Here is a 144,179-nt window from a genome sequence, read left to right on the forward strand (position 1 = left end):
GTCAGAGCAGGGCTTGAAAACACAAGTCCAGCGAGAATCTGGAATCAGAAATACCTATGAATGTTTTTTTCCCCACCCCTATTATTATTGATGGTGGTGGTTTTGCTCTTATCATTGTTATTATCATTATTTCATCAGAACTGCAGAACTGTAGCTGCTGCAGAGCAGGGATCCTCTGTGTACATACAGCTTCCTTTGTGACATGAGTGATTATAGAAGTACTTCGTAGCTTTTTCCTTCCCTAGGCACCATGGAGCTGACATCCCTGAGACAACAGGATGCTGCTTTGGTCTGCAACTGTGGGTCATCACTAAATTGTTTCCTGAGCTCCTGTTGCCATCCCGTAAAGATTGATGTGAGTGGAACAGAAAGTACAGTTTTCCCCTCAGACCCTCCACTTATGTTGCTTACAGAGCAGGATGAATACATCCCACGTGGTCTCAGCACTTGAGGTAGATCACGCAAGCCTGGCAGGTGAGAAATAAGGAGCATGTTGTTGCAGGTTGAGGCGTGGTGGATGTGGAGGTCACTGGCAAACTGAGCATGCAACTCCACAACACACTTCTCCAGGCAATTGTGAGAACAGAGCCATACTTCAATAGGTCAAGGCTGAGCCTTGGTCAGGGACATTTCTTTGTCAAGAAGAAATGCACATTGCTTGTTTTCACACCAGCTAGAAGCAGAACACAATGTAAGTGCTACCATTGTCCTACCATGTGTTGAATCCTTTGTGTCAAGTAGCACTCAACCTCAGAAGGCAGTGCTCAGACACAGTTGAGTCCATACTACTCATCCCACTTCACATACAGATGCTCAGCACTATTACTTGAGGCCCCTTAGCTGAGCAGAAACTCCAGTGGTACTCTATGCTGAAAGATCCTCAGTTTTTTGCACTCCAAATACTAGGAGCCAAGACTCGCAGACCTTCGCAGATATATAAGCCACAATTCACTTCACTGGAATTACCATTAGAAACATGAAAGAGCTAGATCTAGTTAGCTATCTATACAGTGGCATCTGAGTACCTTCCAAATCACTGGAAAAGCTCAAGGGTGACTCATTTTGTCAGTGTAACCAAGGGATGGAATTTCAAAGTACCTGACCATACAAACCTGTACCCTTGATATCCAACAGGGCAGCAAAGGGTAGTGTGTGCTTCTGACCTTATTCTTGGGGGGCAAAAAGGAAAGTAAATCCATCAGAGTCAATGGACAGTTGTTGATTTATGCCAGTGGAAGAGCCAATGCCTTGGGGGAGCTTCACGAATGCTTTAGTCACACATTCCAGTTCATCAGGAGATTTGTCTTGCAGACACACTGCAAGATGCCTGTGTGTGCATGTGTGAAGCTACCAAAGTGGTGGAGGTTTTGTTTTTGATTTTTTTTTTTTCTGCCACTGAGTGGGAATAGCTTTATACGGGTTGCTTGTAGACTGTATGCCAGATATTCAAACATGAGGTCTTCCCCCACATTCTAGGTGTGCTGTCCCCATCTTTCCATGTGATGACTCCTAAGCCTGTATTTGCTGAGCCCTCACCTTTCTTATTTTTCCTTGCCTAATGCATCTTCTTGATGCTGCATCCTAGACCACCTACATGCCACATCTCTGTCATGCAGCCATTGTCCTGGCAATGTCTTAGGCACCACAGAACATGATCTTGAGCAAAAGCTTGGTGCCATAATTGCTAACATCAGAGGTCAGCACCTCCACTGTTACTGCCATAGATTGAAAAACATCATGTAGGAGATGTCCTTCCATTGCATTCTTTTTTCTCTTTTTGAAAACCCTTTTAACAGCACTAAGGGTTTTATTGTATTTATTCAGGGTTTAACTCCATTAATTCAACCTTCCTGGAGATAAGTTGAAAAAACTCATAATCTTCTTTTTCTGCACCAGCATGGAGTGCTAGAGAAGGCAAGAGCTGACCAGTGTGGGTGAAGAAGGAGATGCTTACAAAACTTCTGGGTTTCTTGCGGTTTCCTTCACTGAGAGGAACAGGACACCAATATGCAGTTGAACAAGGTAGATGGTATTGTAAAGAAGCATTGTGATTCTGGGCATGGTGTGGTCCTCAGCCTTTCCTGAACTAAGGAAGCCTCTGGGTAACAAGAAAGAATTTCAAGAAGAGCTAGTCCACTGACAGTTGAAGACTTTATTGCCCTTGTTTGTATCCCTGGCAAGGCACAGAGAGAGGAAAAGGCTCAATTTTTCAAGCAAGGGCTGACAGTAGGGGACAATGGGGAAATGAGAAAACTACTGTGGGATGCTTACATGTCTTAAGGCATGCTGTAGCTCCCTGACACATTGGTATTTTTCAGCAGGATAGTGTGAAGTGCATGCACTTCTTCAGGATCCACAGTTTGTGTGGTTCCCTGGTACCTCTCCTGGGCTTCAGAAGGTGAGAAAATGAGCCTAGTGAGGTCATGGAAAAACACCAGGGAAACATTGCCTGACATGCTCTGCCTTTTCTCAGGCTGCGCTTTTTCTGTAATCCTGACCTCATCCTTTTCTCTGGTGTCCAGCGTGGATCCAGAGATGGTAACAGAAGCTCGCCATCTCAGTTGCTTGCTGTTTCACCAAGCTTCAGACAAGTTGTCAGTGTGAAGGCACTGACTCCCTGCCTCCTCTGCTGCTGTGGCTGAGGTGCTGCCAACCTTTGAAGTTCCCATCTCCCTGCATTTCTGCTACATATCCAGAGACGGGATAATAAAGCTTTAAACCCTCCTGTTTGCTCTGCTCCAGTTGGGCACTCCCACCCTTTGCACTGCCTTTAATAGGAATTGGAGAGGTGGATTCCTACTGCAGAGTATCCATTTCACTCTAATTAAGTCTCCAGTTGTAAAAAGGTATCAGGTGTCCTCTGCACAGACACAGGCTGATTTGTGGAACTCTGTGAAACACAAATGCGCCAAAGCAAACGGTATTGTTCAGCTGGGGAATGGTGAGGGTACCACCATGGAGCAGGGAGTGCTCAGACTGGACTGTAAGCTCCTGCAGCGGGGATGCTCTGCACTCCAGGCTGTGGCAGCTGCAGGGGGGCTTCAGTGAGAGAAGGCACCGACTTTTTGGTCATGTTTATCAGAGGCACAAGGCAAAATGTGATTATGCCCTTCCAGCCCCCCCGCAGTGCTCCCCATGGAGGGAACTGAAGGTCTGTAGAGTCATGCCTGTCTCAGTGGAAAGGAGACATTGGAGCCTCCAGCCAAACCAAGAGTGGATACCAAACCCAGGGAGGAGCAGTTCCAGCCCTGCTTCAGGTTTGAGCAACTGGTGCTACCCTGGCCAAGGACCCTGCCAGCCCACATGGCTGCTGTGCAGGTGAAGGTGATATGTCACACTTCCACAGAGTAAATCCTTAGGACTGCTCTTAGTCCTCTGCCACCTTGAGATGAAGTTTTAGCTTCTCACTACATGTTAAGAAACAATCAGAGCCAGGCAAAGGTGACAGGGTTCTTCCCAAAGAGGAGAAAGGAAATACTGTGTTTCAATCAAAATTAAAATCTTCCATTTCAAATTGGACTTCTAGCAGCATCTTGTCTCTAAACAAAGGCCACTTCTTTCAGAACTTCAAACAACTGAAACCAATTGTTTTGATTCCCAAGGAGATTCCAGCCAGAGCAATGCTCTTGCATGACAGGTTTTGCATTCTTTCAGTCAGTACCTCCCAGCAGAAAACCTTGCCTTTGGAAAGTTTCCAATCATCTCTGCTTTGGAGACAGTGCTTAGGGCAAATCACATTGCCACATCAACACTGAATCATAGTTGAGACGGAGACAGAAACCTAGAGGATTTCCAGGGCAGGTTGTTTCACCACGCCCTTAATGCACAATCTTTTTTCCACTTCCAGTTCTTGCAGAGGGCAATGAGCATTGTCATAAGTATTTACATTTTTGCCTTCTACCAAGTTAACATGCTCACTCTCACCACAATATGGGCTTCTAGGTGATGCTAATTACTTGCAAGGAACAATTTTAGAAGCCTTAAAAGCAACGAGGATACATGGCTACATTGAACTAAAACTCCACTGGAAAACTCTACTCCAACAAACAAGCTTAAATTGTGCATTTTGGGAATATGCCAGAATTTCAGACACTTCCAAGCTTTGTAAAAGCAAGATGCTTTAAGCATATATTTCATTGCTCCTTGCTCATTCAGACATTGTTCTATGGTCACTATTGTATCAGAAGGTAGGTAGTGAGAAGTAAGCAAAGAACCATCTAGAAAGCCAGCCTACATTATGAATCAGGTTTATACAGACCATTTGCTGATCACCTGTTTTTCAGAAGTCACCCTTTGCCTGCCTTCAACCTCCTAAGGGATTTGCTTTCACCATATTCCTGCTATCTAGGATAGCATTGTCTTCACTGAATTAAACAGGAATCATGGTGTGGTGTAGAAGATTGAACACTGTTCATCTGAACCTTACCCCCAAGCCTGACCTTTAAGACAATTTTCTCTCTTTCAGTTGCGTGCAGCAAGTCTCGATATATCATCGTGCATGAGGAATATATAACTGCATGGAAGGAGGGAGATAACTGGGAGACAGATAAGTAACTGAGAAAATGCACATCATCTGTGGAAACCATGGCAGCTGCTGAGGGTGACTTTATGGTTTGACATTAAATACATACAGGTAAATTATCATTATATGCATTTGCCTGTGGGCACAAGAACTAGCACAAACATACAAGGAATTTTTAATTGTTATCACTTTGTGGAGAAAGTGTTAAAAGGTCCATATCACCAGTGACTCTTTCTGGAAGGGGAAGAAAATTAGTGGAGGCCCCCCCAAACTGTCCAAAGCAGGTTAAATGAAGACATTCCTTCAAAAATGTTAAATCTACCATGATAATACAGGGAATTACACAAGTCCTCAGCCTGGCAGAGCCTCTTCTAAATTAGCTTTTCTAGCTGCTTCTATTAGCTTTCAACAAAAGTAACAGGAGTCTAAACACTGTAAACAAAGTATTTTTTCCATGTTGAACAGTTTAAGGAAAAAAAAAAAAAGGAAAGAAAGAAAGAAAACAAAACAAAAAGGAAAAGAAAGAAAAAGGGAAAGCAAAAGGGAAGAGAAAAGAGAAGGAGAAAGAGAAAAAGGAAGAGAGAAAGGGAAAGGGAAAGAAGGAAAAGGAAATGGAAATGGAAATGGAAATGGAAAAGGAAAAGGAAAAGGAAAAGGAAAAGGAGAAAAAAGGGAAAAAAGAAAGACAAAGGGAAAAAAGAAAGAGAAAAGGAAAAAAAAAAAAAACGAAAGAGACAGAATGGGAAAAGCACTGAAGCGCTGAGGGTCTCCCTGTTTCTGTGGAGGCAACTCCTTATGCTTGATGAGTGCCTCATGGCTTCAGCAAAACATCAGATCAAGTCCTGAACTTTCTCAAACAGGTTCTTGATTGGTCTCAGTCCATGCTTCTTTGTAAAGTCTTCAGTATCCTACAGGAGAAAGCACTTTCCCTGCTGCTTTGTGCTGAGTGACTTCCTACAGCTTCATGTAAGCTGGAGTGACATAGCCCTGAGCCTCTGCTGAAATATGCATTGCTGCCTAAGGGACTGAGTTTCCTAAGTCTTGTTAAAATCAATGTCTCAGTATCCTCCAGGCTGCCTGGTAAGTTTTGGCCAAGCTTCATCAGTCAAACAGGGTGAAATATACCATCTTGTGGTTGAAATATTAATTAGTTATTGTTTCTGAAGTATATTGAATGTGGAAATCTTTCATGTTATTGTATCTCTGTCTTTTCTTATCTGCAATATGGGCTTTTTGTCCCCCTATCTGCTCCAACCAATATTTTATCTAAACCCAGAGTGCAAAACCTGCACTTACATCTTAGAGGATAAGCCAAGTGACTATCATTCAAATATTTATTTCACGAGAAGTCAGAACATTTTGCACTTTCCTCCACAACTCTATCAGAAGCCGCTCATTTCTTCTTGCTGGAAGAGTGCCCATTGTTCATTTGACGTTAAAGATAGGGCTTTTCTGTTTTCTTTTAAGTTAGTGATTGGAGGGTGGAGAGCAAAGAGTGAGCTAAGCTTTATTATCCTGCCTTGTCAAAAGGATACAACATTATGCAAAAGAAATGATACGGAACAAAAAAAAAAATGCTTTCTTCTCCATGCACTCTCTCTTACTGGCATACAGACTTAAAATGATATTATTCCTTCACTTTGCCTGGTAGATTGGATTTCAGAGGGCTGTGCCAGTTCAACGGCAGGCACTTTGTGCACCTTGTTACCTCAGTCATTTAGGAAGCTGCAATCAGTTTGCTGTTGCCCTCAAAATTTCCAAATTAACGCAGCAGGAGGGTGGTGCTCTTTGTCTGGTTTTAAATCCATCTTAAATATACATTTGATCTCTTTAGTGTTGGAGAAGCCTGTGATATGAAATGAACAATATTACCTCAGAGTAAAGACAGGCAGAGTGTTTAATCCATGGAGGGGTAAGTGGGGCACAGAGACACGAAGCGAGTTGCCTGGGGTCACACCAACAGTGCATGAAAAAGCAGGGACTCAGACTTACAGCTTCATTACCTTTAAACTGGAGGCAAACACAGAGAGACTGTGTGATCTACCAAGAGAAAAGAGGACACACAGTTGCTTTTCTCTGCGGCTTCACAGGGTAAACCAGAAAACACTGAGTGATGCCCCTCCTGATTTGTTTTTCTAATGATGTGTCCCTACCTCCCAGCTGCTCAACTCACTGCAGCATGTTGATTTTATAGCCAATAAAGTGTTTCTTTGCATGTGTTTATCATCCCTGAAAGTGGAATCCCTCATGGCCAAATGCAGATCTCACGGTACATGGTGGGGAACGTGTGGCAGACTCACAGCGAATTCCAGCGTTGAATGTGATTAGCTTCCCTGTACCTCTGAGGAATAGTACCAGGAAATTGCTAACACTGTAAATTGTCTAAAATATGCACTCACTAAAGCCTTTAAAGAGCAATTACTGTATGTTAACTGAACACCAATCAACTGTAAAAACAGCAGTTATGTGGCTTTAATAGGTATATAAAGGAGAAAATCTCACCACTCTGCAATTAATTCTAAATCACATAAAAATTGTAACTTGTACACTTATTGCTTATTAATACATAAAATATGTACAGCAAGTTAAAACATTTAATTAGCACTTACATAACAGGCTAAAAGTTAAGTATCAAATTATCACTAAAATACTGTTGAGCTCTTCATTAACCATGTGAAACAGCCCCCAACACGCAGCACTCAGGTCGTTCTAGCAGTTAGGTGCTTTCAGCTACTCTTCAGTGATTTTATAACAGCAGTGTCCCATGCTCTGTCTCCAGAATCACCTTTCTTACGATACAAGACATTTATGAGAAGGCCAGAAGACAAAGAAGAGACAGGAGGAAGAGATCCTCCTAAGCAAGGTCCGTCATCTCCTTAAAGCTGTGTTTAAAAACCTGGCCAGTAAAAGATAGGTTGATAGCAATTCACAATGTGGAGAACTGCATAAGTAGCTACAAGCACATCAGGAGAGAGAGGAGAGTAAATCTGCTGTGAAGGTCTGCACGTGGAAGAGCAGATTAGTGGTAAATGATACCATCAGGCAGGCTTGTGGCAGAGGCTAGGAAAGAGGGGAGCCAAAACCAGAGAGCTGGAGGCTTCCGACATGGCCAGGAAGGGAGTGAGCGAGTAGATACTGCAACAGGAGTGTGAAAAAGTAGAAAAACAAGAGGGTGGTGGGCGCACACCTTAGATTCGACTTGCAGTCGAGATGGAGGCTTGCTAGGCATCCCAGGGAAAAGGAAAATAACAGCTAATATATGCTATTGGGAACTTCATGCAATCACGTGGTCTGTTGACAGAAGGAAACCACAACATAGAATTACCCTTTGTTTAGTCTAAATCAGCTGCCAGTATGCACATACGCCACATGAAAGGCAAAACCTGAACACGTTCCCAGAACGCCTTCCTGAAAAAGCCATCTGCTGCCCAAGCTGATGTTACCATCCTTCCCACCACAATGAGTTTTAAAAGGATAAATTTAATTTTCCAGGCAAGATAACTTCCTCACCTCAGCAACACAGCTTAAGGTTGCCAACTGCAGGCAAGAGACTAGTTTCTTCACAGAGGTTCTCAGCTCTTGTGTGCAGACTCACAGAAGAGGCACAGGTGTGGAAAGGGTTTGCATGCAGCCACTGTAGCCCATCACTCTTGCGGGTTAGAGAAGGGCTCTGAACTTGCACCACAGCTTGAGAGAAAGGGAAGGATTGCTAACAGTCAGCGCAAAGGAAGGCAGAGCTGCCAGCAAGTTGGATGGATTATTGGAGGAAGACCTGTGATCTCATGCTGCTCTGCTTGCAGATGGAAGTGGTAGAGGAAGGACATTGAACCAGCCCCCTGACTTCTGCAGGGCACGAGTGAAAGTGCCTGGTCAAAGCGAGAGTCCAACAAGTGAGGGCCATCTCTTGGCCCCAGACAAAGAGGTGCATGGTTGCTTCTCACCAGAGTGGGTAGAAAAACCTCCCTTTCCTCTGAAGTGTCCTTTAACAGACCTCAAGGTGGTGAAAAGATCTGTTCCACCTGAGAAAAAGGGTGTTCACTGACTAATTTTGCCTAAATTATTTTACTCTATCTGATTGCATTTTTACTCATCTTGATAGTAAATATGAATTTATTGTACCCTAGCAACTTTAAAGATATGTCATATGAAAATAAAATATTGCATGCCTTTCATGCGCAAAGCTCTATCTTAAAACAAGTATTTAACTTAAAACATTTTCACTTTTGATATAACTACATCTGTGCACTTAGAAAGAAGACAAATTTAAATTAGCACAGTTGTGGGACCAAGAGGTGGATAGGTCCTTGTGGTGGGTTGCTCTTGGCTGGCTCCCAGATGCCCACCAAGCTGCTCCATCACTCCCCCTTCTCAAGAGGACAGGGGAATAAAATACGACAAAAAGCTCATGAGTCAAGATAAGGACAGGGAGATCATTTACCATCTGCCATTATGGGCAAAATGACTCAACCTGGGGAAACTAATCAAATTTATTTCCAATCAAACACAGTAGGACAATGAGAAATAAGAACAAAACTCAAACCACCTTCCCACCACCCCTTCTGTCTTCCCAGGCTCCACATCATTCTCAATTTCTTCACCTCTTCACCCCAAGCAGCATAGAGCAATGGGGAATAGTGCTGTGGACAGCTGACCATGTGCTCTCACACTCTTGCCCTGCTTCAGCATGGGGTCCCACCCATCGAGACAGTCTGCTGTGAAGTTCTCCAACATGGGCCCTTTCCACAGGTTACAGTTCTTCATTAACTGCTCCAGCGTGGGTCCCTTTGATGGGGCACACTCCTTCAGGAACAAACTCCTCCAGCTTGGGTCCCCCATGGGGCCACAGGTCCTGCCAGGAGCCTGCTCCAGCTCCAGAGGCTCCTTCGGGCATCCACCTGCACTGGTGTGGGGTCTTCCCTGGGCTGCAGATGGATTTCTGCTCCACTGTGGACCTCCATGTGCTGCAGGGGGACAGCCGGCCTCACCATGGCCTGCACCACGGGCTGCACAGGAATCTCTGCTCCGGTGCCTGGAGCACCTCCTGCCCTCCTTCATCACTGACCTTGGTGTCTGCAGAGTTGTCTCACATGTTCTGACTCTTCTCTCCCAGCTGCTGTTGCACAGCACTTCTTACTCTTTCTTAAATATGTTACCACAGACATGCTACCAACATGGCTGATGGGCTCAGCTTTGTCCAGCAGTGGGTGCATCTTGGAGCTAGCTGGATCCGGCTCTGCCTGACATGCAGACAGCCTCTGGCGTCTTCTCACAGAAACCACCCCTGTGGTTCCCCCCACTACCAAAACCTTTGCCGTGTACATCCAATACACTCTCAATTCCTGGAAACTCATTTATGTCTTCAGTAACCATGAGCAGGAGTACCAGCAGTCCTGATATCACCTAACCTGTAAGTAAATAATTTGTGTCCTTACCAAGCATTTGGACAGTACGAAGCTGCTCAAAAGAAACAAATAGTTTGTGGAAGGAACATATTTTTCCTCTCTCCTGGACCTGAACATATCTTGAAAATAATTGGAGAAAAACGAATCTTTTGCTTTATAACACAGCACTTTCAGGTCCATACTCTTTGTTTAGGGGGTGTTATTCTGGTACTTGTTGCCTAGTACTGAGGTGGGGTTAGTGTCCCATGCACAGGAGCAGCTGTTCAGTGCATTTTTCAGGGTTGAAACGATGTTATGGTTAGCCTAGTTCAGCAGGATCCAGCTGCATGATGCATACAGTCTGTTCTGGTTTTGCATTCTTGTTCTGGTAAAAGAGAAGGGAGGTCTTCAGGCTAAGGCCATGGGCAAGAACTCAACCTACCAGAACTTACTTTCCTGTTATGATAGACTTCCGCAGGACAACAAAATCTCCTCTACTTCCTATACCAGTTCTCCATAGAAATATTAAAAGCTCCTCCTGCTCCAACAGTAAGCCACAACTTGTTTGTCTCTTGGTAAGATTTTTTGGTGAAAGGTTTGTGGTCCGTTAATACTACAGCAAGCACTACAAAAATCCTTGTATGGACATGACTTTCTTACGCTGTTGTCATGTACAAAAAGATTACTATCTTCTTCCATTTTTTATTCCGTTCTTTAAATATAAATTACTCTCTTTGAGAGACCATTAGTGACAAAAGGTACTAGCATGAAATATCGATGGGCTTCTGCTCATATTATGACGAACATTAGTGAAAAGTAACATGAGAATTAAAATAATTGAAATACTTCATTAACAACAGAAGCTGTCCCAGTGCTGTGGATTCTCAAAGAAGGAGACCTTGAAATGGTGATAGAAGACATTTATAAATAGTTGTAAGCCCTTGTCTGTCACTGGAATACAGACATGAATTAAGGCTTAGGAAATTTGAATGCAAGTTTGTGCAACTCTTGCTGCTTTGGGAGGACTCATACAAGTCTAAATATTATAGATATAGTGAATGTAGTGAATGTTATTCACTACACAGGAAAGTTAGTCAAAACAGGACTATCACTGCCTTTAAAAGAAAGAAATCTCAGCCTGAAATTAGACACAATCTTGACTAACAAAAACTGTGCTAGAAACCTGCTGTTGAAGAAGCAAACAAGATTCCTCACTGCTCGCAAACAGCTAGAGACATCTGGAAAACTTTGTGCAAAACAAAGCAGTCCAACAATGACACAGCTGTACAGAGAGGTTATTTAAGAACCATCAATTTAGATGTCCAAATTAAAGATGGATCTGAGTTACAAAGTTTTGATCAGGATTCAGACATTCTGTAAGTTTTCAGTCTGACCTACCATGGGGACTGGGCAGATTCAGTTCTTGATTTCTCCAAGGCTTATGAACAATCTGGATCTGCCAGGATAGCTTGCATCCACCTACACCTCCAAAAGATCAGGAACCTCAGTACTGAAAAGAAATACTTGCATTTTACCTCACATCATCCACTGCTTCGAGGTCTGTGAGGAAAAGCACTATGTCAGAGGATAGTTACAGATAACCAACAGACAGAAAAAAATTAGGAAGAAAGCTTGTACCGTGTCTCTCTGGTTTTGCTCTTTCCCTTTTCCATCATTAGCTGTCAGACAACATTAGACATCTGGACAATCTAAGCATGGTGGCCAGGTCTGAGATACTTAAGTTGCCTTGATAAAAAAGCAAACCACCTACATGTGCATAAGAAACAACCATGAAACAGAGTTCTTGTTATTTGCAGAATTTGTTGTTTGCTATAACACAGAAGCAGTCAGTAGACTCTCATAAAGCAGAAACTCACATGAGTGCTGGAGAACAACTCATCTGCATTATACCCTTGCCATTTCATTTATAGCCTTTGCTAGTGTCCATATCTCCTTTTACTTGAGAAATCTTGGAGTTTTGTCTTATTCAGGGTTCAACTTTTGCAAGAAAATCACCTCTTCCCTGAACAGAGTAACCATCTGTATGCACAGCACTTTTCTATTGATGGCAGTACTTGATCATGCTTTTACTTGAATGCAGAGCATATAATCAGAGTTTGCTCTCAAGGATGAGGCTGAGGAGGAGATCTACCTTTTTTCCCATGTGAAGACCAAAAGATCTGAGGCAGATGACTGAAGTCCTCTGCTCCAGGTGAACGGGGGCTCCTCATGTCTCCAATCAGAAACAAGTGCCAGGAGATCCTGTTGGTCACCGGCACATTTATAAAACAATCTCCTATATGAAGTCCATGACTCACATATACTGCAATGGAAAGCATGATTTTCAAAAGTTTTCAAAACCACTCAGATGCCCAGGGATGTCAACAAACCCCCCTGAGACTTCTAAATATTCCACACTGCCATTATGATTGTTGAAACACGAGGAGGCTGCCAAGGAAGTAATGTATTTTCTTACTTTTGATACAACACATGTAACCAGCATATTGGTTTGGAGAGCCTCATCCCTTATTCCTCTGTCTCTCTAAGCCTCTCCCAGACTGCACAGTGTCTCTGGGAACAGCCCACTCAGTCAGGGACAACTACCATTTGATATAAATTAATGGGAAAAAATAATCTTTTTTTCAGCTTTCCAATTAAATTACATTGAAAAAAATCTAAGTTACAGCATGAATCTCTGCAGAATGAGGTCCTAATAGCTAAATGTGTCCTTTAAATGGATTAAATAACAACATACATTTAATCTGATGATAAGAATACAATTACACTTTTGTTTCTGCTGTTAGTTAATTACATGGGACGTGGTATCTACATCTGATCACTTATCCTTCCTGCTTTTGATAAACAGGACAGAAGACCACTTAGCTCCTCAGAGAAGGATCAGGCACATTTAAATTCATTCACCCCAAAAGAGTTTTTTTCTGTGACTGAGCCAAAAAAGCACACATCCCATTTGTGCTTCCCTGCCAGAACAAATCGTAAGGACTGATGAAGGCAAGCACAAAGATACTCTGTTGATCACCAGATGGATTATGTCTGGTCCCAGCTGAAGCCTAGCAGACACTGTGTTCTTGCCTTGCTGAATGCTCCTCCCTTCCAGGCAAGGATGGTGTCTGTATAGTCTCAGTCTTGCATGTACATGAGCCTGGGCTTCCTCTAGCACCAACAACCACAATGATGTTCTCAGTCTCCTGAATACAATAGCCCAGCTCCTACCTGCTGCAGCAAGGCCAGAGTTTGTCATCTGGTTACTGGGAACAATCCTGCAAAGGAAGGTAAAAGAGGTGACTGTGTAGCAGCTGAGAGATGGGGGAAGCAAACCTCATTTTCTAAATTGTTTTCCAGGAGGAGACTCCTATAGTAATAGCAAGAAATACCTTGCAGCTGCTGCAAGATGGTTCAAAGACCTTACTTCTTTCTGCAGGCAACATTACTTGAGTGTTGTTTATTTATTTACCTGTGAGAAATCAAAGCCTTTCTACTTCTTAATGACTATTTTTACTTAAATCATGTGGTTTCAACAATCACATACCTGAGGTCTTCAAGAGTCTAAGCAGAGGAAAACATTTTCTCTGGAAATAACACATCAAAGACTCATTGCTTTACGGAGCTTGCCTTCTAATTGTCTCCTGGTTCATACAGACCAAAACTACCACTCCTTTTACAGCAGCATCTCTGCTGAAATTCTTTGGTGACTTCAGCATAAATGAGTCCACAAAGATTTGAAGCACCATTTGGCCCAGTAGCTTAACCTGATTTCCTTCAGTCATAGAGAAAAGTTAAAATTTCAGTCCAACATCTTCAACTCAAGCTAAATTAATTTGAGACATAGCTGGTAAATACATTGCTTTCTTTAAACACTACTGAGAGCACAACAGAACAGCTGCAGAGAGACGCATTTCACTTAGATTTGGAAGTCATGCATGTGCAGTTGGCTAGACTGAGCTAAGCTCTTCATTAATAGAAGTGTAAACTCAACAGAGAATTCAAGAATCAAGCTGAGGCTTATTTGCTTTTACACCAACTATTCAAAGAGGCAAATTATTTGAGAAGAAGAGTAGGACATCTCTTTTCATTCCAGCAGCTGACCTCACTTTTTCCTGAGCATCCTAGCTGAAATGAATCAATTGGAATTCCTGACAGATTATCTTCTGCACATGAAAAACGTATTTTATGAACAAAATAAGAATAACAGAGATCACACAACTAACTTTTAGGACGATTTTGGTTTTTAGTATAATAAAATAACTTTTTTTTTCTTCAACACAAATATATTTTATGTATCAGTTTTCATCAGAGAAACCAAGATTTCAGTAAAATTAAAAATGGAATCAGTAGCAAAAGTACTGTAACTTATATTACTATAACTTAATATGAATGTGAAAGATGTAGGACTCCTGCTTCTACACATAAAGCTGTCATCAACACAGATTAAGACAAGACCTTCATTAGGGACAGGTTATTCCTTTCCTGTTCGTCCTCAGTTTTCCTGTTTTTTCCTTCAAGAGTGAAGACACTGAACTAGACCTGATCTGGTCAATTCCCATATTCTGCTAGAACAAAACTGATCTCAAATCCAGTATAAGAAAAGCCAATAGTGCTACCTGACACTTAGCTGCACACTCACTCTGTTGCAGTACAATGGGGTACATTGCATGAGAAGCTGTTTTGCTTACTTTTTGTACCATTTTTCTCCTTTTTTTTTTTTTTTTTTTTTTCCAAATTAACAGCACTTTGGACTAGATTCTTCCAGTTCTAATAAATGAGAATACTGGGTCAATCACAAAAGTAATGCAAAACCAGAACCTCACCACACTGACACTACTTTTTGAGTATTTCACATGATTTGTAGCATATTGTGGGAGTGTTGGAGAAATGGGTTTGTAGGATTCAAGTCAGAACGAATTAAATAGTTTGAGTCAAAATGAAATGCAGAAATTCAGGTCAATACCTTCTCTTAAGTGATAACCTTTTTCTACATCTAAGAGCTGTTTAGTGCTGTCCCCAGCTAAAGATGCATATAAACCCATAGAAAAAGTCTGTTAAAAATTTGCTGTGATCCTGCTAAGAGGTCATTTTGTTTAGGTACATTGTATGTCACCCAGCATATGTTTAGATGGAAAGCATGCCTTCTGGTAAAAAATGGTTGGACATAGCACAGGCAGAAATATTGGTCAAAGAAGAGTCTCTAAGTCAGTGAGCATGTCCTTGAAGTAGCTCACACTTCACCAAAAACGTTGGCTTGCAAAAAGCCAAAGAAAAGCTGGAGAAATTGAAGGTTAAGAGAACATCAAAGAATTAGGAAAATATAAAATTGAAACAGGAAATGCGACTGGGAGAGAGTTCTTGAGGTCTCTGGTCCAACCTCTTGATGAAAACCAAGATTATTGCTGACACTAGACCAGGTCAGTCATGGTTTTGTCTGTGTTATTCAAAAAATCTACCAACAATGAAGATATCACATGCTCGTGGAGTGACCTGCCCTAGTGCTGCACCAGTCTCCCGAAAGGAAAACTCTCCTGTTGTCCTACCTGAACATCTTCTCACTTCATAGCCACACATGCATATGTCCTGCATGTCTGATGAAACAGGCTTCCTTCTCTCCATTTACCCTTGTAGAATATGCACCATATTTCTACACAAGGGTAGGTAATGCAACAGTAAAGAAAATGCTTTCAGCCAGGCTCTCCAAACATCAGGTGACAGAAATAGGCATCAACCTTCTTTACCAAGGCTTTGGCCAGGATGCTTGTCCTTTGACTACCACTCAGCCCCACGTTTGTTCACTGGATATCCTGACATTTATCGGAGGACACTTTGGTACATAACAGGTGAGAAGACCAAAAGTCTCCGAGCTGCATTCTGGAAGGATTGTAGCATTCGAGGCCAAACTTTGTACTCCAGACTGTTCAAACTGAAATCCCTGTTTCCAGCAGTGGTTGGTGGGGGGTAGTGAAATTAACCATGCTGCAAATAAAGGTTTCTCTAACATCTTTAGCCTGTTTTGGACTAAAACATTCTCTTCTCCAAAATCTTTTTACTCAAAATCTTTTCTTATTCAGTAAACTTGCTGCTTTGGAGACAAACAGCTGTCTTGCATGGTGGAAAAGTCCTGTGTTATTAGAAAAATATTGAAGAAAGACTTTAGGGTGAGGAAGAGTGGAGAAACCTGGGGCAGTTTTCATTGCAAGGTATCGAACATCTGCAATTGTATTTAGATACATTCTTGAAGCCAAGAAACTGACTGCTGCTGTTTAAGCTCACACAAAGTCTTCTGTGCAGCATCAGTTTCTGAGGTAACTGAGCCACAACTATCAACATTTCACATAGTCCTTCTCACTTTGCTAAGAGTGGACATTCTAGTGGAAACCCTGCAGTTCCAGACATTAATTTCTGTGACCCTGCCAATCCTCAGTGTTGGTCCTTGAGTCACAGGGCAACCTCCGCTGCTTGACTGTTCTCCAGGGAAGTTGCCTGTTTGCAAGGAAGAGAGATAGCAGTCTCCCTTCCCCTAGCAACTCCCGCAAAGCCTTTGCACTGATGTGAATACGAAGGCAAGATCTTTGCATGGAGGGCATTCAGGCATGGCACCTCTAGACCAACAGAAGACACCAGCAGTCAGCTAGCAATAATGTGGCAAACATTTACCCAGACTTCTTAAGAAAATAAAGGACAATGAGCTTGGGAATTCAGTGTATACAGAACATCAGTTGTCTCACGGCACAAATGCTCCCTGTGAAGCCCCGAGCTCCCAGTTACAAGAAAGCGAATTGTCTGGCAAAGCAGGGAAGTATTCTCAGTAAAGGATCATCTTAGTAATGATTTCCTTTGCCTCTTCCCTTCCACTCCCTTGTTATATTTCAGTTCAGTACAGGAATCTCAAGGCAGGTTAACCAGTCACGTTCTGCCAAAAACATAAAACTGGGAAGATTGAGGGCCTTGTTTCAAACTCACACTATCCTGCCATTGAGGTGAATGCAATAATGCAACTGTAATATTCTAGAAATTATCCCAAGGTCTTCCATTACATCTGTTATGTAATTCTGGTTAGTGACAGACCACAGAGCAACCCTTTCTCTTTTTAAAGCAGTGGAAGTGCAGGTTAGCTCTAGGCTAGAACACATAGTATTTGTAGGTCCCCCAGAGGAACAAATGTTTCCAGAGACCGCTGTAAAAAGGCAATGTCTAACAGGCTAAAGTGCACCTTTGTGTGTGTGCCTGTGTGTTTAAGCATAGAATATGGAAATCAGTATTTTGTCAGAGAAATATTCTGACTCTTATGGAGAAAGGTGGAAGGTGGAAATGTGTAAAGCTATCAGGTGGTCAAAGCTTTCATACTGTTTGTCAAGGACACTGTTTAACATCATACACATTCAGTTGAGATCCAGTTCCAGTACAATCAAAAAACTAGTTAAACTGGAAACAGGATCTGATTAAAACACCCCCAGAAAAAAACTGACATCTTCTGTAAGTGCATTTAAAAATCTAAATTAAGCAAAGAAAGATTCCAAGACAACACTACAAGCATAAAGTTTTCAATGGAGAAAGTGGAAAAAATAGCAACCCCAATTAAGCACAGCCTCAACACTGGATCCAGTAGGTCATCATATATTGGAACATACCCAAATCATGAAAAGACTTAAGTTGATAATCCAAATACCAGCCTGTCTCCATCTATTTTGATCTTTCAAGACAGCCTGTAACATTTCTTCATTTCTATGTTTGGATTCAGGAGGAGTCAGCAGTGGGCCCTGGACCTCTTAAAGGACAGTGGATAGTCAAGGCTTTTTTTGAAGATGTGGCAGATCCTAGACCTATGTGAACTAGGGGAAATCACTCCCTCTACCTGTAAATCCAAATTTCCCTGTGAAATAGGGGAGGAAAGGGTGCAGAGGGGAAAAGTCAAGCTTTGCTCCCTCCCAGAGCTACCAGTTGTAGGACTGGTCACTTGTACAGGCCTATCATCAGAGTAGCCGATACAAAACTACACACACACACAAGCGCACACTCTTAAAAAGATTTTATTAATTTTCTTTTTTTTTTTTTCTTAAAAAAAACAAACCCGTCAGTGCAACAGTTCAGTATCCCCTTCCTATCCCCCATCAGTAAGCAGTAATTTTAAAATCAGGAAATACCGAGTGCTGAAGCCAATGGGTTAGCATTTTGCTATTATTTCCTTCTGTCAAACTCTGAAAAAGTCCTCTGTATAAATTAAACAATGAAAAAAATGTTATTTTCAATTCTATGTCATTACAGTCAACAGAATCATAATGCATCTAAAATGTGTGTCCACAATATAGCAGGTATACATTTTCGGGAAAAGAAAAAAAAAAGGAAAAATAATATGACATTCTAGGTTTGTTAAAAGGATAATGGTCCCGTATTTTTTATTAACAGGTTAGCAAAACAAAATCCAAAGGATTACAATATTTACATGTTATTTGAAAAATAAAGTAGTGATAAAAGCATGTCACAATCATTTTTTTTTTCTTTTTCATTTTTGGTAACAATTACAAACACCCAATCCAGGTATGGAACTGTTTAAATACATTTGAAATGAGGCCAATTAAAAAACAAATACAGACACAAAATGTGTATTTATACTTATCCCTCAAATGTGTTTTTCCATGACATTCCCTCCCTACTTCAAAAAACAAAACAACAAAAAAACAACAAAAAAAAAAAATTCAAAAGAATCCCCCTAGCACACAATTGATGAATCCCCAAAAGCAAAACACCATGCTTCTCAAGTAGCACTTATTCCACAAATGCAACATTTTTGCCATCAATTTTATGTGAAGCTCTCTAGGACACCGTTTCCTCAGCAGCTTCCTACTTTCCCCCCTCCCCCTCCCACAGTTCCCCCCCAAAACAAAACAAAACAAAAAAACAAACAAAGACACATGCATTTCTAAAACTAGGTTTCAGTCAAGTACTTTCTACTTTTTGGAAAGAAAGTTGGGGTTTTTTTTGTTGTTTTTTTTTTTTTGTTTGTTTTGTTTTGTTTTTGTGTGTTTTTTTTTCAGTTTCTTTTTTTTTTTTTTTTTTTTTTTTTTTTTTTTTTTTTTGTTCACAATCAGAACATACCATGGGCACCAGATCCTGTACTTGTTGCTCAGGCAAAATTCCTGTTGAGTTTGGTAGGTTTTCCACCTGAGAAGTAGTGCAGGATCAGCCACTTAGGTATGCAGGTTCCTATTCATCCTACACTGCTCCCCTCACGCTAAAAGCTAAGGAGGGGAAAAACTTAGCAACTCCCTCTTGAATCGAGTAAAAGTAGTTCTGCAGGCTCAAGGTCGTATATAACCGTTTCACCTCCACTTGCAAAAAGATGTGTTAACGGACACCCTTCCCTCCCACCACACCAAGACAAAAAGAAAACATGCACACCACAAACGTAAGAAAAAAAGGTTGCCAATCTTAACAAAAAGTTACTGGTGTGAGACTGATAAATGTTAATATGACAAGCAACAGAATGGTTATGAGGACCTATGTGTTTGGCCCGTGAGCTGCATAGCTGTGCCGTAAGTTTGGTTCTTTAGTTTTTTTAAAAAAAGTTAAAACTTCTTTGTTATTTCCATGTTTAAAATTAACAACAACAACAAAAAGTTCTATTCACAAGATCTAGTCTCCTTTCCCTGTTTCCCCCTTGAAAAGAAATACTTGTTTTACATGAGAAACTTAATTGTGCTGTATTTGTAACACCGCAGGCTGATAGAAAATAAACATGTGGCAAACAAAACTGCACAATCAGTCACATGAAATCTATCAAATCCTAAAATTATAACTGAACACTAACAAACAGCTTACCTGGAATAAAGGATGACAATTCACAAACAGTTATCTAGGAATTAAAGTCTCTCTCTCTTTTTTTTGTGTTTTTTTTTTTACTAAAATAATTAAAAAAATCACAGTATTTTAAGAAATAAAACCCACACTGGGATTTTAAGCACAATTTGTTTTCCTTTCTTTAAAACTTTTTTTCATCCTCCATTCACCACCTTGCTCAGCAGTCTCTCTACATTTAACCACAATAACAACAGGTAGTACTGACAAATGCAGAGATTTCCCTTGGTTAATTCTGAGGTACTAGGAAACAGGTGACTGTTTTAAGCAAAGTAGTTTCTGTTTTGTTTTTGTTTTCCTTTTTTGTTTTCCTTTTTTTTTTTTTTTTTTTTTTCTTTTCTAAAGCAGTTGCATTCAGTCTGGAAAAGCGTTATGTATTAAAACTAGAAAAACGCACACAAATTTGTGCGTTGAAAAGTTATCCCCCTACTTCTTCCACGCTCGCGACGCTTCCATTCACAAACAATCCAAGTCTCCACTGCAAAGCACGACGTGTAATGTAGGAATACAGGGAGTTGCTTCATTAGTCCAAGATGAATGTAACTTCCCATGGTCAAGATCCAGAAGAAAAGATGCAGTGATGTAATGGAGCCACTTATTCCATCACTTAAATAACTTTAATATACACACACACACACACAGGTACCAGTGCTTTGAAAATAGATCATTCAGTCCTAAAAGCAGCTTTATTTCTTCCTTCTGCCTATCCCATCCACCCACCCCACCCATTTCATCACTGTTCAAGTACGTTGATTCGTATCACACCAAACACTTATTCGTTTTTGGACTCCGAGTTGTCTTGGAGAGGTTTGTCAGCAGCTACCACGCTGACTGCTGTTTCGGTGTTGTGGGAATAGTCCACCACCATTTGCTCAATGCATTCTTTTTCTTCTGGCAGTGTGCTAACAGTTTCTTCTACATCCTCCTTCGGCTGGCTGTCCTCACTGGTCCTGTGCTTGCTTTCGTTCAGTGCCCTGCAAAGCCAAGTGGCAGAAAACAGAAACACTTCTAGTCGATACAGAGAACAGCAAAGACAACGTATGAATACCTCCTGAGGGAGAACAACAGATCACCGTCTAAAAAGGCAGACACAAACAGCCACACCACTGCTACCTCAAGCTCAAAAGGAGAGGCAGTGAATGAAGCCACTAGTGCTACCCATGACATTCTAGCTTTGAAACCAAATCTTTATTTGCTTTACACTGGGACAGATACGAGATGAGAGGGAAAAAGCTCAACTCTGACTTGTAAGACTTTATTCCTCTTTTCCCAGTCCCTTGTAAACAAGACTTAAAAGGCACCAAAAAGGCAGAGGGAAAGAGTACTTTTCCCAAAGAGTTGAAGATCCAATAAAACCTTTTTTTGAAGTTGCAACATTTCAAGTACTTATATTAGGCAAACAAGGGCAAGAGAAGTGACATTTTTCATCCCATCACAGTTAACACACAATATTGTATTCAAATGTCTTCCAAATGTCAGCAACCTTGAATGAAATCTACTCTTTGAAGAAACTCTGGTCATGCCAAGGTATCTCTGCTACTGATAAGACCTTCCTCAAAAGAAGCAAAACTACTGTTTTAGAGATGCCTATCTTATCTGTGATGTGTATCATCCCTCAGTGTGCAAACTGCTATAGAAAGGCAAAGATCTTCACTATGAAGATCAACTAGTGAAATTCACTATGCACATCTTCGGAGGAGTTCATTCAGATTGATTTTACTTTCCTGGAAGGTCTTAACATTCCTCTTCACATAATTCTTTGCACTGCTATGCAAGCTTAGCTGCAAGGATGAGAAAGAGATATAACAACAAAGGGCAAAAAACCCAGTTCCTTCCGAGAACATTCTGTATAATTTTCTGCCATTTTTATGCTGCTCTGCAGGCAGGCAATATCAAGAGTACACTCCAGTAAAGTTAATCCTGGACCAAGTGATGTATCCATGGGCAAGGGTACTTGAAGGTAAAGGGGCCCAAGATAGTTGGTTAGCATTCAGGGACTGCTTCTTCCAAGTTCAAGATCAGAGCATCTCATCATGTAGGAAGTCAAGGAAGAGAGCCAGGAGACCTGCTTGGTTAAACAGGGAACTGCTGGGCAAACTGAAGTGGAAGACAAGAGTTTACAGATCATGGAAGGAGCGGCTGGCCACTTGGGAGGAATATAAGGCTGTTGTCAAAGGGTGTAGGGAAGCAAGTAGGAAAGCTAAGGCCTCCTTAGAATTAAACCTGGCAAGAGGGGTCAAGGACAACAGGAAGAGCTTATTCAAATACGTGGCAGATGAAACTAACACCAGGGGCAAGGTAGGCCCACTGATGAATGAGGTGGGTGCCTTGGTGACAGAAGATACAGAGAAGGCAGAGTTACTGAATGCCTTCTTTGTCTCTGTCTACTCTGCCGGAAGCTGTCCTGAGGAGCCCCATACCCCTGAGGCCCCAGAGGAAGTCAGGACAATGCAGGAGTTTCCCTCAGTTGATGAGGACTGGGTTAGGGAGCAAGTAAGCAACCATGGGTCCAAATGAGATGCATCTGTGGGTGCTGAGGGAGCTGGCTGAAGTTATACCCAGGCCACTCTCCATCATCTTTACTAAGTCATGGGAAACGGGAGAGGTGCCTGAGGACCGGAAGAAAGCAAATATCACTCCAGTCTTCAAAAACGGCAAGAAGGAGGACCCAGGTAACTATAGACCGGTCAGCCTCACCTCCATCCCTGAGAAGGTGATGGAACAACTTATCTTTGGTGCCATCTCAAGGCATATCAAGGATAAGAGGGTCATTAGGGACAGTCAACATGGCTTCACCAAGGGGAAGTCATGCTTAACCAGCCTCATAGCCTTTTATGAGGACATAAACAGGTGGATAGATGACGGCAAAGCAGTGGACGTGGTCTACCTTGACTTCAGTAAAGCATTTGACACAGTCTTCCATAGCATCCTCACAGCTAAACTGAGGAAGTGTAGTCTGGATGATCAGGTAGTGAGGTGGACTGTGAACTGGCTGAAGGGAAGAACCAGAGACTCGTGGTAAATGGGGCGGAATCTAGTTGGAGGCCTGTATCTAGTGGAGTGCCTCAAGGGTCAGTACTGGGACCAGTACTATTCAATATATTCAACAACGACTTGGATGAGGGAATAGAGTGCACTGTCAGCCAGTCTGCTGATGACATCAAGCTGGGAGGAGTGGCTGACACGCCAGAAGGCTGTGCTGCCATCCAGTGAGACCTGGACAGGGTAGAGAATTTGGAGGGGAAAATTTTAATGAAATATGACAAGGGCAAGTGTAGAGTCTTGCATCTGGGCAGGAACAACCCCAGGTTCCAGTATAAGTAGGGGAACAACCTGTTAGAGAGCAGCATAAGGGAAAGGGACCTGAGGGTCCTGGTGGACAGCAGGATGACCATGAGCCAGCACTGTGCTCTTGTGGTCAGGAAGGCCAATGGCATCCTGGGGTGTATTAGAATGGGGATGGGTAATAGGTCGAGAGAGGTTCTCCTTCCCCTCTACTCCGCCCTGGTGAGACCACATCTGGAATATTGTGTCCAGTTCTGGGCCCCTCAGTTCAAGAAGGACAGGGAACTGATGGAGAGGGTCCAGTGTAGGGCAACAAAGATGATTAAGGGAGTGGAGCATCTCCCTTATGTGGAAAGGTTGAGGGAGCCGGGTCTCTAGTTTGGAGGAGACTGAGGGGTGACCTCATTAATGTTTATAAATATGTAAAGGGTGAATGTCACGAGGATAGATCCAGGCTCTTCTTGGTGACAACCAATGATAGGACAAGGGACAATGGGTACAAACTGGAACACAGGAGGTTCCACTTAAATATGAGAAGAAACTTCTTCACAGTAAGGGTGCCAGAGCACTGGAACAGGCTGCCCAGGGAGGTTGTGGAGTCTCCTTCTCCGCAGACATTCATGACCCGCCTGGACACATTCCTGTGTGGCCTCATCCAGGTGTTCCTGCTCCGGCAGGGGGATTGGACTAGATGATCTTTTGAGGTCCCTTCCAATCCCTAACATTCCGTGATTCTGTGATTCACCTTTGGACAATCTTCAGTTTTAGAATAATAGTTAAACCCTACATTCTACAGCCACTCTGAGCAGCAGAGTTAAAAAGGATTAACAGGAACTTCCCATGCAGCAACACCTGATGACTGTATCCACACTTGTGACAGACACAATTGTTATTCATAGAACTGTGCCTTCATCATGGGGTTTTTTGGGAGGTGAGGAATGAGGTGGGGGAATGCACAGAGATTTACTGTTACCTTTGTCGGTTTGGCAGAGGAGTGTAAAGTAACTTACATGCCATGTCTCAGCACATGTCGCTCCCACTCAGAGCCTTCTGTAAATGATCGGCCACAGAACTCACATGGGAAGCGCTTCTCTGGAGCACCGCTGTCAGGAAACATCATGGAATCTGGAAAAAGGCAGCACAGCCTGTGGATTCAGAAGTGACTAGGCAAGAAGGGACCACTGTGATCCTACTTTGATCTATTCTGTTGCACCTTCTCATCCATGAGAAGCAAAAGGACCTACCTATCAAATAACTTTGCTTTTGAAAATGCAACTCCCTCAAGTGACCCTGCAAGCAACAAATCCTATCCTAAGTCTTAAAGCATCCCTGGAAGTAAGGGTAACGAGCTACCTACTACTCCCTGTTCCTGTATTTCAACAAATGAAGAGACTGTGGAGTTTTAACTGCAAACTGAAACTGAGAGGTTTAGGGCTGAAACGGCTTGAAAGCAAAATAAAAAAGCCACTAAAGCCCATCTATAATTTTTAATTGGTAGTACGAATTTTAGGAAAGGCTTGGTATATTTAACACATGATCCTCATAATTAAAAGATATCCCTTCATCATTAAGTCTTATGGGTTAAGTCCTGCATCTTAACTGCATAGGTGTTTCATCCCATCCTAATCTTTTACACAAAGTACTTGGAGCCTCATTTGCAGAAGTGTCAAGCACCTAATAATATGACTGAAGTCACTGGCAGCTCAGGGAGCAGAACTTCTGAAAGTCAAGCTCCATGTGAACACAGCCACTTTAACAAAAGATGAAACATTTTCTCACAAATTAAGAAGATCAGCACGCAAGTCATTAAAAATAATTGCATGGACTATCTCACTTGATTCTTTTGCTGGAAATGAGACAGCACCATCTACTCAGAGCATTAATTCCTTAGCAGGGATTATCTTAAGCAAGAAATCAACAGAATGTCTTTCTGACTCCTCCCAAACTACATAATAAAAAGGATTTTGCTCCATTTTGGTTCTGATCTCTGCTCCCTTGATTTCTTCACTCTCATATTTACTCTGTTTAAGATCAGCCTGTGAACTTAAAATTGCCCACACATTTTCTATTATCTGTATGTAAGTCCTGTAAATGTATTTTTGTGACACATTTGTCACTAGTTAGCCTTTACTAAAGTTCAATGTGGAATGGTTCTTAACAGCACTTTTGCCTCTTATCCCTAAAAGAAAAAAAAAACCACTTTGTATTTCTTACCGTCAGGGATTTATTATGTGCTTAAATATCACACAGCGAGGTACTGTGTCAAGGGGAATACCAGAAAGTCAGTCAATGCCATTAGCTCAGTTTACATCTGGATTTTACAACCTTATGTGCAGAATAAATTTATATACACACCAATATAATATTTATGGAGGGTAAAAGTTTTAGAGGTAAATGCTGCTGTTCTGTACAAGAACATGCTTACCACATAGTACAAAATAGGAAGTTTTTTCCAGGTCTCTGCAGAGAGGAAGCATAAAACTTAGAGGATGTTTTGCTCAAACAGGGAGTTCAGTTCTTTGAGGGGGCTTATGAGAAAGATGGAGAGAGACTTTTTACCAGGTCCTGTAGTGACCAGACAAGGGGTAATGGCTTTAAGCTGAGAGAGGGTAGGTTTAGGTTGGACATAAGGAAGAAAATTTTTAAGATGAGGGTGTTGAGATGCTGGTACATGTTGGCCACAGGAGGTGTGGATGCCTCATCATTAGAAGTGTTCAAGGTCAGGTTGGATGAGGCTTTGAGTAACCTGATCTAGTGAAAGATGTCTCTGCCCATGGCAGGGAGGTTGGGCTGTATGATCTTTAAAGGTCCCTTCTAACCCGAACCAGTCCATGATTTATCCTTGCAACTCCCATTAAGATTAGCAAGTGGTGCTCTAGTAAATCCATCACCTCTTCAGAAAACACTATCTTATTGACCCTACCTCCCCGTCAGTTTTGCTTTTAGGACTGAGAATCTGGACTGCTTCTCCAAAGGAGTATCAGAAACTGCTCTTCTCTGAGGCCTGCAGAAGAGAGGTGACAGACTGCACAGACATCTGATCTCTCTGTGGTTTTTCTGCATCACACGTACAAGCACTCATGGACATTTATTTTTGTCTAATGGGGAAAAACACCTCTTGATTCCAGTTTCTGCTAAGACAAAAGCATAAAGGTCAGTAAAGAAAGACAGACCCTCTGAGATACAGTCCTTACAACGGGGAGTTGTTCTTTCCATGGTGTATGCCAGACACTTTCTTTTTCCCCATCATCTTCTTCCTCCTAGGTCAATATATTTTCTACTATCCTTTACCAGCAGCCAATCTCTCCCTTTCTTTTCCATCCAAAACAGCAGTTGAGCTCTACTGAACTCTGGTGCCCAGCTCTGCCTGTTCACATGGGCAACAGCCCTTCTCTAGTTTGCTGTCCAACAGGCCATTTGGAGAAGTAACACATTCTTCTTCACACCTTCAGTACTGCCCACACCAGCCTGAAGTCAAAGTGGCCAATTTAGGCAGCTGTTTGACTCATGGGAAGAAATCCTGGTTCTGCCAAAGTCACAGACATCAGAGGGTTCAGACAGCATTTGCTTCCAGATACCTGGAGCGCACAGAGGCGTTCAGTAAATCCCACTTCCTGCTAACACCACAAAGACTAGAATTGTCAAAAGCACACAAGAGGCATACAGGATTACATAGTTTGATGTGGTTTGAAAGCTGTGACAACACTAGCCACTGTGACAGGCTCTATTTAAAACCGTAAGTGTGGTCCTCTGCTAACAGGGTAAACCATTTCTGTGTTAGAACAACCTTCTGAAAGTACATACAGAGATGTCAGCACGCAACTCAGCATCCAACCACACCTTCAGTTCCTGTCTCACTAGGACACTTCGAAAGTGTACCTTGCATCTCGCACCTTATAGTGGTAATCCACAACTTGTCTAGACAAATATAGTCAATACATCTGGATCTTTTCTAAATACCCTTGCTGTAGTAGAAATAAGGGGTTTCTGCATTTTCTACCTATTGTACTGTAATATATTGGAAATGGTTACAGATTAAAAAAGAAAAAGAATAACAACGTTGAAACATCCGCCCTACAGGCCAGTCAGGAGAGAACAGCTGCAAAACAAACTTGGAAATATGCATGATTTTCTTAGACTGGTCATCTGAACAAGCACGCAGAAATCACTTTAGCCAATGATTTAAAAAACACAGATACAGCCAAAAAAAAAAAAAAGTACAAAATAGAAATTAGAATTATTAAGGTATTATCTCTTGTTTAACTATTGATCACATGAAACATGGGGATAACACATCTACTTTCTCTGCAAATTTAAATCTCCAGCATAGAAAGTCATATTTTCACATTTTCACTGTGTAAGCTAAAGCCATTTTTTACTATGAACTTGACCCTGGCCTGTCCCCCTCCCCATGGTGCATTTATGTAGATTTTTAAGGCTTGGCAGATATCACCTTCTTCTCCTTGGTCTGGATACCATGGCTCCAAGGTCACTTCAGCACCTATGCTTGTATCTAATGCTAAGGTAATCCTCACAAGGACTGCATGACTCTTCATCCCCTGCTAGCTGTGGGTCTATACAAAACATTAATCAGCCTGCAACATCTGCTACTAAGGTAAGCTGGTCCTCTGGTCAAGTTTTTACACAAATGTTGTTATGGTCATGAAGCTCTGAGAGATGACGCTGTCCCCCAACAGACACCCAAGCACGTTTGCATACGAGTTACTAACGTTAAGCTTTCAAATGCACATAGACCAAACACCCCTCTAGGTTCTCCTCTGATTTTTCTGCTGCTCTACCTAAGATCTTTTGAAGGATACTTTTGTTTAAAACAGAAATGGTTTCCTAATCAACTTGTTCCTTTCTCATTTAAATAAAAGCTATCACTAACCAGACTTGAAGTGAAGCGCTGGTGACAAGCACAGACCAAATTCATGCTGCAGGGACACTAAACAAAGGCCAAGACACTGAGGTTTTTCTATTAAAAGGTAAGAAGCATGATCTGAGCCACTTCTGTTCTGTCAACAACCTCTGAATCCAGAAGTGTGAATTTTTCAAGGTCTGAAAAGATGTAGGGAGACATTTTTATTTTTTCTTTTTGTGAACAATTCCTCAGTGAGACTGAAAGCTGGAAATTCAGGAGGTAAAAGGTATAAACATGGTGGCATACCATTAGTTAAAGTACACAGAACTTGGCTAACTGCAGTTGTCAGCATCAAGAGTGTGGCTGACCCCAGGAAACTGACATTCAGACATCAAGGGCTAACGATGTCAAAGAGTTGTGAACATGCTGTATTTGACTGATTAACTGTGCACCAAAGCAGACTACACAACACACAGTTTACACCAGATAATGCAATAACCTGTTTTTCATGGGGAAACATTGTTGGAAGGGAAGGACAGGAAACCCTTACTTCAATTCACAGAAAACTTACTTTTTCTCTGCTGATCTAACTTCAACCAAACCAAAAGCATTAGCAAGCAGATGGTGTAGCCTTGCTGAAGTCAGTGGGACAAGTCTTAAACACAAACTTGGGCACATATTTAAATACACAGCAGTACAGGTGGGGCATAGACATATCCTGGCTCCAGAGCTGCCAACTGCAGCAACTGCAACAGGACTGACTCTGTCTGACAAGGAATGCTGGGCACGGAGTTAGTAACAGCCCACAAAAAAGTTTGGCCATGACCTCTTCATCCCTCACTTGAACAATGCTGAGTGAAAAGCTGAAAATTCATTATCAAAACAGAAAATATGACAGACTACTAAAATACTTCACTTACGTAGTTTTCAAAGCCCTTACAGATGTTATCTGCGTAGGAAGATAAGTCACACATGCTATCTGCCTTTTCTCATAGTACAAATTTTCTTAACAGACAGAGAACTTGTAATAAGGATTAGAAAATAAGATTCCCCCAGGAGCAGTGTCTTCACAAAAGCCCCATTCTGCTCCTGCTGGCATGCCTTCGTGGCTCCACAGGAATGTACTGTAGAGTCAACAGCTGACCTTGCTCCATGGGACTGGTGGGGCATGTTGCAGTGCCAAAAAACCCCAAAAAACCCCAAAAAAACATGAAGAGCTGCACTGACCTCTCTCTTCAGTCTGGGGACTTAACTCTTCTTCTTTTTCTTCTTCATCACTGCTGGAGCTCTCTGTCTTCCCCTTCATTTGTTCCAACTGGTCCAAGTTAACTCGTCCAACAAGCTCAAAATTACGACTCACCTTTGAAAGATTTTGTCAGCAATCAGCACAATCATCTGTTACTCAGAAAAATAATCACATTTGCAAAACAAAACCGAGTACACATCAAAGTCTACTCAGCTAGAGGGGGCATACAGTCGCCCAGTCAAATAAGGCTCACTTCAACTACTCTTCTTTTGCTGTTCATTCTGCGTTTCCCCTTTTTTGTTTTCAAAAATTAATGACATTCAGTAAAATGCCTGTATTTCTTCCTGATTTTGGTGTATTAAAACAAACAAATAAAAAGTCCAAGAAATGTAAACCACTTCAAGTTATAGTCTCTTTTAATGGGACTGTTCAACTGCTGTGATCAAACACTGCTATTGCACATCCACACTGAAAGAAAACTCTTTGTGACTGGTTCATTCAGCTTCATTCATGAAAGGAGGGGTTTTTACTAAGCACATGGCTGCTGTGTGCTGCATACACTTTCATTCATTAATAACAGATTAATTTTCATTATGAATGGCTGCAAAGTGCTTTGCAAACTGATACACAGACTATAATGGGAACACTTCACCCAGCAGTCAAATTCAGCTAAACCCAGGGTGAAATGCACCAGCTACTTAACAGCTCACAGCAGCAGCACGAAAGGAGCAGCTTAGGGCACAGAAGTCAGGAACTCCATTATATCCAACAGAAACAGCAGAGGAGCAGCCCAGATTTACAGTAGAGGCAGAGAGCGTGGAGTGTGACCAGGACACTAGGGCATCTTGTTGGATGACAAGCACCCTCTGAGCTCATTGATCGCTGTTGGGAAGGACTTTGGATTCATCTTTCATGCAAAGAGACAGCCCTCCAGCAGCTCAGGCACTGAACCACAGAGGCAGAGAGGATGAAGACAGAGGAACAAGCATGGTACAACAGCTCCTGAAGGATGCTGAATAAAATATCAACACCCACTGAATATTTTTTATCCCTCTGTGGGAAAGGGAATGTGAATGAACCTACGCAGCATGTGAATTAGACTGTAGTATATCTCCAAACAGTAAACTATTCTAAATGCTGTGCTGTTCAAATTCCTAGCACTACTCTGTACAGACAGCTGTGATGAAGTTCCCTGACTTAACACATTACCCATTGAGATTTAAACAAATGAGACCATATGCAAAACACTTAATTCAACTGAGCTCATGCACAGGAACTCTTTAAGGTGCAATATAATTTGGGCATCTGAGACCAGAACTTGGACACAAATATGCGAGATGTAAATTACCAAAGAGAAATGGGGAAAATATACCCTAAACTACTAGTACCATCACTGCGTGTCTGGATTGGAAGGGAGAAGTAAGTAAGGGAACAATCTTTCCAGCCTGATGCACTGTGTGAAAAGAATGAGGAACAGTGCCTCCTGGACACAGCAGGTGCCTTGCTACGGTGACCAGGAGGCAAGGATCATCTCACATACCCTGTGAACTGCAGACAACTCTCCGGAAGTAATAAAGAAGAGGGCAGATAAGCATATCAGGCCAACGTAAGTTTATCAAGTTGGTTTTTATAAGACAGTCAAATATTTTTTAAGCATGAAAAGCTTTGCTGGGACTTCTGCTGCTAATACTGCCAATATAAACGTACTTGGCTGCAAGAAGAGTGTCATTCAGGCAATGAATCAGGAATTTTCAGTGAGGACCTGCAAAGCTCAACTCCAACAGGCAGGGGCATATAGCTGTCTCCCCTGGAAATGTAACAAGGAAGCACTCTAAAAAATACTCCAAAACACATCTCAGTTCTAGAATTTCAGTATCTCTCAGCTACACAGCTCACAGTTACAGAAATTAAAAGCTAACAATCTGTGAGATTGTCTAATAACTTCTCAGAGACTGCTTCATGTCTGCACTCAGGAACTCCACAAAAACTCCAAAGCAGGCTTACCTTGGGACATGGTTATACTTGCTGTTTATCTTTCCCTTGTTAAATGTAAACGGGGAAGTATTGCCTTCTTTGTTATTAAAACACGCATGGCATGTCACGCTGCTGAAGTAGCCAGAGTAATCTTACATTTGGAATCTCCTGCCTTTTACAGAGGCTGAATCATACAGCTTTAATACTGCTTCATAGCCCTTTTCCCCCCCCCCTTTAAATAAACCTAGCATACACATGGGACTTTTCCAGGTAATTATACTCCGCATACAACAGTTTGCCAAGTCTGATCAATCTGAACAGCTTTAGAAACCCTCAATTTTAAGTGTCCAAAGAAAAAAGAGAAAGTGAGGGTCAAGACAGGATTAGCTTCCAGATTTGAGGAGGGAGGGAAAAAACCCCCCACAGCAAGTTGGCTACTCAGATTTGACATGCAAGTAAACTGATACTGCCTTTGCAAAGAGTAGGTCACTACAAATTAAAACTATTTGGATGTTACCTTATGCTCATCTCGAAGGTGAGTGTCCAGCTCCTCTGTGTGTTTGGTCTCATAATAGCAGAGTTGGCATTTGTAAGGTTTCAGTTCATTGTGCTTCTCTATGTGCTGCTGCAAGCTCTCATCACTGGAGCAGGTAAAGGTACACTTATCACAGCGGAAAACAACTCCCTGCAAGTACTTCGACAGTTTCGAACGGCAGACTTCAATGGGAACGACTCGCTCTTCTGTAGGTAAAGGACAACATTCATTTAACAAATTTTAAGAAATAGCAGGCCCGTATGTCAACAGTTTGGGCACTACCACCCACACAAGGAACAGGATCTTCCATACAGGTGGTCAGTCTGTCTGTGAAAGAATGAGAGCTAAGTTGTATTGACAGAAAAAAAAAAACGCAACACAACAATTCGTCCTTCAGTGAGTGGAGTAATTCTCCAAGTCTACAAATGCAGGTGTCCTCATAAATGGGACTGCTTATTGGGTGAAGAGAATGGAAATTGAGGTTTTGGGGCAAATGAGGCTCTATCTGTGAGTCAGAGTAGCAGAGCCTGGGAATACAAAACCAGCTATAAATCAGCCAGATCAAAAGTTCATTTTGGTTCAGCACTTGACAGTAGCCAGCTAGAAATGTAATAAACAGGGAAGCTGCAGGGTGTTTCCCAATGCATCACCCTGCCAGCTCTACAAAAATCAGAGTGGGTATCTTCACCATTACATCTAAGGCTACTCTGTGGGGACTGAGAGGGTAAGCAAGGTGGCACCTTTCCCCGGAAAAAGCTATGCAGGTCAGTCAGGGGCAGAAACTTCCCAACACACCCACCAGAAAGCTTGCAAAATCTGTATGCATGTCATGTCACACTTCCCACAGTTCAAATCATGGATACCGGCAAGCACTAAAAATGCTCTTGCTGAGTTATTAAACTCTCCACTCCTCAAGCAAAGCACTGACCCTTAACAGTGGCAATCACTGTCAGCCATTTGACAGAGCCAGAACTGGGTGCACGTAACACTCATCCACTGTGGTTCCCTGAGCTGTGTGTACAAGGGAAACCCCAAATTTGATTCTTCAGCTGAGTGTCACCAGAAGATTCTTATTATGGGCTTTTGTTACTCAAGTGGCCTTTTGATCTAAAACAGTGACATTCAGTATTGTTACTCCTTATGGATCACAGGAGGAGTCTGATTCTCCGCACACAGGTTCATCCATAATGACAGATTAAAACAAACAAATGAAAAAACCAGGCCTGAATCTCAGAAGGTAGACATAAAGGCTAGGGGAATGTGAGACACTGCAATCCACACATGGATCTGAGCCAATGGGCCCTTTTCTTTTGTGAGGATGGTAATATCACATCCAAAGACAACTACAGAAATAGAAACCCCCTTAAGGTTTCTGGAAGGTGGCAAAAGATCCGTTGTTCATTCACCTTTGGCCAGTCCACATGCCATTGCTGCTCACGAGACTTCTTTCTACAGGCCAACAAAATGTTCCATCCTGCTCAGCTTCTCCCTGAACACAAAAGTTAACCTTTCTCATAACCTTCCTCTTTGGCCTCTTCAAAACAAAGCTATGCCTTAAGAAAAACAACCCGTGGACTTACAATTCTCTTCTACACCAACAACAGCTTCTCTAGCTATAAAGACACCAAGTTGTGGCCATTCAGAGTGGGAAAAGGGGAGAGAATAGGGTCTAACAGACAACAGAATTTAAAGCTGTGATTCTGAGGTCATAAGAAGACTTTTTTACAAGGTCGTTGCAGCTGTGTGTTTTTGAACTCACTGAAATAAGTGACACAGCTGGTTTCAAAAGTGAAAAAGTCAAGTGAAGTTTTCAAAAGAGAAATACTCATTAAAATATTTGAAAATTCACTTTTCTTCTAGCACCTGGCACAGATTTAAAAAGCTAAAATATGGTCTGGTATAAAACTTTTTTATCTACCAGTCTGGAGTAATGCAGCATTCCCTAAATCATGTTAGCAAAACTTCTTATCTCACAATCAGACACACACACTCCCCAAATCAAAGGCATCACAATAACAGGAGAAAGGCAAAATAAACATAAACATCAATTCTAGCCTGAAGGATTTCGCTTTCAGGGGATGATTTAAAATTTTTACATGATGTGAGCTTCCTCCAAGCAATGATTTTGGAACTTGCAAGTTATTTGAATCCAGAACCTTCACAGGTTGATACTCTTAACTCCACTTTGCTGCTATAAAGTTCCGTTCATTTAATTATTCTTTTTGAATGCACTTAAATCTGGGCAACTGACAAGATTACAGGAAACCATAAAACCCACACACAAATTGAAAGAGGTAGCTTCCTTATCCATGTGTAGACTTCTTCAAAGTTCAGCAGTGTCTAAACAAAGACTATTGCATACACCTCACCAAAAATGTCCTGAATTGTGGAACAATTTAACAAGACGTGTTATTAAAAATCAACAACAAAATAAACACCTAAAAGCATCATTTTGGTTTAAGAAACCAAATCCTTCTATTACAGAGAAATATTCAGGCCAATTGTAATGCAGATCAGAGATCAAACTGAAACGTCATTAATGTACTAGGTATTTGCAGTATGGTAGCTCAAAGTAGACACACATTTTATTGTTCAAGGCATAAAAGATCCCATGACTCTTTCAGTCCCTAGCTGTAAGGAAAAAATCTTTGCCCATCAACACACCACAGCAGATACGAGTTATCTCCTTCCCTTTAAAGGTAAATAAAGTACAAACAAAACAGTCCTACTATCTAGACATGGACCAATTATTTGGTCATGTTGGGTGTTTGAAAATATGCATTTCTGCCTGAAAATCCAAGCTACAGTCACGGAACATGTTGCATATGCATTCCAGTAACCAAAACCAAGCATAACACAAGGGTTCTGCATACATCAATTAAGCTGTGCATACCAGGAATAATGCCAAAAATAACGCAGTGTAAGGAATGAGGTTATGTAGTCATGAAACCTTTGGGGAGGTAGACGAATTTGAAAATTTGAGTTTTTTATCCTAAATTTACAATTAGAAAATAATTTGGTGTGATTTCTATTAAATGGAAGAACAAAATCACTATCTTGTTCTTACTATCAGAAATAGAATAAAATGATCACTAAAAGAAAAAAAGATAACGCCCTAAGGATTTTAAAGTAGACCCAATAGTGATCTTGGTAAGTTGTATTTAGCCCTGAAAAAATACCTATGTGTTTCAAAATGTGTGATGGGAAAGGAACTGGAAGGAATAATGAAAACTAATTGCAATGTCCAGACTAAATTAAAGGCCAACACCTCTGCAGCCATGGAGCAAAAGTTCACTGTCTCCTCCTCTCTCCCCAGGCTTGCCTGTCATGAAGGCCGGGAAGAACACAAGAGCCAAATTTCTTCTCTTCACCTACCTGCACAGCAGCCTCTATCTGTGTCAGTTCCCTGCTACAGGCCACCTGTAATGAGTCTGACCTCCATCTGTGACTGCAGAAGGGATGCTGAACCACTTTTACACTGATGAGGAATAGGTGATACAGGGAAGGAGACTCTTGAAGGCTTCCTGTTTGCCCTCATTCTTGATGAGAAGCAAATTCCTTGCCTAATTTTTTCTCACTAAGCAGTCAGCCTTCTAGCTGATAAGACCTGTAAACCCAAGCTTCTGTAGCCACTGATTAAGAGGCAAATAAACTCTCCATTTCAAGCACATGCTGTTTCACCAAGGATGAGGGATGCAGCAACTTAAGAGGTAATGTAAGAGTCATGCATCTGTAAACATGTCCTTTTACACAAGAGGAACATTAACTATGAAATGGATCAAATTCTTCACTCTTGATTTCACACACTGCACCACTCCATCTACCTCAAAACTAATTTTCTTGGACCACAGATCAGGGCTATTCCCTTATTTTACCAATGCAATGGCTATAAAAAAGGAAGGCTATCTCAGACTACATTTATTGTCACTTAGTCTCCCTTTCAGTGGATATTAAATCTTGTCAAAATTGTCTGCTTCAGCTGCCACATAATTAAATACAACAATAGAGGGTTTTTTTAGCTATGCACCAGAAAGAACTTTAAGCAAGGACCCTACCTCCTTTATTATGTGGATGCTTGGTGCCATTGAAAAACCTTGTCCTTCTTTTCAGTGGCCTCTGAGATTCTTTATTAACTAAAACCCTATTTGCATTAAAACTTCTTTGACTTTGTTATACCTCTCCCAGTGCTCTAGAAGGTGTATCATGATGTCCTTTGCTATCAGTTTTGTTTCAGCAGCACAAAGGTCCAAGGTTGGTTTGTGCAACCAAAGCCATAGCTTTACAGAAGAACAGATCCACAGTACCACCTACCCAGGAGGTAACCATCTCCTTGTAATGGTCAGATACAGCTCTGTACAGGCACTGCAGCTGCCTGAGCTCATGAAGAGCTCTTTCACATCTGGAACTGGATATTCCCAGTGTCAAGTCTATGCATGATGGAAAATACCCTAACTAAGCCCATCAAGTTCTTGCTCAGTCTATCTACCTGTATTTTAAAGGTCTGGGAGTGTCCACTGGAGCCCTGGCACAGCCAAAAACCAGAACACACCTTGGCAGCACTTGGAACTGCACTGTCCCCTGCATAGGGGTTAACTAAACCATGTCCTCCCCTAAAGAGAGCTAATTCTGGAGTATGCCCTGAAACTGAAAAACACCTTCAAAGACAAGAACTAAAAGCTATAGCATCTGCCAAACTCTTACAACTAATTAAGGCAGCTTTGTAACAGGCTTTCTGAATCACTGGCAGGTCATTTTTCCCAGATGTTCCCGTTAGCAGACAGAAATTCGTGCAAGAAGGACTTTAAGCTACCAACACTGAAAAGTGGTATGTTACAAGGAATCATGACAGTGCTTGTCACACCAGGATCTGCTCCAGGAAAAAGATGGCATGCAAAACTTTTGTTTTCTCACCACCAACACCCTACTGTGAAACTCTGCCCAACCTTCAAGTAGGCAGAGTGCCATTCCGACACATGGGTTTGGATTTCGGCAGCCAACAGACCATCTACAAGTATCAAGTGTGATAGCTATGGGCAGGAATCCCAGCCCAGAGAGCCCAAGCAGCTGTGTCTTCTGAGCTAGCAAGCCTGAAGTTAATAGAATATAGAAATCCCTAATCCAATTCTTAGCTGGCTTTAAAAAAAAAAAAAAAAAAAAAGTGAGAGATGGAGATAGAAAAGGAGACTTATAGAAAAACAAAAATATGAACATTCCTGTTTCAATCCTAAGAATGATGAAGAGAAAAAACTCAAGCAAGTAATCAAGGGATATTTTGGGGCCTCTTTAGTTAGTTGATACACCCTGTCATGGAGCTGATGATAGCAACAACTTTATGATAACAAGGACATAAGCAGGAAACAACTCTTGCCTAGATTAGAGTGTAAATTAGGGCAACTCTCACTAAACAGGTGTTTGATCACTGTTAACCTCTCTAGAGGAAAAGCTTAAAAACAATTTTAAATCTGCCCTGTTTTAGCACAAGGTAACTTTGAATTTTACAGGAAATAAATAAGATGCATCACTTAAAAAGTAAAAGAAAAAAGATACTCAAAGGCTGATGACTTATTCACCATACTTGTCCTCAGGTACAGAGATGGGGAAATGTAATGATGTCAGAGATGGAAAAAATTAATAAAACCAGTCTAAAAGAGAAGGGCATTGTTCAGCATTCCCTTCATCAGATACAGACACATACAGGGATATTGTTACCTCTGTGCAGAACTATATGGTCAATCATGTTGCGTTTATATTTGGTGTGATAGAGGCAAAGAGGACAGCGAAGGTCTTTGGGTCCTTCCTCAGGAACTGCCGAATGCCCAGCTTCCACGTGCATAGTAAAAGCAGATCTGTGAGACGGGAGGGAGAGATGGAAGCAGTCAGAAGAGGTGTGCAGGGAATGATGAAGTGTCACAGCTCTATAAGGGATGCGTTGTGTAAAATGGTACAGATACCACTCAGCCTTGTCTTCACAGTGCCACATGGCATTTCAGTGGGACTACTCACATGAGTAACACATGAGGAGAGGTATTTGCATGCCTGTACCCTCAAGTAACAAAACACTCATTCTGACAAGATATTATTTTGCATGCATTGCTCTATAGTTACATTGCTATAGGGCAGATAGCAGAAGAATTCCCATCTTTCATGCTAATTTGTCTTCAGGCTGAAAAATTCAGTGTACCTCCTCTGGCAAAGATTAAATTTTTAGCAAGTTGAACAAAATCTATCAACTGTTCTGAACTTGCGGAGGTGAGGACAGACTTATTTCTGGAGGCAGATAACGTCCTTAACCAGCTCTGTCTTTCTAGGACAAGCCCAAAACCAACTAAAATGTTTAGATTCAGGATTCAAACCAGACTTGTATTCAAAATGAGCTGGCACCGTATGGTTAAGTTTTAAAGCATCAGCTACAAGGACCTGAAAACCCAAGACTAAGAATACTCTACTTATTAATGTGGAGGAATTAATGAATACTCCACAGTACTTCAGAACGGAAAAAATCGTGTTGGCATTATACTGGCTGCACACTTAAAAATTGCAAGAGACATGCACACAGAGGAATTTAACTGTACACCTACCTAACCATAAGCTCAACTACTGAAATTAAAGGCATGTGTAAACTTTGGGCACTTGGTCATTTTTTCCTAAAGCAATGGTAAAGCTGGCAAAAGCTAAGGAGCTTGCCACATTGAACTAGAGTTAGAAGTTTCACTGAAGTTCTTCAAGACTCTTAGCTTGAAGACAAAGCAGCTTACTAACAAAATTGGCTTCAGGCCCAACCCAGGGATCACTGAATTCTACAGGTGTATTTCTAGCAACTCCAGTGAGTGCTTACATGCATTTAAGTTTCTATGGTGAATTGAAGACCAGATTTGAGTGGTATTTTTTTAGAAAAAGACAAAAAATATGCTGTGCATCTAAGGACTAAATCCCTGATGGTTTGTGACACCACATGAAAATACACTACTCCCTTATGCAACTATGAATGTGTTTAATTCCTGCTTGATTTAATATGATTTCATTTCATATAGTTAGAAGAAAATAGCACTCACAAGATACAAACAGACCGAGTGGACCTGGCAATGGCTGGTAATCTTTAAGACAGACAGCAATCAGGATATAAAGCACAAGCAGCAAATTATACCAGAGAGGCAGCAAGGGGCTGAAGCAACAGAAGCTAGAGACATGTAACTAGAGCTTGCTCTTGTATGGATTTTCTCAGGTTTGTACTTCAACAAAACTCATCCCCTTTATCAAGTCATACTGCTCATTGTCACCAGCCTCCTATGAACTGAACAAGTTTGAGACTTCAAGTGTCAGCTGAGGGTGTTATGCTTAAGGGTCCAGCATACTAGGAGGAAATGATGAACAATACAGGTACACAGGCCTTTTTTTCCCTTATGGAACAGCAGCTAAAAACACACACAGAAGCACATGTAGCACCAAGTTTTTAAATTTTGCACATCTAACTGGATTTTCTGAAATGTCTCTATATGCTAACAGATATGCTGGAGAATGCTTTGCCTTTCAGCTAGACAGATGGCAGGAGAAATAAAATTACATGAGAGAGGTTTCTTCAGAAAGGTGATAAAAATTTTCTTGTCTCCCTAGGACACTTCATTATCCTACGCTTCATGCTGGTGGCACCAGGAAATGACCTTATTTTTGCAGAGCAAACTTTCACACTTAAGGATAGGGATACCCCTCTAAATGCCTAGGCTGAGGAAAAAATACTACCTGTACCATTTCCTGCAGCAAGCAAAACCTGCTGCAAGGTCTTATTGAGTTTTTGTCTGCAGCAGATGGTACCGGCTGTTTTATAAGAGAGGAAAATGGATTACATGGACGCTACTGTGATCTGGCATGGCATTTTCTATGCTCCTCTCCCTGGTCAGCAGTGGCCACATTTCTGTTAGCTACAGCCAGCTCTCAAAGATCTCAGAAGTCTTTTCAAGTGCTATAATAATAACCCCCTTATGAGTTCAGTTTATCTCTTTTGCACAGTACTTACTTAAAGCCTGTATAAAAGGAACAATCTTTGCACTTGAAGAGTTTTTTCCCTCCATGCTTGTCACGGTAATGACGCCGAATGCTCTGTATGTAACCCGAGGAGAATTCGCAAAATTCACAGTTAAGGATGGCTTCCGTTTTTTCCACTCCTGCAGCACTCCCAGAAAGTGGGATTGGGCTGATGTTGTTGTTGTTCCTGGCCAAAGCTGCAGACTGGTAGTGGTTCAACTGCTGCTGAACATCAGGAGGCTCAGAGTACGAAGAGTCTGCAGAGAAAAAGAGGGAACTTGTTATTCCAGGTGGTTCAACAAATCTAGAAATGTTTGAGGTCTCCTCCAGCACCTATTGGCTTTCAGAGTGGGTTGATCAAGATGTCGGAAATGAAATCCATTGATATCTTTCAGAAGAAATTAAGTAAAAAAGGTGTAGCACTTCTTAATTGTATCTAATGTGTATTCTACAACTTTAAGGTAATCAGTATACATTATGCTTTTTAGATGTTGATTTGGAAAGGGAAGCAGTGACAGATTTGATTGAAAAGCAGTCTAAAAAGAAGTCTGGGTTTAAGACATTTTTAATTTGTGGAGGTAAAGCACATAAATCATAGTGTCAAGTGTTTATGTGTTTGGTGCATAAATCAGACCAGACCCTTTCAAATAACTTCTGTTACTTTACACCAGATGAAGATCTGGCACAAGATACATGTAAATAGCTTATATTAAACAAAAAAAAAAAAAAGGAGGCACAAAAATAAATGGGTACTCCTTTCTCCTCATTCATGGAATTATTTAAGAACTACACATCAAAAGTAAACTTTGGTGAAATAGTACAATTCCGTCACATTCGAAACAGTCTTCACAAAAGGTAAATTCAAGTTTTCCTAGTTGATGATGCCTGAAATGAAGTTATCATTGGAAGAAGATACATTTATTCATAAATTTCAGTAAACTTCTAAATCACATTTCCTTAGAAGCTGCTAAATTTTGCTATACTGAGAAAAGGATATCTTTACATAGATACATCTGTATGTATGCATTCCTTTTACAATGCAGCAGAACTCTGTCACACTGTTTTAACAGCATGTGGAGAAACACAGTCCAGAGATGTCTCAGTACTTAAACTGAAAGCTATAACACTTAGTTGGACCCCCACAAAAAAACAAGGCGGGGGAGAGTGATGGTGAAACTTTCCCAATACACTGCTTGAATGGAGGTTAGGAATTCATTTGCTTTGTCCCATATAACACACAGCTGCCCATGAATAGCACAAATGAAAGCAGATGAATAAAGCACAGATGAATTTCAGTGTAACTTTTCAGGAAAGAAGACAAAAGGCTCTTTTCTTAAGCTTTCTGGAAAAAGTAAAAAAAAGCAAGGTGGGGGGGGGAGGGGGAGAAGTGGGATACAAACTGTACCAGCCACCTCCTGCTTTGATGGGCACTTCATTTTCCAAAGCTCAATTCCCCGAGGCTGGATATGTAGGAATTCTCTAACAGAGACACTTGTGGGAACTTAACACCATACATTCTAGCCAATTAGTATGGAGAAACAAAAGGCAAGCAGGCCTATACAGCACTCAGTGTGGGGACTTCTCCACCTGTCTTTAAAAGAGTAAAATACTTGCTTTCTTTTTTTCACTGCCACAGAAAGGGGTTATACATGCCTGAGAAACGAAAAATAAACTATCAACCACCAAAAAAAACAAACACAAAACCAAAAGCAAAGCAAGAAATAAATGTTTCCAGGTTTCATCACCAGGTGTACAGCAAAGACAAAGACAGAGACATGAAAGATTCTGGTAAAAAGAATGAACTACTTTTTTGTTTTTCCTATCTGAGCCTTGTGAACTGAGGCTGGATTACAATGCAGCATTTACCATCTCTTGTTTCCACCTCTTCTACAGCAGGTTTGCTCACCATGAGGGCTCATAGTGAGTTCTACCCATTCAAATGTCAAGGATTTATTTTCCTTGCATTTGAAACAGGCTCCCTGCTTCTTTTACTTTGGCACAGGACAGGCCTGAGCAGCTGCAAACCTCTGCATAAGTCTCTTCTCCTTCAAAGGCAGCAACCACATGCTTGCCTTCTTTTGGAACAGGCCATGAGGTCCAAAAGGATGCATGGTTCAGAGCACACCTGCAGCCTGGTGTCTAGGATACTCTGTTCAATGCTTCTGAAAGCTCAAAGCACAGTTAGACAGATTTCCTGACAAGAAAAAAAAAAAAAGTTCATAGCACTGGAAACAGATCTTTTTGTATGTCTACTAGCCAAACTAACTGTAGGGTACTTATTACAGCCTAGTTCGTAGCTTACTGTTCCTTTCATCAGGAAGAAGAAATCAAGAAATTCCACATCATCAGGGTTCTTAGCTAAAGCCTCAGTGATATCCACTGCTAAGAAAGCTACAATTTTAAAAACTATTCTTTTCAGAAGAAGGAGGTTTTGTTGTTGGTTGGAAGATCTACTGTACTGCAGAAGTTTTTACTTCCACTGTCATCTAGTGTCAATTATTCCAGCTTTCAAACTTTCAATTGGACATATACATACTTTCGTGGAATCTGGTATGTGAAAACTGCAAAAGTAGACATGTACATGGCTATTTCCACAGAAGAAAACTACACAAAGTAGCTTTTCTTGTTGTCAGCAATAGCCAAAAGCAAATTCTACCTATAATATTAGAATTCTTACTTTCTTTCAACCAGGATTCATGCTGGTAAACCTATAATTTTTAGCATATTGTTCTGTTACAATTAAGATAGTTATGATATTTACAGAAAAAAAAGCCATCCAAAGAGTTTATATGGAGAGTCTTACACTTGAACAATGGTAGCATGCATGTCCCTAGTTCTGCCTGTGTATTCTTCCCCTTTTCCCTTGCCAAATGCTTTCATTATTTTGCAGTCCTTCTGGAGCACAAGATTTAGCACTTCCTGAAGAAAAACACCCAGGATTAACATGTGTATAGTGCTTCTGTTGGTTTCTGAGAATCTGCTTGCCAGACAGTTACCCTAGCATGCCAGCGCAACCCAGCTCCACCAGGAACACTTCGGACAGAGTCCAAAGCTGACTAACAGCATGGAAGGTTTTCCACTAGCTTCAGGGAACCACTCTTTTTCATGTTCACTCTAAAACCAGTGAAGATAGTGGAAAGACAGCAACTGACTTGAGTTTGTTTCCAAACATGCATTTTAGCACACAGCACAGAATGAACTGCCAGCAAATAAGAAACAAGTGATGGGGTTGAGGTTTCGGACTTTTATTTACCTTTCAAAAGCAGTACCCAAGAGAAGGACTACAGAGGCAAACCCACAGCCAAGGAGCAAAAGCACTGCCTTAAACTGGCAGAGCAGTTTTACATAGGTACCTTCTCTGTTTCTGCTGGAAGAGTGGGCTGATGTTCCAAACAGCTCTGCATGTACTACAGTGCTGGGCTGACACAGGATGTTGATCATGTCCTTACCACTTACACCAGCCTCAAGCTGCTGTGCAGCAAACTGCTGGACACCATTTGGTGGTGTTGTCACAACAATAGGATGCCTGGATGTAAGAGTGGACAGCGAAGATGAGAGTAGAGCTTTTCCCTCAGAACTGACCAACAACTGAGTCATGGCTGTACACAATGCAAGTTCCACCTCAGTCTTTTTCCTGCACCCCAAGCGCAAAGGATTGGAAGCACTCCAGGAAAGTGCTAACAACCTTGGCCTGTAGCAGGAAGACGGTCTAGCCATCCATGCCTGAAAAAAGTAAAATAGCATGAGAAGCCCACATCAAAGTCACAAAGCAGATGAAAGACATTAAAATAAGCAAAGGGAAGAGTTAGCGAATCTGTATTAAGCAATGTAAAACACGAAGACAAACAGAAAACACAAAAGGGAAGAAAATAAAGAAAAATGTAAACCGGGAAGTACTCCCTATAAGTTTAAGCAAAAAAAAATTAGCATTTTTTTCTTTGAACAGCCCTGAGGCAGCACAAGAAAACACAGGATGTTCATATATGCAATGCGATGAAAGAAAACTGAATACTTAGCCCTGACTGAATTAACACAATCAAACAAACATAAAAAGCCCACACCAAAAACACTGAGGTCCATTTTAACAGTAATTTTATCCAAACTGAATGGAAGGACTTTGCTATGCAACTCCAAAAGCAAGGTAACAGCATGGGATGATCTGACATAAAAGGAAGGACACCTACAATCATGCTAAGAGGCAAAAATTAATAGTAATTGATGTAGTAAAAAATGGAAGAACAGCAGCGATGCTGCAAATCTCAATTTTGAGATTTCACATATCACATCTACCTCCAGACTACCTGTTCAGGAAGAATAACAAGGTTAGCAAGTACTGTAATCCTTGCCAGCACCTATGGATCTAAAAGACCACAGAATCTACCCTCAGTACACAACAGTATTCTCATAACCAAATGCAGAAATGACTAGTTGAAAGGAAATCAGTAGAAATGACTGTCCACATGGTGCCCCGTCTACACAGCCATAGCTAAATAACTACTGTGTGTTGGTAATAATACATAAGTAAGTCTCATAGTGTCTCTCCACGGGGTGAAGAGAGAAAGCATTTCCACAGTGCCTAAACCACTTAAATGCCCAGTGAGCGATGTTGCCACCTGAAAACTTTATTCAGAGTACAGACACAAAGAATGGCACAGAGTCTATCAACAATATTGAAAGTTACTACCTCATTCAAAAAAGCATTCACAGTCTCCACTACAATGCAATGCAATCGTGAAAACGCAGCTTGATACACACCTGCATTAGCCTGGGATCATACACTGGGGAAAAATATACAATGAAAACACACCATAGAAGCAAAATGAAAATCCAAGTTTTCATGGATCATCTGCAGCATGTAACATGTTTCAGACACCTAAAAAAAGGAAAACTTGGCATCTTCTCAGAAGACAATATTAACTAGAGATTCTGATCCAGATACAGAAATTTACTCAGATATTAAACGATGTTTTAGTTATTTGTAGGTATTTTCAGAGTTACTGGTGAACACATACGCAACAGCAAAACACACTAAAACAAGACACCTTAAACAAATAACAGCAAATCAGAAAAACACCAGGACATTCTAAGCAAGAGACACTGAACAGCAGCCAAGAAACCAGAGGAAAACTGTCTATTAGGGGAACACAATCAAACCATTGCTTCATCCCTTTCAAGTGAACAGAACTAGACACACCTAATAGAAGTATCTGCATGTCTGCACAATGAGGGATAGAGATGGAAGGAAAAACACTGTTCAGGAAAAGCAACTGTTTGAATACATTGGCAAGCAAGCTTATTGTATTTGCAAACTACTAATAATTGAACAGCTCAATGACCAGAAGAAGACAGTGGGAGATAAAAATGAATTCACAATGCTTTTCTGGTAAATCAAGGGATAAACATCAACCAAAGTCAAAAGAGACCAGCATTTGTATGACAAATGAAACGGGGAAGGGGGCATTTGGCTCCTGAGAGCAGGGGCGGGGGGGGGGAAGAAAGAGAATGTATAAATAACAAAAAATGCTTTAAAACTTTTTTCTTTTTTTTTTTGAAGTAACATCATAACAACACAGGCCTAGGACACTATGGATCTGCAAATCAAAGTCCTAAATAAACTAAAAGGAAAATATTTGGAATGCTATTTAATTTTCTCTGAATTCATTCACATAAAGAGAAGATTTCTATGAAGAATGAGAGATAAATTTTAAGGAATTAAGCAGCAGATAAATCGTTTCCTCTGGATAGAAACATATTTGTGAAACCAAATGAAGATGTCACAAAATATACCAACAAATATCAACAAACACAAAATGTATGGACAAAAGCATGGAGGATAGAACTAATAATTATTTTTAAAGGCATAAGATAAGGCTAAGAGTAGAATTTATGAGATTTAGAAACATAATCCCTCTGAAATTTGATGGGACTCAAAATTACCAGCTCACTGGGTGGTAAGATAGCATATAGTAATAGATTGCAACAGCTTGAGAAGTGGGAAGGTGGCAAATCAGGGTGTCATACAAAAATTGTCAAGACTACACACATTTGTTCACTTCATGCCATGCAGCACTGACCTGGAAGGAAGAATATGTGGGAGGGTGAAATGTTCTGGCAATAAATTAACTAGGGGAGGGGAAGATCGAAGAGATTAAGATTCAGAGGGATTCAACAAAGCATTCATGAAGAAGCTCAGGGAACCATACAGTGCAAGGAAATTTTAATCACTGCATGTTTAATAACCGAATATGAACCTAATCTTCTAACTAAATTCTGATTTTTACTGAAGAACCCTTACATTGCTAAATGTTGTGAATGAGATGTAACAGAAACAAAATTTGTGTCCTTGTTCACATACTCCCAAACACAAAAGAAAAGAGTAATCACAGAAGAAAGAAAATAAAAATCCTGGAATAAAATTGCCATTCAAAGGATTTATGCCGAAAAAACCCCAACAACAACAAAAGACACCAATACAAACCTTGTTAGAGGAATTTATTTCATCATTATCTGTAAAGGTTACTTCTTGGATAATTTTGGACCAGCTTTTGTGAGAAAGCTATTACACGTATGTCTAAGGCTCAGAAAAGGGTAACCAGAAAGATACATGGACTATGTAATCTTGTTTATTCAAAAGAGGTGAGAAACTATATCTATGTTTCTTTATAACTTCAAATTCCCTTTTGAGTTATGTGCACATCTGTCTCTGAATAGAACTGAGACAGGATAGATGCTATGCAGCTTATTTTGCTAATATCAAAATCAGTTCAAAGCAACATACATTTCATCTAAGAAGAAGAAAATAATAAATAATTTCATGATCCTAATTCATTTACATAGAGTGTGATACTGCTGCCTGTTGAAGAACCTTGGAGTTTCATAGTTGAGATCAATGGCAGAATGTCTATAATTCTCTGTATAAGATGATGCAAATAAAAGCAGTAGGAATTCTATAAGACTTAGGAAGAAGTAACATAATTGATGAAGTAAGTTATACCATATCCATCAGAAGAGAAGGATCAGTGAAACATCTTCCTATGCCCTCCTGTTTTTGAGTATTCAACACTTCCAGGAATAAGCATCAGTGTTCAAGACAGGTACAACATGATCATGAACACTGCCTGAATCATTACCCTGCCCTGCTATTGCTGTGATTTGGAAGGATCCATTTCAGGGGTCAGGAAACACTTCATCATAGTAGCTGTTCAATTACTAGTTATCCCTTCTTTTCATCCATCCTCCCCACAACATAATTTTTCCTGGCTTCATGTCAATTTAACTTTCCTGCAGTTTTTTTGGTGACCTGGCCACTTACTATTCACATTCAGGCTGCACACAACACTCTCATTATAAACCAGCCTCTTTTCAGTAGCTGCTCTACCACTTGCAACCTCTGCAACATCAGTGCCAGCTACTACAGCATTTGAACCCCACTGGTTGCTTTGCCCATTGCCATTTTTGCTTACAACACAGAGATAATGCAATGAAGTGCATCCTGTTTCCCTTCCTCTGCCATTCATGTTATTTCACCTCTGTTTGCCCACTGCCTTCTATTTCAAGAATGTTGCAGGCTGATAATCTGCTGCCACTGGCTTATAGAGGGTGAACAGTTTAAACTGCTGGTCATGTTTCAACTGTATATTCTTATCAGTTGTTATTCAAGGAATAAATTTCCATTGTCTAATGGGTGGCACAAAAAAACAAGAATTGTGCTACATGTCAAACATTGGGATCTTCATGTGCTTACCTATTCCCAGAAAGTTCTCCAGCTATTCCTTGTTCTGTTGAGGTAAACTCAAACTCATGAATAGATGCACACTTACAGAAGAGGGGAACACAAACAGACCTGTGAAGAGCTTTAAACAAGATGCTGATTTAACCCATCTGCTAAAACGACTTACTGGTCACAAGTTATGTTCTGAATTTACAGAGATTTCCTACTTCAATTGATTCTTCTTCCAGACAATAATCTACTAAACTCTTTTTGTTTTTTGTTTTTTGTTTTTTGTTTTTTTTTTTTGGCACCAACCTCATGCTATTATGCTCCATGATTTCCTTCTCAATTTCAAGGGCAATTCATCAGATATTTTTCAGCAGCATGCAAGACTTCCTTCTATATTTTTCTGTCCTTTTAAGTATCTGTATTAATACAAACACATAGCCACAAACACACATGCTGCTGTTGCCTAAATGGTCACTTGCCTCTAAGCTTGAAATGAAGACAGGAAAGAAAACGAGCTTCATAAAGTGCTACATTTTTGCATTCTCCTTTAAAACTAGTCCTAAAATTACAGTGACAATAAATGGGTATTGAGGACTTGTTCTAAGCATAAAGTTTGGAAACTTGGAATTTGTTCTGGAGACCTTCAGCACACACCTTGACATTATCATTATTATTGCCAACAGACTGCATTTCTATCACCAGCTCTGAGTGATCTCAGGTCACTTTGGGCAGTATTTTCAAATATTGGTACCAAAATGTAGTAACAATGTCCCTTAAAGAAGAAATAAAACCAGCTACTTATACATCTAACTTCAGGCCATCAGGTATGATGATGACATATGTCAATTTCAACAGAGCTAAACCAGCAAAAGAGTTTTACTTCTCCGGCAAGCACCAAATCCCTCTAGCAGGTTTTAGATCAATAGAAAGCAACTGGAGTCTCAGGGGACAAGAACAATATCAGTTAACTTAAAGAAGAAGGCTAGTAACACATGGGAATGGCAGCCTACAGGAATGGTGTCTTGCATAGTGTTGGTCAAGACGTACTACATACCCCTTCACAGCAATAGCATCCTTTTTACTTTGCGCAGAGTTGATCACAAATTCAAGGGACAGCCAAAGTACATGACAGCTAAGAGAGCATCACTTACCACTTTGTCCCCTATCCTAAACATACAAATCAGAGTCAAAAGAAAGTAAAATCGTCAGGGTAAAACAAAACAAACAAACAAAAAAAAATCAACAAAACAAACAAGCAAAAAACCCACACACACCTCCCCCTGAAAACCAAACAAATCACAAACGACCCCCCAAAAACCAAAATAAACAAAAACCCCACATCAACCAAACAAAATCAAACAAAAGAAACAACCAACCAACCAACCAACCAAACAAACAAAACCCAAACAAACAAACGAAAAAAAACGGAAGTCTAGATATGCTTCTTTCTTCCCCCCATGGGTGCAATCAGGTGCATTTCTGTCTGTCCAGAAGAAATCCAGAAGATGTTTCTTCCTTCATTTATTACTTGATCCACCCAAACAACTTATTCTGTATTCTGTCTGCCCTAGGCAAGTCTTTCAGTATGGCATCAATTCCATCACAGCAGGCTGGCCAAATCCATACAAAGACTGGCAGCAAGTTTCTCCCAGTGCATGAGTTTCTTTCTCCATCATGTGGAATCTCAATTTTTGCCTTTACCTATTCAGTTCAAGCACAAAAAGCTCAGGACCAGAAAAGAGCACAATGAACAGCAAGTTGACACCTCCTTGATCACAGCTAGTGACAGAATAAACATCTTCCTCTGTTTCACTAGCCACAAAGATGTTCTCAACATGCTGTAGGAAAAGGCCTGATGCCAAACAGCTATACACCAGTGGAAGATAGCTGCAGAGAACAACATCATCCCCAGTGCCCTAGGTCCTTAAAACAGTGAGGAGTTGGATCAGTAAACCTGGAGGTGAAAAAGTCCTGCACTTGTTCCAGCAGTCCCCGCCAGTCTGATGCAGAAGAAACATTCCAGTCTGATCCAACCTCTGATAATTAGTTTAACACTGACCACAAGAAGTAAGGCACACCAACAAGTATTGGAGATTTTTAACAAGCACCAGCAGGCAGTGTGGCCACTGGCAGCACCTCAGGGAAGGAAAGACAGGCAAAGTCTGAGGGTAAAGCAGGAACTTGCTCTAGCTTAGAGAAAGAAGGAACATGGCTGGGGAAAAAAAGCAGCCTGCAAGGAAGAAGGGTTAATCTGATGCTTCAGAGTGAGAAGATGCATGCAGCATCACTCCTAAGGGCCACCTACAGCAGGCAGGACAAGTCTGACTGTAACTACAAATGCAGATACATCTTCTGTTCTGCAATAAGCAGATCACCATCTTGCATCCTTAACATGGATGCTATCCTTCCAACTCACCTTGCAATTAGAGCAATTATGTATTGAAGCTGCTTTGCCTGACTGTGCCCTGTAATCACTACTGGCCCTTTGCCTTCCCAGTCAAACAAAAATCAAATAAAAAAGGTCTCAAACTTTAAAACTGAGGGGTCTAAGCCTGTCCCCCTGAAAGTACACAAATCCCGAACTAAATACAAAGAAAAGGCTATTCTGCTCCAATACAAGGTTTCCAGGCTGTTAGGACTTTGACGGTTGTGGTCTTCCCAAAACAGCAGCAGCCATAAACCACCAAGACACAGTAGCAACAACGAGAGAGAAACAGCACCAAAGATGAAGAGTGACAAGGAACCTTCTGCCAGATTGGAAGGTCAGAAAAATATCCCTTATTGAAAGTAGCAGTGTATGTGAATAGAAATAAACAAATTAGCTATGAACTATGGTATGGATTAAAAAAAAAAAAAAATCAAGGGTAGTATGTCTGAGCATATGGAAAGCTTGTCTCTGTTCTGAAAGGTAGAAGGAAGACAGAGATATGTAGCTCTAGGGCTGAGTGAATCATTGTAACAATCCCACCTTCTCGGCATCAGCCCAGACAATTTTTTTGAAAAGGCTCCTTGCCTCCCACTGCTCTCCTCTCATCATGGAAGTATATGAAATTGCTTTAGCAAACCTGCTAAAGGCCCTCTGCACCCTCAGGATTTCATTTGTCAAGTAACGTAGAAGACACACATCCTGATTATGCATTATCCACTTTGAAAAACCATACAGAAATGGGAAGGGATTCACAGTTCTTAAACAACAATCCCAGAAACTGTCTTAGTAAAGCAGCTTTGTACCTGGCCTAGCTCTGGCAAAGCAAACAGATGTATTTATGTTTCAGTCTCTAGATGAGGCCAAGTTCTTTTCCACTGGCAAAGGCTAAAGTTCAGAATAAGATGGAACAGGGCACTGGCTGTTTCATTCAGCAGCTTTAAACGCATTTCCTGCTGCAAGTAATTAAATTTAATGAAGATGTTGACATATCAAGTGCTAGGAAACTCAAAAAAATCTTCTAGTTCTGACCCTGCATGTGTTTTGTGATGTGTGCTGGTATTAATGATAGATCCCACTTGGTTTGCACAACAGTGAAAAGCATGATTATTGAGTTCCAAGTGCACACAGAAAGCCTGTTGCTTTCTACACTTCAAGAACTGGTTGCCACTAAAAAGGAATGATCTCGTACAATAGCAAAATGACTGAGCGGACAGTAGAAGCGACATCCAGATCTGTCTGGTTTATCACTTTCACTTTAATACTTTATTTTGCTAATTTAATATTCTTAATCAATAAAATTTAGAAACTATTATTTTGAATTACTGCATATAGTCATGATATAAACAAATTTATGAGGCTCCAAATCTGCCAGCCATATGAATAAAGGGTACTACTTTGCTCTACAAAGTAGTTAAGCCAAAGGGGTTATTTTCACAAAATAAAGAGCTACTAAGAACAGCAGCAGTACTAGCCAGGGCAATTTAGGGCAAGTATTTTACGTGCTTTCAAGAAGCTTCTGCTGAGAATGAAGGCAAAACATGAAACTGTTTATCAGCCTACTGAGTCATTCTACTTCATTGATTTCTCCAGTTTATAAAAGAAAGGCAGTCCACCAGTACTTACACAAGCAGTGTCTGTTGCCATGTGCTTTCTCCTTAGCTGATGATCATGTTACAGATAATACTTGTTGCTATTGTTCCTATTCCTGTTTTGTAGTGTTCAGTCACACTTTTTTTCTGTGTCTCTGCCTTGCTTCCAACGCTTCCTTATTGAAAGAGATGGTAGTCTTCTAATATTATGCCTTGACAATGTAGACGGTAGGATTCCATTGCCTTGCACTTAAGTCAACAGGAACATAGCTGACCCTGCACAATTCAACACTGGAAACCCTTATCTGTGACACATACAGCCCCATAGGATAACAGTATCATCAATAAATCCATACAACCCTTCTGGGCAGAGATTAACATCAATATAAGTTCTGGTTCTCACAAAGACTCTGAAAAAACACAGAAACAGATCCTGTTAGGGGATTCAACCAATCCTCCTAGCAGTTTGTAATATTTCAATTTCCATGGCATTTTTACCATTTAGTTCTCAAAAGTGTTAAGCCACACTTCAGTTTGAAGGGCAAATAAGTAGGTAAATCCAAACAAACAAAAAAGCCAGTCACACATATGGAAATGAAAAGTCCAACACCTCAATTTCTTTCTTGCAAGAGGAAAAATACTTGTAAACAATTGGAAGAGCAAAAGAATATTTTACCACAATGGCAATCCTACCATTTCTCAAAGACCTGGATACCACAAACTGTTCAGTGTCCCTGTGCTATGCAAAACAAACAGAAAAATCTTGCACTGTTTTTTTGTGGCTGTTTGTAAGAAAAACACCTCCCAAAAACCCATCACCCCAGCCTGCCCCCAAACTGGTGCTTTATCTCTAGTTAGATTAGGATACAATGAAAACAGGTTCCATGCACACCAAAATATTGCCCAACATGCAAGGAGAGATAAAATACAAGAAGCAGCATCTTGCAATGCCTGTGTATGAAAGCCATCTCTGCTAACACAGACAATCACCTTCTTACACTACGGCCCCAAGAGAGGTATACAAGCACGGAACTGGTTGTTATGCATTCTAATGATGATGTAGTTGCCAGGGATGCGGCTACCTAAAATGTTCAGCACCTACTCCACTTCAAATCCACTCGCATTAAAAGCATATAATGCACCTGAAACATCTCCAGGATAGACAGTTGAACACTTCAGTTATGTTTGCTGCCACCAACACATAATTAAAAAGAAATGAGTCACAGAAATTTATTCTCATCTTTTAATGAATGGATAAATCTAAAATAATAAAAGAAATGTTCTAAGCAAGGCCTCTCAAGGAAAAATCTCTGCAGGAAACCAAACCAAACCAAATCAAACACAAACACCACCAAAAAATCAGCAGAAGTTCCACTGGGCTGTTGTCCCAGAACAGTTCTATTCAGACATGCACTCTGCTATAACAACTCATTACCCTTGTCTCCATTTTTACAGGGCTCAAAAACTGGCAAGATGAGTTCTGCTAATTCCTCAAATCTCCCCAAGTCATACTGTTCTATTTCCTATTCCAACCACAATATTAATCTACAGACAAGAACAGACCCTTTCTGCAACCATTTCAATTATACTAGCCTGCTGGATACATACCAACCTACAAAACAAGCTGGTAGCAATGTGAGGCAGCTTTTTGTCTGCCTTTTACCCAAGCCCTATTTCAATTTTGCATCCCCAGTGAATTAACTTGATCACAACCTGCAATCTATGTTATTTATACACACTAACATAGACAAAATCCAACTACTCTACAACCTGTGAGCCCCACTTAACATTGGTTCCAGGTGAACATAACAGTGCCTGTACAGAGTTGCATTTTCTATTCTTGACACAAAGCTTTATCTAGTCCTACATATCACCTGCAACTTGCAGGCTTAAGCCACAGAGACATTGACTTATTCCCTTCTAAAAATCAAAAATAAATTATGTCATAAGAGCAGCTGTCATAAATTTGATCTGCAACCAACTTCATAATGTAAAAAAATGACTAAAAATGGGTTATCCTTCCTCAAGCAATGCTGAAAACATTAACACAATTATTTTAACACCTGTACTTGTCTGACTAGTTCCCCAGTGGGTGGCTTCTATTATTGTCAAAGTGACTTAACTGTTAACCCTGTTTAAAGATGAACAAGCTAATTGGGACAAATTCTGCCTTGATTTCAGGCTGCAATACTGATCTAGGTAACAGAGTGAGCCTCATGAAACATTAACAGAGTGTGATTTTACATCTTTTTAGGAAGAGTTCCTAATGGCTGTAAAATTATCTTCAAACAGATCTGCACCTAAATTTTAACTTCAATAACCATGTCTCTGAGCTCCTGGGATAATAAAAAAAGTAAATGAACCACCCTTCCCAAATTCAAATATTGTTCTGTATCTCTCCACACACCATTGCTATGAAAAGATTGTTAACACACAGGAAAGTCTAGGAAAAATTATTCTCCACTTCTTAGTCAGTAACAGAATATTTTTTTAACAAAACAATTAAAAATCGGCAGAATACGAGATGTACTATGCTTGTTGTATTAGTTTAAGATAGCATTAGCAAAAATAAAAGTTCAGTGAGTAAGTCTTCATTGCACTGTTCCAGACAAACATTTGACAAAAGGTAGTCTGAAAGCAGTTAGTAAAAATCTTTTGATAAGATTCTGAATCTGACCCCAGGAGTGACTTGCGGAACAACAAAAATATTATTCATGACTCTCTTTGCCTTCAATAAAGTATTTCTATGCTGATTAGTTTTTTCTTTAAAATAACTTTCTGCCATTTTTTGAACTTATTTCTTATCTTTCACTCTCATTTCACACACCTTTTCTGGTAAGAAAGGGAAGAAAGGAAGAGACCAAAAATGATGCAAAATGATTACTAATAATATTTACCTGCATCATCAGTTTGCCTGTAACCCAAGCAAAACAACAACAAAAACACTAAGAACCTCCCACAGTTCTGGAATTTTCCCTCTTCTAATAGCCACTTCATCCCTCCCAGCTCCTTGAACATCTGCAGGTCTGGACCTTTTATTTATAGCACCTACATTCTCCTCCCACATTGATGCAACTTATCCAGGAATTAATATTTTTCTTCCCAAAGACCAGGTCTTCTCTTAATCGGCAGGAAGTGACACCTAAAACATGTCTCATAAGCTACCATTTAAAAAGCCTTAACGCTTGCTGTGATACTGCACAACCCCTCTCCCATGAGTCTGCACTTTCTCTGTTAACAGTGTCCCTTTCTCTGTTGCTTTCCAAATATCTTCTTCATACCCCTCCAGAACAAAGTGATTAACAGTTTTCAAAGAAAGCATGGAAAAGAAAATGGTTCTCAGATTCACCTTCCTGCAGATGGAGCTTAGTATCTGAAGGTACTTTTGGTGTCCTCTGTAGCAAGGACAAGAAGAATAATTACTTTTACTATCATTACAGGTTCATATTTTAAGCTTAATCATGTGGTTTTGCTGTAAAAGGGTGTTTTTCGGGAGCATGGATGAATTAAATAATCCCTTTCCCAACTTGCTATCAATAGCAGCTCTGACTTTGAAAATTTTCTACAATTTAAATCTCTGCTATGAAGCCAGCACTGACATATTCCAAAGTCAACTGGTGACAGGACAAGTTAATGTATTATGAACTGGTGGGGATTTAAAGCAGGTCACCTCTTACAATACCATGTTTACTCTTGGTTTTGATGCAACTTCTAGCTTTTCTTAATGATCAAATGAAGCTGCTTTTTGGGCAAGTTACCTGCTGTAACGTTTTTTGTAATAAAAATTTTAAGTGGCACCTTAGACAGTGAAATTCTTGCTCTGAGGCACCTCTTACCATTAGAGTCCTCCACTTCTTCAGCAGGAGTGTGGTTCTTGGAGGTGTGGTGGGCGTGTGAGGCTGCAAGGTTGACAATGCGGGGTCTTGGTAGTGTCAGTGCTTTCCCATGCACTTTCAAGGAGTGCTCTTTCAGCTGGCTGATTGTCATGGTGGAAAATGAGCAGGAGGAACATTTGTAGGCATGTTCACCTGGGTGAGCGAAATACAGGCAAGTCATCAGCTCACAAAAGAAACAAAATGGGGTTCCCATACTTCTACTGAACTTGGCAGTAAAACTCCCATGGGCTCTTCAGTGAAAGACTGATCCCAAAGAGAACAAGCTATGTGTGTCTCCTTGTTGGAGCAGCCTGGAGTCTGCGGGTACAGACACCTGCTTTGGACCAAAGTATCACTTCCTGACAACTGCAGATGCTTGTAAAGTGACCAATGCCAAAAAATGAGACCAGACTTTTAGCATGCCTATGTTGCATGGTATGAGAAGAAAACAGACTCAGGGATGAAAATGGTGTCACTTAACCATAGTACTTCCAAATTTATTTGGGAATACAGAAACCAGAGAGGGTGAAGTAATCTGTTTCTGCATGCAGCACATCCAGCATCACTATTAATGAAGAAAGAAGGACATTACAAAATGCTAACAAAGGCTCCTCCAAAAAAAATAAAAGAAAAAAAGAGCAGGGCGAACATTTACGTATGGGGAAGGTCGCATTTTCATTATGAAAAACCTACCACTGGGCAGGGGTAATCTTCACAGAACTGGTAACCAAGTCAGGGTTGGTTTACTACAAGAAGTGAACATAGCAATACCAAGAACAGTGCATATCTGCAAGGCTATGTGAAAGTGCATTATAAAAAAGCACCAAAAGAAGTGAAAGAATAGAAATAATGAACAGTAGGTAATTTAATTGTGAATACATTTCAAGCCATAGAGACAGCAAACAAGGGGAAACAAATCCTGAAACAAGATTTGTTTTACATCAAGCACAGAGGCAACTGGAACATAAAGTGAAACTATCCCAACTTAAACAATATGATATTATGCAGGTGCCAAGTTATTGTTTTAGAAGTGCCATGTCCAGGTACAAGAGTAACACTGGCCACATATGAGTTGTACATAAAGTGCCAAAACTAATGGAAGAGTGAAATACTCATGAACAGTAACAGAAGCACAAGAGTTCTGGTAACGAACGAGGTATAACATGTTTTCCATCTCTCAACAAATTTAGCAAACAAGGTTCTCAAAAAGCATTGTTTCCAACACTGGAAATAATTGTACCAAAAGAGAATGTGAAAACACATGTATTGCAGCAAGTTAGAGTAAGCACATCTCAAAAGACTAGTAACCATCCTACATAAAAAATAACTCCGACCTCTCTCCTCCAGAAAAACTATGCTAATCATGTGGAGAAAGTACAAACTCTTAAACCCCACCCTGCTTTTGGTACATCTGAAAAAGAACAGATCATTGAAGAGTCTGGAATGGTGAAACAAGAAACTGTCCCATATGTTTTTTCATATGGAATTCCTCACCTGCATATTTTATCAGTTACATATTACCTTTTTACAAATAGAAATAAAAGATTTTTTTTGTACAGCACGTACAAGTTGCTCAATGGAACAGGATAGTATAAAGACAAAGGAAACTCCAAGGTAAAAGATACCAGTGAGATACAGATATAGACCTTCACATGGTTTGTCAGTATAAGAGGTTCCTGGACCACAGTAGGCACTGAACAACTGTTAACTTAAAAGCACCACAAGACATTAAAACAAATAAAGGACAATTACATATTAAGCATTCTAGACACAACTAATAAATATACACACTATTCAGCCATATCAGTTCAGGTGGACATCAGCATGAACGAATGTGTTTGACTGCAGAGGAGATGCTACAGTTTGGCTTAACAGAGGTCTTCTGTACATTTTTGACTGTCAGTTTTGCATTTCATAAAACAGTTATACTAAAACACCTAAAAATAAAAAAATAAAAAAAATTATGTGGTGTGTCTCAACACCCAATATGTACTCAAAGCATTATGTTCCAGATTACACAGAAACTAAGCAGGAACAATACTCTGTCTTACAGCCATCCACTTGTGCATGCAGCACATCCAATGTCATGACTAGTAAAGCAAGGACACTAGAAAATGCTAACAACGGCCCCTCAAAAATATAAAAAACAACAAAAAAAAGAACAGGTGAAAAAGTTCAGACAAAAACAACAGACAGCCCATTTAGAGATACTACAAACTGTTATGCTCCATGCCAAAGGTGATGGCACATACTGGGTGAAAAACAAATGTAGAAACACTGACCGGTACCAGCTATTAGGCAAGAACGCATTTTATAGCCGACTGAATTCTGACCCATCTCCAGAAAACAAGGGAGAAAGGCAGACTGAATTCAGGATTGTATTAATTATAAAGATCTCCGGGGGACATTAGAAAAATTCAGGGGCGACTGAAGTTTCCATTTCTAAATAGGTTGATTGATAAGAGACAAAAAAATGGTAACAAAAGAGAAGTTCAGAGAACCACAGTGTTGAAAAACTGGGAGTCTGAGGATAAGTCTTCATATCATCTTTATTCAGTAGTATATATTTCTGCAGGATTTACTCAAAACACAGCAAAGCTCTGACTGAAAAACATACAATCAATTTTTCTGTGATGTGAATATTCATTTGGTAGAAATGGGCTGAGGCAGAAATACCATCAGCCTTTGGAAACCCTATTACACAAGCCATTGTGGAAGCGCTATCTAGACAACCATAAAATTGTGGGTTTGTATGATGCAAAACACAGTCCTTCAAGAAGTGTCCACTAATCAAGTTCAAGAGCGTGAACTCATAATGAAGATATCAATGATTTACATGAAGAGGATTGTGAAGTAAATATTAGCTGCATGCTAACTTTGGCTTTAAAAATCTGGCAAGATCAAACAAGGTAACACAAAGTAGCCCAACTGTACAATAGCATAAAGAAAACATTACTTTATGGTTGGTGAAGATGAAGAACCATGTCACCTCCATACAGGGCATACAAGGTCTGTGACTCTGTAAACACAAACTGCTGCATACAGTTGGATTTCCTAGAAGGGACAGAATGCCATGGTCCCATACAACAGGAAGTTGGCAAAAGTTATGCTAATCCACAATACCCATCCAAGTACAGAAAAAGGTCCTGGCATAAGCTCTGTGAAATCTGAAATCAATACAGGAAATGAAGTTCAAGAGACCATCAATCCCTCCTACATTTTTGTAGATGAAAAGTCCCTTTGGATTAATGTTGACAATTACCTTTTTTTTTTTTTTTTATCTGCAGACAGCTATAAATTCATCCTGCCTTTTCTCCCAATTTTCCCATCATCCTCCTCCACCCTAACCTCAATATATGACAAATGTGAATGTGTAAAAAAATAATAGAGGAACCTTTTTGTCACACGTTCCAGGAGTTTCTACTTGCAAGTTTTAACACCTGAACTAGTTTGCAGTTTTTTAGATTGGTCAATGTTCTGTTATTTGCATTAGAGTGCACATTTGGACTGTGGTTCCAGGGCTACTTTTTGTCATTTTAACCACAAAGATGCAACTGTAGCCAATAGAGCAATAGGTTTTGATTACAGTCTTCCAACAACCTCTCAATGCCTAGGGAGTGATGGTGTCAAAAGTCTTGGGCGAAGGACTAAAGATCAGGAAATTCTGAGTCTCATACTTTTTAATATTCAAAGGTGCAACACAATAAGTTGACATCCTATATGACACACCACCTTCCCAATTCCTGTTCATCAGAAGCATGTCTGCTTGCTTGCTTGTAAGGATTCCGTACTGCAATACAGAAATTTGCAAGACAATTTTCCATGTATAATAATGGAATCATGCCATTCTCAGTCTGCTGGACACAGACTTGACCCCCAAAGTTTGCATTGTTTGGTTTTAATAAAAAACAAGGTGCAATCCATAATTCTTTTCCCAGAGTCACCTAAAGCACAAACATAAATAGAAACATAGGAAAGCAACGCTTACCACCAATCCACTAAAGCAATAATGGTATAAATGAACTGATTAAATTCTCTTGGAAACAAGTATTAATAATAATAATAAATCATTCATATAAAAGAATACAAGAAAAGGAAGAAGCTATTGAAGTACTCATCACTGTTTTAAACTCTTGTCCTTCCAATAATGCTATCCATGCTCTCACTGATTACAACAGGTGTGTAGGCTGGCCAATTGTGACTTGCCTTTGAAAACCTTACCAAAATTTGGTGACAAAACACGTGATTCAAACCAGCATCTCTGATCAGCCACAAGAACACACGGGCCATTTCGGTTGCTGCACTACAAAACTGAGACAGAAAACTTACCAGCATGAGCCTTGAGTATATGAGTTTTCAGGCGGCTATTATAAGAGGACTTGAATGGGCACAGTTTGCAACGGAACGGCTTATGGTGTCCGTGATGGGTCTGCATATGACGATCCAGACTTGGAAAGAGAAAGACAGAAAAAGGATATACAAAAAAGTAAATAATTTCAACTATTCCTTCAGTTTTGAGGCAAAACACTTAAGAGTAATAATAAACTAAATAAGAGGCAGACCAGGCTCAACTATCCTTTCTCATACTCTCTTAAAATTCAATAGGTCTGCTTACAGAATAAAGTAGAATCTAATCGGAGGAAAAGGAGCTGACACCAATTTTGTTATGCAGAAAGCAAGCCACTTAAATAAACTTATAGGGCAAGATAAGTACAATTCAAATTATACCTGATCCAGACTTGAAGGACCAGTTGAAGAAACAAGAACAGTAAAATTATCATAACAGAATTTTTCTCCTGGTCAACGTTGTTGTGAAAATATGCCCCTTTTTGTCCTGCTGATGATGGGAGAAAAAAACAAAACACAACAAAACAAAACTGGGTTTGAGCACCTCTACTGAGGAAGCCTTCTTTTGGTTACAGCAGCAAAGACAGACTAGAGATGCTGCTCTGGGGAGGATGCCAGCAGGCTACAGTTGATGAGTTCCAGGATTAAAAGGCAGCAGAGTTTCAGAAGCAACATTGTGGAAGATTCTGCATGAAGCTCAACAAGAGAAGAGGTGGCAAAGACCAGATTCTACTTTCCTCAGGAAAACTATAAGCTACTGACAGACTGAATACTGGGTGGTAAACGGAACCTGCACTCTCCACAGTTTCTTGTAACAGCTCAGTAAAGATTGGAAGGGAAAAACGGATGTTTTCCACATTTTCTAACTGGAGATCAAATTAATTCTATTTGAGTGACTCCTGCAGAGCTCTGCAGTCCCTACACAGTGGCTGAAAAGCATGAATTCACAGTCTCTATGTGGCAAGCAGGTAGTTTCAGCTCGGGTTGTAAATATTTCCAGTACAGCCTCTTCTTTGGACACATGCACGCTTTTTGATCTAGTCTTAGTTTGAGTCGTTTTATGCATGGTGACGGAACAACAACAGGGCAGACACCACATACTGAAGGAGTGGCAATTTGCCAAAACTACCCCCACCTGCCACCTTAATTCTAGATATATTTGAGGTTTGTTTCCTTTTATTTTTCCTAAATCATCCTGTTCATTTTTTTTTTTTTTTTAAACTGAATATCAACACGTAGATCAAGTGGTGGTTGTTCCAGCCCTCTCACACTACACAAGATTGTCACGGGATCTTTAGTCCCACACTGACAAGAGCCTGAGCCAGAAAATCCCTGTTTACAAGAGCTAACACTGAAATCTGTGTATTCAAACATCTGATGGCAGCAAAAAAATAAAAAATGAGCTTATGTCTCCTCTCAGGGCCATTTCATACAGACCCAATTTAATAGAAATCCAGAATGGAGTTCATGGCAAGATAAAATGTACAGCTTCTCCAACAAATGGGAAAAAGTCTCCTAAATGAATAACACATTGCACACTTGCAGTGAATACTTCATAGAACAAAATTTCTTTTAAAAAGCTGACAGAGAATGAGCTTTATTAACAATTAAAGTAAACTACCAAAGACGGATATAATACATATCAAGCTATTATAAATATATACCTCGAGGTATTCTACACAGTAATAAATAAAACTATATTCACAACCACGTATTTGGCCACAAAAGTCCTTCTGAAGGCAGGTTTCTAAGTTTTGGTCACATTTGAGAGAACAGTGGACTGTTTAAGTGTTCGATTTGGTTTCTTTCGCAGGCTTCATCTCCCAGGAGAGTGATTGCATTAGAAACAGAAATAAAAGATGAAACAGAGAACTTCAACAACAGCGACAACATCTATTACCAAGTTAGGTGATGATACCTGTAGTATTCTTCCCTGTCATACACCACTTTCTGACTTACCGTCCTTCTACTTGTAGGATACAATTTCATTCATTTCCTAGATAGGAAACAGAGTAACTCGATTCCAAACTCAACAGAAGTCTGATTTTGGAAGCAAACCAGTTAACTAGGCAACCAGCAAGTTGTCTAAACCATGTGAGGTAGGGGCATTCCCCACTGTCAGCCTTGCCAAAGCAGGGTGGGATACGCCCAGTAGTACCCATCCTTTCCCCAGTCCTGTTTTCAGTGTTGGCTGCTCAGTCTCATGGACCTTTTCAACAAGGCACAGGAAACTCTGTCATTAATTAGCAACACTGTGACACTAGCAGAAATCTCGCTTTTTAACATAAAGAGTTTTAAAAAGGCTTTTAATCATGCTTTTCCACATGCTTTTGATTGGAAAACAGTGAACATCTTCACCAAATTAAAAAGCTCTACCAACAGTGCTATGAACGCCTAAATCAAATGAGCGCCTGGATCTCTCTTTTGTTAAAGCAGTAAAAAAGCAGCTCTCTCTCCAGAAATTAGAGGAAACATGTACCTGTGACCCTGTCCAAGATGCCAGTGGAAAATATCCCACAAACTCAATTTTTGGGGGGCACACCATATGTAAATGATTACGATTAAATTATTTTTAAAACTACACAGCTTAAGGTAAAGTCAGCCTTAAGCAAACAAATCACAAGAAATGTGACTATTCATGATTACTATGTATGTTTCACATGCTACATCAAACAAGGAAACAGGCTGAAAGAGCCATTAGTATACCACACTGGTGTGAATTTGAAATATTTGTAGACTGAAATTGCATACCATAATTAAGAAAAAAATATAATTTTGATGTAAGTTTATGACAGTTATTTAACATCAGAAATGAAAACTCAGTCATCAAAGCATTGTAGTAATTATAAACAAGGTAGTTATATGCAGCAGAAGTTCCTTATATATGAAAGATTAACAAAGAAAATACTCTTCTCTCCTCTTCTTGGCTGGCAAGTCTCATGCATTTGACAAGGTTGCTTAAGTGGTGGCCTTCACTGTTTGCCTACTGGAGGAAGTCTTATTCTTTTGTTTACATGTTTTTCCCCTACATGATAAAAAGGACTTAAATAAATTCAAGCGGATATAAAGATGGGACCTTTTATAAATAGCCACTCATAACAGCCAAAGACTTTGCAGTATAATACCTAAATGCTGAGAAAAGTGTTGCTCAAGATCGAGTTGAGTGAGCTCTTCAGTGTCAAACCACAAAACAGTAGTGATAGTTGTGTTTCTTTTGAAAACAAAAATAAAAGCCACAACTTACTTGTGCCTGAAAGCAGAGACAAAGGAGCAATACTGGCAGCTGTACTTGTCTTCCCGGGTAAACATGGCCAGAGCCAAGTGACTCCTCTCGTGAGATCGCAGACCCTGCATAGACATCAAAACCCGGTCACACTGGCTGCAGTGGTAGCCCCCAGGCCTGGTTTCATCTTCCAAGGATGCTCCAGATTCAGCTTCTGTAAATTCCACAATGCCAGGGTCTTTGGTTCCCTCACAACCCTCCATCAAAGTTGTGTTTGAAGAATCTTCAGCTTCCTGCTAAAAAACACATACCCCCCCCAAAGCCATCAATTCTCTCTCCCTTCTGCCCCTCAGTCTTCCAGTGTGTTCATTATAATGCTTAGGTTTCCCACTGCATTTTTTGTCTAAATATATCCCTATGTGAACTCCACATCAATGGCTTTCTGGAAAAAGGGCCTAGTCTTGAGAGGGAAAAATGTAATTATATCTGACATATAAATGCATGCATATGTAAAAAAAAAAAAAAAAGAATCTCACTCCTTGATCTAATTTGTGTCAGATAATGCAAAAAGACAAGAGAGTGAATCAACTATCTTTTAGTTGCCTTGATATTAATCTTATAAACTTGATCAGATAAACATTAGTAAGGTATAGAGCAAGTTCATATTAGTTTATTTTGCTCTAGCTTATAGTGTACCTACTCTGCAGACTAAATCAGTAATCTAGTCTACAGTAGTCTTGTCCATCAGCATCAAATTCATAAGATGGTGCCCTAAGACCCTAGAGTCCTCTTTAAAAATAAAAAGCAAACAAAAAAGAATTTTTAAAATTCCCTTTCCTAACTTTCCTCGTTTCCCTTTCTAAACAGAGCATGCATTTTTGCAGCAACTTTAATAACCTATAAAAGCATTTCCATCACATTCTTTTGGCCACAGATTTCGTCTTTTGTTTCTTGCTGCAATATTTCTATTTACTCAAAATAATGCACTGACCCTACATAAACTTCACTTGAGAAGCAGGGAGAGTAGGAAATGGTCTGCTGGGAGGGAAGCCTCTGAATCGGTCAGTAGTACCTAGTAAGGTAAAGGAAGGTCAGTGGCAGGGCAACAAAAGCTCTCCCAAGCATCATGAGTTAGGCTACAAAGGACTTGGCTTCCTCAAAAGCAGATGATGTCATGAAAGCAACACCTTTAGTCAGGCATTGAGAACTATAGCAGGAGTCTTCGCCAAGAGCCTACTGCAGCACTGCTAGCTCCTGCAGCCTTGTTTTACTTTCACTACCCCTGTCGCTGTCCTGGGAACTGGACTGTGGAGCACGGCCTACCCTTGGAGATGTCCCAGAAGGCATTTCCTTTCACAGGGAGAAAGGAACAACACTTTTGCATCTGATCACCTGAACAGGACCACTGGCTGAGATGGCCATTGAATGATTTGTTTGGATCCAGTGTGCAAATTTAATATGGGAAGGTATATCACAAGCAACTTCACACATTTGCATGTGCACACATTCTCTTCTTAAAAAACAAACAAACAAACAAAACAAACAAACAAAAAAACACCACCAAGCAGCCCTTTCAGGGTTTAACTAAGCAGAAAAGTAGCCCAGATAGCTGAGAGAAAGCCTTCTGCTCATAAACCAAGTCTTTCGGTCATCAACGACATCAACTCCTCTGTGGCTGAGAAGAAATGAGAATTAAATAGTCTTCGTGCCCCTGGATCAAGAGTGGAAAAAAGTTAAAACATCTTAAAATAAACCAAATGCACTTCAGAAATTTAGTGTTAGATTAAAATATCATGCTGAACTGGAATATCCAGTTCAAAACCCATCCAACTACACAAGAACCCTCCATAGGTTTTCAATGAGCACTTTATTTTAAACAATGCAAGAAGTTGCAGTCACCTTTAGTCATCTTTTTCAAATTCTCACCTTTACTGTAGCTGACACAGAAGAGACATTCCCATACTGGACATGCTTGCGGAGGTGATTACAGATGGCTCGAAGTGTTGGATGGACTTCCACGCAAAATTTGCATTTGTAGCCAACCACCTTCCTCTCTTTAAGTTTTGAAACATCTTCCAAGTGTCCAAAAGCCTGTTTGAGTACACAAGCATAAATCACTGAAGTATGCATTGTTATCTCATTTTCAAGAACACAGACCAGATTTTATACCTGAAGGGAAATTATGCTTGATGTACACATGTCCTGTTTTGCAGAACTGCAAGGTCAATTTTTGTTGACATCTCTTAATGCCTCCAGAATAAGTGGACAAGGCATCTGTGACAAGACAAAAGTTCAGTTTCTGCAGAACAGTGGTCCTCCAGAAGACCATTCATTTTGGCCTGAAACTATGCTCTTTCATGGCACCACAACTTCCCCAACAGCTGTGTGCAGCTTGTCCACAGCAAGTATATTTCAAACTGAAGCAGAAGGAAGGGGGTAAGCAGACAAGAAAACACAAAGTTTGGTTTTGTGCTTATGAGGCACTTGCCCAAAGCTTCAGTCACAGATAGATTCATGTAATGTAAATATTGAGTGCTTAATGAGAGAAAGTACTGAGAGAAAGACAGGTTGACAACGAAACTGATTTGTTATTCAGAGTTATATTGAAGAGGGGGTATGGGACATTTCCTAAAGAATCTGCAATAAAGTACATAGCAGCCTTGCCACAAAAGAACAAGTAACTGTGAGACACAGCTAGCCTTCCAGTAAGGTGGGAGGAAGGAAAGAAGACAAAATACTGAAGGAAGAAGTAAGAAGAAACAGGGCTTCCTACAGAACCTAACAATGGGTGGAGGATGGATGACAAAATTAAAACGAAATGTAGAATTGACTTATGGAGCTTACTGACACGCTGAGTCATTGATTAGCCTGTGATCATTTGACCGTCAAAGAGAACATGCAAGTGGGCATTAGTAATAGGCAGCCTCTTGGGGTACAGAAAGAAAGGTAGTGTTTTTGCTTCTCTCCCCTGGCAGGGAGCAGGGAGCAAGGAAAGAGACCAGACACACAAATCCTTACCCTCTCCTGTTTGAAATCTGCAAAAGCACCATCTGCGTATTTCTGCTTGCTCAAAAGCTGCTTTCTCCTCTCCTGACGTTTGGCACGCTTCTGGAATTCCTCGTTGTGGCCATTCAAGTGTGCAGTCAGCTCTGCCGTGCTATGCAACTTCATATCACAGTGCTTACACTGGTAGACAGGGTTCTGAGAGCGCGTGCCACTTCCCAGTATGGCAAAGTCCCTCTTCAAATCCTTGCTGTGGTGGTCAGTGTAATGCATGCACAGCAGCTCTGCTGTGCTGAAAGACAGTTTGAAACATTTTATGCACCTGAAGGGAAGCCACTCAATTTCCTGAGCCTCAGTTTCCACCTCAGGCTTTTCAAAGTCATTCCTCTCCTCAGCTGGAGCTGGCTTTTCATGCTCATCGGCATACACAGCCGTGAAGTAACCCCCCAGCTTGCTCGCATGCTGCTTCTTAGGGAAAACACCAGGGTGACGCTTCATGTAGTGGGACACAATACCCTTTTTGCTGAAGGACTGGAAGGAACAAAGCGAGCACTTCTTCTTCTCTACAGCCCTCCTCAACTCCTCACTTAACTGAGGAGTATCATCCTTAGGAGGTGATGGAATGATCACTTTATTGGGTTTGTCGCTTACTGTCCTGGAGGCTGCTAAGCAGTGAGTGTAGTAAGCATCAATGTCATGTCTTTTCTGGTAGTGTGCCGCAAGCCCTTTACGGATAGGGTTGGTGTAAGAACACAAAGCGCATTTGAAGAGGTTGTTCTTGCCCTCTGGCTGTGCCCGGACGTTGTTATGTTTGATGCGGTAGTGCCTAGCTATCCCCTTCCGTGTGGAGCAGAAGTATTTGCAGAGCTGACACCGGAAAACTGTGTGAGACACTAAATGAGAACTGGAGAAATGAGGTGCTGGCACAGAGAGTTCTCCAACATCCTCCGCAGCAATTTCTGGAGAGGCCTTGATTTCCGTCACCATGTCTGGCTCCACTGAAGCAGACACCTTCGGTGGTGACTGGGCAAAAACATCAAATTCAGGCTGATTGTGGTATTTCTCATAGTGAATTTTCAACTTCTCAAGCGTTCCATGGGTGTAAGGGCAGAGTTTGCACCGATAAGCACCAAAGCCTTGCTTGAAAATCCTACTTGTCTCTTCTACGTCATTCTGAGCAATATCATTTGACTGTTCCACATCATGCACAAAGTCCTCAGCAGTGACCTTTACTGATGGGTGCCGTTTCTGGTAGTGTGTGAGAACACCATGAATACGTGTATTAATGTATGGGCAATGTCTGCACTTGTATACAGCCCCTGGGTTAATGTCTATATCCTGGGCAAAGTCTGCAGCTTTCACTTTCATGCCAGGATGCTTCTTGCCATAATGTGTCAGAAGACCATGTAAGTTGTTGTACTCAGACTGGCAAACTGTACACTGATATGGAGTGGAAGAGATAGCAGGGTTTGCAGAAGCCAGCTGGACAGTTTTTTCCTGGGAAAGGCTGGGATCCTCTGCACACTCTGCATCCTGATCCAGCTGTGATGTTGTTATCTGGTCTTCAGAATCCATCCTGGCCGCAGCTTCATCAACCTGTGGGATGGATTTCTCAGCAGCATCTCTCTCCTTAATGATATCTAACAACACAGATTCATCTCCATTCATGGCCCAAGGGTGAAATGCTTGGTAGTGATTAGTAATATCCCAAATGGAAGATGCTTCAAAAATGCAGTCTCTGCATTTATAGCTCTTCATCTCTGTTGGCATCACTAGAGCAGGAGGGGAAGGATCAGGACCCGCCCAGAGTTTAGTTGCCATATATGTGTAGTCAACATAATGTTCAGGATGTCTCCTTTGGTAATGCACAAGTAAACCACTTGGCTCAGTGTGTGAATAAATGCACCATTCACAGTGATAACCAGCTTCTATCAAGCCATCCAAAAATGCCCATCTCAGAATGGATGTGACCGTTGCCTTCAGACTTGGGTGATCTTTCTTAATATGCTTCCTCAATGCATAGAAGTAAGGTGATGTGTAGCTACACTGCCTGCATTTAAGGGCTCTCAGCTTTGACTTGTCCCGTTCAGTGCTGGAGGTGTGAGCAGGTAAGCTGCCAGTTGATTTCTTCTGGCTGCGATCGCAAAGGCTTCTAATGGTGGCTGTATGCTGCCTAATCACATCTGCGTTAGCTTTGAAGTCACGATGCTTCTTTTGGTAATGAATAAGCACGCCTTTCACGGTCCGATTTCCATAATCACAGTGTTGGCAAAAGAACATTTCATTCTCAGGAGGATTCACAGAGGTCTCAGATCCACCCCGGCTCAACTGCTGCATTGATACTGGTGGCCTCTGAATACCAGGTGACAACTCACCAGCCCTCACCATTGCTGCAGTGGGGGGTGCCTGTCTGATATATTTGGCAGTGACCTTTATCTCTGGGTGCCTTTTCTGGTAGTGGACAAGCACTCCCACAACTGAGCGGTTGCTGTATGAACAGTGTTTGCAATAATAGAGTTCAGAAGCAAGGTCTGGGGGTGGTGGTGGGGGAGGTGGAGGTTGAGAAGCCAAGTTGGACAATTTTGGGGAGACAGGCATCCCCAACTCAAAAGACATCTGAGCCAGGGCAGAGCCCCTGTCAACAGAGACTACACGCATAGTCTTCTGAATTCTGAAATATGATGCTTTTTCTTCGGGGTGCTTTTTCTGATAATGCACCAGGACTGAATGCATGTTAGGGCTCGCAAATGAACACACGTCACAGTCATAAACAACCACACTATTGACTGAAGGTTCCTTCTGATTTTCACATTCAGGACTAAAACTCTTGGTGGCACTTTTGTTAAAACCAGCTGGCACACCAGCCCCGCGAGCCATGGGGGTGGATGTTGCCATAGTTTTTGGAGCAGAATTCAAGATCTCTCTCAGTGTCTGAGACTCTGTGTTTAGCCCTTCTTGCTGCTCAACAACGTAGCTTGAAAATATCATTGCATTGTTAATTTTCACTGTGGGATGCATTCTTTGGTAATGTGGCATGAGGCTTCTAACATTTGGGCTTGTATAAGAGCAGAAGCGGCAGCGGTAAATCAGATCGGAATGATCAAAGTTCAGTACATTCATAGCTTCAGGATGATGCTCTCCATAATGCTGCTGCAGGTCCTCAAAGTTTGTGTAGTCAATGTAGCATTCAAGACACCGGTACACTGCACTGTGATCATTTGGATCCAGGATATACCTAAAGCTGAATTTAATATAGGGATGCATTCGCTGGTAGTGGGTGCTAACACTCCTGGCAGATTTGTTGCTGAAATCACAGTGTTTACAATAGTAAAGCCTGCCTGAGTCATTAAACTCTGAATTCTCATTGTTCTGATCAGTGCCATACATGTTTGACTGGCTGCCCAGAACAGAGGCATTAGGGCTCTGGTGGTCCTTCATGCTCACAGAAGAATAATAGTCTTCCTCATCTTCAGATAAAGTGAGCTCAATCTCTGCTCCATTGGAGGAATTGTAGTCATGCTGCATGCTTCTGAAGTTTGTTTCCTTCTGTGAATCACTAGCCTCTCTGCCCCACATTTGCTGGGGTGCATAAGAACTGGAAACCTCTATCATTGGTTCTGTTTGCTCCTCTTCTCTGTCTAACTCTACTTCTATCTCCACCTCATTGTCCTCCTCTTCTTCCTCATCATCCTCTACATTAATCACAGCATCTTCTTGCTGTTTGTTTTGGTTGATTTTGCTCTGCAGGTTGCTCGCTATTTCATCAATTCTAGTTCTTTTTTTCACCGGAGAGAGATCTAAGGGGAAGTCATTAGACGCCTTCCGAGGGGCCTTCGCAATAAAGTTATTTTTAGATGAGAGCCCAAGAATGGAGGTCTGGCTCTTCTTCACTGTGCTGGCAGAGGGGTGAGCATCTGACTCACTCTCTTGTGGTGCATTTGATGGTGGTCCATCATATTTTGGCAAGTTGTCACAGAATGAATGCTTGTGCTGCTGATGAACTCTGAGGCCTTTCAAAGTTGTGGTGGAATAGTTGCACATCGTGCACTTGTAGGGATGCTGTGAATGGGGCTGGGGTGACTGTTGCTGTTGCTGCTGAGGCTGCACTGGTTCCATCATCCCACCTGACTTCCTGCCATTTATATTTCCACTCTCATAAGACACTGTGCTGTCATTCAAAGAAGATGCGATGCTTTCAGTCTGAGAGTTCATAGTGTCCCATTCTGATGCTGTTCCTGTGTGACATTGCTTGTGGGCACCAAGCTTTAATGAACTCTTGCAGGTGAAAGGGCATTCATCACACTTGTACACAGCGGTCTTCCCAGACAGGTGGATGTTCTCAATGTGACGGGAAATGCTTCGGCGGTGCATCGTCAGGAAAGGGCAAAAAGGACACTGGAACCTGTTCATATATCTTCTAAAGGGAATCCCCTTTGTTTCCAATAGTTTGTTGCCATCAGATCCCATCAGCTGCTCTGCAGACATTCCTGAGGTCTGGTGATCCATGGAGTTCAAGCCATTCTCGCTGTCCATTTCATTTAGCTCTTCATCCGAGCTGGAGTCATTTAGCATACTGCTTGTTTCCAGGTCAGCAGAAGAATTCGTCATATCAGCAATTCCATAGCGGGATCTGTCAGACAAATTAACCATGCCTGAGTTATGAGGTGACTTAGGCTTCATTTGAGGGTAAGACACAGAAGAAAACTTGGAAGATGTAGAAGAGTTGGGCCTGATAAGAGAATTGCTCATAGAGCTCCTGAAGTTTGAGACATTAGCATTTGACATCTCACGTCCTGTTGTATTCATGGAGATATAATTAGAGTTTGGAGACGTATTCTGGGCACTCTTACTCTGTACATCAGGTGCACCAGTTCCATCTTGCTGCTGCCTCAGGCTTGACAGTATTTTTACCATACTGCGGTGCTTCTTCATCATGTGGTCACACCAGCGCTCCCTTCGAGGTGTCTGGTAGCTGCACCATTCACAGCAAAAGTTGCCCCTAGACTTTGTGAGAGGCTTAACCATGGATTCCAAAATGCTCCGCTCCACCACCTCAGCAGGCAGCTCCTTGCATGGTTCCTGCACTGGCACAGAAGCAGATGCTGATTCAGACATAGCAGCAGCAGTAGCAGCTGGAGGAGTTGAACTTTCTTTCAGGTTGTTCTTGTGATACATTTTCTGGTGCTTAATAATCCTTGCACGCCTGGGTGACTTGTAGGTGCAGAACTGGCAACTGAAAACTTTGCCAAACCCTTCATGCATCATGATGTTGTAACTTAGGGAACTAGCAGCTGGTGGGCCCACTGAGCTTCCCCCAGCCTGTGCTCCATGAACCTTGCGTGTGTGCTCTATGAGGAGGTTTTTAGAACGGAAGTAGCGCACACAGAACTTGCACTGGAAAAACTTGTTGGCTGGTTTAGGATTTGGAGCCATGTGCTGACCATAGAAAGTCTGGCTCTGGCTATAGTAACTTCCAGTCCCCATCTGACTTGTTGCATTTTGCCCTAAAATGAGAATTAAGGTGTATATGTAAATAAATTAAATCAAATAAAGAGGCTTTTTCTCCAACCACCCGGTATGCATAAGAATGCAACCACATCCTGAATATATAATAATCACACCAGGAATCCCTTACTTGCTTATGGTGAGATCTAGATATCTGACAGTGGTCAGAAAAATGGCTATTATGCATAGTGTCTACATATACGTGACTGTGGTGTACAGTTTGGGATAGACAATTTCCAAAATAATCTTCTTGGGGAAAAAAGAAAGCTAGTACACTAGGAAAGTTGAAAATTTTGAGGTGGTTCATGGTAGCGAAGAACAACCATGAAAATTTGAAAATCAAAAAGCAATATGAAGAAATACATGAAAAGCAGCTGGGAAATAAAATCATCCTCCATGTTTGCATTTACAGAAAAAGCTGTGGTCAGAATCAATATGGCTGAAGCCAGACATCTGCTTTGTTGACATAGCAATAAAGAGAATGCAAGTTTTTAAAATCACATTAAAAGTACAAACTAAAACACGCTGAAATAAGCCACATGTAAAATAGAGAGTTAAGAGCTGAGTTCAATCTTAGAGTTGGGATTTACCTGCTATTTCATCTGCAATTGTAAATTCATCCTTTACAGAAGAAAACTCAACCTCAGTCTGGTTGCTAGCATTCATGGAACCAGACCTTGGCTGGCTAGGACTTTCCTCAGAGACATCAGCTGGCTGCAGAAAAGCAGTGTGAACATCTTGAATGTGAGCTTTAAGATCTTCATAAGATGGAGCTCGAAAATCACAGCCATCACACTGCAGCACCTCCATGGTTCAAGAATGATCGTTTACATTAGAAAATCCTGCAAGAAAACAGGGGAAGAAGAGGAGATATGTTTCACAGCAATGCCATTGTAGCAAATCCTGAAAAGAGGCAATATCAGGTTTATGATGAGTTAATAATTTCCACAGGTTCCACAAATACTGCAGTGTAAAACTCAATCTTTGCTTACCATACTGAAAGGCATCTATTCAGATTCACAAAAAATCTAGGTAGCTCACAAGTTGCTGACTCAATACTACTAACAGTCAACTTTCTGACAAGTATTGATTGAATGGACTTTGTCCTCTTGGCACTTCCATTGCACAGGATAAGGCTGTTGTTCCGAAGTTTGTCTTCTTCAAAGACCACAACCCATATGCTAGAGAAACAGTATATTACTCCCAGTCATGCACTGAAATTTACAACCAGAAGACAGCAGCTTCTGCCCTTACGAGACCCACTCTAACATTCTTGGAAGCTGCCAAATCCTGCTTGTTTCACTACCATAGATCAGGAAGAAATCTGCCTTTCTTCTTAACATCCTATCAGTCTTGACGCTGTTGGAAAACCTAGACATAACTGCAAGATGAGATGCAGCTGCATGAACCCAAGGTAGAATGCTTCGCTCTGCCCTACTTCCAACAAGCTTTCTATGGGCATTTCCATTATTTCTTAGAATGTTTACAGTTTCATTTTAGCCTGTTCTGGGGACACGACCTTTGTGCACTAGTCTGGAGAATGGAAAGGGCTGGAGGAAAAGAGGGACCACAATGGGAATAGGGATACTGCAAAAGCACAATGGAAACAGTAGTTAAAAAAGACTTGTGGCTTCCTTGATTTATTCAAAAGCTCTTGAAGTATAAAACAAAATAAGATATGGTAACATGAAGCATGGTGGTTCAGCTTGTGACCAATTAATCCTGCAACAGAGTTGTATGTTCCTGCACTGCCATGAAGGAAAGGACACACAAAGCACAATCAAGACAAAAGCCTTAGACCTGCCTACCCTGTGCAGTACTTAGGCACAAGAGCAACCTTCCTATGTTAATAGAGGAATTACTTCTTTAAGCTTCCATGTGCTGCACTGGAAAAGGATAATAAATTGGGTGTTTCAGAGGTCCTAGACACAAGGGCAGCCCAACGCACTGAAAATTCCATGTGTTTATTGTATGTAGAGTATGAAGCTACTTCCACAGAGCAGAGAAAGCTCCAAAACATTAGGGTGCAGAAACAAGAGATGGTACTGCATCAGGATTTTATAAGAAAGAATGCTTCTTTTGATAGCTTGCTAAAATAAACTTCTAGCAAGTTCAATTCTGGACAGTATGAGCAGGCTCTCCCCATATTTACCTACATTACTTTGCAGGCTGCACTGTCTCCTTTCTTTCTCCTCATTCCCACCACCAATAAAGAAAATGAAGGCTGCACCAGCTTCTTTTCAGCTAACAAAGTTAAAATAATCGAGGTACTCAAGCTTTTATGTGCAAGCACCAGACCAAATTGTGTGGAAGAGGTTGCTATCTGCTTTGGATCAAATTACAGCAGCGAGAGAAGCCCCACCCCGCGTCTCCTTTAGCACAGTCCATTAGACCTGAAAACGAATTTTTCCATGGAGCAGACGACTCCTGCATTTAGAGCACTTCACAGAAAAGCAGATCATCCAGTTTTCACTACCCATCCCCCAAGCTTAGTTCTTTCATCTCAGCCAAACAAGCCACAGCTCTGCTGAATGTGTTTATCACACTTTCAAGAGATATGAGCCCCTGCGTCACTGAAGCTTTAAGACTCACTAAGCTGCCCTAGTCCTCTGAGCTTTGGGAGCAGCCATTTTAACTCAGACAACTATTGCACTCAGGCTCCGAGCTTCTTGCCTGTGCACAACATGGCCTCACTTAGCTGCATCTCAAGCACACCAGGCTTTTTCTTTTCTTCCCCCTTTTTTCCTCTTCCTCTCCTCCTCCTTGGGTGACACTTGAAAAATCAGCATCCCCAGAACGTTATCTCCCCTTCTTCTGCACGACTTGCCCCACAAGTCATGTAGCTGCTGTCCCTCTGCACTGCCCAAGCAGCACCTTCCCCCTCTGAGCAGATCGTCTGCAAACATCTCTGAGGCTTGGTTCCCGTGTCCCACTGATGACAAATGTGACAGTTCAGTCCAGAAACAAAGCATTACAGTATCAAAACACTGGTCCAAGCTGTCCTACAGGCAAAGGCAACACACAGCTGAGCCTCCCAGCAGTAGAGGGGGGCTGGCAGGCTGGGGGACTCCAGCCTGCCGTGTCCCTGGGGAGCCCTCCAGCTTGGTGCAGAAGACACACAACCCCACTCCCCTGCCAGATTCCAAAGTCTAATGACCTTTGTTAATCACCAGCCAGCCTGTCTGCATCAGCAAACCCTGCCAGCAGACACACCCTTCACACAAAGGCTGTAGCTATGCCTTTTAAGAGAGGTTCTCTCAAAGCTCCATTGTGTAGAACAGAGGAAAAACAACACAGACACACATCGCGCTCTTCCCCCTCAGGCTCCTCCCTGCGCCCCCCCGCCCCAACTTCAGACCCTTTAGAAACATCACCGCAAAACCTTTTCAGCTCTTTTTTGGAAACTTCACGCCAGCTTACAAAATAGGTCACTAGAAGAGAGTGCAAACCTGAGCTTCTGGATCAAGATAATCCTGGCAGCTTCAGGAAGTAAAAACCACCAACAACCGCATCTCTAGCAGTCACAATACACTGATGGTTGGAGAGGGTATCCTCAAGAACACTGGTTGCTGTCTAGACAGTCTTAAACCAGCAGTATGTTTCTGCTACAAATCAGAAGGAAGAGTTTAAGAGATCATGAACAGCTGCTGATTACAAAAACTGATGGAGACTTTCTAATGGGTTCCAGCTTAAATCTCAGGAGGGTCTATATCACAAAGGCAGCACCAAGTCAGAAAAGAGGTTAATCTTGCTACAGCTATGAGGAACAAATAGCAGTTGCAGCTGAAAGAACTTGAATTGGACGTTTTCACCATGCATCACACTGAAAGCAGGATGAAGCATTTTGTAAGGAATTCAGCTCTGCCATTTCCACATTTTTCTTTAAAATTCAGGCATTGCACAAAGGGTGAAGAAAAACAAACTGCTAGTTTGAACTCATATGTCAAAAGAAACTGAAACACAATGTGTGTCTTTCTCTCTTTTGTCAGCATGGGATATGGAATTGAGATCCACCTACCCACCAGCAAAGAACATTTTCAAGTGCAGATGTTAATACACTGGCAAGACACACACCCCAAGCAAAGGAGACGAAGTAAGATTTGCACAAGATTTCCATCATGACTATTTAAGGCAACACATTCCATAATCCTTTAAATTTTTGAATAACATAATAAGAAAATTTAGAAGGGAATGGAGGTGGAGTAAGGGAAGAGTTACCAAATCCACTAACTCAAAAGGAGAACAGGAAGTGTGGAAAAAAAGCTCAAAACAACCAGACACAACCACCATGAAACAAATCCATAAATCCCACAAGCCCTCCAACATACAACCAGTCTCTTGAGACCACATTACCCACAGATAATGTGACTTCTAAAATAGTCTTATTAATGCGATGCTAACCTCGCCAAACAGATTATTAAAATGCCATTGTCTGACTAATTTACATTTACAACCTCTTATTAAAATATATGGGTTTAATGCTTGATACGGAGAAGTGGTATTCTCATTTTTCTTATGAGCAGAAAGCTTCCAAAACGTTTGGCAAAAGGGATTCTCAAAGCCACAGTTTTAAAGACCCAAGGTGAAGTCTCCAGTTGTCTTCAGCATCCTCCTGTACACTCATAAATGCATGAGAAGATCAGCGACATCAGTTGCATTAAATTTCTAGGTTTTTAAAAACCCAACCCAAAAGGTAATTGTGCTTGTTGAACAACAGTCATGACAGAATCTGGCAGCCGTCAAAGTAGTACAAATCATTAAGTTTGGTTTTAAAGGTTCAAACTACAAAATTAATTGTGAAGCCCAAGGCACTGACCTCAAAATTGAGTTTCTGTGGTTTGACTACCCATACGTTGTATTTTGAGAGTGAGTCAGCAGAGCTTCTAGAAGTTAAGAATATGTATATGCACAACCACAACTGAAAAGGTCAGTCAGACCACACACACTGTGTGAACTTCCAGCTCAGTATTATTATTAGAGTAACTTAGCATGTCAAACAAAGGAATCTCCAGTTCTCCAAGCCTTCCTCCAGTCAGATGATCAGAGGCATCTTCATCCCTACCTCATACATGCAGGTTACACACACAGCTTTCATTTTACTCTGTGCTAAGGTGGAGCTGAATGAAATTTCTTCACAGAAAGGGTTACCACGTTACTGGAACAGGCTGACATCCCTGGAGGTATTTAAAGGAGGTGTAGATGTGGCACTAAAGGACCTAGTTTAGAGGTGGACTTGCCAGTGCTAGGTTAATGGTTGGACTTGATGATCTTAAAGTTTTCTTGCAACCTAAATGATTCTATGATGTTACACACCCCATCACACGAGCAGAAACACTGCCAAACAAGCCCCTCTCAACTGGACACAAAGTCTCCCTGGAGATGCAGTGTGTCAGGGCCTCACTCCTCCTGAATAGCCCGCCTGGGGCTCCTCCCCAGGCCAGGACCCCATTTCCCCCCTGGCACCATCAGTCCCCACCTCAGCATTGCCTCAGCAAGGCCCGACTCCAGCTCTACAGAGCCATGCCCTGAGCCCCACAGAATCAGGCCCACGCCCAGTCATACCCCACGGAGGTTCCCAGTGCCTGTGGCTGAGGCTGCCCCTGGGCCTGCCCTGCTCCTGGCTGGGGCGGTGGGATGGGCTCTAGCTGCCATGCCCTGACCTGCCTCTCCATGGGGAGCCCCGGCAGCCCTTATGTGGTGCCTTGGGTCACAGCAGATTAGCATGACCAAAAGGTCTTAGCAGAGACTGGAATCACACACCAGAGTCATCTTTCTCCTTCAAAACACACAGGAAGCTTCAGTGTTGGTCTGATCTCCCTACTGCCTTTTTCTTGCTGTTGGAGACAAACCTACCAAACTGCTGAACACTACCAAATGATGTGATCCACACGCAACTAATTACAGACAGGACAAGTTTTCAAAATTCCCATAAGTTACACCGTAGACATTTTTCTCTGCCAGACAAGCCTGGGTTTTACAAGGCACCAATGTCTGAAGCTGCGGTGAGGACCTTCCAGCCATGCCACTGGGGCGCCTGGCCAGGTTCTGCTCATGTACGACGAGGATGCTACTCTGATGTCTTTGGGTTTGGGGTTGTTTAGCCCCCTTGTTTTTTTTTAAACAAGCACTTTTTATAACATAAGATCACAACAGGGAAAACAAGGACTGAACAAGTAAAAATGATAAGAGCAATACAGAAATGTATACATTTGAGAAATTGAAAGCCTGAAGGCTATTCTAACTGGAGGAAGCCAGCCTCATCTTTCATTTATTAAAAAAACAAAAACAAAACAAAAAAAAAAAACACAAAACACCAAAGCAATCCAATCCAAAACAAACAAAAACTAAACAAAACAAAACCCACAAACATAATTAATGAGGAATTCAGAGAATAAATTCATGTCTCAACTACAATCAGGCAAACCAGCTCAACTCATGGGTCTTTTTCAATGGCCAAATTCTAGTCAAGCTACTGAGATTCTTGATCGTCTTAGAGTGGTCTTTGGAGTTGCTTTTCCAAGCTGGTATAAAACTAAACTAAAAGGAAAAAGCTTTTTTTTTTTTTTTTTTTTTTTTTTAAATCTGGGTGGAACTGCATTTTGACGAAACTCCATGGATTGGGTTGCAACTGGCCATTTTGATATATTTACTTTGTGGTTCATATTTTCATGTAAAGGATTTAAGGTAAACTTTTATTGTCAGTTATATCGTCTACTGTCAAGATCTCCATACTGACATCCCATTTTGGTCATTTATTACATTTTGAAATTGAACAGTTATATCCATGAGAAACACAGTAGCAGATCCTGTGATCCTGTTGCCCATTTTTTCCAGTAAATATTTCTGCTGACCTACGTGGAAATATATATTACAATATGAGATATTTTCAGGAAATAACTTCTGTTAGAGATGCATTACAACTCCACAGTAATAAGAACAATCTAAACTTTTTTTCCTAAGTTTTTGTTTGTTTGTTTATTTTTGTTGTTTGGTGGTTGGTTTTTTGTTTGTGTGTTTGTTTGTTTGTTTTTTAATCCCCCCCCCCAAAAAAAAAAAAAAGTACTTATTCAGCTACCTGGAAGACTGACTGAACCTAAAGTGGAGTCCATGTCAGATTCCACAAAAGGAGGTCTTCCTAATATACATTCTTCATACATTATATTCAGACTTTTCAGAAATCTCTCAGTCAAGGACAATAGGACAACCAGATTTTAGATCCCTATATAGTTACTATTTACTTATGTCCCTGAATACATGAATTCATTTAACATACCTGATACCATACTATGGATCACTGTAAAGCTACCACATAGCTTGCAAAATCTTCTGTGCTTTAAAGGAAATATAAACCATATTACTCTTAAAACTTGTGGAAGAGGCTATATAATGCTAGGAGCTACCAGAAGCATAGATGGGTTTTCCAGTTCAAGAAGAGAACAAGGATTCACAGAATATCTGTGTGTTTTGTTTTTGTTTTTTTTTTTCTTTTGGGGAGTTTAAAATACATAAACACATAAAGGACCTGAAACAGATCCAAGTGATGGATACATTGCTATTAGCTCAACTGGTTTTCCAAGACTATGACTTTTCAAGAAATTGGAAAAAAAAAAAAGGCCAACAACAAAGCAAACAAACACAATACAAAACAAAAACCAACAACAAAACACACACAACCCTCCCCCACTAAACAAGCAAAACCCACCACCACCAAAACACATGGTGCTCAGTTCCTGAACATTAAAGCATATTGGCCATCTCACTGTAAGACCCTAGCAGAATAAAGGCACGCCATGGATTTTACAAGGTGGTATGAAAGAAGTGAGAATCACAGATAGGAGCACAATGTCAACTTCTGTGAGGTATCTTGAAGAAAAGACTGCAGTCTGCAGCTTCAGGCAGACACCACAAACTGATAGTTACCCCACTGCAGAAAAAAAGAAACTTCACTAGCAAAGAAGACAAAAATCCAAGATGGAATAGTCTTACACCCACTTATTACTTGCGAGGGAATCACATCAACAAAGACAATTCGGATATAAGTAACCAAGCTACAAAGAGCATCAGGTTGGGCTTTATTGATTCAAGCTACATAAATGCTAACCACTGCTTTTCCATTTCTCACTAATGTTTCTCCCTCTTTCTTTGGGCTCCTGGAGTGTACATACGTATCTGTTCTTTTTAAAAAAAATACACTAAGAGGCCATCTAAATACCTGAAGGATAGCTTCAAACTTCAAACTTCTAAAATAAAAGCAAGGTTGTAAATAAAATACCACAACTTAATTAAAAGACAAATTGAGAAAGAGTCATACAAAGTATGATTCTGTCATTTTTTGTCTTCCCTTCCAGAAGGCTGGATGTGAGGCATTACATGGTACAGAACACGGGCAACTTAGTCTGTGCATGAAGAACTTCACCTGTGAGAAGGCTCTCAGATGTAAAATGCTTTTGCTCTAAGCAAGACTAGGATGGGTTTTTCTGATCTTCTGAATTACTTTCATGGCACATTATTAATTCCTACAGAAATCAAAAGACTCTAAATATTGTGAGAATCTGAACAACTACATGGTTGGAGTAGAACTTTTTCTCTTATTAAGTACGGCAAGTGCTTAATTTACTGCACAAAAGTAATTATGGAGGTGCAAATACAGATACGCTAACAGTTTTGTCAAACTGTCCTGTGGTTCACCAGAGTCAATAAACAGAAAACTGCTTTGGCCATGTGTTAACGAGAAGATGCAACAACAATTTTACTAGGAAGGGGGAGCCCATTTTGATCATATGGGCTCCTTTATTTTACAGAATAAACTTAATTTCCTTTCCTACCAGAAGCTGAAGAAGAAAAAGAAAATGAAAACACACACACAAAAGCACTAAACCATTTTCACAGTCAAAATCTGAAAAGAAATTTCTGTTTAAACCTTTCCAGGATTTAAGAGGAAGATGGAACAGCGTAGTAGTCTGCTACTTGGTTCTCATACTGTATGTTCGCATGAAACAAGCCAAGTCATCCACCTCACTGACACAACCCAACCTCTCAATGCCCTTCTGCACAGCCATACGTGTTCAAGAGGCAAGTGGGCTGGCCCAAACTAGGAAAACAGATAACAGAGCCAAGAAACTTGGCTTTTGTACCCTACTCCTTACCGCTCCCCATATAGCATAATAGAACTGAAAGCAGTGGGTCTGGGGTTTCTAATTTCAAACCAAGAGTGTATTGTTAATTACTTCAAGAAATCCAGTTCCTGTGAGTTCAGAAAAGGGCACTCCCCCATGTACATGGACTTGGGAGAGGAAGATGTCAGTAGGTGGTGCTGAAGAACACAGCAGCACTCTGCCTGTGTTCTCCAGAAACAACCAAATTCCTTTTCACACATTGCAAATAACATCTTCTAGGAGCTCTTTCCACAAAGGATGCATTACCAGCCTCACCCTGAAAGGAAAAGGGGGAGGAGCAGGCTCCTCAGCCTGGCGTAACCCCAGCAAAGATCTCTTTCTTGCCAGGAAAAGTCAGAGCTGTTTTAAAGGGGGTCATGCCAGTAGCAAATCAGATATGACAAACTCAGCCACATACTCTGCTACACCATGAAGTAGGAAAGAGCAAAACTGGGACTGAAGACAGAAGAGATTATCTCCTGATGGCCATCAGCCCTTAAATGAACCCTGAAACAGACTTGTGCAGGCTGTTGTGCCTTTAAAAGCCGTCTTGCCATTGGCCATGAAGTACCTGCTCCATTCCATGGTCACTTGCAGTGCTGTAGCTGGTGAGTTGCAAGCATGCTTTACAGAGGACCAATGCTACTTTGCAAGGAGCATGGTGTTCTTACAGAGGCTAAATACAGCTTATAAACTGGTGACAGCTAAACCATGCTAAACCATGGGAACACATGAATTGCTGGATTATTTTAGGGACAGCGGAATTTTAATCTTAGAGATCTGAGATTAGACCAGCCAACACAGCTGGTTCAAAACACAAGCAGGCACTCTCAGTGTAGTCATAGAGGTAGAAAACAAGTCACTAGCACTCAGAAACCAGAAATCCCAATGACAAAACTCTGCTTTGAGACTGCTATTGAAAAATGTCTTCAGGAAGGCAAAATAAAGACAGATTATCACCATCTTGAAAGATGGATGTGAAAAGATGCTTTCCTGGACCCATGTTCCTCCTTTAAGTGCAAAGACTGGACCTATGTCATAACAATGGTGACAAAGACTGAACTTGGCTGGTGAGAAGAGTAATCTTTCAGCCAGAGATCATATCCATAATACAGTGTGCAGTTTGGTAGACATTCAAGGCTCTCCTAAGTAAGAGAAATCCACAGGGCAGTCAGGGACAAGGGAAATGTTTCATGGCTCAGATCCAAGTGAACCAAAGCCCACTGCCTGCCTTTCGCAACTAGTAGAAGCTCAGCTTAGCAAGGACCCTGGGGATGATGTAGCCTTCTCCCTCAGTCCCTCCAGAAATCTTACATGCTCCACAGGTACTCTTTTAAAGGGTTAATTCCATGCACAGGACATGTGGAGAAGACAAAAAGGGCATTCAGATGAATGGGTTTAACCCCATAAAACCAAAGCAGCAGAAGTCATGATCTGTACCACCAAACAAAGCTGAATGGAACAGCTCATCACTTCATGCAGACCCAAACCCACGTCATGCACAACTCTAATTATAAAGCAGGATCCATGGCTGAAACCCTACTGGAGGACAAGAAAACACTGATTAACAAAATCTAAGATTGTTCTCCTGTCCCAATCTACTCCTCAGAAACACTCTTTTGAGGAGTTCCACTGACATTCTAGCTATTTTAACACTGCCTTTGTCTCCAGCTATCCCTCCCCTTCCCCCAAGCTTCCTACTATATTTGACATTTGCTGGGCAGCAAGCAGAAGCCTCTCTGTCAGCCAGTTCATTTCCTCAGGTAATACAAATCCATCACTGACCCATTTACAATTCCAGACAGAATACAGTTTTATTTGTCCACTGACTCACTTGAAGTACAACAGCCAGCATCTCTGCCCCAGATAGTATAATAGAATATATACTTTTCCAGTATTTGACAGATCTCAAACTATTGGTTACCACTAGGCTGCCACCCTTCTTCCTGCTACCCCTCCCAAAATATCTTTTCCAACTGTGCAAGTGAGGCACCTTTGTCTTTTTGGGATGGTGGCAGCAAGATGCTGGTCTTATCCCTGATGGCTGAAAAGTGGTACTGCTGAAAAGGAGGAACAACAAGTTGCAGCTAACATTTATGTTGTCCAAAATACATATTCCGTTGGATTCCATGTTGCAATGGACTATGTGTACACTGGAATGCAATATCCTGGGGCCAAATGAGAACTTTGCTTGTTTTACTCCTCCTTCAATCTCCATCTGTATCCACTTGCTCCCTCCAGGAAACAAGGTTTTGCAGTTGGTGTAATATGTAAAGCTCAATACAAAGTATTTAAAATATCTCAGTCACCATCATTTATGTGATACACAGATAACAGACAGTCCCTAGGAGACATTAAGTAGAACATCAGCCTCACTTCCATCCCTGGAAAGGTGATGGAACGGCTCATTCTGGACATCATCTCCAAGTGTGTGCAGCAAAAGAGGGTTATCAGGAGTAGTCAGCATGGGTTGACCAAAGGGAAATCGTGTTTGACCAAACTGATAGCCTTCTATGATGGTATGAATGGCTGGGTAGATGGAAGAGCAGTGGATGTTTTCCACCTGGACTTCTGCAAGGCTTTTGACACTGTCTCTTACAACATCCTCATAGGCAAGCTCAGGAAGTGTGGGCTGAATGAATGCAAGGTGAGATGAATCATGAACTGGCTGGATAGCAGAGCTCAGAGGGTTGTGATCGATGGTGCAGAGTCTGGTTGAAGGCCTGCAGTTAGTGCAGTTCCTCAGTATTCCGTCCAGTCCTGTGCAACCTATTCAGCAGTGATCTGCTGAGTTGCACCCTCAGCAAGTTTGCTGCTGATACCAAACTGGCAGGAAGGACTGACATACCAGAAGGCTGTGCTGCCATTCAGCGAGACCTGGACAGGTTGGAGGACTGGGCAGAGAAGAACCTGATGAAGTTCAACAAGGGCAAGTGTGGGGTCCTGCACCTGGGGAGGAATAACCCCAGGCACCAGTACAGGTTAGGGGTTGACCTGCTGGAAAGCAGCATTGCAGAGAAGGACCTGGGAGTTCTGGCTGACAACAGGTTGACCATGAATCAACAATGTGCCCTTGTGGCCAAGAAGACCAATGGTATCCTGGGGTGCATTAGGAAAAGTGTGACCAGCATGTCAAGGGAGGTTATCCTCCCCCTCTATTCTGCTCTGGTGAGGCCACATCTGGAGTACTGCTTCCAGTTCTGGCTCCCCAGCCTAAGAAGGACAAGGAATTACTGGAGGGAGTCCAGTGGTGGGTTACAAAGATGATTAGGGGCCTAGGGCACCTTTCTTATGAGGAGAGACTGAGAGAGATGGGTTTGTTCAGCCTGGAGAAGGCTGCCAGGGGACCTTATCAATGCTTATAAATATCTCAAGGGTGGGGGTCAAGAGGATGGGACCAGACTCCTTTCAGTGGTACCCAACAATCGAATGAGAGGCAATGGGCACAAACTGAAGCACAGGAGGTTCCATCTGAATATGAAGAGAAACTTCTTTACCTTGAATGTGACAGAGCACTGGAACAGGCTGCCCAGAGAGGTTGTGGAGTCTCCTTCTCTGGAGACATTCAAAATCCGCCTGGACACATTTCTTTGTGATCTGCTCTGGGTGAACCTGCTTTAGCAGGTGGGTTGGACTAGATGATCTCCAGATGTCCCTTCCAACCCCAACCATTCTGTGATTCTGTGATCTACCATGTACTTCAAGGGTAGGGAGGGGGAAAAGAATTCAGGGTGATCCTTGGATTATGGATCAAAATATCTATGAATAATCCAAGGTTAAGGGAATTTCTCCAGCCAGAAAATGTTTGGATCAAAGAGGCATTAGAAAGTATTACATTAAAAACAGGAAAAATCTGCTATTCCTTGTCTATAAAAGAAACACACATTGTTATATAGGTAATAATTAAGAAAAATCTCCCTATCAGAAAACAAAACAAAACAAAACAAAACAAAAACACCAACCCGAAAACAAACCCACAAGATGTACACCACCACAACCTCTTATTATTCTTATTTCTCATCTTTCCAATAACACACAGTCATTTCCCATGATGACTCTGAACGTACTAAAATTAAGGAGAAAACTATTATTAAAGCTGAGTGGTATTCCTCCTAAGAAATAACCAAACAGGAAATGGATCATAAAGAAGAAAAAATAACTAAGACTTTCTTTGTAATAAGGCCTATGGCTAAGAGGGGCTGTGATTATAACCAACTGCATCCTTCAAATACTACAGTCCTTGCAAGTATGTAGACATTACAGAACTACTGAAGTTTTTTTCTCTTCTGCAAATCCATTAAACAAGAACTTCGTTTCTTTCTGCTGTTGCAAATGCTTTGCATTTAACTATTTAACAATTTAAAAAATCAAGCACTTTACATAATAAGGTAACAAAATCCAATTTTAGAACAAAACAATCAGTTCCCATTGTCATAAGATAACTCTCACTTTGAAGAAAGTTGAACCATTCTTGCTTTAGCCTAAAGGTAAAGGGTGAAACTTGATAAAAGAGAAACTAGTTGCCAAAACTTTATCCCAGAGTATGTAAACAATTTGCAAAGTACATATGAAGAAAACAGTGTTTCTGCTCCTAAGGGAAGTTCAGATTAAGACCAGTTAATCAAAATAAAAAATATCTCTTTGAAAAAAAAAAAAAAAGACCATGAACACGATATTCTTGTATTTCGTAGTCACCCACTCCTTCTCATTAACCCAGTGAATTAAACTATCAATCTATCATAATTTAGAGGTAGTTTAATGATTTTAACTACCTCAGGTCATGACCAATTTGAAACCTGGCCATCTTGTTTTATTCAAACAATCTGAAAGAAAATGGCATGTCTTAATTATGGAAGACCATAGAGCAGTCCAATTCAGAGAAAGTCTCCAGATAAATTAGTTTCTTTAACCTTTGGAAGTCAGTGTAACCCAGAAATGGAACCCAAATACTTGATTTTTGTAAGAGGAAGGATGTAGAATACACAGGTCCACAGAAAGCACTCTGTCCAAAGCATCTTCAACACTGAAAGAGATTTTCCTGGCCTAGAAAAAGAGACTTCTGGGGTTAATCCAAGGTGGAAGGACTTTTAAAAGTGTTCATGTATGTGTCTAGTCAAAAACAGGACCTCCTCCAAATAGGAAAAAATGCCCTGAAAAAAACACAGACAAATTCAAGAAAGGCAGCCTAGTGGCACCTTAGACTTCAGGATTCTGGTTTTGCATAAATACTAAGAAGTGACAAAGAGAAGCCTGAAGAGAAGCATCAGATAAATGGCCAAGAAATGACCTTCTCATAAGCTTTGTCCTCATACAAGATTTTATTTCATTGCAAATCCAGGTTTGTTATTAGAAAATCATGGGACAGCAGCTCTTCAGGACTGCTACAACCAAAATCCCATCCATGTTTTGCTCTAGGAAAGCAGTCTGAGCTGTAGTTCTCCTCTCTCCCCACTGGTACATTAGCCATTGCCTTAGCTGCAGAGAGTAACTGCTCTAGGGACATTCCATTTCTGGAATGGAAGGAACAGAACATATTGACTGCCAACAGTTCCACAAACAGAACACAGAAATACAATGACATCCTTGTGTATCTGCATATGGAGCAAATCCATTTTGTTCTGAAGGATCCTGTTAGTGTTACTGTTCTCACTAGAATCCCTCTGCAACTGACCTCAGCTTGTATTCCTACAAACACTTCCATCAAGCCTTCAGGTCATCTTGCATGTCACACCAAGCCATGTGTGTGAGAAGAACCAAAAGTGAGGTTATACCCACACTTGGACATACTTTTGGACTTAAGGGGGGTTTTGTTTTAAACTGCAGTAGCTCTGTCCAAATAACTCCATGGATAGACAAACCTTGATAATTCCTCTGTGTGCAAAGTATATGGAAGTGGATAAGATATATTTTAAGTGAACAAAGATGACCAAAAAAAAAAAAAAAAAAAAAAAGAAAAAACAAAAATACCCCAAAGAATGCAGAAGATTCAAGCCCTGTGATAGTTTAAAACATCCAACAGAACTTTCAACCTGATAACAAAAATATGCAATATAATATGCCATTTAATTAATCTGGAAACTTCAGAAGTAATGTTCTGAAAGCAAAGGAAGGATAGTCTGGGTCACAATGTTTTCAGCAAAAGGAAGAATATTCAAGAACAGTAATGACAAAAACACACTGCATTGTTCTACAGTTCCAAAGAAAAGACAAACGAAATTGGTTTTACTGATGATTGTAGAACTACTTTTAGAAGAAACCAAAGTTTGACTTAAAAGGAACAGACTTACAAACTTCCCAGTTTATTGCTTTTCCAAGAGGTACACATAAATACTTTAGGTGGATCAAGTGTCATTGAATCCTCCAGCTTATGAGGTTTTAAAATAAAGCAGGATTACTTCAAAACAGTAAAGAAATTCAAATCATATAAAGAAATAATTTTTTCTTCTTCTCATTGAGGTAACAAAGATGGAAACAAGCAAGAGAAAAAAAACCCCTAAAGTGCAAAGGCCATAGATTCAACTGTTATGAAATTGTACATCCTCAGATATATACTGGTTGAAAGGGACAGAATGCATCTTTTCAGCTACACATGAAGAGGAGACATGGACAGTCACAGAGATAAACAACACATCTCTTTTTAGTTAGTGAACACAGCATTCAGCAACACCATTTGCCAGCCAGGTGAATCTCCTCCCTGTTTTTTCATCTCAAAAGAGGCATTCATGAAGCATGTGACACCAAAATACACACAAAGAGTATTTTGAGGCAATTCATTTATGTTAGCCAACAACCTTTAACACTATGGAAGAGAAAAATGTGGTTTGTAGTCCATTCTAGACTTTTCTTCCCTTTAAAGCTCATTTGAATAAAAGGCTTTTTATTTTATTTTATTTTTTTTTTGTCTCTTGCAACAAGCATTCATTCAAGTGTGGGTTCTTGTTTGCAGGAATGTACACAGAGTAAAAGTTTCACATTAATTTAGGACCTCATTGATAGAAGAGTCTATGCCTAAAACATATCATCAGTCCTGCAGAATTTTTTTCTTTCTGCTGCTTATGGAACACCAAGCAAGACAAAAGACAATATCATATGTTTCAGGTTTTCATTGATTTACCACAAACAAGTAATTTAAGTCAGCAAAAGTGACTGGGTCTCAGAGAGAGAAAAGACTGAGGTATTCCCTTGGTTTTCAAACAGCTTCGAATTATTGAACAAAATCTGAAGACTCACAACCTGTAGGTGGTATGTAAGGAACAAAAAACAGTAAGAAGATCATCCTGGCTTGTATCAGGAATAGTGTGTCCAGCAGGACTAGGGGAGTGATTGTGCCACTGTACTTGGTGTTGGTGAGGACGCACCTTGAATCTTCTGTTCAGTTTTGGGCCACTCCCTACAGGAAAGGCATTAAGGTGCTGGAGAGAGTTCAGAGGAAGGCAATGAAGATGGTGAGGGGTCTGGAGCACAAGTCTTATGAGGAGCAGCTGAGGGAACTGGGGCTGTTTAGCCTGGAGAAAGGAGAGTGGAGGGGAGACCTTATCGCTGTCTCCAACTACCTGAAAGGAGGTTGTAGCATGGAGGGTGTTGGTCTTTTCTCCCAAGTAACAAGTTATAGGACAAGAAGAAATGGCCTCAAGTTGCACCAGGGAAAGTTTAGATTGGATATTAGGGAAAAAATATTAACAGAAAGGGCTGTCAGACATTGGAACAGGTTGCCCAGGGAAGTGGTGGAGTCACCATCTCTGGAAGCATTTAAAAGGTTTTTGGATGAGGTTTTAGGGCCATGGTTTAGTGCTGGAGTTAGGTTATGGTTGGACTCAATGGTCCTGACGGTCTCTTCCAACCAAAACGATCATGTGATTCTGTGAAAAGTCAAAATTAAATATGTCAAGTAGCAATACTGACACTATTCCATGCAGTTACTGCCTATTCATTTGACTCATGCAGCTTCAGGTTACACTGTTGCAGGCTCTCTCTGTGTAAAAACAAGATGAGTGAATCTTCACCATGGAGAACCTTCTTCCTTTACCTGGTAATGGAGAAACACAGGGAAATGAAGTAGCCTGGCTTCAGGTCACACAGCCGGTCTGTGGCACAGCCAGCAGCAAAAAGTGGGTCTCCAGACTCCAGTCGTTACCTATTATGCCATGCTACCTTTCTGTGTCACTGTGCCTGAAATCACAGTGCTTATTTCCCACAACAAGTGAAAGGTTCTCCAGCACAGCAGAAGTTAAAATTTCAGGAGCAAGGATAAATCATACACCACACACAATGATATTAACTGATGCTCTTTATTTATCTTTCTATTTACTTCTTAACTGGTATTGCTATTTCCAGCTGTCTGCACAGAATACAGGCCTTTTGCTGAAGAATTTAGGTCAACTCAGCAAAATGTCTACAGAGCTGAAGAGAAGAATACCAGGCGAGACAGAGTTTAGAGATGGTGAACACAGTCTAATTCTCATATCATTGGAGATCACAGTGGGAGGAGGGAGATGGAAAAAAGAGTGGCCATCCAAAAAGGGAGCCTTATATCGGGGCGAGGAAGGCAATAGTTTTGAAGAACTGACTGCGAGAAAAACTGAGATTCTTACATGGTCTGGGAGGCTTTTCTCTTAATACAATTTTACCCCAAATGCTGAATCCTTCTACTCTCTTCCCAAACTCTTCTAAATAATGGGCAGCATTTTAATAATTCTTCAGTTCTAGAAAATGTCTGGACAAAAAAACATCAAAACTGATTAGAAGTCATCAAAGAGAATCTTCTTTATAGTACCTTTATAAAAATATCTTTAAGACGAACACTGTAATTCTTCCTCAATGTTTCCTGTAAGCAGGAGAGAGATTCATGACCAAAGAAGAGGAAGTTTGATTTAATCAAACCTCTCTTTCACACATGGAAGCTGGAGCCACAAAGCATGTGCACACTTCCACTCCACCCTAGCTAAGAAAATTTATTAGAACAAACCGAGCAATTAGTTTTCATGTGCTGACAGTTGAACTTACCCTTCATTGTTAGGACATCACCCCAAACAAGACCCAGATACTCTATGGATTTTTAAAGAAGACGGAAAACCCATTCAGGTTGTAAGAGAATCAAGTCCTACAAAGCCTTTAGGATATAGCATCCCCTTCAGTGTATGTTCAACTAGTTTATAAAGCTAGTATGTTTTTCCTGAAAAACTTCAATAAAATCAGTGTTCCCATTTGAGAGTCTTTCCAAAAAAGGTGATGAGCCTGTGCTAAGAGCAATGCACAGGCTACCAACAACTTCTGATCCTGTTTAATGTGAACTCGAAGTCTGACACAGCTGCTCACAGACACAGAGCAGCCTCTGTAGTAATCCAAGACACTGTTGGCATTCCTGCTGAAGGAAGCATACTGAGCGTGCTTCATCCTATGTCTGCAGAGCAGAACAAGCCTGAGCTCTGACAAAAGACGAGTATGTCATGGGCAGCTGTGACTGTTACTTTGCCTAGGCAGTGATATGAAGTTGGTTTGGATTTTCATTGTTGGTTTGGGTTTTTTGGGGGGTTCTTTTGGGGGTGTGTTTGATGTTTTGTTTTTTTTTTTTGGTTGGTTGTTTTCTGGTAGCTGTCAACTGAGCTATACAAGCATGCTAGCTGCTGCTGGAAGAAGCCTAGCTAAAAATCCAGTTTGCATTTACTGGGAGGTGCACCTGAGGATCAGAGGTTTTCCTGGAAACTGTGTCTGTCCACTCGATGCAGTCAAAAGCATAGGCTTTCATCTTTTAACACACTAGGTTGAGGCAACATATAGGCAGATAAGACTGTGAACAGCTGCTACCTGCACACAGTTCGTGTTACGTCATCTGAGAGAAACACACTGTCCTCTGCTTCACACTGAACTGATGGAGGAAGCGTGACGGCGCACCCTTATCAGCCCAGTTCACAATTATCAAGCAAAGTCTTGAAGTTTACATGTCATCAGCATTTTGAGGAAGCATGCAAAAAAGGGTTAAACTATTAAACCTTTCAACTTCTTCACCCCTGTTTATCTTCACAAGTAATCAAAAATTGTACCTTGTAATTTTCTTAGACTGCCTATCTTAGTGGTGTCACCTTTTCTTTCAAAAGATTATTCCTTCTACCATAATTTAGCTAACTTTCCAAGCTGTATTCCTGGCATTAAACCTTAAATTTCTGCTTTTTTGACATAAATAATCTTTCCTGCTCTACTACCTCCTCTTTAGGCCCCTCCTTCTCCAGCTTTTCTAGAAAGATGATCTGATATTTCTCCAGCCTAGCAGAGAATGATGCTGGTGATGTCTATCTTTAAAGTAGCTCTGAAGTCTATGGAGTTGGTCTTTCATTTCTTCTAAAGATGTCTGATGTGCTGGTCCCTCAGCACTCAGTATGAAATAAAAGCCACTGCTTTCATCTCTTATGAAAGCTCATTTTCACAAAAAAGACTGCTCTGCCCAGAACCATTACTTAGTAGGACAGAGAAAATGAGGGAGAGAAAAGGGAGGGCTGTGAAGGGGCTACGGCAGATACCACCAGGAGCAGAGATCACCAAGAATGACTGACAGTCATCTGGTCTTACTGTCTCTCAGCCCTGAATGGTGATGAGGAGCTTTCCATACCATCCAGAAACTGGTATCTGAGGCTGCAGACATCTTACATTTCTTTCTCTTTCTTTTTGAGGAACAAGACTCCCTTTTTGGTTCTCATTGTCCGTTGCTCTGAACTCAGTAACTGATATAACTGTGGTCAGTCAAGATATTGCATATGTATGTGTGTATGCTATGTCTGGATCCTCAGGAAGGCAGCCTGGTATTTTATTTTTAAACTTTGGCTCCTGTTGCACAGCCCCACATATAATGGCTCCACTCCTGAAGGCTGGATAGTCTTCTGCTATCAGTTTTCAAAGAAAAACAAAGCCATGCAAGCCAATACCACCAAGAGAACAGGAGCAAAGTTCTCTCCTAAAGGTTTTCTTTCCCTCATAAGAAACCTAGAGATCACAGAAAGAGTAAGTCTTCTATGTCATTCCAACTTCATGCTCCTGTATTCTTACAAGCTGCAGAATATTGTGCAAGTCCCAGTAACTGCTGTGCTTTCAGAGATTTCTCCAGGTTTTTATTTCTAGAAACTTGCTGGAGTTCTGCCAGTTTTTCTCGGCTGAAGACCAGACATTTATGTGGTTCAGTACAAAATCCTTTTATGATGAAGTTGAGGGTCAAAACAGGAGTAAGTTTCTCCTTACCTGAAAGCAGAACCTGCAATGGACCTTCAAGGTCTCAGAAGCTGAAGGAGGCAGAACCAGACTTGCCAAACATAGGACTCATGCTACAGTTCACCCTTCTTGAAGAGCCTGCCCTTCAGATGTATTCCAAAGCTGACTAACTTGTATCATATACCTCTAGCCACCTGCAGTACGAGATCATTTTGGCAGTGAAGCTTCACTGTCAAAAAAAAAAAAAAAAAGTGGTTTCCTTTTTAGCTGAGCACACAGGGACTATATCTGTAGGCTTGATTGCTAAAAGAAAGGAAACATTCAAGTTAAAGACAAGAAGGCTCCTCTGTATCAATGCCTGAGAAGAAAGATTTTACACAGAATATGGGAAAGAAATGGAAAGCAAACAGTTTTTGCCAAGAGTAAGCCACCTTCTTAACTTTGCTTGCATTTACTGATGGAAGACAGCCACTAATCTCAACATTACTTACAGGTTAAAAGAGTCACTCATTCCAAAACCTAGAAACAGAGGAAACAGCTCAGATCTCTTTCACCTTCTTCATTCCTGACCTCTTTGTTCTCCAATTGTTTTCTAACTCCTTCAGATAGACTACTGCAATACAGAATTCTGAATCCTGAAAGCAGTCTTCAAAATCTGAAACTATAAATTAAGAACTGAGAACAATTTGTCAATTAAGGAATCAAGATTCTCCTTCATCCTGCTGTAGTTACTGGTTTATGAAGTTAAAAAGCATTTGCAGTGAGGTCTCTACTGCAGCATGACCTTCGAAAACAAGCTAATATACCATTTTCCTCAGAAACTGGCTTGTTTGTGCAGCAGTTTTCAAAGAGAGAGGATAGTGCTTATTGTTGAGGTCTTTGATTAGCACAGAAGACAAAAAGAGTCAATGTCTAAGTTTCCTAGATGTATCATCCTAGCAGACCAAAGTTTAAAATTTTGAGAGGTGTCTAAGAAAAAAATGAAATGTTTCTTCTCAAAGGGTTGAGACCCTTGAATCTACTGAAATGCTTTCATAATATAATTGCTGAGATATCTCTAATAGAAAGTTAGGTTACTCTAGGAAATTGACATGTTGATAAATTCTGATTGGGTTTTTATGCCACAACCACTTCTGTGGTAACTGCAGGACCAAAGTCTTTAGTTCCTGTCTGTAAAACCAGGACTAAAGTTCTGGGTGACCAAAGTGCTGGGTTGTAGAGTCCAGAGGAAACCAGAAGTCTTCTGTGTGGGACATTTATTGTCCTTTAGAAACCACAGTGTTAAAGTCTACAGTAGCTCTGTCAGGACTACAGAAACCTAATACCATTTATTCCTTTCCTCTACTAAGAAAACAGGAAAACACACCTAATTTTTAAGAGGAAGACAGCTTCCAACAACCTTTTATATAGATTGCACTTTGAGAACAAAATGCAAATCTTTCGTCCATAGTTTTAAGCCTAAGACAGGGAAATGGAGGAAAACCTGCTACAGATGATCGAGCTTAAATTGTTAACTACAGACCTGCAGATAAGGTTAGCCTTATAATTTCAGTTAACTTGGTTATTTGCTTCCCTTTTCTTTGCCAGGTGAGAAGTCTTCCTGCAAGTTCCTAGACTCTACACCTCCCAAGTTACAGCACTCCCACCAACTGTTAAGACAACTAATCTCTGACCTAACATGAGATGATGGCAGTGGGAGTCATCTTGCGGAAAGTTCACTATCCACAACTAGATGGTTGTCCACATCCAGCTCAATGGTAACAGTCTAAAGCCTGTTTCCCACCACAGTGTCTGAAGAGAAACTATACTTGGGCTTGACACCTTAGGACTTTCTACAGAGTCCATTAGTCATTCCAACGGCTCTTAATCCTTTTCCACTATTAAATTAGAAATAAAGAACTATTTATACAGCAAACATTTTCTAGTCTTAGATTCCAGCCACTGCATCTTGTTACAGCTTGGTACAGATTCCAGATTCCTGTAATATTGGACACAGCCTGCCAAATTAACTGCTTTTAGTCCTCTAAATGTCACTTCTGAAAACCTCTGAAAGAGACAAACAGACTATCTGAAAGCTCTCACTGTGAAGCACAGTTTTCCAGACTTCAAATCATTACTATCCCAAGCATTTCCACACTCATTTTTACAGACATGCCAACTTCAGGAATGGATTTAGTATTCCATGAGTGGTACTTGCACAGATCAGCAGAAGTACAACAGTATCTCCAGTGTTTATACATCTAAATGCTATACTAGTCCACTTACCACTCCAACCATTTTGAATTATTATTTCTTTGTAGGATCACGGTTTTCTGATTTAAAAGGAAGACAGGACTCTCAAAGTCCACATAGGCTATGAAGTCAAGACATTTCTCGAGTAAGTCACAGAGTATTTTCTGTTCCACATTTTCTATCAATTACAGATATAGACTGAATGAGGACCTTTTAGGTCTGACATATTTTAAAATATAAACTACTGGTGTAGAGAAGAGACGGAAATCAGATACCCTTCTTGTCTGACCTGTAGGATGTTTGTTTTGTTTTGTTTTTTCTTCCAGTGGAACAGGTCCAAAATAAAAAGGAAAACCCTTACTTTTCTCTTTGGGATCAAGGGCTTTCAATGGCACAACACTAGTGTTATTTGTTCAATCAAAGTAAGGTCATTATTTAGCTTGGTCATGGTAAGCCCCAAAAGTCTTTTCTGATACACTAAAAAAGCCGATGGCCAATGAGATCTATGATACCTTTGCACTCCCTGCATGAGGTTTTCTCATCCCACAGTCCCCTTCTTGAGCTGCAAAAGCAGGTGCGTCCATCTGGACGATCCCTGAGGAACTGATTCAGTTCTCAATCCCTTTTACTTAGAAAAAAAAAAGGCATGAAATGTGTTAGATTTAGATATAAAGGTTGTACAAATACATGTTTTGATTATTTCCCTTCTTCAGATTGACTCCTTTGTGAACATTTGATGACAGCCTAAAATTTGCTGTTGTCTTTGAAGTATAATGGGTAAATTCCAAAATTCAACATTCAGTCATGGGAACTTCAAATATCCATTGTGCCTGATCTGATGGATGATTGAAAAACCAGGCACGTTGCTCTTGTTTAAAGTTTCATGCAAGCCAGCCCTTCATGGTTCCTCTTATCCAGACCATGATATGGCATTTTTTGTAAAAACTTCAGCTTTATGATTGGTACAGTGGTCTGACTTTTCAGAAGATTGGTCTAACTGTCTTATACCTTAAAGACTTCTATTATTGAGAAAATAGTAAAAACATCCTGCAGGAACAAAGAGGTCTGCTTAATATAAAGCTGGGGAAATATAACAACTTCAAAAGATGCTTTTCTGAAGATCTCCAAAACTAGCCAAGATCTTCTGCTGTGCATCCTGTTTCCTGAAGAGGTAAGCAAAAGATAATAAGAAATTCTTTGCAGCCTTCATCGATAGACAGTTGACTGTTTGTCTCTGCTTAGCACCAGGCTGATATTGTTCTTTCAGAAAGCAGTTGCTTTCGGACACAGATCTTTATCCCTTAGGAGAATGCTCCTTGCTTTATTTGTGAGATTTATGTCCACCCTGGAGACTTTTCTTCTTGTCCTCACACCCAGGCATTGTTTGAAAGCTCACTGAACTACTTTCCAATAGCCATTTTTGGAATACACACATTTTTGATCATCCTGTCCAAATAACACCAATTAGTTTAGGCATAGTGTAACCATGGTTAAATAAAAGTGACAAAGTAGCCATTAGAGTTCAGCTGCTGCACAACTAGTATAATTATTTCTTCTCACTACCAGTCTTCCCTCTAGATCAAAGCAGCTGGAAACCCAGACTCAGGGTTCTGTTAAGTCAAATCAAGCATAGCACATCCTCTAGGATGGACTTTAAACCTCTCCTGTGAATAAACAGAGAGAGTTTTCAGAATTGTTTTTGGACACTAAACATGCCAATCATGCCAGCCTATTCACCACACATTTAAAAGTTTCAATACAGGCTTCCACTCAAGGAGTCTGATGACTTTCTGATGTGCTTTCATAAGCGAGCTCCTAAAGCAGTATCTTCAGCCCCACTGAGCACTAGTGGTGAACTCTGTCAGCATCCTGTGAAACTAATTACTTCTCTTTTGGATTGATATAACCTTCTAAACTGTAAGTGGGAGAACAAAGGATGGAAGGGATCTCATGGATCACCAAGACTGGTTCTGTTGGCACAGACACAAATCTAATCTCCATTAACATAAAGAAAGAAAAATAGCATGCTTGCTAAAGAAATTACAGCTATGGGTCCCTGAGCCAAGAAAAGCTTGATTTTAAAGAAAACTGATTCCACCTGAAAGTATCCTGATCATAAGAAACCTAATGGCTATCAATTTATACTCTCAGTGGCTATGCAAATACACAATACATAGAGATCTAACCAGCTATGGAACTGATAGAACTTCTACACCCCTCCCTCTAAAGGATTCATTTCTCAGATAAAATCTCTCTTGGGGCTGGAAGTCAAATATTATAGCTCTGGAACGTGAAGTAACCCTCAATTCTGCCCAGTTTATAAAAAAATCCCTGTCCTGCACCCACTCTTCTCACCTCATTATGGCTTTAAAAGGGGAGCTTGCTACTAAAAACCCACTTGGGTTAATTTAGCTATGACAGCTTGACAATTGGGGCAAGAGAAACAGAAGGATTCTCGTAAGCAGGTGACTCTGACTGTCCCAGTAATTTGATCAGACGAGCTCTCCCTAGGTAAAAATCCCATCAGGAATACAACTGAGTTTGTCCCAGAACACACAGATAAGTAATTCAGGGGAGACAGAAAATGAAACAAAAGGGAAAAGAGAAAAGGGGAAAGGGGAAAAGCAAAAGGGGGAAAGCCAAAAGCCTCTGAATTTGCTAAAGTACAGAAGAAGTCCTAATTAATTCTTTACTAGCAGGTCAGAATTGGTTGGATTTCTGTACCCATGGAGCTTCCTTCAAGGCAGGCTTGGTCCCATATTCCAAGCCTGGAACATTTCATCAGCTTCCTAATACCAGTTAAGATTTTCTAGGCAGGCTACAGAAGAGAAAATACTTGTTCAATACCAGCAGCCTATTGCCACACTTTCCTATTACAAGATTGTCAGCCTGCCAGTGCAGAGAACTTCTAGAACTCCTGCTTGCTCTCTTCCCACAGAACACAAAGCAGCATATTCCTTCAGAAGCTCCATTCAACCTCCCTTTCTTCTCTATGAGCCTGCATCTTTGAGACAATGGATAAGAGGAGGCGGACCACTTCCTCCATTCATTTGCTCAGCCCACTGGAGCGTCAGATCTGTCTGATCTTGCAGCAGAAGCATTATCCTTTGTTCTGATCAGGTTGCACAAATAGCTGTGCTTGTGGCAGTTCCCAGAGCAGATTTTTTTCATGACCAATATGATTACAGCTCACACAACACATTGTGTCCTACTAAAAATGTTGCAGTTTGTTTTCCCCCACATCCAGGAGTTACACAAAAATATCATTCAGTGTTATGCACTAAGGAAGAAGGGAAAACTATGTAATGCTGTCATTACATGTATCCTAGCCAAATAAGCCAAAATATTCATAGCTTAACCAAGTGAGCTCAGAGCTGTGAGAAGCACATGCAGGACCTCAGGATGAAGGAGTTACAAGGGTACAAGATGGTTATGACTCCCAGGACATCTCACCACTTTTCTGCAGGTTAGGCACTCCCCATGCTGATCAGCAACAGCTGCCTTTACAGGTCCTGACAGCTTACTTCTCACACAGACAAATTGGGCTGGCCCCAGCCACCCTCACTGCTGTCATGACGTACCTTTGCCCAGAATTTACACCTGGACTTCTTGCAAGGCACCTGCAACTGAAGAGACACAGGTTAGCCACTGCCAGGTTATATGAATATCCAAAGCAGTAGGTCTGGTAAGCAGCTCAGCTTCCCAAACTGACTGAAGAATTATAAATCACAACATCTACTAATAGAGGCATGAGCTCTCAAAAGGTTACAAAGCATGACTTTAATTTTCACTTCAACCTGTTCCACCATAATGCACGCTACTTATGAAAACAGTTGTTATCGCACACCCCTCCTTTTCCTAGGTCAGAAGATCAAATTAACCAGAAAACACAGCCTTTCAGGTCTTCAGATCTTCAACAGGTCAGAAAGTACTTACTCAGCTTGGAAGCTGAACTTTACCTGGTACCTCCGAATTTCTTACATTTTTGCCTAAATATGTATGCTGTGTCATCTCTGATACCAGGTAAAACTTGAATCCCCATTTCTGACTTCTAGCCAGGACTTATAGAGAAAATAATCACTAATCCATGGTTTGCAATAAAAAGAACACTTACTTTGGGGGAAAGTCCTCCTGCCTTAGCAAAATCTAATCTAATATTTCCTCACAGCTATAATATCACTCTGAGTGCTCCACTACCTAGCTTACCTAGTTATGGAGGACAGGGAATTAGTGACACAAACCTTTTGTACAAGAACAGTCTTAAAAAAATACATAAATGGGTCTGAGCAACACCGCCGAGTTTGCAATCAGAATCACTACAGTTCCATGTAGAAATTGCCATTTTTAGTAACTACAATACCCTCCAAAATGCAACAGCATCATAGGATTTCTGTTTCATAAAGGCTTTGACTTTCCTTCTATTATCCCAGTCTTGCTTTAGCAAATATATTAGAATGTGTTCCAGGAGGCATATGGCAATAGAACTAGGTCAACCATTAATGAAATAACAGGAAGCTGCTCTGCAGAGCACACCCTTCAAAGCTAGCTTAATGAGTTAGCTCTTCAGAATGTGTCCTTTGGTAAGTTTGAAACTAACAGTTCCACTGGATTTTTTTCAAAGCCACAAGGTCACTCAAGTTATGCAGCTTCTGGACAGGACAGACTCTGAACAGCCATCCTGAAGTGTAAAGGCATCTAGATCAGATGTTTAGAGACGAAGAACACTCAACAATCATGCATGGATCATTGAACATCAGGAAACAGTTCCAATGATTTCTTCATCTTATCAGTGATCAGAACCAATCCCATCATTACTCTATTCCCACAATTTCAGCAAAGAACACAGGAATTTGCCTTTGTATAGCTTGCATATCAGCACTAGATAAGAATTACCATCTCTCTGCCTCTTTCCATGCTTTCCTTCTAGAGGATGGCAAATTACTTCCCAGCTAAGAGTCAACTCCAAACACTTACAAGGTTCGAAAATAAGGATTGGTAGTAAGGTTTTCAAGTCAGTGTCTGACTAAATTCTTCATGGCCTGTTTTCCCTTTGATCTTGTTGAGATACATACAGGATTTAACACGATATGTCAAATCATGGAGAAAAAAAAAAATCCAACGTTGTTGATGCCTTCATTTGTTCCATCTCAGTCTTAACAATTGTTTCCACTACATATCCCCTTCCATACTTTGAAGCAACCATAGACCCACACACACACTTGCAATGTAAGTTGTTAGGACTCTGAGAAGCATCAAGTGCCAAGGAACATAGTCCCTGAGTAACATGGAGATTAGAAAAAGTTCTGACTTACATCATACTGTTAACAAAACAGTAGAGATGGCCTGATCAAATTGTTTCTAAACAAATAAAACACAAACACGTGCCAGTACTCTACTTGAAAATAATTTTGATCCATCAGCCAGTGATATCCATCACATAACTCTTGCAATAATGTGATAACTCAACAGCCATGTACCACAAAGCTGTATCAGCTTTTCAAACTCAAAAAATATGCCATGCAGCTGTGTGAATACAGTCAAATCTTGACATAAAGCACATATAAAGTCATAGAATTACAGAATCATTCTGGTTGGAAGAGACCCTCAAGATCATCTAGTCCAACCATAATCTAACTCTAGCACTAAACCATGTCCCTAAGAAACTCTTTTTGGCCACCTGGGCACAATGCTGGCTCATGTTCAGCCAGCTGTTGACCAACATCCTCAGATCCCTCTCTGCCAGGCAGCTTTCCAGCCACTCTTCCCCGATCCTGTAAGGTTGCTTGGGATTGTTGTGACCTAAGTGCAGGACCCGGCACTTGGCCTTGTTGAACCTCATGCAACTGACCTCAGCCCAATGATCCAGCAGGTCCAGATCCCTCTGTATGGCCTTCCTACCCTCCAGCAGATCAACACTCCCACCCAATTAAGTGTCATCTGCAAACTTACTGAAGGTGGACTCAATCCTTTCATCCAGATCATTGATAAAGACATTAAACTGAACTGGCCCCAGTAATGAGCCCTGGGGAACACTACTTGTGACCAGCCACCAAATTAGTTTTCAAATACCCTCAGAAAAATGGATACAGACTTTTACCTTTTTATCATAGCCTTTCTTTTGGACAATATTTCTAAAAACCCAAAACATTCAGAGATCTTGAAGTTGTTATTTACCCAAACAAAACTAACACAAAAAAATTCCTCTCTACACCACTGCCAGTGATAGACTTACGTTTCTCCACCATTTTTTAAGAGGAAAGTGTGCTGTAAACATATATATATCAAGAGTTTCCTGGGTAGTTCACATCTATCCTTGTGAGATCAAAACAAAACAAGCAAAGAAACCCCACAACCCCCATGTCAAACAGGCATTCTCTGACTAGTGCATCTATAACTGAGAACTTCTCTGTAACCTGATGTTTATGAGATGGGAATTCCATTCCATTTATCTTGCTAGATCCTGCTGGTCTACTAGATAGTAATTCCACTTCCTGATCAGACACTAGAAATGATGAGGCATCCATGATGACAGAGAAAATAGTCAGTGTGTATGATCATATGTCCCTGCAGATTGCTTTGTATCTTAAGCGACAGCTCCTTGCTGAAACAGGCTAACTCAGTGGAAGACTGCCAAGCATGCTGTGGTGAGATTATCATCTTAGTAGTTATTTATAATAAACTATCTTTGGAAAGTAGCACCTTTTTCAGTATGAAAAAGTCAAGGACAATGCATTTTCTTTGCAGTATACAGATGTTCTATGAGAAAAGGTGCAGACAAAATGTAGTAGTATTCATTTGCATATGAAGAAACACTTCTGATGAACATTCTCCAGTGTGTTCTAAAAACATCACTTGAAAAACCACAAGATCACCAGCTACTAGAAAATAAAACCTACGAAATTACATGGGCAGACACAACAGAACAACCACACCTTAGAGAAAGTCTCTTGATTTGCCTGTATCCTTAATACTGCTGATGCTGAAACAGCTACCACAACATGGAGTTATCTATGAAATCAAGAAAAATTTCTGCCCTGAGAGATGGTGTTTGAGTTTCACATAATTCTTCAGTGCCATTTCTTTGCAACTGCCCTATGCAGAAGTGCTAGACTCCCATAGCTTCAATCAAAGAATCTCCTGAATGAGGCAAATGGATCAAAGAAGGCTGCATAAAGATGCAGTTACTGCAAAAGAGAGTTCAGTCTTCACACACAAGACATGTTTTATATGCATCCCCTCCTCCCATCACCAAATTGCAACTGGGAAAACATACCTGTGGGTTGACTACTCCCCAACTCCCACTCCGGTTCTTAGGGACATATGAAGAAAGTCATACCTTTGCAGGGCTACCACAGAACAGCATCTAAGACAAGGATTCGTTCAAGGGAAGCTGTAATATTATTCTTTGAAAATCCTGCTGAACAGGCAACAGAAACCATGAGAGCTCTGATTATGAAGTTCCACTCTGCTATGCCCATCAGGAAACAAGTTCTGGTATTCTAGAGCTTCCCAGGCTGCAGGCACAGGAAGATATCTATAAATGTATTTTGGGGAAAAACCCAGCAACAAATAAAACCCCCAGACCAGTTGACCAGTCTATGAAAGAAGACATATCATTGGATTTTTAAGTCCACAGAATGTCTAGCAAGCTTATTTAGAAAATAATTTTTCTGCAGATTTAGACAGCCATGTAACAGTATTTGGTTCTTTTAAAAAAACGGTATCTCCGTAATTTGCCACTAGCTTTAACCAACTAGAAAAAATAAATTCTAGTAGGACATTCCTGCTAAAAAGTAAGCAGCAACAATTACAATAGCTTTCTACAGTTTCTTAGTAATTACAGAGTTTCAAAGTCTACACAGTATCACTTGCAGTATTTAATACCTTTCTGCATTTCATAGCTGAAGTACAATGTTCTCAAATGGTTACAGCTTTTGAACAAACCTCTGCTCTAAAGCTAAAACGATCTACAATGAAACTTCATCTGAAGCTCAGGACTTCCACATGACAGAACTGTTCTTTCTCTCCAGATCTGCTTAGCCCTTCAGCCTCCCCCCAGTGCCTTTTTTAATCCATCAGACATGCTTTTGGAGTGCACTTCACTCCTTCACTTAAAAAAAAAAAAAAAAAAATCAAAAAGAGAAAGAAATTAAAACCCTGCTGGGCTGAAGTTTTCAGATGACAAAGCAGAAGGTAATCATTTAATACTAAGTATGAAAACAGCATAAAAGGACAAGATGCAGAGGGGAAATATCTATTTAGGCTTCCTGCACTGGCATGAAATGGCTGCTTTCCTTCTTACTGCCAACTCCCATGCTTCATGTTGACATTACACATCCTGTACTGTAGATCCACCCCCATGCTGATGCTTGCCCAGCAGAATTATCTCCTGCGTCACAGCAGTGGTAACAGAACTGCTGGCTCTGCAGATCTGAAAGCACCATTTCAATGCTTAATACATGCAGCAACTGGACACACTACCAGATATTCTGGGTTGGTCTGTGGCATTCTCAGAGCTCTATTACTTGGCCTAACCTTCTGTTAACCAAATGGTCTGTTCTCCCCTTTTCTACCCTTGGGACCAAACCATTAAACTTCATTTTATTAATTTCTACCAAAACGTAGGGACAGTTTATAGCACTTGTGTCTGGTTTATCTCCAACAGTGTTGCTAAGGTGAAAAGGACCTAAAAATAACTAGAAATTAAGCTTCACACCAGCAGAGAACAAGGTCTTTTGGAATAAATATTTAAATATTCTGCCAGATGAACTACCAGAGCAGTATGAACCTCATGTACAGCAACTCGTATTATGTACATATATGCAAAGGTGCACACTCCTGTCATTGTAAAAGGACCTAGGTTACATTTCCCCTGATCCAAAGCACCTCTGTCTTGAACAGGCAATCACCATATTAGTATTGCTTCACACCAATCTCTTAATCAAAAAGAGAAGTGTGAAAAAAATGTGGCTTCCAAAACCACCTTAGTTAGTGATGGCGTTCCAGAATGCATTAACATCATCCACAGGCAGCACACAACGTGAACGTTCTCACTATAACACACACAAACTCGTATGAGATCATATTTGAGGGACATGCCAGCATTAATTGAAGTCAAATTTGAGTATTTATAACATACATGCTCCCCCTGTCAAAATACAAAGAGTAAGAATGAAAGGAACGACACACATGAATGAAAGTGAAAGAATCATCTAATGCATAAGCTCCCACTGATTCTTCCAAGTCAGCTACAACCATGCCCCCACTTGAAACCACAAATTAACATCTCATGTATGTAGGTGGTAGCTGTTGAAAGCTAAGGGCATCTTCTATCCGAGATGTAATATCCAAGTGCCTGCTTGAAAACTCCACATGAATTAGTCTATGTAGCTAAGAACTTGATCTTCAAATATTTATTCACAGGAGCAACTACAGTCAAATTCAAAATCAGTCCATAGCAACTATTCACATGAGTAAGTTTTTACAGTATAAGGGCTTTAGCTTCCATCTTCTATTATCTGTCAAATGCACTACAGCTACGAGAAAATGCAGTGATACCTGAGGCCTGACCTATTAAAAGGCATTTGTAAATATTCCTAAGCACTAAGGATTTATTAAATAAATAATTAAAGTGCACGTGCCTGCACACGAAACAAAATCTTGGGAATGTAACAAGAATCCTGTAAAAGTTTCAGTTTTACTGCTTTCCGATGAAAAGAGGAAGCCAATCCACATAAAATCTAACCATAATAAATCATTTAAATGTTCCTCATGGCTACCACTACAGTGCAGTGCTTCCAAAGCAAGGCTGGATTCACTGTTCAGACTGCAGCATGCACACATTTGTCTAAGGCAGTCTTCCCAAACTAAAGCTCCAAATCTCTGCAGGCTGTGGTGCCAAATATGTTTAAATAGGGCAACACTGCTGTTATCCAACTTCCCAGCTTCTAGTGTGGAAGAAGATCACAAACCATCTTCTTCACACCACTTTGGCAACAGTCTTTTGGTCACCCATTACTAAAATTCTTACTCAGACACGAATAACCCTCCAAGCTGGATGTCAACAGATCAACAGGCATTGCCTTCAGCTGATAAAGCAGGCTGCTTATTTCACCTGTAAAGAGGATTAGATGCCTTCAGCACATCAAGGAAACAAGCATGAGAACAGACTGTGTGACATTTTAGCTCCATCTATCTTTAAAATTTTCCCGAAGAGCAGGATTTTTTAATGTCCCATTTAAGTTACTACCTCATCATCATATGACTGGTCTCCACTGCCATGACATACAAAACTTCAGTGTATGGTGACAGGCCCCTCAGAAAGTCATTCCACGACCTGAAACATCATCTACCCTTCAAACACACTAAAAATAGATTGCTCACCCCTTTGAGGTCTCAGCAGCCCATCTGATATTACAGTACAGTATTAACAAACCTCTGTAGACATGAATTCTTTAAATAAATATCTTCTGAGATAAGACCAGAGTACCAGCAAGCAAATTATATTTCTGTACACCACTGAAGTAACATGGGTGAACTGGTGGAAGCACTGAAGAACCATAGAGGGCAACAAGCATTTCATGTTCGTTTTGCAAGAGCTCACCACATGCAACCTTTGGTCAACCTGTCTGTCATCCTGCCAAACAAATCCCGATTCAAGGCTTTTGATCTGAAAGTCATTTTCTGTGAGTGCAACTTCAACAATTTTTATGTGGTTCCTTGGGATAATAACATACTGAAAATCTTGAATTCTTCCCCTGCTCCACAGTGTAAGGAGAGCAGCACATTTGTAGAGGGCGTGGAATAGAAAATTCATTGTAGTATGTTATCACCTCCGTAATCTGATCATTTAAAAATAATTCAGGTTTACTCATTTGTTCATGCAGCTGAGAGACCCAAACATATTGACTCACTCTTTCAGCAGCTCCAGTGAGTAACACAGTTATGCCCTTGGAGCCAGGGATTTCAGAAGGTCTCACACATGCATGGATAACATGGCAGGAGAAATCTGCATGCTCTTGAGAAACAACAGCTTCTTCTCAACCTACCAGGGTGGAAACACACCAGGAGCTAGCACCACTGAAGTGTTAAACACACAAATCCTGCAAGCCTTGACCAGAGAGCCATTATATATGCTGATTCACAGCACGGCCTTCCATCATATTTACCTCCATAAGGCCTGATAAAGTCCTCTTCTCCCCAGGTCTTGGTGCTCTCACACACTTGGCTGTTTTACATCACATGCTTGATCACAGACAAGAGAACTTGACCTCTATATGACCTGACATAGCCGAAAGCTGATATGCTTTCTCCCCACTGCCCTCCCCCAACAAAGATAAAAGGTCATTTAGACCAAAAGGAACCAAACTACACTGACTTCAAGTTAGACGAGTTCAACTTTTGGGATGCACTCTTGGCCAGGAACCCAAATCCTTTCTTGTGGGGCTGAAAGGCACAGCCATATGAGAGGGCAGGAACAATTCAGTGGTTAAGAAACTAATTAATCAGGCTGAAAGCTGTCTGGGTGCTCTAAATTTTCCATCAGCCAATTTGTTAACATTTTTACACTTGTCAAGTTATTTAGCTGAGCATGATAGAAGCACAGTTTCAGACCCCACCATTACTGGAGGTCCTATATCCTTCAGCCAGAGCCACCCAAATGTAGAAAAGGAAGGGAAAAACTGAAATGCAGCATCAGAACTTCCAATCAAATAAGGAGAGAAATCATTCCAAATTTGTTCATACTGACATTTATTTATTTTTCTGAGAGTACCACTTGTCAAACAACACAGAAGAAATCAGGATTACTCCTTACAGCCATTGCCTTCCAGAGGCTGCCTTACCAACTAAACTAAGTGGATACTGTGTATATAGTCAGTTTCTTCTTCCATACTCACCACAAGCAGCAACACATCTGAAACAGTGCAAGAGGAGATATTTTGTTACCTACATATTGGTTTGTTTCAACATACATAGCAACAGAATCAAGCATCAAGGTCTTAATTTCCAATATTCTCCTTAAATCCTAATTATGTCTATTTTACTGGGTAGTGGGATGGCTGGTTGAAGGAATTAAAAAAAACTAAGCGCAAGATTTCAAGGGCTGGACACTAATTCTTTGGTCTCCGTAGTGTTTCGTCAGAGGCCTAAAATACATTATAAAGTGCCACAAGCAAGAAGGGAGGAAGGTATTAAACAACTACCACAAACATAAGCTACCTTCACCAGTCCCTTCAAACCATAGGCAAAATCTTCCAGGACATGTAGTCTTCCCTTAGTTACCTTGTTTCTCTGATAAATAATACGAAAATTCAAAGTATGGGCTGCTGAAGCACTAATTATGTGTGCCACATGCCCCCATTCTGCTCTTTGACAGCAATGAGGTCTAGGGACAATGTGTAGGAGGAATGTGTTTGCCTGAGCCCCGTGACAAGTAGCAATTGTATTTTCAATCCATTTGCATGGCAACAATTCAATCCAGTATGACCTATCTTCTTTCCAAAAGGAATATCCTGTGATGCCTTCTTTCCACAACCACTGATACCACCCTGAAGGAGCAGTATTTGAACCTCCAGAACCACTAGCGGGAAGGAAGAGTTTGCTCATTAAGGCAGTGCAAAGAAGCCCCTATTGTCCTACCAGGCCACGGAAACAGTGACCACATGTACATCAGAAGATTCCATTTTTAGCATCTTTCAAAACAAAGTATTTTCTTTCACATTATCACGAGCACACTGAATCCTCAGTCTTCCTATATCATTCTCTGCAATGTGTGCTTTGTTTTGTCTTGAAAAATCGTTCTCCTGCCTCTGTACCCCACGCAATTGCTCTGTTAGCAGCAAGTTTCCACTACACATAATTATGGCATGCCTTAGCCTACTTTTCTGTTTGCTGAATAGCTCTGCCTATTTTCTACTTGTGTTGATGCTACCATTTACTTTTTCTGACACTCTAATCGTGTATCCTTTGAAGGCCTGACTTCCTTCACCATGATGGCAGCTGGGGTTCTCAGGTCCCTTTCCAGAGCTTTTTAATATCAACAGTAATGCCATCGCTGAACATCTCACTTCTTAATGTTGAGGTCAGCATAGAACCTCTACCTGTAACAAGAGCTGCAAATACACTGTCCAGTGCTGCTCACCACCCATTATCTAAATCACTAGCAAGTTATTAATTGAATATTCCTGGTATTGAAAGAAGGAAGAACATAGGCACACAATGCAAAGCACCTAGCTTCTCCCAGAGGCATGAAACAACTCTTCAATTTTCTGCATAATCCCAGTTAGACTGTTTTATCTTCCACCACGAAGTAACAAGTGACGCACTTCAACAACTGAATTCTTAATTTAAGTAGTTCAAAACTAACAGGAGTACTTCAGGGAATCAAGTGTTTTCTCACAATTATTTTTCCTTGACACACTGGCCTTGCCATGACTGATACCCCAATAATCTCTCAGAAGGTCCATCTTAACCACTCATTACATTGATGCTGTGCCTACAGCTATTTATGCTGACATTAATAGATGTGTATTTTTAAAGTGACTGCATTTGACTCCACTCAAGAACAATGACTGCACTTCCCAAGATGTCTCATTTCCATCTTCTTTAAATTACCAAATAAACATAAACTAATGGATTTTCTTGAAGGATCTTACCATCTTCTACCCAAAAAGCTACTGGTAGCCCCAGCTAGGCAACAACCATGGAGGTCCATCATTATATTGGATAGATTAGGCAAAAGTGAACAGGCTTTTAGATCAAGGGGAAATAAGAGTCATAACATTGTTGCTAGGTACAGGACTGATGTTCTGACAACCAGTGTCTCAAAAATTGCTACAAAGCAATCACAACCAATGGTGAGGGAAGGCTCTTTTTCAAGCACTTCCTAAGGAAAAGTTCCTTCAAGTAGTGACTAGGAAAGGGTATTTTGAGTTACTGCAGTAAAACATCCTGCCTCAAGCTGAACAAATCAACTGTACCAAGATCTTCTACTCCTGAAGAGAACACAGAAATAATTGGAATTGTACATAAGACTGTGTATTTTGAATATAAGACATCAGAAATAAAGACTCCCTTTTCCCTTTCTCAAACCCCCTCTTCCAAACCCCTTCAGAGTTGTGTTTGTACTGCAACATCTGTCACAGCTTCATTAAACTCAAGAGATGAGGGGCAGACTTTAGATTTTTGGTATTGTTTTTAAAGGTAAAAGAACAAAATAGAACAAAACCCAAAACAATGTCATGTACTTTTTATGTACCTATATGTTCAACTTCCCAAACACAAGCTGAAAACAGATTACTACTTCCAAAACTCAGGACACAAATAAAGACTGCATTTTATTAAACCTAGTCCCCTCATGTGGAAACTTCTACTAAAGCCTTTCCACTACAACCAACAAGATAATTATCATAAGTTAGGCTATCTCCCTTCCTCCCCCCTTTTCTTCTTTCAGCACTGGCATACAAACCATGCTATTTTAACTTCTTTCCTGTTCTCCCAGTTCTTCTGGAACATTTTATTTTCAACAGTCAACTCATTTGGAGAAGTGCCATGCTGAAGTTCAACCATTTACAATGTTAACTGTGTCTCTGCCAGCAGCTGAAGACTTGCATCATACCACCTTCTCTATAACCTCTTGACTAAAAAATTTGAGTTCGTCTCTCTGAGAGGTTAGCAGATGTTTAAGCAGCCTTCATACTCATCATAATTTTTTTTTCAAAATTATTCTCACTCTTTAAAAAGGTGGGATTTCTTGTCCTTTCCTTAATTAACACTTCACAGACCTCCTGCTTACCTCCTATAGGCCCATGTTATATTTTAACACTACCTGAAAGTTTTCCATTAAACAAACAATTTCAGAGATTGTTTGATTATTTGGTACTCTAGAAGGAAGCAACTGTGTGAAAAGCAAGCATTTAGACTGATGTTCAACATTTTTACTGAAGCCAGCTACCAGAAGTTCATACTTGACCAAATCCTGATCAAGTATGCAAGTTAAGCAAATCATACAGTTCTGGCACTGATAGTAGCTTGTTTTCATGTAGAACGAGTTCACAAAATATACTATTTAATTTCAAAGTAGAGAAATATCTGTGAAGAGCGCATTTATATTATTTTTCTACTACAATGGATTAGAAGTATAACAAAGGATAAGGGAATAGAATACATGAAGACACACAAAGACATATTGGCCTCCATAGACCTTTCCGGCTCTGTCAAAACAGGATCTCCTTCCTCTACCACTATGCTTCTTCAAATCACTCTTCAGTATTTCACTGGGGGTTTTTTGATACTACAGGTTTTATCCCTAAGTTTAGGAGATTACCTTCATAACAGGGCAATGTTAATTAATACTACAGAGATATTAACCAGTTTCACACTTCTAACTCATTTTGCTGCAATTTCTTACTACAAAGATGTGTTCTTCCACTCAATATAAGAAATTATCCAAAACACTAGACAGAGAAAGTGTTAAAGCATGCTGGAGAAATCTCAATTTATATTGCAACTCTACACATGTTGTGTGGAATAACAGGAAAACTCAATAGGAAAAACTCATTCACACTTGTTTATGGGAGTTTCAAATTTCAAGAGGCATCTTTGGGCTTTTCTGAAGTAACCTTCCTCAAACTGTAAGTTGTACTATTGTAAGACTGCAGTTCTTCCCATTTCTTCTTTCCGACTAAAATTAAACTTGTCCATTCCTTGGGGCCCAGAGTAACATCTGTCAGATGTCCAGACATCTATGTTGAACACAGTTCTTCTCCAATATTTATCTACTTATCAACTCTCTTCTCAATCACTCATGTCTTCAAAAAAGTCAATCCTCCTCTAAGTCAAAGTTCACAATGCTAAAGAATTTGTTATAATTTCAATTCTGTGAAATTTATAACAATTTTTTCTCCATTTCTACTTGCAGTTGTTCTACTGCCCTTTTCCATCATCCAGTTATGTACTTATCTTCTTCACAGTCTAAGCATAGACAACATATTTTTAGTTTTCCTTTTGTAAAAAAATATTTCTTATTAAATTATGGAAGAAAATCCTAAATGTGACATTTAAAATTTCTCAACAATGTAATCCATTATAAACCCAGTTGAAATGTATACAGAAAATAAATCACTGTTTAAACATTTTTAAAACAGTGGTCCACAGGCTATGTCTAATGAAGTTGAGAAAAGTGATTATGGAAAGCAAGTCTATATACTGAAGAATAGTCTATGAATGCAGTTTCTGTTAGAGCTTTCACCATGAAAAAGTTCTGGGTGCCCACAAACCAAGAGCAATTGAAAGTCATTGTCTGAATAAATAAATTTGTGCCTGATAACAAGAAACATGCTAGTCACCACCACCTCATGACTTAAGATTATCTTTATAGAGCTCCTTTAAAACTCACTGATTTGGGTGTTATTTTTTTTGTTTGTTTGGTTGGTTTTGGTTTTTTTGTTTGTTTGTGTTTTTTGTTATTTGTTTTTGGTTTTGTTTGTTGGTTTGGTTTGGGTTTTTTGGTGTGTTTTTTTTTAATATTGTTTGTTTGTTTGTTTGTTTTGGTTTGGTTTTAAAAAGAAAAGAAGTCCCTCATCTGGTATTTTAACAGAAACAAGAATTTCAGTCTGTCTGGATAGAACTACAGCAAGGAACATTATTAACAAGAATAGCATTCTCTAAAGGGATTTCAGTCTCAGAGTGAAGAAATGCCCTATAGAAACAACATCACTCTCACTCCAACTCAAGCTATTGCAATGACATTAGGTTTTCTAAGGTATCCATTACCACAGGAGGAGGTTAAGAGACCCTCCCATAAAGATCCTCAGCTTAAATCTCAAACTTGTTCTTGGATTGCACATACCATGTTCAAAAGCAATGTATCTGTAGGGCACATTGTAGTCCAAGCACTGAGTTGACCTCTCAAGAAGTAAGAGGAGATTCACAAAAGGAGATTGTGAGCTATGAGATATCAAGCAGATATCTAAAAAGACTACATACAGTCTTCCTATACAGGGGATGGATGTTTAAGATCTGACCCAAACAAGAAAAGATCAGTGGGGACTTTTTCAGTTTCTTCAGTGGCTGCCGATTTAGACCTGTGCAGAGATGGCAAAGTCCATCAAGGAACATGACCTCAGGGAAAAACAAAACAAAACAAACAAACAAGAAACAGTTAACACCTCTCTTTACATTGTCAAAATCTAAGATTGAACATAGCTGAACGATACGTTCTATGGCCCACTTCTGAAAGATGGGGACGATCACAATATCTCAGTAATTTGGTGACACATCAGAAACCAGAACTGAAGGAATGCAGTTGATACATATATTAGATTATATGTTAAACCATTTCCTTCCTAGTGAAAAATAAAACAAGGGCATTGATTTTAACCTTGCAGCAGCTGGATCCCAAGTTAATGGCTAGTCATGGCAATCCTCAAATCTTTCCATTCTTTTTGCACATCTGGGAACTTGTTCTGATTCAGATTCACTGTTCCCCTATTCTGCCACTTAGAGCTCCCGTATGCAACACATTCCTTCTTAAACTCTTCAGACTAATCTATGTATTAATATTATCAATACCATTCTATGGAGCTATGACTTAATGTTCAGAAGGGTTGCACTCTGGTATCCCCGTCATCCATTTCAGCACGTAGTTTGAATTTTTTGAGGAACTGCATCTACTGTGCAACTGATGTGCAAATTTAAGTTGGTGGGAAAAAAGTGAGGCCCACTTTGATTCTACTCAAAATTATTTCAGATTCAAGGGTGGATTAAGAAAAAGCACACAAATACCTGTTCAACTGCTGTCTCACTTTAAAGATATTAGGATTCCATAATGACATTAAAATCATAACAAGAATGTTGCCATTAAGTTTTCATGAAAAAAAATATTTTAAGATACCAAAAAGGCAGGTGTGAAAACTGTTTTGTTATTCCAAGAGAAAATATGTATGTTACGATGCTCTGAGAAACTTACAAATGCTTGTCAGTATCATTTTAATACAAGGCAGTGAATGGGGAGATATAGTGCATCTTAATTCAAAATACATCTGAAAGAAGGAATGCTCTTGAAAATCAGATGTTAAAAATCCCCAAAATCAGGCATCATCATCATCATCACCTAGAAAAAAAATGACATTTCATTATGTTCTCTGGAAGAACCTGAGCAGCACCAAGCTGCATGCACTTACCTCCAAATGCTTTCAAAAATCTATAAATATACGCATATATATGCTGTTTCTTTGGCCAACTGATCAACCTCCTAAATTCTGTGGTCTTTTACCAAAGAAAAAATATCTAGAAAGATGACCTTTGCATTATAGCATAAGAGCAAAAAAGCCTGAGGATGTGTTTCTCTGTGTGAAGGAGAAGCTGAGCAATTTCCTCCAATCCTCATTTCCTGATAGCATGAAGTCAGAGAGAAGACCCATCACAATGTTGTATGTTGGAAAACTGAAGAAACCTTAGGGGGAAAAATCATGATTAAGCCAGCTACTGCCAGCAAAGCTTCAAAACATGGAGAGACATCCACTATGTTAGGAGCACTTCCCATCTCAGCTTTGTCTACTCTCTCTCTCCTCCATTTTCTGGTGGAGCTAGAGAACATGACATGGCTTACCTGACTCAGATCACAGCTCTCCGCCAAACTAGTCACTTCCTCTTAGACATGCAAGCAGCTTCATGAGACAAACAGACCCCCACAGACACACACACAAAAGCAGTAGCAGAAAGCACTCGAACTTGAAGGTCTTTCTCCTTCCAAACACCAGAAAAACGAATGAAACTTTTCCTTTTTCGCCCAAAAAAGAGGGAGGTGAGGGGGGGAGAAATCCTATCAGATCACAACTACATGAAGCTCCAGGAGGATCTCTCTGTGTGGAGAATAGAAACCACAATGCTAAGAGGAGCGCGGGGGGGCGAGAAGAAGGTTACTCCAGAAGACATAAAGAGCCTGTAGACTGTGTGTGTATGCATGTGTGAGAGAGCGAGGAGAAGCTTTGTGTTGTGGAGCCTGGACTGGAACCAAAGCAGACAGCTTGCAAATGGAGGACAGGGAGATAAAGAAAGGGAAAGAGGGGGAGAGATAGGGAGAAAGCTGCTCCGGGTGATTGAGAAAGGGGCAAGGAAGAAAGCACCTTTTCCCTCGCCTGGTTTAAAGGTAGGGACATTGGAGAACTGAGCAAGAAGAAGTGGGCTGCTTCCCCTTCCTTTCTTCCCTTCTCGTTCTCTTTCTCTCAAAGGAGAGCACAAGCGTGTGTAATGGCTCCTGCTCTCCAGCTGAACGCTGTCCTCCTCCAAGCAACCTCCTGCTGGCACCACCAGCCCCCCAGCCCCGATGCCGCCGGGGACCCCCGCATCCCAACTCGTGGAGAGCCGCGCTGGGGGCACCACCGCCGGGGTGAGGGACCAGGCTCACCAGCGACAAGGAGGAGGGCAGCAAAAGGGGACAAGAAGAAAGAGGAGAGGAAGAGGGTGAAAGAAAGAAAGAAAGAAAGAAAGAAAGAAAGAAAGAAAGAAAGAAAGAAAGAAAGAAAGAAAGAAAGAAAGAAAGAAAGAAAGAAAGAAAGAAAGAAAGAAAGAAAGAAAGAAAGAAAGAAAGAAAAGAGAAAGGAAGGAAGGAAGGAAGGAAGGAAGAGGTCACCCGATTGCTTGGGTCGTGCCAGCACGGAGCTTTTCTCTCCTCCGTGTCTCTCCCGTCTCTGATCCAAGTCCACACGCACAACACCATCCAGACCCCACGCACACACACACATCTCCTCTTGGGCACCCCCCACCCCGAAAGCTCGGCTGATATCTCACTTATCTCCCCATATCCTTCCCCCCCCCCCCCGCGCCTTAATGCAACAACAAAAAATTAATTAACCGCCTTCCTCCTCCTCCCACCACCACCACCACCAGCACCTCCTCCTCTTCTCCTCCTCCATGCAAGAGACTTCTCTCTCAAACAAAACACCCCGCTCTCGCTCCCCTCTTCTCTTTTTTTTCCTTCCTTTTTTTCTTCCTCCTTCCTCCGTTGACCGAATGAATGGATTTCAGAGGAAGGTGGTGGAAAGAAAAAAAGACAGAAAAGACCAAACAAGAAATATATGTATTTACACACACACGAGAGATGATCTCTCCAATGCCAAACCGGAGATGGGTGTTAATTGCAAGAACTTACAGGAGCGTCCCGGCACTGCTGCTCTTGCTGCTGCCTCCTCTCTTCCTCTCTGCCTAGCTCTTCTTCTTGTTATTGTTGTGGAAGTTGTTTTGTGAGTCTCATGTGCTCCTTGCCAGGTCTCAGCAATGGAGGATCGCCATCTTTCCCTGCTTTTCCCCCCCTCTCTCTCTCTCTCCCTCTCCCTCTCTCTCTCTCCTTCACTGGTTTGCTGCAGCTGCAGATGACCTGAGATATCCGTCTCTCTCTCTCTCTCTCACTCACCCTCTGTGTCTCTCTCTGAATAATGAGCAACCAGAGGGAGAGAGAGAAAGAAGACAATCTCCTCTCCTACCACACAAAACGCAAGAGCACCAGGGGGTGCAAGAATCCTTTCTAACAACAACAACAACGTGTAGGGGAAGAGGAGGAAAAAGAGAAAGAAAAGAGAGGAAAAGGCAAGAAGAAAGAGAGGGAGGGAAGTGGAAGAGGAGGGGGGAAAACAACCAAACGAGAGAGAGATCCAGGAGGCAGGCAGATGGAGGAGAAGATGGTAGTGATAGAGGAGGAGGTGTCGAAGATGAAGGAGGTTAAGAAGAGGAAGGTGGTAACAAAAAGTTAAGGTTTGGGACACTGAATCACTCACAGGCCAGGGAGGAGGAGAAAAATGGGGAAAGATCTGAAGAGCTTCCCCTTCCAAGCTGTTGCCTTCACAAAGCTTCCTGTTCAGGAGTGCTCAGCAGCTCCTGCGATGCTCGGGGAGCCGATCGGATGGAGCACTCTGCTAGGTCATAGCTCTCTTCCAGTCATGGCAAAAACCGGTTTCTGCATGCAGATTTGCCCCTGAGGTGATCCCTCAGACACATCCATCTAGAGGCTAATCTTCCCTGAGCAGGGTAAAGAACATAAATGGAGCTGGAGGTTGCAAAGTATAAAACCAGATCTACCACGTGGTTGGTTTTTAATCCCCCTTCCAGCTCACATTTGATGTGGAGAAAGGAGACTCGAATTGTCCATTTCTGGCACGTATTTTGAAGTCTACTCCCGGAAATAAAGACAGTCATCTCCAGGTTTTTTGTTTGTTTGTTTTTTTTGTTGGCTTTTTTTTTTTTTTTTTTTTTTTTGTCTCGCAAGCATTTAGGAGAAAAGAGGGCTTGTACTACCGAGCACCAAAATCACTTCCTAGATTGGTGAAACGTTTTTTGCTGCAAAATAAAATAAATAATTCTACTTAAAATAACTTTATGCCCTCCAACACCTCGTTGTCTGCTTCTTTGTGACTGATTATTTAAAACCGTGGAAACTAACGATCAAGGCTCACAAAGAAAGGTATCTTGGTGATGAAGGCAAGCAGGCAAAGACAAAGCGGCTGTAGCCTGCATTTTTATTTAGACTCGTTTCTATTAAGCATTGTGCTGAGCTACTTCTTTTGCTCGAGGGCCCCGCCCCCCACCCCCCACCCCCCCACCCAACCTTCCTACAGCATCAGTTCAGATTCTTTCTAGGGTTATGTCTAGCACTGGAGTGTGTGTAGAGGGGGGAGATTAGGGGTTACATGCAGACTCAGAAAATCAATACACGGGACGGGAATGAGGCAAAATCAATTTAAGCACAAGGGCATGGCTGGTATTGGAACATCACTGAGGTTTCTCAAGCCTTCAAGCACTGCGGTTTGCACCGGTGGAAGAGAGACTAGAACCACAAAGCTTCAGTTCGGGTGACAGGGGAGAATCCTCCACTACTCCAAGGAAGTTTTATGTGAGTGGTGAAGCTGAGATGATCTTCTTAAAAGAGTTCAGATTTTGCTGGCTTAAGGAGAAGTCAGGCATGGTAGAACTTCATTGTCTGAACTCTCCCAGCTCAGCTGAAGAACAAATGCAGAAATGCTAACAATAGCAATAAAATAAGAAAATTCAGTTGCCCAGGTAGTACTCAAATATTAAACCGATGCACTCTCCAATCTTCCAATCCACAAGACTACCATAAGTATAAAGGACACAGGCAGGATCTCTCCCATTAAATCTTCTCTTTCTTTGAGCCATGCAAGTTAATCACTAAACAGAAGAAAGATCTTCTCCCTCCTCCTCTCGGCTCTTTGGAAAGATAATATCTGGGCAGAAGGAGCACTGTTGGATTTATAGAATCCTTAAAGAAAAGGGGAAAAATATCAAAACTGGGGATTCCTACTAAGACTACTGGTTTCATGCAGACAAATGAAGCTGACACCTCCTAAGAAGCTGATAAAAGAACATTAAGGAAAAGGGAGGGACTGTCTTTACGGCTGCCAGAATGTGCATGTGTTCTGCCTGCAATTTTCTATAAATCATCCTCTTCACAGGAAGAGAGTGCCTGGGCTTTGCAATCTTTGACATACCATCAACGCCAATTTACTTCTTTGTCTCTCAGCATTACATTTAAATTTCTTTTTTCTTTTTTTTTTTAGATAGAAACCCCACAATCACAAACCCCAAAACACCTGACTTCTGACCAACCACCCTCCAGGGAAGAAACAAGCCCGTTTCAAATGAAGGCTCTTAGGAGTAGGCATCAAACCTCGGGGAGAGGAGGGAGTGAAGAAGAAATTAAAAATATATCGACATGAAGATAGCCTGGAAATGTTTTCGCCCTATCCCCCGTCCTTTGGAGTTGGGAGGCGGAGCGGGCGTCCTTCCTGTGCCGGTGCCGTGGGGCACCCCCGTGCTCCGTCAAGGAGCGCGGGTGCCCGGGCACCCACCCTGGGTCTCAGAAGGAAGCTCGGGGAGGCCAGCAGAATCCCGGTGCCGCAGGGCACTGCCGGGGGGCCACGGGGCGGGAGACTTCTCCCTAGAGGTCGGGTGATCCATAACTTCCTCCTGCAGGCGTTCTGCTGTCTCCACCGTGCTCCGAGCGCCGCCAGGGAAAGCCAGCGACCAGGTGGACACGCTGGGCTGGGAGACCCCCACCAAGAAGCAGCCATCTGGGAAAACAGGGGGAAACCTCCACGGAATCGGCCGTGTGCACGGACCGCTGGTTTCGCGCAGGAACTGGCGGTTCTGGTTGCCGAATCCAGTGGAGGCGAGGGGGGAGCAAGTCCGGGGGGTGCAAGATACTTCACGGGTGGTGGGCGGACAGGGGAGGGTTTTAGCTGCAGGGCAAACCCCCTGGCTCGCACCGGTGCCGTTTCCAGCAAAAGAGAGGTTAAGAGTGCTGACAGCCCCCTGGTCCTAATTACCCTCTCGGGTTAATAGTCCCATTAAGGGCAATGAAGATAGTTTGCACTTCTCTGGGTGCTGGCATGTGGACGTCGGGGTGTAGACAAAGGCGCCGGCATCTCCTCTGCCAGGCAGCCCGGCTGCGGACCGGGACGGAGAAGCAGGGACAGAGCCCACGGTGGGGCTTAGCACACCGCTCCCCACCCGTGCTATTGGGGGGGCCAAGAGGGGATTTCATCTTCTGTCCGTCTTCCCAGGAGGGGTTATGTGCCACCGCCGTGTTGACTGAAGCCACAGGAAAGGGGTATTCTTGATTTTAAAGAAAAAATTCTCACATAGACACATCCAGCGACCTGGGGTAGATGGATGATGTCTCATCATGTGGCCAGCTGAAGGAGGGCCTGAGGCTGAGAAAAAAAATAAAACAAAACATTTTTTAGCCCCAGGTCTGGCTACATTTTCTCTCACCCAGAAAATCTGACCAACACAGGGCCAAATGTTTTCATTCCCAGGCCAAGTCTTTGCTGGTATGTGATGATTCAGGTTTGCACTGCCCTGCCTGACACCTGCATCTCTCCTGCAGCCCCTGAGAGCCCATGGGGATAAACAGTGAGCTCCGTGATGGCAAGGCCACAGGCAGAGGGGCGAACAGACCATGGGAAGCTCAAGACAGTGCTATTTTGCCGTCCCAATTTTTATTTTTTCAGCCAAACTCATTGCTCCATGGACTCAAATTAGCTCCTCAGGATGGGAAACTGGTACATTTAGCATGGGCAGTGAGCATAGCCTTAGTGAGCAGAAGACATTAGGAAAGCAATGTGCAAAATAAGACACTGAAAGCACACTCCTTTATACATAATCAACAGTGAGACAGTGTTATTAATGTCCCCTTACAGAACTGAGAGTGGCTGCTTATTTATTTATTTATTTATTTATTTATTTATTTATTTATAGTCCCCAAATTTGGAAGAGTTTGCAACAAGTTTGAGTGAACTTACTATTTATTCTCCACCTCTTCATGGCTATTTTACCCTAGCAGAGCAAGGTTTTGCAGTCCCTTTGCAAGAGGCAAGCATTGTATCAGCTCACTGGAGAACTGAATATGACTCTCTCTCTAGAATATTATGTTCTGCAGCTATTGAGAGAATTTCACTTTCCTATCTAAGAAGATTAGAAATGTGCTGTTCTGACCTTTACCCTGGCAACTCTTATTTCTTTAACCTCCACGGGTTTCCTTATTGTGAAGGACTTTGAGGAGAAACTGGTTGGTTGGAAGCAGAGAAAATCCTACTCCAACACATGAAAGACAAAGGGTATCTAATAATCAACATTTTATTTTAGCAAATACTCTGATAGAGGACAGTGGATTCAAGAGGGTTTACATGTAAATAGCCCAGATCTAGGCTTTTAAGAACCCTTCAGAAAATTCTTCTATTAAAACCTAAAACTTTCAGCCTGCTAATAAAATTTGGAATGTTTTATTTCTGGCAGAGCTCAGATTGAAATATCTAAGAGCAAACTCTTCACGATAAGATCAGTTTGCTATCTGCAAGGACACCTGAGAATGTAGTGCATGTGTTGAAGACCCATGGAAAGATATTTTTACGTTGCTGGTAATTCTTAAGAGAACTATACTGGTGAGGAACAGGTTCGATATTGGAAGTTACTTCCTAATCTGACAGATATTTAGGTTGCGACTGTTAGAAATTTAATTTTTGCTCCTTTGACAAAAATGAATCTTCAGCAGTCAGATGTTTGGGTAAACTCATTGTTATGTTTTACACCTGTCCCCAGGCTTCCTCAGAAGCTTTACACCAGGACCAGGAGACAGGTTTTCACTTTACAAAGAGAACCAGACCTGCTCCAAAACCTTTTAATCTAGGTGTGAGCCAAGAATAACGGGTATATGGTGTTGGAAGGCTATGGTAGACTTCAGGGTGGATTTGGTGAGTACCACAGGTCATCACTTTTCTAGCTTAAGAACATGCCTAAAAAGTGCAGGCAGCAGAAAACCTTGTATTTAGAGCCCAGTCAAGCTCCCAGTAGAGTTAATTAAAAATATTCCTTCAGTGTTAAAATTAACTGGGTTTGTAACAGAACAAAGCACATCCTTAGTAACTGAACATGAATCACAAATGGCCCTAGATCTTCAGTAAGTAATTTGTCAGTATATGTCCTCTTTCCGATGATGGATTTGATTTAACCGAAGAATAAAATGCAGTCTAGTCCAAAGGGTGTTTTATCCACCAGCAGAAAACAGGCAACAAACTGATTTTGGGGAAATCTGTAATTACCATGACAAGGGTTTGCAAAGCAACTAAAGGCACATCCTGACTTAACTTCTTACTGTTAAAAAACAGTGACCATGAAGATTAATTAAATTCACTTTGCATTTTTGAAATCTTTAGAAGCAAAATATTCTTTGCTATAAGTGCAAATTAAGTTTTATTAAATACAGTCCTTCCAAAGACACATCTGGATTTCATTTAACTTCTGTGTGGTTTTAGATGGAGTCAATGAGATTGAAACTACAGTCACTTTACAACATATGACCTTCTGGATCATGACAACTGTATGCTGGTTAGTACAGGAACATTATGTCACAACATTATATTATACTCGCTACTAAGAAGACTGCAAGAGAGAAACAGTTTGATTTTGTCTTCAGAAGAGATAGGTACTGAGTGATTTGTGAAATGGTTTCGAATGTATTTGTCGGATTGCTCTCTGGCTATATATACCAGTCATTTTTCAGTCCCTGCACCCTCTATATTTGACTGGATTTATGCAATTCAATACAAAGCTATTCTTACTTGTATGCCCTTGAAAAAATGCATTTTGCTTTTTTTCTTTTTTAAAGATCTAATTGCCACACATGCATCTCTTGATCCCTCTCTCTAGCACTCCAGCACTTTTAAAACTTAAGCATTCAAATGCCAAACAAATAATTTTTATTCTATATGTCCTATTCAACCTGCATAATATACAGCCTCTAATAGATTTGAGTTGCACTTCCCAGCCAGTATTTCTGGTATCTAATTTTTCTAGACGTACCGTAAAATTGAACAAGGCCATCTCTGGCTTTGTAGGGAAGTGTCTGGTACTGCTGAATAATCTGTCTGATATATGCAGTTTGATGACATTTTTATTGATACATTACAAATTTAGCCCAAGTTTCATTTTTTGAAGCAACTCCTGTAGGTATTTTCATTTCCCGTGGAAGCATTTCAGGCATAGTTGATTTCCTATCTTGCATGTCTTTGAAGATATAAAAAAGAAACAATGCATTTTATCTCTTACTTTTGAACTGCTTCACTTTACAGTTTATTTCCTAATGAAGTTGTTTCTACTGCAGCTTTTGCTGAAGTCCCAGTTTGTACATATGGGTCAATTCCAGTTCATTTTCCCTGTAAGCACAGGGATGCACACTGCAGAAAGTTGAGCACTGCTGAAGTGCACACCAAAACTCTTGTGTTCTTGTAATAATGTCATTTATTTTGGTCGCACCTCTCCTACCTGTGAGCTACTGCTAGTCTCAAAATGTTTCAACAAATACAGTTGAAGTCTTTTCCCATTATATTAAATTTGTGACCGACACAAAATGAAGGCCTTCCTTATCCATTTGTTGTCCATTTATTTCTGCTAAAAGACTGAATTTTTTCTACTCCCATGTGTTTATGGCCTTTTTTAATTTTTTTTTTTTTTTTCTGTTTCGTGTCTCAGTCTGTTTTTTTTTTCTGTTTCATGATCAGTCAAACCCTCAGGTGCTGTAGTTTGGGTGGCTTCATTGACTCTGGTGGATATACCACTAGTTTAAACCTTCTGCCTGGCTCATTCTTCCATCTAATTGGGTTAATAATCTTTACCAATTATTTTCAGTAATTTAGCTTTTTCTCTTTTTACTTGTAGGTGTTATATACTGAAATTACATGTTTTTCTCCATGGATGCTTTCACTATGATACATTGGTATCTCGTGAAGTGTTATTCTGTTTTTAAACTTTATATTTCTTTTCTGCAAGCCTTTCTGATGTCTTCAGTTATTCAGTTTCCTAATGCCCACTTTGACTACCTACATTTTAAACTAGCATTTTGTTGAGTTTCTCTCTACATTAATTTATTTCAATATGCTGTATTTCAAATGAGCCTTTCTTCTATATCTCATCTATACTAGTGTTGAATAAGACATTTTTGCCACTTTCCATCTTTACAACTTGCTGTTGTGTTCTCTAGAATTGAAGAGACACCATTTGTAATGTAATGCCCGTTAAATACTGATCTAGTCTAGGTGAACAGTCGTATTGTCACAAAAGATCACCACTTATGTAAGAAGGCAGGTGCTATAGTGTACATTTCAAAATAAATTTCATAACCTATGGCCACTCTGTCTTGAGATTGTCCAGAATAAAGTTGCCACACTAACATGTGCAAATGGCTTCATGTGTTTTGCTTATTTTTTGGCAGCATCATCTCAGTATCAGAATTTTCAAGCTCTTTTATGGAAACCCAGGCTACCTGTCAGCCTTCAAGATGACTAGGTAGATCCCATTAATAGGGAGAATGTAGGACAAAAGAAGGATGCAAAGAAGAACACAAAAGGAAGTCCATGAATAGTACAAGTACACTTGGAAAAAAATCCTCACCTATCATTACAAAAACATTTCATCATCCCATTCTGTCTTCAGAAAGCTAACAATTATTTATACATATCAGTCTCTATATAAATGCCACCTGTCCAATCAATATATTAATATTTGAATTAATTTCAAAAGAAGATGGCAGAAAAATGCCATAATTTCCTCAGTAATGAACTAATTTATCTGAAAATCTGACAACTGCAAGTGGGTGGTACTCTTTTCTGTGTAGTCTTACAAAAGATATTGCTGCAATCAAGCTGGTACTTACTATTCTAATAGTAAAACATGCCGAGCATCAAAACCTGACATAGAATGTAATGAGAAGTTATATGATTGAGCAGAGATTTAGCAGATATGTTAGTTATGTTAGCATGATTTCTGCTCTGGGTCTTGAAATCTTCATGCACATACACATATACACACGAATACTTGGAACACAATGGAAATGTGGCCAGTGTAGGGAGAATGCTCTTGTTTTAGATAGCCAAATAGAAGAGGTTGTTATGACATATGTACAGTGGCTATTAATAGTTCAACAGGATCCAATTCCACTTTCCTGGTCCTTCTGGTGATGTACTGCAAGCAACAGAGAGGAGTTCCACCATGGCTAGTTCTTAAAAATAAGGGAAGGACAGGGGCAAAACATAGAAGTGCCAAAGAATAGCAGGGTGCTGTTCAAAACTGAAGGTAAAGTGAAAGGGGAAGGAGAAGGAGAAGAAGAAGGGGAAGGGAAACAGGAAGGGACAGGGGGAGATGGAAAAGGGGAGAGGAGGAGAGGGGAGGGGAGAGAAGAAGGGAGGGGAGGAATAAGGAATAAAGAATAAGGAATAAGAAATAAGGAATAAGGAAGGGAGAAAAAAAAAAAAAAAACAGAAAGAAGAAAGGTTCAAATTTGACCTGATTTTAAGTATTAACCAGAGAAGTGAATTTAGGAGAGCACTGAGAGGTAGCTGTAATGACAGGCTGATATTTGGCAGTAGTATTTGGGACAGATTAAAGGAGAAATAGCAGGTATCAGGAAATCCAGCAGAACAGTGACTGTAACAAAGGCAATCATCTCAAAGGTTTGCAAAACAGCCACAAATAAATTAAAATAGCTTCAGGGAACAGTGAGGATTCAAGTTTTAGATAAAAAGTTAAGGGCAACAGTAAGTCCGCAGCTCTTCAGAAAGACAAGTAGGTGTATTGCATGTGCAGGGGATATAATAAGGTCTATGCTGCAGCCAGTTAGACCCAGTTCAGTTGAATCTGCACTGAAAATTACTCCCTGACTCTAGACTGTATTGTCATAGTTGTCACATCCTGCTAGTTCTGTTCTTAGGTGATCTTTGCTGCAGGTTCTGTTGCCTATGGAAGCTAAGTTGTTCTCCAAGGTCCAGGTGTGCATGTTGTGTAATGTGTTTCTAGTCATTGTGACTGCAACATAAATTCTGATAAATGTACCTTGAACACCAGCTGATGCGGGTACTTCTGAGTCTGCAGAGAGCCTGGAGCAATAGCTCCAAGAGGTTTGAACCTTCTCTTTCATCTCAATGTGTTCTTAAATTGTCATTCTTCACCTTCTAACTTAAATCACCAGCTTCAGAACTGTCCCCACATTTTTAACTGTTTCTCTTTTGATCATTTCACAGAAGCCCTCTGAAGTTTTTATTCCCTAATTTCAAAGTGTTTCTTGTGGCCTCCAGGTGAGAAAGTCTAGAGCTGTAATATCTGTTTTCCTTTTGACAACTTTCAAGCTGCAGATGGGAATTGCCAGTGCAAGAACCCTTGGCATACTAGAAAAAACATAGGGACTCTAACAAATTAGTTGGTTTGCCTACCTGCTTAATTGTTCCTGGGATTAAGGTACTGAATGATTAATTGCCTTCATAGCTAGTTAATCATGGATTTCAATATCTTCAGTGTAAAATCAAGCTGTCATGTTATTTCATGGCAACAAGAATCCTTTGACATACCAACTCAGGTGTGGTTTGCTGGAGAGGAGGCTCAGAGCTCTAAATATCTTTCTCACTCTTGATCTTACACTCTCTGGGTAAGAGGGCTGGTGTTAACCAGTTTTGTTTCATCAGACAGTACCTAATTGCCTTAGCATTCTGTAAGTTTGTTCAAACATCATCCTTCTCTCCCTTCAAGTTAAACATTTGCTCTTCATCACTTGAGCATGAAGACTGAAGAACGCAAGCAAAGGAAGTTTGAGTCACTGGAGACGGACATTGCCATTCCTGTGTAATGTGCAGCTTGTGTTTCAGTGTTCACAAGCCAGAAGTACCCCACTTTCCTCGCTAGCATGTCCATCTGTCAGAAGTTTTTTTCCTTGATCTTCCCCAATAAGCAGGACTGAAAGCCATCTTTGAACTAACCATCTCTAAGATAGTCACAGTTTAGGCTAATGGATAAGCCTAGCCAACCTTACATCTTTACTTTCTCTTAAGGATTTCTTTGCTTTGCTGAGTACTTACTTAGACTGGGAAACTAACCAGCCAAGCTATAGCAGTGTCATTATTTCAATATAAAAAAGTTCATTGTAGACAAGCTCTTAGGCTGATCTTCTTGCCTGACCCACGGCTGCAGTTGCAGAAACCTTGGAACATGTTTTGGAGTCTTATTCCACTCCTAGATTACTAAGCCTGGTGAACCTTTTCATTTCATTCAAGATTTCCTGCCTTTTCAGCCCTGGAATCCATCTGATTCCACATCTTTTGCCGATCAGCCAAGACTCTTCAGCCAAGCCACATACATCCTGCCACCAGGATGCTTCTGGTTTTGCCAAGCTCAAAATCCGTCTCTGTTCTTCTGTCCGTGGTTATTTAACCTTGTTCAAACATGAACAAACTGAGCAATGGACAGCTTGGAGCCCAAATGCATGTTTGAAGTGGAACAGGTCTATTACTTTTCCTCATTGCCAACTTTCACATAGATGGATATAGAGGTCCCTGCTCCCGAGAGAGTTATGCGATATAAAAGCACCAATACACTCCACTGTCTCCACTGTTACCTGATGAAATCAAGAAATTCCATCATTCTACTTTAATCCTGTTCATAGTTTAAAAAGCAGATGCTGATTTCATCAACTTACCTCTGTGAAAACTGCAGGCAAAGATTACATTCTTTCTTCTGCACTCTTTATTTCATGGTTTTCTACAATCCACTATTTTTGCTTTAGGTTATTTTACACATTACATTATTAAATTATATGAAGAAAACATCAAAATACCTAACAGATATGCAGTGATGCAGATAGATGTGTCTTATGAAGACACCTAAATGTAGGTACATGTCAAAGAGTGAGTGGATTTTTTTTATTGGCTTAGTGTAATTCTCAGTTTTAATTAGTCTCACACTGTATCCCTAATTTTTTTTCATTAGATTCCCAGCTAGAAGAGCAAGCTTAATGGAGATTTCAGCATTGTGGACATGCATTATAAAAAGGATATTGCAATAGATACAAAAGTTCCACTGCATAGCAGTGATTCTTCTTGCTGTGTAAAATTCAACAGAACAAAAGAAACCCACTGCTCAAATTCTCTCAGAAAGTGTGGTAACTTCTATAACCTGCCAGCTTGTCCCTTCACTGGAAAAAAAAAATATTACCACATCAAGAACACAGTCTTGGCTATTTTCCTCGCAATTTCAACCTTATTTCTACCAGATAATGCAAAGTTATATTACTATCAGGCCCTTCCATTGCATCCCCAAAGTCTCCTGAAGATCCACAGATGACTGCCACCAGGCTTAAGGCTGCCAACCAGGTCCTTCCTCTCTTATTTGTCCCAGTCTTTGGGGATCACACCAAGGAGCAGCCTCCACTTGCCCTTCATAAGGATCTGCTTTCAAACAGGGCTGGCTAGCCCAAAGGTCTAAGAGGGACTCACTCTGTTTGAAGTCAAGGAAGTGGTGTCTCCCTACTTCCAACCACAGTTTTCATCCTGCTTTGCCAACCATTCTTTGCAGGTTATTTTTCTCCTCTGATACTCGAGGTTGAAGTCAAGGCTGGGAAGGGTCTTGAAGACAAAAAAATTACCTAGAACAAAGTGTTGGAACCAAATGCTAAAATGATGAGGAACTATATGTCTAGAGGTCAATCTAACCCTTTCCTATCTCAAAGTGCATATGAAAAGCGAAAAAAGCTTTAAAATTTCTAAACTTGAATACTGTTCATTATTTTATTTGGTTCATTAAGAAATACTTTGGCAGGTGAGGACAGAAATCCAGTTAATCCCATTCCCTTCCATTGGCAGAATGGCTCTTTTCTCTGTGGTCTTGGGAAAATAAATAGTTCTCTGTTCTCTCCTTTCCTCAGAAATGTAAGACATGGCTTTCAATTGATCTTCCTGAGAAACGTGGATATTCTGGGTCACTTCAGCCATGCAATGAAACCTAATTAAACCTATTACAAAGGCTTTAAAACACACCTTTCATAAATGGCTATGTTATGTTTAATGAACATTATGTAAAGTTGGCTGGAAAACATACCATTGGTTTCATGAGAGCTTATACATTTTTAAATTGGCTTTTGGTTTTATTCAGAAAAGGAAGTAAAAAGTTCTTATGAATATGTCAACACATTTCATTTTAATGATCCATTTTCTGATTAAAATTATCCAAAATCTTAACATTTTGGTAAAACCATATTTTCCAAAAAAACTGTTAACTCAAAAGTTATTTAAATAATTCTCGTATGCATCTATGAATGTATCTAGCAGTTGGTGATAAACTAATTCCAGCTGATCCAATTTTTAAAGTAATTCATGAGCAACATATAAATGGAATCTAAGTAACTTGCTGATACCCACATCAATTTAAAAAAAATGGTCAGCTCTAACAGGGGTTTGAATGTAAGAACTGGTGTATTGGAATATCTTCATTTTTTATAAAATTCTTGCGAATGTAGAGGTGGCGATTTTAAGAAACATGGACTGAATATTTGCACACCACTTTTATCACAACACTTCAGAAGTTATTAACATCCCAATTTATTAAGCAGATTAATCCCTTACTCTATGAATTTGGGAAAATTATAACCACAGTAAATGAGATTTACAGAACAATTTAAATGGCATTTGTATTTCATGGCAAATTTGGTACAAGTATTTGTATTACATTATATGACAACTTCAGTATAAAAGTGAAACATCTTAAAAAATTGAGTAGGTGTGGCAAATACCAAAATACAATACTCATTGAACTGAAGTTTCTCAGGCAAGCATTGTCAAAATGAGGTTGCTTACTAGTATATTGAAAATAACAAGAGAAGAGAAAAACAGGAAAGTGAACAAACCAAAATTTGAATTACCACAGTTGAATTGGAATAAGGGTAAAACAACATAAAGCTAAACTGAACCTTTCAATACCATTGTTGCCTGAGGAAACATGCAGTTAGCCAGAAAAGAGTGTCTGTACTCAATTTAAAGCATAGGTAGATTTGGCTAAGTGAATAAAGAAATGAATAATCACTAATTATTCTACCTCTGGCAGCTGTAAGCACTTTACTTTTACTACATGGAGCAAGGAGCGGCACAAACTACCATTGATCTGCATGCTGCTAATGGAATTGCATTGCTTTCTGTAAACTTTGCAAAGCACTAGTATCTGTTGCTACCTCTCACACATGCGTGATCCTGATGAATCCTATACACCCAAGTACCTTCAAGTTGTAGCCTTTAGCAATTTGCTGGATTGGGTGCAGGATGCTTGCTGATATTGGATTGCCAAATATAGGAAACAATTTGTGAGAAAATGAATCCTACTCCAAATTGATCAATCTGGAAGCCATGTTTCACAGATAAAAGTGTCCTGACCTGCACTCCTGACCTCTTTCCACTGAGTGTTTTTCAGGCCTGCCATTTTGACACTCACATGTGGTTGCAGAACTGAAGTCAGTGTAACAACAGAAACTATGGCTTGGAGGGGAGATCCCTGCTGTATTGTGCAGGTATTCCATGTTGTTGAAGGCAAAGTAAGATTTTTCTTGAAGATCGAAGGCTTCCTGTAGTGCGATCTGCATCTAAAAACACTTCATACGCATCATGAGCTTGAACCTTTCTGATTCATTCCTGTCTTAGGGAACTGCTCACTCACTGCCATCCAAACAACATATGCCATGGATCATTCATTTATTCCACTCAAACAAATGGAAAGCTTTCCATCAACCAAAGTGAGTTTTGACTCAAACCTTGTGGTCCTGATGCATCAACTCTTGCACTGAGTGGTGCTCCACCTTGGATGCAGATCCACTGTCCCTGCTTGCAGGTTCTGCCACCTTTTCCTCAGCCCAGTCACTGGTTTGTTTCTCTTTCAGCCACGTAGACTGGAAGCACAGCCTGCTTCAAGAGTGGAGTGGAGAGGGATCAGCATCCTTACCAGTTTGCAGTATGGCCCTCTTTGGTCTTAAAGCCAAAAGCAAACAGGACCAGGATGCTTCCCCTCTCTTCTCCTCCATGACCCTGTTTCAAGTCTCACCTAGAAGGGCAAACCATCGAATGCTTCAGCACACAAAGCAGCAGGATGAGAGGAGCTTATGAGCTGCCAGTTGCACTTGTTACAGTTTTGTTTGCATTTTCAGATGGTTCTTTCCAAAAGATTAGTTCCTTCCTGCCATACCTCTAGACCAACTGAGAAAAAAATGTGCTTCCTGCTAGGGGCGCTTGCACTTTGCTCTTTTATAAAAGTCTATCAGTCCCTAAATTCAGAAAGGATTTTGATCTAGGGAACAATGTCCCATGGGATCACAATCAGATTTTCCACTGTTTTCCAAGGTAACAAGTGCCCTTCATTCCTGTAGGAGAGTGGATCCCCACACTGCAAAACCAATGCTTCCTGGAAAGAACAGAGACCTTGTCAGGGCTTGAGCCCATGCTCAGAAATGGCTTTATAAGGACAATTGCAAACTGCACCACTGTTTAAAAAGGAAAACTTATTTCTTTCAAATTGGTTTGTCTGATGCAGATATATAGCCACAAGCATATGTATATGTGAAGGCTGTATGCATGCTAACACATATAGCTGTGTAAGCAGTATACCTGCAAGACCAACCAACCTGTGGAAAGATGATAAGAGAACAGACATGCAAAAGACCTCAGCTGGCTTGCTTCATGCCCTGCTGGAAATACTCAGAGACCCAAGTGATCCACGTGCTATATGAACCCCAAGCAGAAAAGAACAGAAAGCTCTTCAACCAGTCAAAGTAAGTTGATTTTGGCTGGGCTACTAAAGAGTATTTGATAAAGTCAAAGTTTTGGCAAGCTCCTGGCTCCTCAATCCAAGCTCAATATAGTGTGGATTGTTCTACAGAAATGAAGGGATTGCCTGTTCTATTTTGGCCAAACAGCTCACAGGGTTGAATATTAGTAACACTTGGGTTTAAGAGTGACTGTTATCCTCATGGTGTTAACTTCCCCAGAGGCCCTCGGATTCCTCTGTGTTTAGATCTTCCACTGCACAGTGAGTAGTCTGATCCCATGTGGGTTTTGCTTCTCTTGTTTAGATGTATGTTTTAGCTCATTCCCAATTAAACTGGGGGAGGGGGAGTGGGGCCAGGGGATTTGGTGGTGATCAGGCTTCCTGAGGTGAATATAATCGGTCTGGCCAGAGCTGAAAATTTGAGCTATGTTCAAGTAAATGTGAATGAATGAATTCACAAGGTGCTATTCTCTGATACCGAATTCAAATACTTACATTTCAAAGCTCTGTTATGGGACGTAGCATGTCAGATATTTTTTGTTGGAATTACTGTGTAAGGCTTGAGTAAATTGGCTGGATGTCCCTCCTAGAAAATCATACATGACACTAAGTATACGGACACACGTCAATTACACAACTGAATTCTCACAGCATATAGTAATACATTCAGGGGTGTAGAGGCTTATCTTTTGGGTCTTTTTCATAATCTGTAAGACTGTACCAGGAAAATATGTCTCTGTATCTCTTCTGGCCTCATATTCCTTCCTCAAAAATCTGTTATTGCTCATCTTTAGAAACAGGACCACTCTGACCTAACATGACAAATCTTGCGCACCTTAGCTAACTGCATTTTTTTTTTGTTTTCACTTGATGAATGATCAAGCAAGATGGAGTCTTGATCTTGTTTGGTGCTGCTAGAATAAGTAATATTTGTAAAGAAAAAGGCAACAGCTTATGTTCCGGAGTCTTGGCACTGCAACATTTCTACAGTAGCATTTTCTGCATTAGGAGCACAACTGAGGCACAAACTTGATCTATATATTAGACTAAGCCAAAGTAGACCTCAACTTTTACATCGAAGTTATACAGGCATTTTGATGCCTTGTTATTTACTTAACCAGGAGTGCCTAAGTTTCAGATTAAATTCTTTGTTCTTAAACTCTTAAAACTAAAGAACATGTCCTTTTGTACCTCTAGCTAAGGCTGAGATATAGGTCAACAAGTAGCTAACAGGAGCCTTGTGTTGTTGTTTTACCAGGCAGCTAACAAGCTGGTTATCCTTTCAGAGAAGGAATCCAAGGCATTCTTGTGCTGGAAACACGAGCCACCTATGTTTGTTGTGGGCACACTGGCGGTGCTGTGGGGAACAATGATGTGCAGATTTGCATTTATGTTCCCACTTCCTTGACAAGTATGTAACAATGTCGTAACATTGCCTTCAATGGAGCTGGGTTAATTGCAGTGGTCAACAAAGTAGCTGTTCCGCTGCAGGAATCCAGATGCACACAGACAGTTGTGCCATCAATTTGTGATAATTTGTAATTCCAGAAAAATTCCATGAAATGAAGGCTGTATTTGCATGCTTTCCTTACTGATAAGGCATGAAACTCTAGATGCCAAGGACAGAGGTCTAACTCCCTTGCTTCTCTCATTGAAGTCCTGTGATAAAGCCCCATTTTTTATAGACCCATCTTCGGTTTTTGATAAATTTATGGTGTCAGATACTAACTACTAGACCATCATTTTCCCTCATGACTTTTTAATTAAAAAATTGAAATTCTACAAGATGAAGTCGTTCACATGAAGTAACAGCTTAAATCTAAGCTCGTCATTCTTCGTTAGCTATATTCCAAACTTCCTCTAGTTTTAATGAAAAGTTAACATTTTTCAAAACAAGTGGAATATATCATCTGTGATTGTTTTTTTCTTGAGTGAAAGAAAGAAAATTATGAACAGTTATACTAGAAACATGTTTAAGTTCTGCAATATAAATATTCAGGGGAAAAAAAAAAAGAAAAAGAAGAGTTTTCAGCTTTTTGTTAGCATGAATATTGGAGAGCTAAATAAGAAAATCTCTGTGCTTCCCACTTGATTTAACCTCTTATTACTTAATTTGATAACAGAGAATAAAAAAATTGAAACATAATATTTTGTATATCATGTATGAACAGAGGCATCTCATGGATCATAGAGAAGTTCTGTATCTCTTTAAAAGAACCAGTCCTGTGGAGAGGTGGGTTTGTGAGAGGCAGAATGAAAAGATCGAAAAGTGAATTGCAAGTGCTGTAAGAGGAGACATTGTGGGATGGAGTGGCAAAAGGATGTAAGAGCAGAAGTCTGAACCAGAGGAAAAGGATTTGAAAGCTCTCTTGTGCCCTCAAGATACTTCACTTAATACAGAAAAAAGTCCTCCATGAGTGGCAGAAATAATGAATTTTGGTTTTCAGTATATCTATCCTGTGTGGTGGTTTTTGTTTTTGTTTTTGTTGGGTTTTTTTTGTTTGTTTGTTTGGTTGTTTTTTTCCCATCTCTAATAAAGGGTGAGGTTATTAGCCACTCTCAAGGAGAATGGAGGGAAACATCATACAGTCAATTATATGAATGGCTTCTTACTGAAAAAAAAAAAAAAGGCTGAAGGTATTTTAAAGCCTATGGAAGCAGAACAGAGCCAAAGCTAAGAACACTCAGGAACCAAATAAAACATCTCAGGTAAAATTATGACCTGCTGATGTGAATGGCAAAGATTTCACTGCCTTTAGAATGTTGAGCTTTCATCCCTATTTTTAATTGTCTGCTTAAGGTAAACAACTCTCTCTTTTCCTTCAGGGTAAGATATTAAATGTTTGATAGCCTTTTGTTTCTTGATTAGCCAACATTTCTCAGCTATCTGGGGATGAGTTAAAATAATCTAAAATTAAAAAGTGCCCCAGCTATGAGGCTGGGCAAAGATGCTAGTATTATCTCAGAGTGAAATATCAGAATGCTGCAATGCTGAAGGAGAGTCTTAGCACATCAACTTTTCTGTTAAAAAAAAAAAAAAAAGTACTTTTGATGATCCACTGATAAAGCTAACATGGTTATGAAGGCAAGTGACTACAGACTTTCCAAGCTTAAGGATTAAGGTTTTAGGTTAAGCAGTCCTTCTGGACAGAAAGGGGGAAGGATTAAAAATCAGAAGGAAGATCAGCTGTCTCTGTTCACAATATGGGTGATAGGTAAACTGGAAAAAGCACTGTAAAAATATTTTGCAGTTGGAACATCAGGGTGAATGGACATGCAGGGCCACACAGTAAAGGGTGAGTCGTCATACATTAAATCCCAGCTGTGTGATAAAGAGTTTTCACATGCCATGGGGCTAATCTGTTTACAGCAGTGATGCAGATGATCTCACGGCTTGTTTGGTTTTGGGTTTGGTTTGTTTTTCTTTGGGGTAACAGACTGGCATAATCCATAGATCTGAATCTGCAGAACAAAAATTAAAAATCTCCTTCTGCTTCCCAGTCCTATGGGCATATTCAGAGTTGTCTCTGATATTTCAGCAAGAATGTAATGTTCCTTCAGAAGAAAAGGTGAAGGAAATGTGCTTCATAATTTATGCATCCAAATTTTTCAACAACCAAAAGGTAGACAATACAAGAATCTTTGTGGCTTGGGTGGTTAGGTATTCTTCTTTGTTCTGCTGCAGACACAAACTCAGGTTCCAGCTTTTTCCTCTTAAACTTGGTCTGCAGAAACTTGAAATTTTTACAGAAATTGATTTTTTTTTTTTGCTAGAACTTTAAGAGCACCAGAAGTATTTTTATACTTCACATACCTTGGTGGTGCACAAAAGGTGTTACAGAATTGGGGGGGGGGAGGAATGATGTGGGAAATATTTTGTATCATCTCAAATATTTACAGGGCTAGAAAAATTCATGTAATTTGCATAGTCTTATTAAAAAAAAAAAAACATTTAAATTTCTGTTAAGAGACACAGTGAATAAAGTATGACTTTTGGGGAAAAATAGAATGCTGCAAAGGCTGAGTTATAATCAGCTCAGCAGAGGTCATAGCAGGTTGATCCAACAGCCATCCTCATTGAGGTCCCAGTTCTACACAGCATTTAAATGCATGCTTAATTTTAATCACATACATAAGTCCTGCATGACCTTAATGTTAAGCACGTGCTTGAGTGCATTGCTGGAGTGTGGATGGAGAAATGGTTTCATGCGTGCTGGAAGCAAGAAGAAGAGCCTGTTACTGTAGGTCTCATTTGCAGGACTCACTGCAGGATCAAAGGCTGCAGTATTAACTCCGAAGCAGGAAATGTCCAAATAATGCTGTGAAGCAGAGAACAAGGGTAAATACTTTGTAAGGGAAGGTGTACTAGGAACTGTAAAACATGCCCCACAGGTTGGCTGTGCACTTTTCTTCTCTCTGGGCTGTATTCAATCCTGCGACCCTCATTCTGCAAGGACTTCTGCAAATGCTTGTGGTCACTAACTGGTAATTTCAATAGGAAAGCTAATCACAGCTCAAAATTCAACTTATGCTCTGCTTTTACACTGCTTATTGATACAGGGTTGAATTTTACTGTCTACTTCCTTTTCTTCAAACCATTCTTTTGATTTTAAATATGTTTTACTTCTGATGCAAATGAAAAAGGCCACCCTCCTAACTCAGAATAAAAGATGGGGACAGTTTTCCTACCAGGATCCTCAGACCGTATCCCAATGCTAGTGAGGTTTCTCAATCATATTCACTTCTCAGTGGTTCTAAACTACTAAAAGTATCTCGATATTTATATCTGGATTTTTGCAGCTCTGCTGCTTTGAGCAAAGCTGTGTTCCAGAGTAGGAATGGTCACTTCTCCTTATTTACTTCTATCATTCTGATAATTAAACTGAACTCTGAGCAGACAATGAAAGCATGTTAAATAGAGTTCTGACATGAGTGTTGCGTTCACTGGGCCAAATGCTCTTCTATTTGTGACACTATCCCATCAGTGAGACTTCATTCAAATTGGTTTCAGTGGAGAAACAACTGGATATAACAACCCATAAAATGAAAACGTGGTGCAAGAGAACCACCCTAAGCAAAGACATGGTCTCTTCCGGTGCAGTGCCCAGGCTGGCAACTAGGCCAGTTTTGCCTCTCCGACGTTCATGAGTCTTCCAGACAAACAGTTCTGCTCCTCCACCCATGCCAGGGGGTGGAAAAAAGACTCTTCTTGCCTTACTTGTAAAAGTCATCATGGTCAGGACTACAGTGAGCCCCATAAAACTAATTTTTATCTAATAGTGTATTGAGGGTGTAGAAGGAGCTAATGTGCTTCACTGTTGACCACCATATTGCTGTGACTCTGGCCAATGGGGCTGGCAGCACATGGACTTCTTTAGCAACCCTGCTGTTTGGCCTCAGCCAGAGAGTGTGCTCATGGCTCGAGCAGATGTTTCTGCTTTTAGGAATCAGTTGTTTCCTCTTTTCCAGAAGCACATGCCAGCACAGTCAATATCTGGAAACATGCTGCTTCACAGTAGGTCCAGAGTCTAAACTGGTACTTTACTAGAAAACGGTAGTAAAGCAGTTTGAATTGCTTTTCATCCTTCATGCTCTTAATGGTTTTCTCGTTCATATGAGACCAATCAATTAATCGTGTTTCAGACCCAGAGGAATGGGAAGTTTCTTGCCCTCTGAACAGGAAAGAAGTCCCTAACAAAGATTACCAATCTACTTATTAAGACTTATGTCAATAGTATAGTCTAACAGAGCCTCCAGCTGGGGTTGGAACTACAGGTTTGCAATCTTGTATAACCCTAATGTTCACTAGTCATATGCTAATTAGTTGCTAAATCACAAAAGGGAAATAACAATTATTGTTTCAGATTAGCAATTTTACCCAACCGGATTGCATGCTTACTGTTATGAGGAATTAAGGAATGAGATTCATTTAGGAACATTTACCTGTATAACCTATGTTACTGGTTCAATTTTTTCTTGTTTTCAGGTGCTGAAAAATTATCTTTGATTTGAACAATTCTTGGACAGATTCTGCTGCTCTTCATCACTCTGGGATATCAGTCAAGAAGTAGGATAGTAAGAATGAGAGTAAGAGCACATAGAGTTGAAGCAATTACAGATCTTGTCCTGCAAGGATTTTCATCCGACTGAATATATCACACTGTAGCCAGCCATAATCAGCTAAATTCATGCAGACTGGGGTATTTGCTGTTTCCCATTTCAGGGCTTCTTTCTGGAGGCAACTGGGCCATTTGTACAGCAACCTCCTGCTTTTCTAGCTTCTCTCTTTATTTACCCAATGTAATGCTAACACTTGGTAAAAAGTTTCTGTGGTGGTTGTAATTGGTGGACAGGAGCACAGAAATTATTTAATGTTCTTCAAAAAAGCTTATTGAGATCAGAAGAAAATCTCCTATTGATCTCGGGCATACAAAGTCAAGCTTTTATTTAAAAATAGTTAATGGCATGTTTGAAAACTCCAGATCAAAAAAAGCTCCCGCATTTCTTTCGTCACCTGGTCATGCACACCCAAAACTCCCAGTGAGGTCAATGGGGCATCAAGAAGCCTTCTGGCTCAAAATCAGGCACATTCACACATTAGAGCTGCTGACATGTGGCTGAAGTCATGAGGGTGCAGAGGATACTGCTTTGGCTCAGGAAGCTCTTACTCAGCTTGCTATCTAAAATGGCCCCTACCCATCAAACCTAACCTGCTTAGATCTCTTCCAATCACTATCTGCTGTATTGTGAGAAGGCTGACTTGGCAGCTTTGAAATGACAGTCTAGAAATTGGAGTAATTTCCTTGCTAGGATTAAGGTAGTTCTGGCAATCCTAAGAGTAAATACACAGGAGAGGTGAATCTGCTTCATAAATCCCTAGTCTGAGGTTATCTCACCAACAAATAGACATTAATCTGACCAGTGTTACTAGTCAAAGTCATATCCGAAAGATTTTGATGGTTGCACTGAGCCAGTCAAATTTCAGGACTGTTGCTCCCTGCTGCTTTGTGTTTTCTGGTTTTAAACTGGGACTGCAGAGGAGCAACCCCTTGCAAAGTACAGCTGCATAGGTTCTTGGAGGTAAAAAGAAAACCAAGAGAAAAAGAGGGCTGCAGCTCCTGAGCAGTAGATGACTCAAGAAAACTAAGGGAATTCTCTAGCAAGCGAGAAACTGCTACAGGCGAAGAAGCATTTGTGTTCAAGTCCCTCCACCCTGCTGTAACTCTAGCCAGATAGCGAATCAACACAGCAGATACTCAGTGGTACTGGCCCCAGCCCAAGTCTCCATGCCAGAATCCTAGCACACCTGTTAAACAGATTCCTTTCACCCAGCTTTCATCTAACATTTCAGCTGTAGCTGGTGATACGCCCAGTCTGCTGCAGTCCTGTGGCTGTGAGCTACAGTCATTACTCATCATACTTCAGTGCTCACCATGACACTGGGATGTCAAAACCAGGCAAAGAACACTGTTGCCCTGAACCGTATGGGATAATCCGCCTGACTGGTGTAACTTTAAGAACACAGGGATTATGTATGTGTGTTGGTTTGGGTCAGCACTAAGGATGGAGATGCTGGCTGCTGCTGGTGCAGCTCTTCCCTTCCAGATGCTCAGCTGGGGAACTGTGAAGTCTGCTCTCCTGAAAGACAATCAGCAGCATTAGAGGGGCATTTCCCCAGAAGGTGTAGTGCCGCAAGAATGGGAAGTGGAGTGCTAGGGGCCAGGCTTCAGAGCGATAGTGCAGCTTACCTGCCCTCCCTTGCTGCTGAGCCAAGTCTCATTGACCTTAAGTTTAGAGTCTGCAAATAGGAGTTGGTTTAAGCTTATGATGTATTTCTTAAGAAAGTAGGGGAAATGAGCTACAGGATGAACAGTAGAAACTGCAACAGATGCTTAAAAGGACAACATGGGTTTCAGCTGCCTTTTGAGCAAGTAGTAGCATTTTAAAAGGCACATCTTCTGCCAGCATTAAACATCTGAGGATTAAAGGGAGTAGATGTAGACAATGATGCGGTACTCCTCCTCCCCTCTTTTAGCTTTTCTCTTTTTTGTGTCTAGAAACACATAGGGAGGGTTGTTCACGAGGAAGTTACAGGTTTGCCCTAATTAGCTTTGGTACGATGTTGTGATACCAAGAGGATTAAACCAGGTTCTCAGTAGTGGCTGGATGGTGGCTGTCCACTGATGGAAAAGTCCATTGTAGAGTTTCAGTAGAAAGTTCTCACAGATACAGAAGTGAACATTTTCACTACTGGCTTTGAATCAGGACTTTTGGAAACCTCAAGGAGAAAGAAAAAGTGCAGACAGGACTCCACACACAAAGGTAGGATGACTTATTCCGTCTTAATATGCAGTTACATATGTCAGTGTTCCTAAGGACTTTTTTTCAAGTAGTGTTCCTAAAGCTAAAGTTGGTCTTATTTCTTACAAACCTAGAGATAAAGCCACAACACTTGCAATATAAGACAATTACACATAGTGATGGGTGCAATTCACAACTACTTCATTTCAGGTGTCCCCATCTGAGAACACACTGGGGGCAGGGTAAGTTTTGGAGGTTCAGTCACTCCCCAGGAAGCTACAGAAAAGGCATTATCCAGAGTAATTATGAAGGAGCCTTAGACTTTTCTCCTGATTGTGATCCAGCTGAGTTCTTGATCCTGCTCCAGGTTAACAAAACTGGAACTGGCTCCAAAATATTTGGTTTGAATGCTCCTTTCTTGCATTGGGACCTTTTATCTCTCTGTGGTTGATTAGTACAATGGCTGTTCTCTCACACATAAAATGCACTGCTTGTGTAGTCTTCACTGTGGTGAAATGGAGGTTCTATTCTTTTAGCTAGCAAAGCCATGTGTGAGATGTTTACTCTTAGCAGTGCTTAAGGGCAGTGCTAATTTATTTCTGTAACAGTCCTTTTCAGACTGAGAAGTTGGTGACAGCCATAATTTATTCATGGTGCTATGCAGCTTTGCATAGCTTGTCATACTGGCCTGCAGCAACTGGAAATAGTTATTTTCTGAGGAAAGTGTAGAGACCAAAACTGATAACACACAGTGACGTACAGGAATCTGCCTATGTTTAGAGAAGATAATGCACATCAGCAATGGGAACTGCAGATGGCTAAGAGTTCTTGTTTTCCTCATGGTTTGTCCTCTTTCATAACTCTCCTGATGTGAGTGTGTTTGACTTCATAAGAAGGTGTTTACAGCAAGTAGAAATTATTTGCATACATTCACATTCATGTTCACAGTTAAAACAATCATAGACAGTTGTGTTTAAGAGCTTTCTCCATGATTCCTAAGGAAAGATGTGACAATATAACTGGGTCTGCTCTTCAGCAATGAAAGCTCAAAGTCACATCTGCTCTCACTAGATTCAAATTTAACTATGCTGAATACATGCCGTCATGACTATCACTTCCACGGTAATGCATTTCAACGTTATACTATTCAGGTCATGTGACAGAAGGTCAGGTTGAAAAGAAACCTGGGCTGGGAAAAATTAAGCACTTGTGTCTTTGGTGGTATTAATAAACAAAACAGCTACCAGCAAAGTAAATTGGCTTTTAGATAAATATTCACTTCCTTGAGCTTGCCTGAATGAAAAAGCAGTTCTCTAGCTATGGGCTGCTTATTCTGCTCCTGCAATTTCTCTCTGGCTGGAGTGCCGGGTTCCCACAAAATAGTCGCAAGGAGGGAGCATGTCTAGTTTCATTTTGCACAATTCCTATTGAATTAAAAAAGAAGATATCTCAGGGAACCAAGCAGTTAGCTTCATGCAATTTAGGAGAGTTAACTTCTCTGTTCAGCTGATAGAATGCCATAAATTATGGGATTCATTTTTTTGTAAAGTTTTCTGTTCTTCTATTCAAAGAGAGGGGAAAAAACCCAAAGCTTTAAGTCTCAAGGAACATATGAATAAGTTGAGTTCATATTAACTTTTAAGAACATCTGGATTAGACAAAAAATTAAACAGAAATATAAGAAATTCAAAATTAGAATCGTTGTTCTTGCACATGCAGCCCTGAAGTCAGAAAATGCCCTTTCTCCACTTTCAGTGGGCGTTATCAAGACCTCCAACAACCATAATGTCTTGATCCTCACCCATTAGAGACAAGAGAAGCAACATGAATATCACCATTTGTTACATCCAAACAATTTCTCAGTGTATGCAAGCTCAGTGTTTATCATGCCACAATTCAAAATAAGCTTTGGAAAACTTACCTAGCAATATTATCATATTAGTTTCACCATAAAAAACCAAAAACATCATTTGTCTTTTTATCATTGTAAATACAGGAAGAATCACTTTCAAAGACAATGCTGGCTCAGTTTCTATGTCATGAATTAAAGCAAAAGTTAATTAATTAGCATATTTCATATATTTGAAGTACTAAAATAACAAATGCATGTTTTGGGTCTTGAAAATCCTACCCCTCCCTGTCATTTCAAGGGCAATCTTTCACTTCTACTACCATTTTCCACTGAAAGAAGGGTGCACAGAAAAAACATGGAAAAAGCAGTAATTTAAATATTTCCACTTTGTATGCATTTTTAAAAAGCCAAACAAAAAACCCCAAAGATGCCCAACAGCCACTGAGAAACAACATCCAACAATATTGGATTTGCTAACCACAGATGTGAAGAAAAAGGCTTCCCTTTTATTTTAATGGTTGGGCTGATTTCATACTGTCCTATTACAAAACATGATGGCAATCAAGATAAAAAGAGTTAATGCTTCCACATTTCTAATTGGAAAAAAATGAAACTGCAGAAGATCTTTCTTAAGTATGTTGATGGAAAAGGCACACTTACTCTTTATCAGTCTGCATTTTTTCTAAAATGGAATTAGTGCCATTCAGCCTTAAAGAAAACTTCATTAATGCCAAGATAGGAGAAAAGGCTGTTTATTTATTCATTTGTGCAGTCTGTTGTCAAATTTTTAATATCATTACATTCTATAAAACCCTAACAATCTTAATGTGTAAGATAACAAGTAGACGTAGAATGACAGAATAATTTGGGTTGGAAGAGACCTCTGGAGGTCATCGGGTGGTTCAGCATCCTACCCAGACCATGGTCAATTAGGCCAGTTTGCTCTAGATCTTAAGCAGCTGAATTTTTATTGTCAAGGGTAGAGATTCCATAACAACTCCAGGCCTCTGTTTCAGTGTTTGACTGCCCACAGTGTGGTCATTTTATTTTTTTTACTTCATATGTAATCAGAACTTAGCTTGCTGCAGTTTGCATCCATTACCTCTCATGCTATTGCTGTGCAATCTCTAGAATAATCTGGCTCTGTCCTCTCTTTATGCTTCCTGAAGGGCTGAATACTGCAATAAGATCCCTCCTTAGTCCTCTCTTCCTAAGAGTCTGGAAACATAAGATGGAGCAAAGTAACTCATAGGAGAGTTCTGGAAGGAAAAGTTTATGCAAAGGTACCTTGATATGACATCTACTCAGCATTCTTTGCATGGGATAGGAGCCTAGAAACACAAGTTAGGAACAGAATGTCTCTGTGCTGTGCACTGAGAAGAAACTGTAGCTGCCTGCACGCAGATGTTTTGCAGCAATGGACAGACAAGAAACAGACCAGAGGGGAAATATGGTACAAAGCAGTGAAACTGTGACCCCAATAACACATTGTGAATTGAATGAGAGGAGCAAGATGGTGTCAGAAGACCCTACAAGTCATTAGAGTTTTCCTTCTGAAATACTGAATTGGGTCACCAGGACTATAAATACTGTATCCAAGGAAAAAGTAGAGGGGCCCTATACACATACAGATATCAGCTGACCCTCCTACCTATATGCCAAAGGTATTACTCATATAATACATTACTAATATATCTCAGCTTAAGTGTGACTAAACATCTCTGGGCAGCTCTCCATTCTCAAAGCACTTGTAAGCAAATCTGAGTAGCTTCCTATTTGAATTGGGCTGGAGTCTTGTAATAAACTGCTGGTGTAACTGGAATCATTAAAACTGTCTTCTTTTTTTTTTTCTTTCATGTCTCACACTAGGAAGATTTGAAGAGAATTAGTGTCTTGTATCAAATCAGACAATTGAATCTACATGGAAGATGGAGGAGAATGCCTAGAACTGAGACCATGAGGAGAGAACCTGTGTCAGCCCTTGAGTCCTATTTGCTTTAGCAACCTTTGCCGTAATTTAAGAAACATCTCTGGTCAGCAATATGTAAGAAGAAATCTGCTGTCAGTGTAATCTGTAATATCGCACATTCAGTAGGGATGTGCCTCACTGCTAGCTACAGAGAGAACTGAGTTTTCTAGTGCCAAATCAGAGTTCTCTCCTTGAATTGCAGTTTCTCCCTGTGTGCAAATTCTCTTTTGGACCTGAGTCCAAACAGGAGATGAAAATATATGCATCTAGGTCTAATAAACAAAATCCTGTTAGCTGAAAGGCAGCCAGTAGGTGAGAAGTTCTTTTTCCTCTGGCTATGTTTGCACGTGACTATCTTTTTGCAGCATTAAATACTTGAGGAGAGGCGCTGCACTTAAATTCTGAAATTCTCTTGAAATTTTTTTTTTTTTTGTTTTTTGTTTTTGTATTTCTTATCATCATGGAATTAAGGAAAGAAAAAGCATAAAAGTAGACCTCATTCTCTTATCTTCCTTCACCCCACCTAAAACATTTTTCCTTCTTCCTCTCAAGGTTTCTCCTTTAATCTCAGCTTTTTTTGGAGAATCTTTTTGCAATTTATACTTACATCCACTTTTTTTTTTTTTTTTTTTTAGTGCATTTGCTGGACTGTACACAACACTTCCCTGTGAATTGAGCCTGCTTCTGCCCACTACAAAGAAGATAAATTTTCACATATACTGAAAGTAGATTTTTGTTCCTGCTTTGGTCCAGTTTCTAAACATTACTTGTACCAGAAACCCAATCTGCTGATAGAGCTAGGACCATAGTCCACCGAGGTAATGGACTCAAAAAACTGAGAGCAATGACTTCTGAATACAAATTATGAAGGAACATGTAATGGAACACACTGTGTGAGCCTCAGTTCATTTTGATGCTAACCACAACTGATTCAGAGAAAATAATTAATTGAATAGACGCAGGAGGGTTTATTACAATATCAGACATCAAGTTCACTTTCTGATCATTGAAGACACTGATCAACGAAGCCCGGTTGGACTCTCCAGAGCTGGATATTTCATTAACCTGCTTGCCTAGGGCTCATAGAATTGCTAGACTTTTTCTGTCATAAAATGACAGTGGTCTGAGCCTCAACATGGTCCTTTGGCCTCTCTACTTGGCACAATGCTGAAGCTCTCCATATGGCCTCTCTCCATAAAAATGAGATACAATCCAGCCAGAGTGGAGCCCTGGAGCAATGCTGATCATCCTGACTTCCCAGCATGTGGTGTTGTTTAGAACCAGAGATAGCTGGAGTCAATGAGATACACCTTCTTTTTGGGAGTTGCCACTGTTCCAGCACTTTATCTCATAGAAGGAAAACACAGCTTTAGACCAAATCAAACACTGTTCTGCCTGGTTGTGTCACTCTTCTTGTTCTTTTTTGGCCCTAGGCATCCATTAAGGAGTTCAGGATGTTTCTTCCTCCACACAAGTCCTCCTCTGGATGATGCAGCAGCTTCTCTGCAGCCCAGCCAGTTTTCTTCTTCCTTGGCTGATCCTGGAAGTAAACAAAAAAAACCTGCCAAGTAAGTACATCCTGCTCAGGGGTACTCATCTTGGAGCTTTCTCTCCTGCATTGCATCCCTTACTTTTTTTTTAGAGGGCTGCATTGATACATGTCTCCTTTTTTCTGGCTCCGGGAAAATTCCACTGCCTGGAGACTGCCCTCAGCATGGACTCATGACCTCAGCCATTGCGTTACTGATTCTTTCACATAAACAGAAGATGTTTAAGTTAATGTTCTCCCATCATTAATCGTGTGTCATCTTCCTGTGCAATTTCAGTTCAAAATGGTGGTAAAAACATAGCCAGGAGGGATAACTGCCTACTTGCAAAGCAGGGTTTCCAGTCTCCCAGAGAAAGGCCTGCATTATCAAGCAGAGCTAATAAGAAGTTCAAGATATTTCTAAATGTGCAACTGTGCCAGTAGACTCTGGTTCACATTTTATTTCAGAGGTTTTCTGAGTCAACCAAAGGCCATATAATGAAGTTAATGGATAATAATCTATATATGTAGTTTAAAAGAGGTTTTTAGCAAATACCTAAATGAAGCTGATAAAACATTTTGAAGAAACTTAACATGGTCTCTGTCTTCAAAGTCGATTTTTGTAGTATACTAGTGTACCATAGCTGGAAAGTATCTTGGAAACCCCTTCATATGTTCCAGAGCTAAGTAAACATGAGGGCTTTCAAGGCTATTCGAGACTGAGATAACCAAGCTGCATTTGGAGAGAGCACCTTGGAATTTACTTATTTAATTTCATCAAGTTCACTTCTCTTCAATGTGCTCAGTTCCTCCCTTAAGTTCTGGGGGTTTTTTTGTTTGTTTTTTCCCTTCTTTTTTCCTAAATTAATCTTTTGAATAAGCTTTTACATCATAAATTTAAGAGCAAATAATTCAAAACCTCCACCGTGAGTTTTTTAAAATTGCATAGCACTGGGCAAATGATGTTATCATCAAGTGGTAAAATATCCAGCAACTTCAAAAGAAGCAAAGTTAAATCAACACAGAGTCCTCATTAAAACTCCACCTTTATTACTTTAAAAAGAAGGGGAAGTTTAAAAGGACCAGCTAAGGAAATTCAATGCCCAAATCCCATTGTAATTCAATACGAATGGGGCGCCACATTCCCTTAGGCTGCTTTGCAAATTCTCTCTCACAATGAATGCCAGACTGGCTCCCATAATGAGCCAGTCATTCTGTAGTATCAGAGGGCCAAGGTGATTACTGGGTGGTGATACCTGGTGTAGCTGAAATAATGCAATACTGTGGAAGTATTGTGTTTTCATCACTGTGGGTCTGTGAAACAAAATCATCTGGATGAGTTTAGTAATGGATCAAGAATGACCCATCTGGAGGCAAGAGAGGATGGGGCTGGTTGTTAAGAGGGCCATTAGGTTATCTGCAGGATGCTTCAC

At 40.7% G+C, this 144,179-nt stretch overlaps 1 protein-coding gene and 1 long non-coding RNA gene across 8 annotated transcripts in view; one reads left to right on the forward strand and one right to left on the reverse strand.

Annotated features, from left to right (window-relative positions):
• Positions 1-17,924: 17,924 nt before the first annotated feature.
• Positions 17,925-115,009, reverse strand: ZNF462 (zinc finger protein 462). Of its 7 annotated transcripts, none has more exons than XM_065860219.2 (13): positions 114,738-115,009; positions 71,971-72,222; positions 65,891-71,379; positions 64,799-64,963; positions 62,894-63,168; positions 59,632-59,750; positions 55,264-55,455; positions 39,683-39,947; positions 37,381-37,517; positions 31,654-31,877; positions 29,144-29,276; positions 24,063-24,177; positions 17,925-20,741 (listed from the first exon to the last, which is right to left on the reverse strand). In XM_065860219.2, the coding sequence occupies exons 2-13, from the start codon at positions 72,188-72,190 to the stop codon at positions 20,540-20,542; spliced, it is 7,536 nt and encodes a 2,511-aa protein (XP_065716291.1). In that variant the 5' UTR covers positions 72,191-72,222; positions 114,738-115,009; the 3' UTR covers positions 17,925-20,539. The 7 variants fall into 7 exon arrangements, with proteins under 7 accessions (XP_065716291.1, XP_071658674.1, XP_065716290.1 ...); XM_071802573.1 differs by lacking the exon at positions 114,738-115,009 and adding an exon at positions 114,116-114,718 and having other exon boundaries at positions 62,894-63,165; XM_065860218.2 differs by lacking the exon at positions 114,738-115,009 and adding an exon at positions 114,116-114,718.
• Positions 115,010-129,320: 14,311 nt separating this feature from the next.
• LOC139826409 (uncharacterized) overlaps positions 129,321-144,179 on the forward strand; it is a 16,519-nt gene continuing 1,660 nt past the window's right edge. The window contains exons 1-4 of the long non-coding RNA XR_011736444.1: positions 129,321-129,357; positions 135,083-135,183; positions 141,119-141,293; positions 141,854-142,786. This is a non-coding gene — a long non-coding RNA (uncharacterized lncRNA). The remainder of the gene's footprint in view (positions 129,358-135,082; positions 135,184-141,118; positions 141,294-141,853; positions 142,787-144,179) is intronic.

Source organism: Patagioenas fasciata, chromosome Z (assembly GCF_037038585.1).
Source record: "Patagioenas fasciata isolate bPatFas1 chromosome Z, bPatFas1.hap1, whole genome shotgun sequence".
NCBI lineage: Eukaryota > Metazoa > Chordata > Aves > Columbiformes > Columbidae > Patagioenas > Patagioenas fasciata.

Coding starts and splice junctions, on each gene's coding strand:
- ZNF462 (XM_065860219.2), bottom strand. CDS start 72,190: ATGGAGGTGCTGCAGTGTGATGGCTGTGATTTTCGAGCTCCATCTTAT. Junction 55,456..59,631: donor TATACTCAAGGCTCATGCTG/GTAAGTTTTCTG, acceptor TCGCTCACCCAG/GTGAACATGCCTACAAATGT. Junction 31,878..37,380: donor CCATATAGTTCTGCACAGAG/GTAACAATATCC, acceptor CTTTACCTACAG/AAGAGCGAGTCGTTCCCATT.